At 52.9% G+C, this 120,497-nt stretch overlaps 10 protein-coding genes across 22 annotated transcripts in view; 7 read left to right on the forward strand and 3 right to left on the reverse strand.

Moving 5' to 3' along the window:
• EIF2B5 (eukaryotic translation initiation factor 2B subunit epsilon) overlaps positions 1 to 2,769 on the forward strand; it is an 18,982-nt gene extending 16,213 nt beyond the window's left edge. The window contains exon 16 of the mRNA XM_014871594.2: positions 1,032 to 2,769. Within this exon, the coding sequence (XP_014727080.1) occupies positions 1,032 to 1,097 (66 nt within the window). The 3' untranslated portion in view covers positions 1,098 to 2,769. The remainder of the gene's footprint in view (positions 1 to 1,031) is intronic.
• Positions 2,770 to 6,249: 3,480 nt separating this feature from the next.
• On the forward strand, positions 6,250 to 40,131 carry DVL3 (dishevelled segment polarity protein 3). Of its 8 annotated transcripts, none has more exons than XM_088170930.1 (16): positions 6,250 to 6,527; positions 27,862 to 27,931; positions 31,352 to 31,473; positions 31,867 to 31,973; positions 32,544 to 32,679; positions 32,930 to 33,023; positions 33,405 to 33,474; positions 33,767 to 33,906; positions 34,102 to 34,178; positions 34,694 to 34,761; positions 35,122 to 35,172; positions 35,294 to 35,371; positions 36,202 to 36,333; positions 36,561 to 36,728; positions 37,336 to 37,548; positions 37,830 to 40,131. In XM_088170930.1, exons 1-16 carry the CDS (start codon positions 6,361 to 6,363, stop codon positions 38,252 to 38,254), a joined length of 2,118 nt encoding a protein of 705 aa, XP_088027056.1. In that variant the 5' UTR covers positions 6,250 to 6,360; the 3' UTR covers positions 38,255 to 40,131. The 8 variants fall into 8 exon arrangements, with proteins under 8 accessions (XP_088027056.1, XP_088027058.1, XP_088027055.1 ...); XM_014871591.2 differs by having other exon boundaries at positions 6,253 to 6,527; positions 35,294 to 35,443; XM_088170934.1 differs by lacking the exon at positions 6,250 to 6,527 and adding an exon at positions 6,790 to 7,480 and having other exon boundaries at positions 35,294 to 35,443.
• Positions 40,132 to 40,659: 528 nt separating this feature from the next.
• AP2M1 (adaptor related protein complex 2 subunit mu 1) lies at positions 40,660 to 68,334 on the forward strand. Of its 3 annotated transcripts, XM_088170936.1 has the most exons (12): positions 40,721 to 40,785; positions 41,679 to 41,749; positions 51,222 to 51,334; positions 56,671 to 56,936; positions 58,308 to 58,390; positions 62,419 to 62,554; positions 62,651 to 62,792; positions 65,076 to 65,195; positions 65,711 to 65,846; positions 66,554 to 66,651; positions 66,796 to 66,907; positions 67,219 to 68,334. In XM_088170936.1, exons 3-12 carry the CDS (start codon positions 51,261 to 51,263, stop codon positions 67,351 to 67,353), a joined length of 1,302 nt encoding a protein of 433 aa, XP_088027062.1. In that variant the 5' UTR covers positions 40,721 to 40,785; positions 41,679 to 41,749; positions 51,222 to 51,260; the 3' UTR covers positions 67,354 to 68,334. The 3 variants fall into 3 exon arrangements, with proteins under 3 accessions (XP_014727079.1, XP_088027062.1, XP_088027063.1); XM_014871593.2 differs by lacking the exon at positions 41,679 to 41,749 and having other exon boundaries at positions 40,660 to 40,785; XM_088170937.1 differs by lacking the exons at positions 40,721 to 40,785; positions 41,679 to 41,749 and adding an exon at positions 48,356 to 48,455.
• A 772-nt stretch (positions 68,335 to 69,106) lies between these two features.
• Positions 69,107 to 79,824, forward strand: ABCF3 (ATP binding cassette subfamily F member 3). Its single transcript, XM_014871588.2, has 21 exons — positions 69,107 to 69,261; positions 69,455 to 69,602; positions 69,682 to 69,761; positions 70,098 to 70,153; positions 71,830 to 71,927; positions 72,043 to 72,165; positions 72,411 to 72,677; positions 72,869 to 72,949; positions 73,497 to 73,556; positions 73,857 to 73,913; positions 74,112 to 74,134; positions 74,735 to 74,790; positions 74,910 to 75,110; positions 75,262 to 75,338; positions 75,573 to 75,617; positions 75,946 to 76,078; positions 76,659 to 76,747; positions 76,909 to 77,000; positions 77,531 to 77,663; positions 78,019 to 78,106; positions 78,915 to 79,824. Exons 1-21 carry the CDS (start codon positions 69,189 to 69,191, stop codon positions 79,071 to 79,073), a joined length of 2,139 nt encoding a protein of 712 aa, XP_014727074.1. The 5' UTR covers positions 69,107 to 69,188; the 3' UTR covers positions 79,074 to 79,824.
• A 2,188-nt stretch (positions 79,825 to 82,012) lies between these two features.
• On the forward strand, positions 82,013 to 86,174 carry LOC106850404 (PHD finger protein 13-like). The gene is made up of 5 exons (XM_088170940.1): positions 82,013 to 82,207; positions 83,772 to 83,864; positions 84,159 to 84,771; positions 85,082 to 85,117; positions 85,231 to 86,174. Exons 1-5 carry the CDS (start codon positions 82,106 to 82,108, stop codon positions 85,455 to 85,457), a joined length of 1,071 nt encoding a protein of 356 aa, XP_088027066.1. The 5' UTR covers positions 82,013 to 82,105; the 3' UTR covers positions 85,458 to 86,174.
• A 171-nt stretch (positions 86,175 to 86,345) lies between these two features.
• On the reverse strand, positions 86,346 to 89,825 carry LOC106850348 (uncharacterized). Of its 2 annotated transcripts, none has more exons than XM_014871589.2 (2): positions 89,632 to 89,825; positions 86,346 to 88,210 (listed from the first exon to the last, which is right to left on the reverse strand). In XM_014871589.2, exon 2 carries the CDS (start codon positions 88,184 to 88,186, stop codon positions 87,083 to 87,085), a length of 1,104 nt encoding a protein of 367 aa, XP_014727075.2. In that variant the 5' UTR covers positions 88,187 to 88,210; positions 89,632 to 89,825; the 3' UTR covers positions 86,346 to 87,082. The 2 variants fall into 2 exon arrangements, with proteins under 2 accessions (XP_014727075.2, XP_088027065.1); XM_088170939.1 differs by lacking the exon at positions 89,632 to 89,825 and adding an exon at positions 88,644 to 88,716.
• Positions 89,826 to 92,582: 2,757 nt separating this feature from the next.
• On the forward strand, positions 92,583 to 104,465 carry VWA5B2 (von Willebrand factor A domain containing 5B2). 2 transcript variants are annotated; one of them, XM_088170941.1, is made up of 22 exons: positions 92,583 to 92,832; positions 96,077 to 96,232; positions 96,622 to 96,783; positions 97,090 to 97,315; positions 97,421 to 97,575; positions 97,986 to 98,117; positions 98,230 to 98,354; positions 98,479 to 98,655; positions 98,738 to 98,848; positions 98,974 to 99,176; positions 99,469 to 99,583; positions 99,661 to 99,846; positions 99,935 to 100,094; positions 100,171 to 100,460; positions 101,551 to 101,776; positions 101,862 to 102,206; positions 102,276 to 102,413; positions 102,489 to 102,608; positions 102,854 to 102,931; positions 103,131 to 103,200; positions 103,418 to 103,526; positions 103,815 to 104,465. In XM_088170941.1, the coding sequence occupies exons 2-22, from the start codon at positions 96,094 to 96,096 to the stop codon at positions 104,421 to 104,423; spliced, it is 3,876 nt and encodes a 1,291-aa protein (XP_088027067.1). In that variant the 5' UTR covers positions 92,583 to 92,832; positions 96,077 to 96,093; the 3' UTR covers positions 104,424 to 104,465. The 2 variants fall into 2 exon arrangements, with proteins under 2 accessions (XP_088027067.1, XP_088027068.1); XM_088170942.1 differs by having other exon boundaries at positions 97,090 to 97,303.
• Positions 104,466 to 104,833: 368 nt separating this feature from the next.
• On the reverse strand, positions 104,834 to 107,903 carry ALG3 (ALG3 alpha-1,3- mannosyltransferase). The gene is made up of 9 exons (XM_014871691.2): positions 107,753 to 107,903; positions 107,221 to 107,320; positions 106,986 to 107,133; positions 106,673 to 106,833; positions 106,415 to 106,535; positions 105,947 to 106,152; positions 105,643 to 105,719; positions 105,301 to 105,445; positions 104,834 to 105,223 (listed from the first exon to the last, which is right to left on the reverse strand). The coding sequence occupies exons 1-9, from the start codon at positions 107,901 to 107,903 to the stop codon at positions 105,034 to 105,036; spliced, it is 1,299 nt and encodes a 432-aa protein (XP_014727177.2). The 3' UTR covers positions 104,834 to 105,033.
• Positions 107,904 to 108,009: 106 nt separating this feature from the next.
• Positions 108,010 to 113,872, forward strand: EEF1AKMT4 (EEF1A lysine methyltransferase 4). Of its 2 annotated transcripts, XM_014871690.2 has the most exons (3): positions 108,010 to 108,190; positions 109,034 to 109,317; positions 111,690 to 113,872. In XM_014871690.2, exons 1-3 carry the CDS (start codon positions 108,019 to 108,021, stop codon positions 111,990 to 111,992), a joined length of 759 nt encoding a protein of 252 aa, XP_014727176.1. In that variant the 5' UTR covers positions 108,010 to 108,018; the 3' UTR covers positions 111,993 to 113,872. The 2 variants fall into 2 exon arrangements, 1 of the variants encoding a protein (XP_014727176.1); XR_015805752.1 differs by lacking the exons at positions 108,010 to 108,190; positions 109,034 to 109,317 and adding an exon at positions 109,330 to 110,805 and having other exon boundaries at positions 111,690 to 111,798.
• CAMK2N2 (calcium/calmodulin dependent protein kinase II inhibitor 2) lies at positions 113,042 to 117,071 on the reverse strand. The gene is made up of 2 exons (XM_014871707.2): positions 116,852 to 117,071; positions 113,042 to 114,365 (listed from the first exon to the last, which is right to left on the reverse strand). Exons 1-2 carry the CDS (start codon positions 117,018 to 117,020, stop codon positions 114,295 to 114,297), a joined length of 240 nt encoding a protein of 79 aa, XP_014727193.1. The 5' UTR covers positions 117,021 to 117,071; the 3' UTR covers positions 113,042 to 114,294.
• Positions 117,072 to 120,497: the final 3,426 nt, after the last annotated feature.

The following is a 120,497-nucleotide window of genomic DNA, read 5'->3' on the forward strand; positions in this document are numbered from 1 at the left end:
GGGGGAGAGAGACAGACAACAGCTGCTGAAAGAAACTTCAGGTGAAGTTTGGTGTCACTGTCACCTTCTGTGGAGCAGCTGCCATCACGTGATAGGCCAAGAAAAACACCAGTGCACTGAACACTAAGCAACACAAATTTGTTCTCCAGAACAGGCCTTTCTGTGCTTTCTGCTATAATTAGCCTGTTTGGATGAGGAATGGAGGTAGTATGAGGATTTTTTCTCGTGGGCTCTCTGTAGCATGAGGCCAGCACTTTCTGGAATAGCAGCACAGCTTCTCTAAGCCAACACCCATTTGAAATGGGCTTTAGGCCAATGCCCTGTGTGCTGGCCCCATGCAATTTCTTTGAAGCTTTCATTCCTGGCTCAGCAGTCCCTTCACATATATTTCTAAGCATTTGCTGTACTGAGTGGTTTCATTTGGCTTCTGTTGCAAGGAGCATATAAACTTCCCTCCTCCATCAGGCAGAACTTTGTGCTGCAGTTTGGCTGAGCCCTGTTCCAGTCCTCCTCCCTGGATCTGGAAGAGAAGTAGAGGAAAAAAAGCCATCTGAACAACAACTTTGTTCAAGACCTTTGCAAAGTCAGCTATTAGTGTAGGTCAGCAGTGCTTTCAGCTGCTTGTTCAAACCCAGTTAAAATGTAAAATGAGCTGCCTTTTTAATAGCAGTTTCTGAGGGACGAGTTTTTTTCCCAGCAGTTTTCCTAATATGTCAGCTAAGGTGCAGCTGCCATCTCTTTGCCCTCAAGCTCTGAAAAACTCTCAAGCTTTTGTCTTTCTGCTGAGTGTTGGATTGTCTGACTGGAGGAATCTCATTTAGGAATTTAATCAGTCTGCATTTGTCCGTGGCATCCCAGTTGTTTTTCACCTAGTCGTCTGTCTCTCCCTCAATCTCCCTCCATGTCTGTTTCTTCTGGAAACACTTTCTCGTGCATGATAATGATGCTCACTCACACAGTGTATTTTTTGAGCACTTCCAGCATCTCTTAGGTGTCAGTTGTTACCCAATTATGTCTCATTCTCTCTGCAGCTCCAGAAGTTTATCCAGTGGCTGGAGGAGGCAGAGGAGGAGTCGTCTGATGGCGACCAGGACTGACATGGTGGCTCAGCATGAGAAGCGGCTCTCACTGCCTTTCTGGGCCAAGTGGGCAGGGCAAGATCAATGCCAGTGCACGGTGTGTAGATGTGGGGCCTGACATCGAAGTGACTGACAATCCCATCATTTAATTCAGTTGTGTGTTCCCAACTTTGCCACTTCCCTCCCTCCCTCATTTGCACCTTATGTTGCAACCCAGTATAAAAACTATAAGGGAAAAGCAGGAGGCGGTGATACCTAAAATCCCTCTGAAGCCTGGATATGATGTACTATAAGCTATCTTTTGGGATGTCCTTGTTACTAATAAAAAGGGAGAGAGGAGATGCAAATGCATACTATGCCCCTGTAGATCTAACCATCAGGGTTGTGGAAGAATGGTCATACAGCTAAGGTATTTGGAGTCATTGTTGCTTCTGGAGCTAAGGGAACTCCTGCTGAAGAGACACTGGCAAGATTGATGAATAAGAGCATGTGGATTGGGATCTGGAGTGCAGGACTAGAATTCAGGAGTTCTTGTGCCTGGAGAAGATGCAGTTGTCTGAGGATGCCCAAGGCATTTTGCAGCCTAGAAGGCACTTCTGTGATCATTCCAAAAGGGAAAATCTCTTGCCATCTGCCATGCTAGGATCTAACACAAATTGCACAGTGGAGTTGGTTAAACCATGTGTTTCCCATGCTGTAGAACTGGGGGGGAATGTGTGCTCAGCTTCCCCACAGGGTTGTTTGATGGTGGATGGCTGTACAGATCACCATTTCCTGCATGTGATCGTTCTTCTGTGCCCCCAGCTTAGCAGACATGTTTTAGAGAAGTGTCTGTTTCTTTATATTTTTTATGAAAAGGGAGCAGAGGTGCCTGGCTCCTCCTGCTGCACCAGCTACACTTTGTGTTTTGCCCTGGGGGCATTGACTGCACCAGCTGCTTTGAGGAGAATTCAAGTTCCTGAGTTCTGCTCCAGTGTGAAAAGGAGCGAATGGTATTTCCTTCAGCAGCACATGGTCTGTGTATCCACATGATTTCAGTTATATAAGCTTGCTTACTTCATGGCCGTTTATTTATTTGAAAACTTCCCTCAGACAGCAGGGAAAGTGCTGCAAACCCACTGTGAGGCTCTGCAGCCGTAGAGCAGCTCGGCAGGCAGCAGGGAGTGAGTGTGAGTGTGCCTCTGGCTCAGACAATGTGTGGCAGCAGCAAGGTTTAAGAACAGCTTACTTGGAAGTGTCACTGTGCTGTGTTCTCCCCTGCTCTCAGAGAACAGAGTGAAAAAGGTGCCACAACCATCAGCTTGTGTTCATAGGTGGGTTATTTGTTGGATGTGCTGATCTTGCCTCTGCCCCTTCAGGAGGAGCATGGAATAAATCCTTTGCAGGGGGAAATGCACTGGAGCTGCCCACTCAGGATATTTACTTGGCCGTTCCGTGGTGCCACAATTGTCAGTGAGGGGACAGCATTGGATGCTGGAGACCAGGGATACTGCCTCTAAAAAGCTGATGTTCAGGCAGGGCCATCTTGTGCACTCACACTATCAGTTGCCAGGATTGTGCATAAATGTCCTTGTTTTCTGACATTGCAAACTCAGTCTTGTAAATGTTGGGGAAATAGTTGGTATCTGAATTTTCTGTATCTGCCAATATTTAATTCAGGGAGCAAATAAAAACTATCCTAGTGTTACAAGCTTGTTTGCTTTTTTTGACTTGGAATTGTATGTCTCCAGTTTTATTTGCCTGAGCATGTGTAAGTTAAATAACTAATCACTGCTTTTTCCTCAGATTTTAAACACACGATAGGCAAGTAGGAAATCAGCACAGCATTGAATTAGTAAAAGTGTTCAATGGTAACTCATGACCCGTGTTTGCAACTAGAGAACAATTCATTAAAACCTCTGCACTTGGAATCCTGAAGTGGGTGAGATTTGGTTTTGTACAGAATTATGTTGCAAAGGTGAACCTTAAATCCAAAGAAATCTGTTGTCATTTGTCACTGTGGTAATTGATGGGAATGTTGGCTGACACGTCCTGCATTGTGCCCTCCTGAAGCCAGGAAGCAGGAACTGGCAGAGGCAGAGAAGGACATCTAGAGAGCCCTTAGTAAAACCATTTACAAATCAGCTGCAAGACTTGGTAATTTTAAAATCTCCTTGGACATCTCAAGTATTTTTTTTCCTTTTACAGGGTAAAGATGGCTTAAGAATAAATTTAACATGTGGTGCTGTAAATAGCTCAGTTTTGCCAAAAGTTCGTGATTACTTCTGCCAAGTAACAATTCCACCTTTGTTTTTTCCACATTCCTTCTTCCTTTGCTCCAACTCCGTGGTACGAGCTGCTTTTTTTACCTGGGAGTTAAAATCCAAGGGGAGAATGTTGCTCTGTGGCCACATCCTTCAGGCCTTGGTGGTGTGTGTGATGGGGTACTTTTACAGATGCCAAGAACAGAGTAGCAAAAAGAAAACAAATTAGGACACCTGATACTCTCCAAGGTGGACTTCTGGCATGGTGCAGCATCCTTATGTAGTGATCCGTGTTGTACTTTTTAAAGGAGCATTTATTCCGTTGCTGGAGTGTAGGGTGGGCTTGATGCTTTCTTTTTGCTTCAGTCAAGATGTTTTTTTGGTTGGAAGACTAGAAATGCCTTTGAGAGCAATCTTGACTGTGGAATCATTGCTACCCATCTCTGAGCAATGTAAGCAGTAAGTACTTTATTTTCCTAAGGCTATAATAATCAACTTGTCTGACTTCCCATCTGACATGGATGGACGGATGGATGAAACCTGGTGTCCTGTATCAAACCCATAACTTCAGTTAACAGTAGTAACCCTTTTAAAAGAAGATAGTAGTCTGGTGTTGCTTAAAGGTGTAAGTGATGGAACTCAAGTACATCCACCTCTGCTTTGGGCTGTTCCAAGATGTGCTAAAATGTCTGAAGCCTGTGTACTCTGTAAGGAGAAGCAATGTTATCAATACCGCAATTTTAAAGTTTCAATAATTGCAAAAATAAGCCAACAGGCAGTTCAGAAACTCTTCCTTGTGGACCTTGGAGTGCACAGCACAATCCCCTCCTCCTGATTTCTTTGGCACTGTGTTCTTAACTTCCATTCAGTGAGTCATACAGCACAAGGCCTCTGTGAGCAGTGAAACTGATCTTTCATTGAGTTTATTCAGTCACTTGGCCTGTTTTAAAAGAAAAGGCAGCTGTAGCAATGAGATTGCATCTACTACCACCCTGGAGGGTGTGGCACCCCTCCCCTGAGCTGCATGTGCTCCCTTGGGAGCTCAGCACTACTGATAATTGCCCATTCGGTAACAAAGGTGTCTCATGTGAACGATACAGGCTCCAAGATGCATCCACAGCTGTGCTGGGAGGTGGGTGAGATAGTGGCCCTGCCAGGATACCAGACTAGGATTCTTTCACATGTACCTGCTTTTGGGGCAGGGAGGTGTTGCAAAAAGACTTTAAGATTGGTTCTGTCAGGATCGACAGAGGAAGAAGCAACTTAAACTAAACTTTTCCACTTCTGACCTGGATTCTTCATTCCAGATACACCAGCTTTTACCACAGAGCTCCTAACATAAGGAGCTCCATAACATAAGGAAATTACAGTCTTCCAAAAGCTGATGTGGAAACATGGGAGAGTCTCAGACCTCTTACAACTTCTGCTTACCTGAGGACTTCCCTTGAATTTTTATTCTTTTTTCAGTTTAATGTCAGGTTCTTCCTCCAGTCTAGCAGTGCTGCCCAGGTAATTACTAGCAATGCCTGCAGAACTCTTTAATGCATTAGGAAGCTTATTTAGCTCAGCCTGCCTGCCTGCCTGAGGAACTTAGCTCTGTTCCCTCAGGATCTCTCTGTCTCCTTTTCCTACAGCAGGGGAGTCTAGTCTGAGGGCTCATCTAGTCTCATGCCTTGTGCAGGCCTGTGGTGTGGTGCTTCCTCTGCATTTGTTCCTTCTAATCCAGGATGGTGCAAGGCGGTTCTTGCCCTTCCTGTTGGTGGGTGTTCCCAAGATTCCATCCACGCCAGCTTTGCTCTCAGCCACAGCTCCAGGAAACTGCTGATGGAGATGGTTCCTTGGTGCCCACTGGGTGCTGGTAAGGTGTGCAGAGGGGAAACCAGACAGCCTGAGACTGCTGTGGAACAGAGGCAAGTCCTAGGGCCCGGGGTCACAATGCTGATGAGTATAGGTAAGAATGTGCTGGGGTCCGGGGAAATAGAGGATGGGAAGAAACCACACAGCCAAAGGGTGCTCTGTTGAAGAAGTCGTGTGGAACAGAGGATGTTCATGAAGAGCAGAGGAAAGAGACTGCTTGGTGAGGAAAAGATCTGAGTACTGGGGTTAGTTGTTGAGTGGTGACAAGGGGTTCAGAGGGAAGCCTCAGCTGGAGAGGAGCTGGGGTGGATGGTAGTCCCTGTGTATGGTGGCCATCTGAGCCACAGCACGGGGAGCTCAAAGGGGTCTGTACATAGGAGGATAGGGTAGAGATGGATATGCCTGATGTTTTGTAAGCTGTACTCATGGGGCACATAGCCGTATGAGGAGCATGGGGAAGGCTGGTATGGGATAAAGGACGAGGGCTGCAGAGATAGGAGGCCTGGGATGTGGACGGAAGCAGAGATTGTGAGATACAGGAATGACCCTGTGTGTGAAGCAATATCAGAGGGTGTAAAGAGGGTGTGAAAGCTGAATGGGGAGCCTGGGAGAGGTATATTCCCATCTGGGGAGTACCAGGCTGTGGACAGGGGGATGTTGATACAAAGTATAAATTCCAGTGCACCCAGGGGGGTTGGGGCTGGAGTGCACAGTCCCAGGGGCCATGCACCCACATGGAGCACAGCAGCAGCGCGGGGGGATGGGTGCCTAGGGGGTCAGGTCCATATGAGAGGGTCCGTTCCAGCCAAAGGGGGGCGGGGGGGGAGGTCTCCTATCGATGCGGGATCTGTCTCGGGGGCAGGGTGCGGGCCAGCATCGTGGCGGAATCTGGGCCCAAGCTGAGCCCGGTCCCGCTCCGTGCCGCGGCCCCACGGGGCGCCGGTTCCGGTTCCGGCGGGGCCGGGACGGAGGGCGGGGCGGGGCCGGCCGAGGCCGAGCCTGCGCCGTGCAGCCGGGCGGCGCTGGGACCCGGAGAACAAGGGGCGCGGGGGGACCGGGCGTGCGGAGGCCGCAGCCGGGCCAGGGTGCAGGCGGGGGCCGGGCCGCGTCTGGGGGTCCAGGCCGGGGCGGAGGAGGCGGCGGAGGCAGAGGCGGGGGCCTGGCGGCCGGGCAGGGGCGCCATGGCGGCGGCCGAGACGAAGATCATTTACCACCTGGACGAGCAGGAGACGCCGTACCTGGTGAAGCTGCCGATCCCGGCCGAGCGCGTCACCCTCGGCGACTTCAAGGGGCTCCTCAATCGTCCCAACTACAAGTTCTACTTCAAGTCCATGGACGACGACTTCGGGTGAGCGCGGGCCCGGGCCCGGTCCCCCGGGGCCACGCGTGGAGCCCGGGCCCCGTGGGCCTCCCCGGGGAGCAGTGGGGGGCGGCCGGGGAACTCCGCCCCTCACGGGGCTGGGGCCGGGGCTAGCCGTCCCCTCGGCCGCGGGAGCGCCCCCGGGACGGCGGGGCCGGGGCCCCTGGGGCGGGGAGGCGCCCCTCTTGTGCCCGGCACGGGGAGGGGGACCCTGATCCATACCCTATCCCCATTGCCTTGAAGAGGATGGGGATGGGGACCCTTGGGTTTTGTCTGGGGGGGACACACCCTCCGTACACCCCAGGACCTGACCTGTGGGAGGCTCGTGGTGATATCCCCTCTGTGTACATTCTCTGGGGTTCCTTGTCCCTGGGTCCTGCCTCCGGGGACAGCCCCACATCCTCGGATCCCTCATCAGCTCTGGGGAAGCTGCCCCATGCTAACTTCTCAGTGAGGGAGCTGGTGATACCTTGCTTTAGGTGCCAGAGGTACCTTGGAGGAGACCATCATCCCCATCTAAGGGTCACCCCCTCCCCATACTCAGGATATTTGGCCAACACGTTGCCTGAGGTGGTATCTCCCATGCAGCCCACATTGGGGTGTCTAGGGTGGCGTCCCCAGGTTGTATCCTACTCTGGACCATTATTCCCCACCAAAAGGGCCTGGGCATCTCCTACTGTGGCTGGAGCAAGTGCCCCTTGTTCCCTCCTCCAAAAGGGTGTGGAGGTAGTGCCACCTCCATCAACCCTTTCCACTAAATGAATTTGGGGACAGTTTTATTTTCCTACCATCCATTTTGGGGAGGGACATCCATTTTGGCAGCTTTGTCCTCTGCATCTCATTTTTTGGAAGAATGCATAGAGAGGACCAACTTTCTCCTCCCCTGCCTCCATGGAGAAGGAGTGAGAGCTCTCCACGTGCTGCCCATCTCTGAGCAAGGGGTAAGACCCACTGTACCCATATACATGTCCCATCCTTAAAGTGAGATGTCCCATTCTCAATCTCTGGTATGGAAGAGAGGTGCAGCCCTGCCTCATATCCCATCTCCTGCAGGGCAACTCTCTTCCAACCATGGTGTTTCCATCACTTGTTTTGTGATGCCCTTTGGTTCCTCCCATCATAGGTGGCTCTTTGGAGGTGAGGAGGTGTGTCCTGTCCCTTGTTTGGATGTTGTACTCACCGATCTAGGGATCCTTTGCCTTCTCCTACCTGTGTAAAATTTGTTGCTGTTCTAGGGGGCAAGTACCATGTAAAGCCAGTTCCCTGAAAGACTGTCGTCTGTTTTGTCCAGATTTCCTACTTGTGACTTTCCTTTAGCCTTTTTGTGGACTTCTTTTTCCATCCTGGGACCCTCTTGGTTTCCACATGTGACCCTTTAGCATTCCTGGGACTTCCGTGTTTGCAGGAGTTGTATGATCCTTCTTCCTCTGAAGATTTAGTGTTTACAGTGGGTCTTGTGTATGGAGCTGGGATTGCAAAGTGTTTTCAGTTTTACAGTCTTCCCAGTGTCTTCTCACTGCACCAAATTCCTCTCTAGGCTGTGATTTTGGCTTGTACTCCATGTTGAACAGGGCTGGGCCTCTTTGGGGCTTAGATGAGGTCTGTGTGGCTGCCTCAGCAGGGGGTGCTCTCCCCTCCTCAGCCAAATTATCCCAGTGCCCAGGGTCCCGTTAGTTTGGGAGGTGCCAGCTTTCAGATGAGGCTTGAAATTTGGAGTTGCTGCTTTGACCACAGTCTAGGACTCTTTGCCTCCCTAAATTCCTCCTGACCCAGTGGAGGGCTTTAGTCCTCAGAAGCTTTCCTGTTCTCTCCTGGCAAACAGAAGTGTCCAGCCCTCATTTTCCATAAATTTCCTCAGCAATATCAGTTGTCCGTGGATTGTTTCCTGTCCCTCAGCTGTTGAGTAACACTGGGTGCTATGAAACAGCTGCCTCTCCCTGTCTCGGAGAGGACCATGTTCATTGGTGGGAGAAGTGAATTCTCCATGCATGCTGTTTGTAAACAAATGCTTTGGGGTCCTTTGAAATGTTGTTCTTGAAGTGAATTCAAACTTGTCTTGAATGAAACATTGCCATGTGGGTGGGAGAGTGTGCAACTATAAACATAGTAATAAATAGCAGCGTCTTGCATTGGGAAGAAGGGTCTGGTGGCAGTGAAGTTTTGTGCTGTGCCTTTTCATCCTCCTCTATCTCTTTAAGGTTCTACAAGAGGAGGTGGTTTATAGATTAACAAAACTCAACAATAAAGCAGCATAGGGAGTGATAGCAGGGAGAGGGGAAAATCACTCATAAGACACCACAAGATCAGTTGTGTCAGAAATGCATGGGATGAGATTTTTGTTGTGACCAGTTGAGCTAATTTGTTTGGGAAGCATAAACTGCTCTGGAAGGGAAGATGCAGCTGAGAGGGGGTCGGGGGCTGTTTGTGGGCAGCCTGTTCCTTGGAGAGGTCCTGGGCAATGAGCTGTGCAGTTGGAGCAGCATGTGCAAGGCCTGGAGTGTGACAGAGAGAGCAAGCCTCTTGTGGTGTCACCATGGTTCATCAGGAAAGATGTCTCTACTGCTTTCCAGAGAGCTGAAGAACGTGCTGGTGGTTGGCTGGAACATGGTGGGAACAATCAGAGCAGGCCAGCTGCAGCCTTGTCTCTGAGAAGCCCTGAAGCCCCAGGCAGCACACAAAATAGAATCAAAGGATCACTTTCGCTTGAAAAGACCTATAAGATCATCAAGTCCAGCTGAAAAATTTCATGGTCGCTAGTAACTGATGTTCATGAGAAAGCGAGCCATTGGCCTGCCGGAGAATCAGAGAAGGGCAGGAGGCACCTCGGCTGCTTGAGTATAAATGCACGGGCAATTAGTGAAAACTAGAAGGACGTTAACAATGGTGGCATTCAGAAGCTGTGTGACAGGGAAAAGTGTTTCTCTCTCACACACATATTCCTCTCAGCTCCTTCCCTGAGGGGATTCCCTCAGGTTGCCTTCTGCCTGGCTTGTGCTGGGCTGCTGTCAGCTGGGCAGTGTCCAGGAGTAGGACCCAGGTTAAAGCCCCCTCAATAAGAGATGAAGTAGATGACCTTAGGGCAGCTGATCAATGAGGAGGAGGCCTGCAGGTCCCATGGTTCAGCTTTGGACCTTCTGCAGGTTTGGCATAAACCAAGCTTTTCCTCTCATCTATTATTAGGAACAGAGGCATCTCACCTTCCAGAGCCAGCTGGAGCAGGATGTCTAATGTTTCCTCTCACCTCTGCCCAGTCTGAATCTTTCTCACTCTTCCTCCTTTTTTCCAGGCTGTGGATCTCCAGTCTGGTATTCCCTTCAGCTCACCCCATCCCCAAGGCAGTATTACAGCCTCAGTCTTGGTGTGTGGGATTTTTCATTCTTTTGTTTATCTTGTTAATATTTGTTTGCTCTGAGAATCAGAGATGTGATGGAGCAGCTTCAGTGTTTACATCTCCTTGGAAATGTGAACTGAGGTTCCCCTGGGTGGCTGTGGAGTTGTCAGATTATGGCAGGAGTTAGTGCTCAGTTTCAAATAATTAAGACCTCAGAGTGGTGTCACTTCTGGGTGGCAAGAAGGAGAAATGAGAATTCATACACCTGGTCCTGGGGAGAGGAGTTGTGAGCAGCAGGAAGGCTGCAGAATTTTGTTCCTGATGCAGTGGGCTCCAGCTGTACATAACAGGGTGCAGATAGCTGTGCCTTGTTGGCTTTGTGTGTAGCTAATCCCAGAAGTGGAGGCACATGAAGGTCAGCTGATGGATGGTGTGAGTGTGGCAGTGCCCAGATGTGGTAGACTCTTCTTGGACCTGAGGTGCTTTGTGTGGATGTATCTCACCATGAAGTGTGGAACTACCCTTGGCTGCTAACGTTGCACTCATTAGAGAAGGAAGGTTTCTTCCTGCAGCTTGAATCTTTGCATTCAGTGTTTCACAGGTAAGAGCTGTGTGCTGGTCAGCAGGAGAGCACCTTAGATCAGTGCAGTGCTGTGACTGCTTGTGAGATCCATATTCTCCATCAGACCTCCACCAGGTTTTTCATGGGATTTTGAGCAGACTTTTAAATTTAATTTATTTTCCTTTTCTTTATCTGTAAAATGGAATTTCCAACTGTGCCTTGTCTTGTCCACTTGACACTGGAAGTTTCTTGGGCAAATATTTGTGTGGCTCTTAGCATGACAGAGCTCTCAATTCCGTAGAGGTGCTGCAAGAACAGGATTAAATCTGGGCACCTATGCAGTTGGGAAGGGAAGAACCATGCAGGTGGTCTGTAGTTTGTAGTTTGCTGAGACATAGGCTTCAATCATATGTAAAGTGTTGTCTCCTACCCGAGTCCGTAATGAGAAATTTACCTGGGCAGCGTGGACTTCTCACTATCCAGGTATTGTTCACATTTACCTGAGCTGAACTACAGATTTGTCTTTTCATCTGGTACAACTCTGAGAATATTCTTGTATTAGCTGAAATGTGATTTCTTTTGATTCATTTTCTGTTCCTTATTGATACTGCTCATTTTCTATCAATCAAAATGTGTTTGCATGGGGGCCTGCTAAAGTTTAAGCTAAACTTTTCAGAGCAGTTTAATTTCTGTATCCAGGTAAATCCTTAGCACTTGGCCTGAAGTTCTGCCTTTTCTTTCCATAAATTGTGGAGTTCCTGAAAGTTTGGATTTCCTTTGCATGTGAAGAAATCACTTTGTTGATTATTTCACTTATCTTCACTTGGCCACCTCCCCTCTTCTAGACTGGAAAGCAGAAAGGCCCCATTCTTCTGCAAGGGGATCAGTCCTCCCTCCCCATCCTGCTGGTTCTGCATTGCTGGGAGAACACCAGTGGTCTGAGGTACAGTGGTGGGATGGTGCTGCTCCTCCTGCCACTGCTGGTTTCTCCCTCTTGCAGATCTCCATTCCAATTTCAGTTTCATAGCTGTGGTGAGCGCTTCCTTGGTCTCAGCTGCGAAGTGAAAATTGGTATCCAGCTAATCACTGGCCCAATATCTTATCCAGACCTGCTTAATTATCACCTGCTCTCCAAAGCTGGGTTCGAGGCAGTGATTAGGACAACCCTCTGGAGGCAGAACAAAGCGAGCGCTGCTGGAATTCCCAGTGTAGGGGTCAGATGCCATTGGTATTTGGCGGCCTCATCTCTGCACATGTGCATGAGGAAATGCGTTGATGCTCTCTGAAAGTCTGAGTGATTTATTTTTATTGCAGGGTCTTTTTGAAATTGATACCAGCGGTGACTGTCCTTCTGGCTGGAAATGCTGGGAGCTGGAGAAGACATCCTAAACTTAATAAGCAGTGTCAGTTTCTAAGCAGTGGTGAGCACTGGCATGGTGCCCCTGCCTCTCCTGCCAGCTCTTTGTAGCATGTGTTGGGGGAGTTGTTTTATTTTGATTTTGGGAACTTCTAAAATTTTATTTTTAATTGGAAACTTTTGCTGTCTCCAGAAGACCTTTGCCTGTCCCATTCCCCTTGTGGAGACTGCTTCCATGTCAGCATGGATTTCATGCTGGGAGAGGTTGGCAAGAAGTCTGTGAGTGAAAGGCCTACAGAACTCCCTTGCATGCTCACGTTCTTTGTGGTGGTGACAGCATGGCCCTGCTGGAAGGTGGCCATCACTTTTTTCCAGTTTCTGGTCAGTCCCTGTCCATTCCATGTGGAAGGGAGCACTTTACACATGAGAGGCCACAGCACCCCATCTGTTGTGCTCCAGAGGATGTGTTTCCATGCCTGCTGTGAGGTGAGCTGCCCTGGTTAGCAAGGGCCCACCAGCAGTTACTTCAGACATTTTGCGTGTAGGTTACTGCAGCCTGTGCCTCTGTCTCCTGAGCTGCTGAGGATTTGGCAGAGAGCTGCTAACCACTGTCTGCATTTGTGGTGGGGAGTTCCTGTAATGCTGCCTGTGCTGGGGGTGGCCCATGGACACTGGAGCTGATTTCTGGCTGCAGCTGCTGCTGGAGGCCGTTTCCAAGAGTTGTGGTGGTGGGGACTACAGCAGTGCCAGGGCTGAGGCGAAGATGGAGCTGGTTGGTTAACAGTATTCCTTGCTTCCCTGCACTGTATTGTCTGTGCCTGGCCCTGTGTGTCCTGCTGTTCAGACCCAGTTATTACTGACTCCGTAGGTGTCCGGCGTCCTCACTTGTGGTTGGAGCTGTGCTCTGAAGGCCACATTGGATGGCAGTCACAGCCTGGTTTCTTTGCCCACGGGTGGTGTTCGGAAAGCCAAGTTTGCCAAATCAGGCTGCAGACCAATTTCCCTAAGGCCTTGTGTGTCCTATGCAAACAATGAAGCTTTACAACGGCTATTGAACTAGTTTGCAGCCAGAACTGGCTAGAAAATTTTTTGACTGAATGTATTTTCTCCCAAAATATGGTGTTATGTTGAAGCCAGCATTTTTCTTGGAGAGGCATTGTTTTCAGTTATGTGTTTGATGGGAATGTTTCTTAATTTTAAGCCCCTTTTGTCATTTCTGAAAAAAAGAGAAAAAAAGAAAGGTCAAGAAGCCTTTACTCAGCCATGTGAATGCAGCTGTTTTGGTGCAGTTCAGAGTTTTGAAATCATCTGGAGGACTCTGGTCCTCCAAATTCCAGCACAGAGCAAAAGCTTCCTTGATGTCTCAGAAATTGCTGCAGAGTAAATCAGTGTGCCCTGGCGGTGGTACAGCTGTGCTCCAGCATGGTTCAGTCATGGTCAAGGCAAAAGAAAAAATGGGTCCTAAACCACCATAATTTGGGTCACAGCCTGAGCGTTTTTTGTTGTTATGGGATGATAGCGGTGGCCTCACTGCTCAGATTTCTGGTTCCTGCTGAGATACATGTTTTTCTGAAGTGAACTTTAGAATTTCATCTAGAACTCTACTGTTCCTGAATCCCAGACATTGGCTCACTCACAGGGTGGGTACTGGGTGTTCTGGGTGGTAGTGCAAGCAGTGATGTTCCTTCCTACATGGCTGCAGTGAGAGCAGGATGTTGCTGGGGAGGCAGTATTTTATAATGGACTTTGAGAAGGAAGATGCAGGCTTGCATGGGTGGAAGTAGATGGTCAATGAGCCCAACGTCATTGTGCTTGGAGGACTGGGCTTTCAGTAAGTCCCTCTTCTCCATCAGGCTCCTGGCCTCTTTCTCCTGTGATTTCTTCACCTGGTCTCCTAGCAGTTGTGAGCTCTTGAAGGTGGAAGCAGCCACCCATCACTGTGCATGTGGGGATGCTCAGGAAAAAAGGGTCTGTCAATATAAGCAAAGAAAATCTGGTTTCCCCGCAGCTTTTCTGCTGCACACGTGAGTTTGGCTTCAATCCTCTGTCAGGGTGGGCATCAGGCCCTTCATCTAGACTTGAAAGCTGTATATTAGAGGTGTAGGGAGCATAGTTGAAATTCCTGAAGTCCTTTTTGAGCTCAGTGTACTTAAAGGGGGTGGGAAGCCTCTTCCATGTCTGCATGGCAGTTGCTGAACTGTTTTGAGCTGAGAGTACCTGCTGTAATGAATTGCTACTCCTCCACCCTTGACTGCATCCAAATAGATAAAACAACGTTGTGGTTTAAGATATTTGATCTGTGAAAAAGTCCATGAAGAGGAGCTGGGCTTGCAGAACATAACAGATACTGAGTTCACAGGAAATTGCCTTCATGTTGCACCAGCTTTGCATCGTGCTGCACGTCTAATGAGGCAGCAGTCAGGGCTGTGTTTTTGGTGTTTCGTATTGATTTCCTCCTCTCTCCATCCCTTGTTTGTTATTCAGAGCCTGCCCTTCTGACCTATGCTGGATGGATTGTTGTTTTCCAGAAGGGGGATGTGGCACCACGTGGCTACCTTACTGTTTGTCCCGCTGGTGCTGGCTTGTTAGGCAGCAGCTGGCAAATTAAGTAAAACTTAATCCCGCTGGTGGCTGCTGTTGGAAATTTTTGGACCAAATCCTTTTGTAAAGGCTTTTTGGAAGGCGTTTCAATAAGGTACAAATAGGGGAATTAGTCTAATCTCTGTGACTTTGTCTGCTTTGTCCATGTGCTTATCTGTATAATGCAGTGGTGGCCTTAGGAGAGAGTGTGAGCTTTTGGGCTGTGGATATCACTGTCCCTGAGGACTGCATTAGCTTGCAGAGCTGAAGCATTAGTGTTTCCCTGAGCTCCAAAGCCCTTAGTTTCACTTGTTTCCATTGCTATGTTGTTACTACTGTAGCACTAATATTAAACCCATCCAGGAATGGGCTGGAACTCTTCGGAGGCTTTGGCAGGCAGAGATGCCTGGTGCTGACCTTCCTGTGCAGTGTAATTCTGCATCACAGTGGAGGGTTGGGACTGTTGGGGTTGTTGTATCAGTTATTTATTAAAGGGGACATGCCAGAGGCATTGTTTTTCCACAGCTAGCATATGGAAGGCAGCAGAAGCAGCATTTGGGTACTCTACTCCACTAAATCCTTTGTAGTGATTATCTTCTCACTGAGTATCTGTCCTTATGTATTGTTGGCTACAATTTTTTTAGGATATTAGAGCTCACAGTGTGAGCAGTGACTGACTTGCTGCAGTGGGAGTCTCTCCTCCTGGTCCTGGCTGAAGTGGGAAAGGCTTCCTCACATGACTTGGAGCAAAGCTCTGTTTCTGGGAGAGCTGTCACTGGCTGCTATGTGGGAAGGTCTTTCCTCTGCTGGTTTTTGACCTGCCCCTGGGGTTTGGAGAGGAATTTATTTGCTACGTGGACACTCTGATCACTGGCAGCTGTCTCTGATAGGCTGGGAATTCTGGGTCTGGGTAACAGAGTTTGTGGACTTTTCTTTGTTTGCTGCTGGCTACAGGTTGGTTCCGGGGACATGGAGAGTCTGCCAGAGGTGTCTGTGTTTCAGAAGCTCTGACTCTGCATGGATTATAATATTATATATTATAGCGGGGAAGCTGGTGTTAGCACAGTAACCTCCCCCTGCCTGGGCTTCAACTCTTTCCCTCAGCATTACTCTGACCACCTACCCATGGTCTTTTTGTGTCTCCTGATCTGTGAGCAAACAGGTTGTCCCCTGTACACTGCATTGTGCTGTGCTGCTGTTGTTGACAGCCAGAGCAGTGTCAGCAGTAGGTGACAACCTTGGCTTGGTGGCCCGATGCCATCAGGGCAGGCAGAAAGTTGCTGCAGTGCCGATGGCTGTTGCCTGGTTGGCCCCGGGGTGCAGCAGCTTCTCGAACTGAAGCTTTTTTCGGAAGCTGTGATGGATATGCAAACTCTGCACTTGTGTTTGCATACAGCTAACCAGCTGTCCCAGTTCATTCAACCCTGCCTAGCTCAACCAGTATGTTAGTGCCATTCACACAGAAACTTGCGTGTGGGCCCAGCTGGGGCTGTGCCACACTGGAAATCCATATAGGGCCTTAATGCATGAATCCTTGCTATGTGTTCACTGTGTTCATTTGAGCTTTCTTGCTGGTTTTTGTGGCTCTGAGAAGGATGGATTTTCATGGTTCTGGTTGCAGAACTGAGTCCCTTATGGGAAACCTGCCTTAGACCTAGAGCTGGTAAATGAACCTTTAGGTCCCCAAGGGGATCCTGTGAGGTGGATTTTTCTCCTAGACTAAAAACGTATTGTTTCAGCTGAGGCCAAAAGGTTAGACTTGGAAAAACTCTTTAAGACTATTCCTTGTCTAGTTCTGGAAGTGTCAGGGGACTTTGAGGATGTCAACATCTGCATCAGTTTAGGGTAAGCTTTGGGTTTCCTTGGGCAGTTCCAAACTAACACAAGGTGTGTAACATCTCTGCCGGTGTGCATGATTTTGGAGCTGGGTCTGACTCAGCTGTGCCATGTAGAAGGGTTTGTAGATTTGAGATGGGGACTGTGTCTGGCCATGTTGACTGTAGGGTCCAGCTCTGCTCCTGGTTGATAAACACATGGTGCAGGCACTAAGTGTTTGTGGTCACTCTACATGTAACTTACAGGAGAATGCTTCAAGGGAACTTGATGTCAGTATTTCAGATAATTGGGAAGCTCACAACTCAAATGGTCTTGACTTACCAGCAGATCCACAGACACAGGAAATGGTCCTATTGCAGTAATAACATGTGATGAGTATTTCTGGACTGCCTTTGCGAATAGTTAATGTGTAGAATGACCAGTTCAACACAGTTACCGAGCTCATGGGATATTTGCAGACTTGTAGACAGGTTGTTTGGCTTTCCACTGCACTCTTCCGTCCTTGAAGGACCTAGGAGTTGGCAGTTTTGTCTTTCAGACCCTCCACAGGAGGAACACTTCATGTCATGTGATGGTGATTTCTGGAGGTCAATGGCCATTACCCAGTCTTTGGTGCAGTTGCCAGAGACAGCAGGTGGGAGGTTTTGCATGGTATGTGACAGGGTCAGGTCCAGGAGTTCACAGTGGTAAAGAAAAGCAGCAGTGCTACAGTGATCCAAAACACTGTCCTCTTCTAAACTGAGGGGAAGTTTGCCCTCTTTTTGAAAAGGAAAATGATTCCTGGTATAGAGGTGAGTCCTGGTAGGACCTGAATTCTCTACATGGGAACTGTGAAGACTTTTTGATTTACAGTAATGAATTGGGTCCTACTATATGGCTTTCATCTGCTTTCTGGACCTCTCGTTGAGTAAGTTGTGTGCCAGCACATGCATGGTTTGATTAGGACTGAAGCACCTTTGTCTCTTTCTCCCAGTAGTTGAACAGTATTTTCATGCTTGCTGGGTTGTTGGCTGGGAGGGCAAGCCTGGCAGGCCTGGTAAAGGATGCTTAGTAGGTTACTTGTTGTATTCAAGGGTTTGGCCCCATGTCTTGAATGGAGTTTGGTGAATAAGATTGGTGTTAGTGAAATAGATGAAGTACATAAAAGACTACTAAAATGTGCTCTATTTGCTGGGGTTTTTTACAGGGAATTTTTTATACCATCCACTACATGACTCCATCAAAAGCAGATGAGGGAGAAAAAGAATGAGTGTCCCTGGCCTAGCAATGGTCAGACAGGTTTCTTATGAGTGTTCAGATCCCTCATGCTCTCTTCTGCCTCCTGCATTTTTAGGACCAGAGGGATGTAGTATCAGTGTTTGTCCATTTTTCAGAGTACTGCAATAGCTTGGGATCAGGGACAGAGTTCTGTCTTTACCACCATGCAACTGTTGTAACACTAAAAAAGGCCTTCTTCGCATGAGTCCTTTTCATTGTCTTTGACAAATGTTTTATGGTGAAAGTTTGTTGTGAGCTTTATTAACTGCCTGTTGGTTTTATGGGGGTTCTCTGTATGTCTTACAGACCCAGTTAGCAGTGCTGTTGCTGATGGCAGCCCAGTTGGATGTGGCAGAGTAGGTGCAGCCATCTACAGCCTGTCATGCTCAAGACCCCTTCCTATTGGGTAGGAGGTTGAGCCGGTTTCCTGGGGACACTCTTGCAAAATTGTTTATGCGAGGAGAGAGTAATGTGAGCTGGTCAGTGTCTTGAGGACAGGACACATGTAGAGCCTGCTTTGTCATCTCCTCGTGGAGATCTGTCATTAAATCAAATTAATTATTAACATGATGGGGGGGAAATGAACCTTACTCCTCTTCCCCACAGGCATCTGCTTTGGTCTGTGTGGTCCCAGACCTGCTCTGGAGGTATCTGGCTTGCAGAAGGGTGGTCCTAGAGTATAGGGCTGGTGCTGGGCAGGCTGCTATGCTGGCAGCCTGTGACAAGGAGGTGCTGGTGAGCAGACTACTCTGTGCTTCTCCAGGTGTGGAAGTCCAAGCTTTCAGACTTTGTTTCCCACCCTCCCCCTCTTCCTAATTTCCCCCTCTTCTCCTCTCCTTGCTCTCCCGCTGAGTTGATGCTTTTCCAGGAATGAGCTGTACTGCTGGCCCAGCACATTCCACAGCAGCAGCGCTTTCTTGGCAGGAGCCTCGCTTGCTCTTAGAAAAAGCAGGACTGACTTGGTGTCCCTCAGCTGAGGGCCAGAAAAGGAAGGCCTGGTCTTGCATTCCTCGTGGTGCATGCAGAGGCTTCACAGGCATCATGGCCTTCTCCCTTGGTTGTGGTTTATGTGCAAACATCACACTTTGGGGCTCTCTACAGCTTCTCACAGTTATCTTGACCAGTGTGAAGCCCCTGCACATTGCAGGGGAGGCTGTTGCTCTTCTAGTCAGCCTGGAAAGGGGGGAGTGACTTCTCACTCACTGGGAGTTGCAAGGAGCTCCCTGTGGGGCCCAAACACCTCATTCACAAGCTTCTTGATACGCTGGCGTTGTCCTTTGCGTTTTGTTACCAGCAGTAGCCGGATAAACCCTTTGTCCACCTCTGCACTTTTTTCACCTCTCTCCCTTTCCCCCTGTCGGCAGGAGCTGGTGTTTTGCAGCACTGTTTTGTGGGCTCTTCCTGCTGTCTGTGTCCAGATGGAGCGAAGTGTCACAGCAGACCAAGCCTCCTTCCTCCGGTGTGCTTGCTGTCTCACGACATTAATGTCAACCTCAGCAACCTCATCAAGATTTTACCGTCTCATACACATCTCTGACTGGGGCCTCTTTGGGCCTGTTTCCTCTCCCACCCTGAAGACAAGCCCAGCTTTTGGCCATATCTGTGGAATTGTCTTCATTCCCTGAAGGTCATTTCGGCAGATGTTTAACCTCAAATTTTTTTTTCTCACAGTGAGTCCCTGCACTTGTCTTGTATCTTTGTGTTGGGCTGTGCAAGCTTTTAGTTGTTGAGGAACTGAAATTGAGATAGCAGGGTGAAGAACCTGACTTGGCTTCTGCTGGAAGTTCCCGTTTGTCCTGATTTCCAATTCAAAGAGACTGAAAGTGTCACTGAACCTTCGAGGGCCTGCAGAATGCTTCCTTTGATGATGTCTGTAAATGTCCTTCCGGAGGTTGGAAGCATCGCTTGGGCAGGGCAGGATTAATTAGCATGGAGGTGCCTCCTGCAGTCCCCTCGCAGCTTCCTGCTGCCGGTAGGTCGGTGGAGGACAGGCCTGTCGGGCTTGTTTGCAGAACAGGGCTGCAGCCAGATGGTCACTCTGGGATCAAGGCGGGAGGGGCCGCCAGGGCTCTGCACTCACCGTGAAATCAGGCTGTAGCTTTGCTCTGATAAGTGCTGCTCCTGGGCCGGCCTCTTAGCCTGGATGGCTCCTTCCTAAATGCCATTCCTTTTCCAGTGTTTGGACTAAGTGAATGGGAGGTCTGAAATCCGTCATCTCCCACCCAGTGATGCCTGTAGGACTGAGCACACGTCCTGCTGGAGCCAAGCATCACCCGGGCCTAGGGTCTCTGCTTGTCCTGGTTATTGTCCAGTGGAGTGATTGCAAATATGTTGATGAGAGCTTCTCAGGGAAAACAGTTTGCAGAGGTATTGGAACTAACTTTAAGGTCCTTTCCAGCCCAAACCATTCTCTGAGAACTAAAGAGCCTACTACTCTTCAGTAGTAGGAGGAGTGCAGTTAGTTGGAAATGGAATGACATTTGAGGAGTCCTTGTGATGCTCCATGGACTTGTTAGGAGGGCAGGGGTGGCTGTTCCTGCACAAATGCAGAGGTGTGTTATTGTTGTGGTAGTAGGACAGCTGCTAACAGATGCTTTGTGCTTCTTGAAAAGCACACCAGTTCAAGACAGTGCTGTAAAGGAGTTCATGTTCACATGGGGTGCAGGGACAGACAGGAGGACAGCAGCTCCTCCGGGGAGGAAGGTCTGACAGAATGAAACTATCTACAAATCTGTGTTTCGCTTTTTACCTTGTGCTGCAGCAGAGAGGAGCAGTGCAGAATATCCTGTCTGGGGGCTTGGAAGGGGAATTAAATGGGAGAGTGACAATCTGTTTATGGTCAGAGAGCCCTTCTCACCTCAGTGTCATGCAATCTGTACTCCTCCTCTTTGCACAGGAGGTGAAAACATAGGGAGACCCAAAGCGACCCAGAGACAGACAGCTGAAATCCTCTAATCCTGTTTGATGCATCCTGTTTGCCTGCAAAGCCCGAGGTCTCGCCAATACATGTGCAGTCACTGCCATGTGTACTCTTTGGTTGGGCCTGTAGCTCTTGGGTGAATTGTATCCCCTTGGGAAACACACATATCATGTTTGGACTTAATCTAACAGGTACATATTTCCCAAATGAAATCCCAACACTCACAGAGAATTGCTCTGTTCAGTTTTTTGTTCTGGTGAAATGGCTGCAGAGCTCATCCCTATCGCCTCAGCATTATCTTAGAGAAGAGATGAGGATTTTGCTCTAAAGCCAGGAGCTGCTCATACTTGGGTAGTAAAACATGAAGGTGCTTCCTTTTGCTATGCAGCATTATTAATCTATACAATCATTTGGAAGCAAGACATCCCTGCCCTAAGGGGAGTTTACTACAGGTCTTGGAAATGAGATCACATTTCTAGTGTGTAAATCCCTGAAGCTTGTGCTGTTGGGTAGAAGTGTCTCCTGATGTTTCTTTGTCTGGTTTGTCTGTCCTTTGTGAGCTGTAGGAGATGGGGGCTGTTAAGGTTACAGGAATAACCAACCTAATTGTGCACTTCTGGAATGCTGTAACAGAAGATTGTTTATAATTGAGTTTCTGGCCTTTGCACTGTTGGAAAGAACGTTGCTGTTTTATAAAGGTTTTTCCTCTTAATAACTGAAGACACATATTACTTCTTTGATCTACTCTACTAACTTTGCATCTTTTTACTGTTTTACTTTTTACTCAGTTGTCTTCTCAATCTTTGCACTTTTCCTATTTTTCATCCTGGCCATCAAGCTGTCCAACATGCTTGAGAGGTCCCCATCTCTGCTTCCCTTCTTAGTACTGACCCCTCTGATGCCATATTCAACTTTTTTTGTGTTTGCCACTACATCTGTGATTTCTTCTCTCTGAGTATCCTCCCTGCTGCAAACCCATAGATAGGCAAGCTGGGGGACAGGACTGCCAGAGACAAGCAGTAGTTGCTGCTGAGCTCCAAGCCTGCCTCCAAATCTAGGTTTCAAATCCTGTGGAAGCCTTTGTCCATGCCTCTTAGGTTTTTTCTTTTACTTGGCTTGTATTACTCCGTCAGAGTTCTTCACAGGGACCTTGCTGTGGCTAGCAGATGCTGCTCAGGAGAGACCAGAGCTGGCTGAAGCTAGAAACTTGCTTGTATCCGCAGCCTCAGCCAGGCTGGAGGCCACCGAGGGGAAACGGGGAGGCTGGAGCAGAGCAGCTGCGCTGGTGATGTGTGCGCAGCCGGGGTCTGACACGGCGCAGCCGTCTCCGCGGCTTGGGGTTTATGGCCTCCTTTCTCTCCTGTGCACACTCTCTTGTTCCCCACCTTCCCTTCATTCCTAGGACATGACTCTGTGATATAAAATACCCTCTAATTTCCTGAGCCAGGCTGGAACTCCCTGGAGAAGGCAGCGTCTGCCTGGCTGTCCCTCACCCTCCTCTGCATCCATGTTCCAGGCTGCCAGCTGCTCCCGCCGGCAAGGCAGCAGGAGGGAAACTGGGAGCGTGGCATCTTCCCAGGCCGTGGGGAGAGGTCTGCTGGCTCCATAGGAGGAGCTGGTGGGAGGGTAGGGATGGAGCCAGGGTTGGAGCTGGGTTTCCTTTGCTTCCCTCCCAGCTGCCAGGGGTTGTCCCTTCCCCTCCCCCACTACATGGGAGCAGATGTGCTGTTTGTGTCAGTCCTGGCAGCCCCCTCCGCACACCCCGGGCTCCTGCACAGCCAGAGCCTCGTCCCCTCCTCCTCTTCTTCCTCCTCCTCCCCCCGGCTTGGCCCCGTGTCACTGGGGATGGCGGTGGAATCATCCGCCCACTCGGCCTGCCTCCCCTGTAACCCTCCCTCCTTCCTCCCTCCCGCAGGTCTCTTTGTTGGAAAATTCAAGGCAGATGAGTGCCGGGGAGCGCTGGGCGTGCGGGCCAGGCGCTGAGCTGCAGCTTGGCCTCGGCACGCCTGCTGGCCCCAGCATGGGAAGGGGGCTGGTGAGTGCCCGGCTGCAGGGCAGTTCTCTGGGCAGGGCAGCAGCCCCAGGGGTCCTGGACTTGCACTCCTTGGGCAAGGCTCGGGTTGCCTCCACATGGAAGGGGTTTTTCCTGGCCACCATTCTTAAGCCGTGTTGCACCCAGCCCCCAGCAGGACGTTGGAACATTCAAAACCTGACAGTAAACTCAAAGCAGTCCCTCTGAAATCAGCCTTGGGCAGATGTTTTCCCTGGGCTCTGGGAAAGGGAAAGGCTTGGTGAGAACCGAGAGAGCCTGAACTCCTTCTGGGTCTGCTCTTTCAGGATTCCCAGGCTCAGACCCTATCAGGTGGGGGCTGTTCCCAGCACATTCACAGGATGGTTTTCTCTGCCAGCACATCCGCGGGAGTTTCATCTCATGGCTGCCTCCCCGTTCAAGAGCGGAGCAGAAACGTGGCACTGCTCACAGCTCCCCCAGAGGCTGCTCGCTCAGTGGCTTCTGACGTGTGAACCTGCGGTCGTGTCGGTTCGAGAAGTGTGACTGGAAGAGTGGTGAGAGGTGGGAGGAGGAAGACTGCAGCTAGGGGCTGAGGCTGGAAAGGAATGGAGGAGGAAGGCTGCAGTTCAGGCTGAGGCTGGAAAGGAATGCAGGGCACGAATAGCTGGGATGGTGTGGGGGGTGACAGATGTGAGCAGCGCTGCAGAGATATTCCTGCTCGGCATGTGCCTGACTCCAGCACTATCAGTTTTTGCTCTGTACAGTCTAAATATATAATCCATTGTGCTCTGGCATCTGGGTGATAAATAGTGATAAATAATGTAGTGGCTGGGGAAGGAGGGAGAAAACTGCTCCGGGGTGGAGCTGACCCCTGGGATGTCTGGGGCAGCCGCAGGGTAATAAGAGTGAGGAGAGACCAGCTCTTAGGACAGAGGGAGCTTGTTCTCCATCAGGCATTGCAGCTGAGGCTGAATGGGCGGGTCTTGGGGTTGGTTTCCTCTGTCCCCGCTGAAAATGGAATAATTGACTTGTGCTGAGCGGTTGGTCACCTTGACCCAGCAAATATATCACCCTGTCCTTTCACCCACAGGCAGGGCTCTGTGTCCCTGAGCAGGCAGCATGTAGCACTGAAAATTGGCTCTGCCTGAAGTTCTCTCTAGGAATTGGATGCAGTCCAGGCTGCTGGCGACAGCATGAATGGATGCTAGTGCAGCCAGGGCAGGGTGCATGTGTGTGTGTGTGCACTTGGAAGTGAGAAGACGACAACTTGCCTGCATTGGAAAGGGCTGGTCCATACAGGGTTCCAAGGGGACTGCCTGTATTTAGCATTCATCTGGGCTGCTGGGGCTTTGAGCAGAGGCTGGCACAGAACATGCTGAAGAAGCATTAAGCTAGCAGGGTTTTAATCCATCGTCACTGCTCCTTTCCTGCTTTTCCTGCTTCTCCATCTGTGCGAGAAGAATTAATACACATCCTGGGAGTGGATTAGACTGCTCAAACCATGACCTCCTCATCCGTGTCTTCTGGGGATGAGTAGCCTTTGTGCAGTCCCTTTGCTGGCTCTCCAGTTTTGTCAGGCATTGTGAGTGCCAGCTGCCAGCAAATGCCTAGCAGCATGCTGCCTTTCACCCCGTGGGACAGCCCTTTGCTGAGTGTGTGTGACACCGGCGCAGCCAGTGGGGCTGGCAGGGTGGAGCGAGCCTGCTCCCCAGGTCTGGGCTTCCAGCACTGTTCATTTGCCTTTTGCTGATGCCTTGTGAATGCTGGCAAGCCTCGTGTCCTGTTTTCAGGGGCACTTGGGCCAGCTGTTGGCACACGAGGGAGCGCAGCCAGGAGCCCAGAGCACCTGTTTCTCTGAGCCCCAGCGTGGTGTGACTTGATGGTACTCTGGTGCAATGGGTCACAGCTCCGTGTCCCACCTTTGCATCCTCTTCGATTCTCCGTGAGTTGGGGACTGGCTTGGGCATCCTTCAGAGCTGTTGATAGGATTCCACTTCTGAGTAATGTTAGATACTTATAATCTACTTACTTTTAATACATAATTTCTCTTGCTTTCACATTCTTTACTTTGTTCTTTTTTTGTTGGACTTTTTCTCCCCCACACATAATTTATTCACTATTTAGTTACTTCAGGTTTTAAGCATGATGTGTGTCAAGCTACCTTAGATATAGCTTGGAAAGGGGAATATAGTATCACAAACTAATTGTAATATATCTTTGTATTAAATAAGAGTGCTTAAAATGTTGTCATTGGGTAAAAAAGGAAATGAGCTTGTTAAAGCCTGTTTTGGTGTTTGATTTATCAAAGATAGTAGTAATTGAATCTTCTGAATTCGCAAGTTGTTTTGATTGTAGATTCTCTGTGGAACAAGTATTTAGGGGTCCAGTGATATTTAAAATAAAAAAAAGAGTAAACTTTCTCCAAAGAAAACTGGTGAGTTTTTTTGATTTTTTTTTGTTTTGGTTTGGTTTTTTGTGTGTTTTTTTGTTTTGGTTTTTTTGTTTGGTTTTTTTTGTTGTTGTTGTTTTGTTTTGTTTTTTTTACTCCTGGGGAAAAAAGCAAAGTTAGTGCTTCTTTCACTGTGAAGGGTGAAAATAATGTAGCTGTTTGTGTAATTCAGGGACATGACATTATGACACAACTATAAAGCTTGAAGTGATGTTGAAATATGTAAGTAATTAAAAAGCAACAGTATCATTTAGTAGGCAGCATGTTTAATGCATTTCACTTTCATCTGTTAGAAATCTCTGGCATAGTTTGTGATTCTTTGAGATCATTATAAAGAGGCTTAAATTATGTATTTCTTTAGAAATAAGCAAGCTGGTGGAAATATGTCTCTGGAATACAGAGAAACTGTCTGGGAGGTTGCTGGAGTGTGTGGAAGAACTTCCAGGTACAGTGGGTGAGGGAGCCAGCTGGGGAAGGCATGCAGTGGACTTGTTTGTGAACAGAGGACTGGTGGGTGATTGATGGCTGGAGGCCACCTTGTGCACATCAATCACAACATGATTGTTTTTGATTTTCAGAGAAGTAAGTAGGGAGATAGGCAGAACTTCTGCCTTGGACTTGCAGAGGGCAGACTTTTGCCTGATTAGGGACTTGGTTGACTGAGTCCCTTGAGAGGCAGTCCTGAAGGGTGAAGGAGCCCAGGAAGGCTGGATATTCTTCAAGAAGAAAATCTAAAGAAGCAGGAACAGGCAGTCCCTTTGTGCTTGAAAGACAAGCCGATGGGGAAGAAGAATGGCCTGGCTGAGCAGGGAGCTTTTACTCAAACTCAGGAAAAAATAAAGTATTTTACTTTGGGAAGAAGTGGGAGGCAACTCAGGAGTGCTGCAAGGGTGTTATGAGGTTATGCAGGAAGAACTAGAAGGGCCAAAGCCCAACTGGAACTTAGCTGGCTACTCCTGTTAAAGACAATTAAAATGTTTTTACAAATAATGTCAGCAACAAAATGAGGGCTAAGGAGAATGTCCATCCATTATTGAATGTGGGGGGAAACAGTGACAAAGGGTGAGGAAACGGCTGGGGTACTTAATGTCTTCTTTGCCTCAGTGTTTAATAGCAGGATCAGCTGTTCTCAGGGTGCCTAGCCCTCGGAGCTGGGAGATGGAACAGGCAGCAGATGAAGCCCATGTAATGCAGGAGGAAATGGGTCAGCAACCTGCTATGCCACTTAAGACACACGAAAGTCTACAGGTTCAGATGGGATCCACCCAAGGATACTGAGGGAGCTGGTGGAAGTGCTCAGTGAGTCACTCTGTCATTTACCAGCAGTCCTGGTCAACCAGGGAGGTTCCAGGTGACTGGAAGTTGGCAAATGTGGTACCCATCTACAAGGAGGACCAGAAAGAGAGTCCAAGGGAGCTACATACCTGTCAGTGCCAGGGAAGGTCATGGGGCAGATTGTCTTGAGTGCCATCATGGTACATGTACAGAACAGCCAGGCAATCAGACCCAGCTGGCATGGGTTTTGGAAAGGCAGGTCCTGCTTGACCAACCTGATCTCCTGTGACAATGTGGCACTGTTAATGGATGAAGCAAAGGTTGTGGTTGTTATCTCCCTGGGCTTTAGTAAAGCCTTTGACACTATTTCCCACAGCATTCTTCAGGAGAAACTGGCTGCTCATGGCTTGGACAAGTGCACTGTTCCCTGGGTAGAAAACTGGATGTTTGGGCCCAGGAGGTTGTCAGGAATGGAGCTACATCCATTGCCTGTTCACAGTGTTCCCCAGGGCTCAGTACTGAGGCCAGTCCTGTTTAATATCTTTATCAATGATCTGGTCATGGGGATTGAGGGCACACTCAGTTCACAGATGACTAAGTTGGGTGGGAGTGTTGATGTCCTGGAGGATAGGATGGCTCTGCGGAGAGATCTGGAAAGTCTGGATCGATGGGCCAAGGCCAGTTGTATGAGGTCTGACAAAGCCAAGTGCTCAGTCCTGCACCTGAGTCACAACCCCACACAGCTCTGCAGGCTGGGGGAAGGCAGCCTGGAAAACTGCCTGGTGGGAAAGGACCTGGGGATGCTGATTGACAGTGGCTGAACGTGAGGCAATGTGTGCTCAGGTGGCCAAGAAAGTAAACGGCATCATGGCTTGTGTCAGCAGTAGTGTGTGGACAGCAGGACCAGGGCAGTGACTGTCCCGTGTCCTTGGCACTGGTAAGGTCACACCTTGAACCCTGTGTTCAGTTTTGGGCCCCTCCCTTCAAGACAGACATGGAGGTGCTGGAGTGTGTCCAGAAAAGGGCAGCAGAACTGGGGAAGGGTCTGGAGCACAAGTCCTGTGAGGAGCAGCTGATGGAGCTGGTGGTGTTTAGTCTGGAGAAAAGGAGGCTCAGGGGGGACCTTCTCACTCTTTACAATTCTCTGAAAGGAGGTTGTATCCGGGTGGAGATTGGTCTGTTCTCCCAAATAGAAAGCAACAAGACAAGAGGAAATTGCCTCAAGTTGTGCCAGGGGAGGTTTAGATCGGACATTAGGAACATTCTTCACCAAAAAGGTTGAGCACTGAAACAGGCTGCCCAGGGGGTGGCAGTCGCCATCCCTGGAGGTATTTAAAAGTCGTGTAGATGTGGCACTTGGGGACATGGTTTGATGGTGGCCTTGGTAGTGCTTGGGTAGTGGTTGGTCTTGATGATCTTAAAGGCCTTTTCCAACCTAAACAATTCTGTGATTCTATGATATACACCTGAATTTTGGTTTTACTGATTAAAATGTGAACTAGGGGATGAAACAGATGCATGCACATAGAAAAACTATTCTGTCTTTGGCTCCTCTTCAGGCTGCCAGTCGTGGCTGTGAGCATAGGAACCTGTGGCCTGGCAGCAGGAGAGAGCTGACAGTCCTCTCCTGCTCCATCCCCAAGCCTGGGCTGCCTGGTGTTGTGTGCAAATACCCATCTGGGAAAGTCTCGTTTTCCTTTGAAGTCCTGAACCCAGCTCTGACTGCCTCCTCTCCTCTCTGCAGGGTGGTGAAAGAAGAGATCTCGGATGACAATGCCAAGCTTCCCTGCTTCAACGGCCGGGTGGTGTCGTGGGTAAGCAAGCCCCTTGCTTCGGGATATCTCAGCCTGTTTGTGCCCTCTCTGAAAAACACCGTTTGGATGTGGAGTGCCAAGTAAGGCACAGGGGCTGCTCAGTACTGTTAGTGTGCTGGCTGCTCACGAAGCTGATGAGCTAGATCCCTACCCTCCAGTCCCTCATCTGGAGAGGGGGCTCTGTGATGCTGGGTGTCCTGTGCCAGGGAAGATGTGGGATACCTCTATAAAGAGCTCATGGTAACTGATGCCTAGCAGAAATCATGGTCATGGCCTGTCCACAACATAACCCCTGTGCCCCTATAGCAGGGTCAGCTTTCCAAGGAAAGTCCCACTCCAGTGACTGGCGCAAAGGGCTTAAGTGACTTTAGTGCTGGTGAAGTGGACTGGATTTGACTGTCCTGAAGACTAAAGGTACTGCCTGGGCAGCTGCAGGACAGGCTTTTCCCTCAGTACCATGCCATGCATACGTTCTGCTTCCTGCTCGCATGCTTCCCTCTGTCCCCACAGGGACCCTCCATTAGTGGGGGGAGAGTCTCCAGAGCACATCATCCGGTTTTCCCTCTGCTGAGCTTCAGTTTGTGCTTTTGAGGGTGTGTGGATCTACACCAGGAGCAAAGCCAAGACTCAAGTGCCTTTTTCCAGAGGCCTCTAAACAGACCCTTAACAGTAAAAATCCTCGGCAAATCAGGCTAGGTCAGATCTAATTCTGCTTCTATCCCTGCACCAAACAGTGACAGGGCAGGCAGCTACCCCACTGCCGACACAGCTGCCGCTGGGATTCCAGCCAGGGGAGCAGGATGCAGGCTGGAGCAGGGAGGAAAGGCTGTGCTGGGCTCCTGCACAAAGAGCCGGGCCGGACGCCTGCCGTCCTCCCTCTAGCGGTTATCCAGGCCCTTCAGAAAAACCTGTGTCCAGCTCTTGGCCACCACACATTCCTCTGCATCCATCCCGCTGCTGCTGCATCTGCCCCAAGATGTCTCCCCACCCTACCCTTTCCAGCTGCTTTTTGCTTTCACCTGCCCTATGGGGAGTCTCAGAGCCTCTAAATCCATTCCAGTGCTCCTTTTTAATCTGGTGTGCTTTTACTTGTGATCCATGTATCCATGCAGCTGCTGGCCTTCCTTGTAGGAACTCTCTAGTTGTTCAGTGTGAGTGGTGCAGATCTGGTGTGACCACCATGCTGCTGCTCTGCTGGGATGGATCCTCACAGGGAACTGGTGTCCAGAGTGAGCATCACTACCAGCTCTTGTGCATGAAGGGTAGTGGCAGTCTCAGAGGCCTTTGTGCACCTCATAATCCCTTTTTCTATCTCTGCTGAGAGTCTCCTAGTCATGGGTGGTTTAGGGGCTGAGAGGGGAGCACTTGCTTTGCTGCTTCTAACAGACAGGCTGGGATGATGCTATTTTAGGAACTCGGTACTAATTTTAAAAACAGGGAAAGACGGGGGCTTGAATCCAAGTGAGTATTTCCTGACAGGAAAAGTGAAGGATGGTTATCAAAACCTTCCTGGGAGGAAATCCCAGCGTTGGGAGTTTTGGAGGAAGGTAGGATCAATCCCGCCTACTTGGGAATACCCCCTCAGCTCTCCTCACTGCTGTTTGACAGCTGCCTGTGGCTAGTTCCCTCTGTCCAGATCTATTTGCTTGATGTTGCCTTGAGATTTTCAAGCATAAAGTGTTATGACTTTTTCCCTGGGCAATGCTGGCCACTTTCAGCATCTTCTCTACCCTGTGCTCCCGTGCAGTGGCTACCAGAGAAGGGATATGGCCCTTAGGGAGGGGAATGTGTCCTGGGAAGATAAGTCACCAGGAAGGTGCCAGGAGCAGAGCTAGGCATGTGCCTGGGGCTTGCTGAAGGGAGAGGAGCTGACCTGAGCGTCAGACAAGAGCTGGTTAGACAGTTGTGAGAGCAGGAGCCGTTGGGCTTGTCCTGGGGCTTGTGGGACAGGCTCTGCAGCTTTTGACACCTGAAGCTGCTCTCTGCCCTGTCTGCTGCCTTGGCTCTGGCTTTTTCAAAGCTGCCCTGCCTTCCTTGCCCCAGCTACATCCCTGTCTCTGTTAACAATGTCTCTGGCAGTATACCTCTCATCTGCTACGCTAATGATGATCTGTGGGGTCCATCCCCCCTTATGAGGGATTCCCCAGTTCCTGAAGGTGGGCAGGGCACAGCTCTTTCATCAGTGGTGCTGGGAAGCATTCAAGACATGTATAAATGGGCATCTGCTCTTGCTCCATGCAGTTGTGGTTCCCTCATCAGCAAGCAGTAGCACTCCCACTGAATTTACACTGGGTATTGTGGTTTAGACAGCAGCTATCAGCTTTTTTCCAGCCTATGTTTCATGTTTCTTTTGTCCTGAGCAACAGTGGATATCCCTCACCTCTGTTAGATCCTTTCTGGGCCTTGTCACCTCTGCTCAATCAAGTTGGACTCAGTGATCTTCAAGGTCTTTTCCAACCTAGTGATTCTGTGTGTGATTCCGTGTGTTCTGGAGGTCCTGAATGCCTCTGTCAAGAAAGGCTTTTTGTTGCTTTCTTGCTGGGCACTATTGGGATTAGCCCAGTTCATTACAGCTTGAAAGTAAGGGAGAATGCAAATCTGGACAGGGAGCAATATTGGGAAATAGCTTGTTTAGGCTATCCTCTGTTTCATTCCACTGGTGATCCTGTGGCCCCTGGGAGAGTCTCCAGCTCATTCCCTGAGCCCTGAAATTGGTGATTTATTATAGAGTGAGAATTATGGTATGTTGGTGTGCCTGGCTCCCCATAGCTGGTATAAAGAGTCTCTAGGGTTTAACCCTTTCTTGAATTTCTGCACTGGGGAATCCGTGGAGCATCCCAGAGATTGGCTGAAGGTTGTGCTCAAACCAATATGCTGAACACAGCCTGGAAGTTTGTGAAGTACGTATGGAAGCCAGAAAAAGAGCCTGTTTCAAGAGTCTATTTCAAAGCCAGCCTTGGCTCTGAGCTCTGAGGGCTGTGAAGGTGAAACTCTTGCTGGGTCCCACAACTTGAAGGCAGAAGTGTAGAGGCTGCTAGAGCTGAGGAAAGGAATGACTTGTAACTGCCTTTTTCAGTGTGAGAACTGAGGGAATCCAGTCTCTGCTGCAGGATATGTGCTTAAAGTTACCTGAGTGTGTGGTGCGGGTGTGCAGGTCATGTCAGAGTGTCCAAGCACAGCTGTCACCCACCTGGGCTTCACTGCTGGGTCAGGAATTCCTGAGCCACAAATAGCCAGTGTCTGGGAAGGCCTCAAGGGAAAGTGTTGCTGCATGCTTGGACTGTTCCATACCTGCTCCTGGGCATCTGCTGTTGTCAACTTCCAGAACTGAGATCCTTGGCCAGGCAGGCTTTTGGCCAGCTCCTTTGGCCACTCTTATAAATGTTTCTCAGTTTCCTTTTCTGTCTCTCATCCCTCCAGCTGGTGTCTGCAGAGGGTTCCCATTCAGATGCTGGCTCGGTCTGTGCCGATAACCAGACAGAGCTGCCACCCTCCATGGAGCGCACAGGAGGAATTGGAGACTCCAGGCCCCCCTCTTTCCAGTAAGTTACATGGACATTTGTTCTGGTTTCCAAGGGACACATGGTGCATTTGCTGTAATCCAGACCAGTATCCCAGACCAGGCTGGGACATTCTTAACCAAATTGTCAGGGATGACAGCCAGCAAGAGGGGAGGAGAGTGGGGCTGGGAGCAGACTTAAAAGTGGAGCTGCGTTACTTAACAAACAAGGGCATGCTGAAAATAATGCAGCAAAAGAGCCAGCACAGCATCCCCAGTCCTTTGCCCTGCACTCACAGATGCGCTGTGGTTATTCCTGTCCCGCAAGAAGGAGACAGTTGATGGCTGGAACCTTGTGTTGGTCAGGACAGAGGCAGGGTCAGTCTTGTCAGGTTGTTCCCTGTTGAACATATTTGCTGCTTTTATCTCATCACAGCCCTAACACTGGGGGAAGTCGGGAGAACTTGGACAATGAGACAGAGACAGACTCGGTGGTGTCATCGCAGAGGGAACGGCCTCGTCGGACAGATGGGCCTGAGCATGGTGAGTGTTGGTAACATGGTGAGAGCTCTGCAAGAGCATGGCTGGGGCATAGTGGCAGCACCAGCTCCAGACCTGGGGCAGTTTTCTTTGCTCTGCAGAACCTTCCCAGCTCAAAAGAGCTATTCTATGGCTTTTAGAAGGGCCATAGCCTCACATTGGAGATGGGACCTAACACCTGTGTTACATCAGAGCTTGGTGTTGAACCCTTTGGTGTCAAAGGAGATATCTCCTGTAGAAGCCCCAACAAGACAGTTGTGCCTCTGTCTTCTTAGCTGAGAAGCAGAGTGAGCTTTACTCTTGCCACTCGTGCTGCTTCTTCCACCAAGGAAATAGCTGCAAGTCTTCCATAAGTTTAATAATCTTGTTCCTACTGGCCCATCAGCCTCTTCCCCATCATGTAGTGATAGAAGAGGCATCCCATAGGGGATGGATCTGATCCCAGGGTAGACTGGAAGTTATTTGGCACTAGATGGGATTAACTAATGGCCAGACTTGTTCTGAGGAGGTTGTCATGAGTCCTGCATAGGGGAAGGGTTTGTCTGAAGCCCACTGAGCCTTGCCTTTCCACAGCACCCAGGGTGAATGGGACAGTGAAGGGAGAGCGACGCCGAGACCTGGGTGGGTACGAGAGCTCCTCCACGCTCATGAGCAGCGAGCTGGAGACCACCAGCTTCTTCGATTCAGATGAAGATGACTCCACCAGCAGGTAGGAGAGCTTTGGTCTCGGGGAAACACTAATTTCCCCCTGACTCCCAGAACAGAGAGATGTCTTTGCCGGGTACAGTAGTCCTGGTCTCAGACCTGCTTCTGTCTCACCCAGCAGACTCCTCTGCCATTATCTGTCCCCCATCTGCATGTTCTCCCCTCTGCCCCTGCAGTCCTCTGTTCCCTGGCTCTCTTGCTGCCAGAGCCAATTCTATGGCAGCAGAAGAGCTGACTCTTATTTTTGCCTGCAGGTTTAGCAGTTCAACAGAACAAAGCAGTGCTTCCCGTCTAATGAGGAGGCACAAGCGACGCCGGCGGAAACAGAAGGCTCCACGCATTGAGCGGGTACTCAGGGAGGGGCTGGGTATCTTAGAGGGGGAAGTGCAGGTCAGGGTGGGCTCTCAGGGATTCAGCTGTTTTTGCTGAGGGCTTTGAATGGCTTTGAATGAGTGTCTAAGTGCTGAGACTTCAAAAAGTGCTGTGAACCTTTTCCAAGTCAATGTAGTCTAAAGAGCTGGGACTACAGGCCTTGGCCCGGCTGTAGAGCGGTCATAAGGACCGTGGCTTTTCTCTGGCTCTGCAAAGCTCCCTGCATAAGACTGGAGTTGTGGGTGGTGGCTGTGGTGCCACAAGGAGGGGCGGGAAGGAAAGTACAAGTGGAGGAAGCTAGGACTGGGAATGTTACTGAGGCACAGGAGGACATCTCATGTTTCGCTTACGTTGCAGTCCTCGTCCTTCAGCAGCATCACAGACTCCACCATGTCCCTGAACATCATCACGGTCACGCTGAATATGGGTGAGTGGGAGGTGTGCCTGGAGCCTGCAGTCCTTCCAGAGCGAGACTGGGTCATGGAGAGGGACCTGGGGAGGGAGCAAAGAGAATGCATGGAGGAGGAGTGAGGAGATAGAATCTGTAGGAGATTGGCGTCTCTTGTAGAAATTGTCTCTCAAGAGTTTGTGTGTCCTAGGACATCTCTCTGGGACAGGGGTGCAAATCACTATCATTGGGATGTGGTTTTACTGAGATTAGGTCTGGTTGTGCCTGATGCTTTGAGATGACTTACTTCTTTCTCTTTCCATCCCTACAGAGAAATACAACTTTCTGGGCATTTCTATTGTGGGACAGAGCAATGAGCGTGGGGATGGAGGCATTTACATTGGCTCTATCATGAAGGGAGGTGCTGTGGCAGCTGATGGCAGGATTGAGCCGGGAGACATGCTCTTGCAGGTACTTCACACCCACATATCTCCATCTTTGGGCCTGGGAAATCAGGAAAGACCCAGAAGCCTCCCTGAGAACTTTGGCAGGCTAAACCCAGGAAGCTGTGCTTGGAAGAGGGAAGCTGAGTCACTTGTGAGCTGAGTGGGGAGCTCAGCCTCTGGTCACATCTCTGGGCCTCACCTCTTTTTGTGTTGTTTGCAGGTAAATGACATCAACTTTGAGAACATGAGCAACGATGATGCTGTGCGGGTGCTGAGGGAGATTGTGCACAAGCCGGGGTGAGTACTTGGGTTGTTTCCTTTCATCCAGGGACATCTGCACAGTTTGTGCTTGGGGTGTATGAGTCGTATCCTCCAGCCACCTCTGCCAGTGCCTCTGCAGAAGCTCAGAACGTAGGGTTTTGGTGTTGCTTTGATTCCTGGGTTTCCACGTCCAATGCAAGAATTGCAGCCAACAGAATTGTGGGAAACTGGGGTCTGTGCCCCTTTTTTTGTGGGGACGCCGTGTTGCTGCTCATTGCAGGGCAATTGGACTAGATGACCTTTAAAGATCCTTTCCAAAACAAACTGTACTGTGATTCTCTGATTCTGTTTGGGTCATCAGCAACCTCAGCAGGGTCCATCTTTTTGTTCGTGTCACTAGGGAAACCACTAGGGAAGCTGGAGAGGAGCAAGGTCACTTTACTGGCAGCTTCTCCCTGTCTCCTAGGAGAGCGCTGACACACAGCATCTAGCCATCATGCAAGGGTTTGTGTTACTGTGCTCTGATTCTAACTCTCACTTTTTTGTTGCAGGCCCATCACCCTGACAGTGGCCAAGTGCTGGGACCCCAGTCCGCGGGGCTGCTTCTCGTTACCCAGGAGTAAGTGGATAGCTGACCCACCCTTAGCGCTGGTGCCCAGCTCATGTGAGAGCCCTGCCTTAAGCACTTACTTGGTTGTTGTCTTGTTCCTCCCCGTGTGTGTGACTCCATGGGACACTGAATTGGGGTTTGATCGGGTTTCAGCTCTCCTTTTAGGAGGCTGCTATGTCCTATTCCTAGACCAAAATGCCCATAAGCCCAGCCCTCCTTCCCACATCACGCTGGGGACGCGTTTCACTGGGGCAGGGAGGTCACTTGCTCGGGGCGCCAGAGGAAAGAGAAACCCCCCACTTAAGCCATAGGGGGATCTCTCCCTCTGCACCTCTCCTGCTGACCCTCCCTCTCTTCTTTCTCTCCCAGTTGCTCCCCAGCGGATCTGGGCTGGGCCAGACTCTCCATGCTCCGATCCGGGTGAGTCCCGGCAAACACTGGGGATGGAATGGGCTGTGCTGAGTCCCTGTCCCTCCCCAGAGGTTGTTTTGACGAGGCAATAATTTCTTACAACTACTAACTGACTCTTTCTTCCATGCAGGTGAGCCCATCCGGCCCATCGACCCGGCAGCCTGGGTGTCTCACACGGCAGCGATGACTGGCACCTACCCAGCGTACGGTATGAGTCCATCCATGAGCACAATCACTTCCACCAGCTCCTCCATCACCAGCTCCATCCCAGAGACCGAACGTAAGTTCTTGTGCCTCCGTGCTGCACTCGCTGCACGGCCTCCTCGCCTTCACTGTGCTGTGAAGGGAGCAATACATCTGCCTGGGGACAGCTGGGGTGGGCCAGATTTGCCCTGCTAAGGGACTGGGAGGGAAGCAGCTCTCACCAGGCTGTCACTTTGATCAGTGGGAGTTCTGCCTGGGAGAATTAATATCACATTTTTCAGCCTTATGTGTGAGAAGAGTAGAGGAGCCTGGGTGCGACCAGGAGCTGTGGCAGGTGTAGAGGAAAGGCTCAGACCAGTCAGGAGTTAGCTGCTGAGAATGTGAAGCCAGAGGGATTCAGCATATCCTTGGAGCAACTGAGAGTTTCTCCCAGACAGCAGATAGAGCAGGACAGAGGAGGCAGCTGAGAGCAAAGAACCTTGTGGTGGGGTAGGGTCCTGCTGAGCATAGGGCTCTTGGTTGCTTTCTGAAGGTTTGGGATGATTTGGTATATAGAGCCCTGAAGCAAGGGTCTGGAGAGCTTGGGTGAGGCAACAAATCAGGAGTTTGTTGTACTTTTGTGGCTCCTGCCTGGGCTTTGCTCAAGAGGAAACTGCTGACATGTGAAGGATAACATGGGAAGGCTGGTAGGGGGGTTACATGGCATGTGCCCCAAGGCTGTCTGCGATGTATTGTTCCCTGGCCCATTTTTCTGGTGTGTGATGCTTCCATGTGGCCCTCTTGTCTCTTCTGTCCTCTCTCACTTCTGCCTACCTTCCTTCATCCACACCACAGGCCTCGATGACTTTCACCTGTCCATCCACAGTGACATGGCCACCATTGTCAAAGCCATGGCCTCACCAGAGTCAGGCCTCGAGGTGCGTGACCGCATGTGGCTGAAGATCACCATCCCCAATGCCTTCATTGGTAAGAGACTATGCTGCCTGCAGGATAGAAGGAACTGGAGAATGGGTGGCCCGTTTTCAAGCAGATGTCCAGGGAGCATCTTTGTCACTATAAACAAACTGTTGACTAGGCAAGAGTCACAAATTGAACCTTTTGACACACTTTGTATTTGCTCCGGTGTGGCTCAGTGCCTCAAGGGCTGCCATCTTCCTCTCTCTTGACAAATTTAACTCTGTATTTGGTTGCAGGTTCGGATGTGGTAGATTGGCTCTATCACCATGTGGAAGGCTTTACAGACCGCCGTGAGTCCCGCAAATACGCCAGCAATCTGCTGAAGGCTGGCTACATCCGACACACTGTGAACAAGATCACCTTCTCGGAGCAGTGCTATTACATCTTCGGGGACCTCTGTGGAAGTATGTGGTGTGGGTGGGAGGGAGAAGATGGAGGGGTAGTGGTCATGCAGAGCCCTGCTAAAACCGTGGGACATGCCTACAGCCATTGCCATCAGGCTGGGCCTCTTGTTCTACAGATGCTGTTAAGGGAGTGGTGAAGAATATCCTAGCTCCCTTGTCCTGCTGCTGAGGTAGTGAAGTTGGAAGCAGCTTTGTCAGTGCCAGCTACTATGTGATCTTTTCTCATGAGCAGTCACAGCAGAGTCTTAGTCTTTTCTGACTGTCTCCAGGGTCTGAATTTCAGTGCTGGCAAGGGGTTGGTTCTCAGGTAATTGAGTTCTGCTCAAGTAAGATGGGGGAAGGAATCGGCGGGGTGAGCTGTAGCTCTGATATGGTCCTTTCCCATCATGCTGGTCTCTGTATTAGAGTGGCAGCTTGGACTCCCACAGCCTGGCAACTGTTCAGCCAGGAAGCACAAATGGTGGCATTGACTAACAGAGAGAGTGCCAACCTCTTGTCTCATTGCATATCCTGTCCTTGCCCACCAGCAAGAATGGACAGAAAGCTGCATCACCCCATGTGGTTGTTTTTCTGCTTGGATTAACCCCTGTTCTCTGCTTTCTTGCAGACATGGCTAATCTGTCTCTTCACGATCATGATGGCTCCAGTGGTGCTTCTGATCAGGACACTTTGGCTCCGCTCCCCCACCCAGGAGCCGCACCCTGGCCTATGGCCTTCCCATATCAGTATCCACCGCCTCATCCATACAACCCCCATCCCGGCTTCCCTGACCCAGGCTACAGCTACGGAGGGGGCAGTGCAGGCAGTCAGCACAGTGAAGGTGAGTGAAAAGGACTAAAATATGCCTGCAGGTGAGCAGACGTCCTGTTTAGTACAGGGCAGCAGCAGGAAAAGGCTGCTTAGGCAAGGCCCTATGTGGGGGAAGCCAGGGCAGAAGCCATCTCAGAAGGGTCACTGCTGAAGGGAGATTGAGAGCACTGACTGTGCTGGGGCCTGGCTGTGCCAGAATGTTCTGCAGTCCTCCCTTGGCTAGAGGAGCATCCATCCCTTCTTCCTGACTTATTCGAACTGGCACCTAACCTTGCCTCGTGTGCTTTGCAGGGAGCCGGAGCAGTGGTTCCAATCGCAGTGGCAGCGAGAGGAGGAAGGAGAGAGAGAAGACCGGGGAGTCGAAGTCAGGCGGCAGCGGGAGCGAGTCGGACCACACCACGAGGAGCAGCATGCGGCGCGAGCGTGCGGCTAGCGAGCGCTCGGTGCCGGCCAGCCAGCACAGCCAGCGCAGCCAGCACTCCCTGGCTCACAGCATCCGCAGCCACCACAGCCAGCAGTCGTACGGGCCACCCGGCCTCCCCCCTCTCTTCAGTCCCCCCATGTTGCTGATGCCTCCACCGCCGTCAGCCATGGGGCCCCCCGGGGCGCCACCAGGCCGTGACCTGGCCTCTGTGCCCCCCGAACTGACAGCCAGTAGACAGTCCTTCCGAATGGCCATGGGCAACCCCAGTGAGTTCTTTGTGGATGTAATGTGAAGCGCCCGTCCCCTGTCTGTCTGCTGTCCCTCCTTCCCTCTTCTATCCCTGTCGTTTGTTTCCTAGGACCAGCCCTGGCTTCACCCCTTGTTTTTTTGGGGTTTTTTTTTTTTGTTTCTTTTTTTTTTTGTCTTGATAACAAAAAGAAAAAAGGGAAAAAAATAATAAATGGAACTAAACCTTGATTCTAATCCCTCCTCGAGTGGGGTGGACAGGCCTGGCAGGCCTGCTGGGTGCTGTCAGCCCATCCTGCCACCAGACTTGTGTATTGCCGATGGTAATTCCCTCCTGCCATCCTCTCTAACCCCATTAATCTGCATCCGTCCCAGCACCCTGTGCTGCTTGCCCGTGTGTCACTGCTGCCTCAGTCCTTCCACCTTAAACATCTTTTCTTTTCTTTTCACCCTTTTGTGTTTCTTCTATCAAGCAGCAAAGAATTACGGGGTGTTTGACTTTCTCTGAGCCTGCCGCCCGTGGGGGGGAGAGCTGGAGCGTGGCGTGGCCCGACAGCAGGACACGGAGCTCCAGGGGCGCTGGGCACGCATGGCGCTGAAGATGGCTTCTTTCCTCCCCCTCGCGGAAGATGCCCTGCCCTTCCCAAAGCCCTGAGAGGGGAGCAGGGACCAGCCTTATATATGTATTTTAAATCCCATTGTAGTTGCCTTTTGGCTAATGCGTGAATGTTCCAGGGCTTCAGTGCCTCTAGGGAGTGGAGAGATGCTGCCACTTCCCTCTTGCCTCCCTTCTCTTGCCCATATATTGGGCCAGGTCTGAGCCTGACACTGCCCCATGGCCGGACCCTCCTTTACCTTGGCCAGACCTTAGGGCTGGGGCTGTACCTCTGCATCCAGCCCAGAGAGGCGGTGATTGCCTGTGCAGAGTCTCTTGTGTGACTCAGTGCCCTACACCTGCCCTGGGGTTCTTTGGGGGAATTTAAGGGCAGAGCTCTGCTCCTTCCATCCTGCTCTTTGCCCTCTTGCCTGCAATGTGCTGCTGCTGCCTGTCCTGTTTGTAGGTGCTGTCCCATGCCTGGGGCTGGCAGTGGCAGCTGTGGCCTTCTCCCTCCTGCTGTCGCGCTGCTGCTCAGCTATGTGATACCTTCAGGGGCCTGGACAGAGTTAGAAGGCGAGGGCAGGGCACAACCGGTTCACTTCCATGCTTTGGAGAAAGGTGGAGGTACTCTGTATTTGCTCTCTGAAGGGCCTGAGTCTGTCTCCTCCTCTGCCCGGTGCTGCTGGCCTGGCTGCTGGGAGGGACAAGCCTCTGGAACAACCCCACTCCCTCTGGGCTATGAGCAGTGCCTGGTGGCAACACGAGCTCTCCAGGGATGAGACTGCAGCCTGAACCGTGGCCTCTGGGCTTAGTGCCCACATGTGTGCTGGGGCGGTTGAGTCTGTTTGCTCCAGTGCTCCTTGTCTTTCTTCCTTCCACTTCTGGGTACTCGGAGACGTGCCTGGGGCTGGGGCACCCCTTTCCCCATGCCCAGGGCCAAGCACGGTACAGTATGGACACGCTCAACCCTGCTGCTGTTGGTGCTGGCGCCCCGGCGCCCTCTCCTCCTGCCACACTGTGGCTTTCTTCATTAGCATTGCCTCCTTTGGTCTTTCTTGTGTTCACGGTTTTTATACGATGGAGTTGAATTGTATTTTGCTCCCTGGGAGTCTGCACTTCCCCTGCAGCCCCCCTTCCAGCTCTCATGCACCATCAGTTCATCTCCCTGACTCCCTGAAGCCTCTCCTTTCCTCAGCCCGCTGGAGTCAGACTGTCCCCAGTAGCCTCCCTGGCCACTACTCCCCCCTTGCCCCACCCTACCCACTGGGTTTTATAAAAACAACACCAATCTCCTTGTTTTTATTTATAAACATAGTTTTATTGGACTTCTGCCTTGTGTCGTTTGTTTATTCTTTTCCTCCCAGCCTCCTCCATCTTCCTGCCTTTTGCTTTTAAGCTAGATCGCAGCAGGACGAGGGTATCCTGTGCCAGTGTGCCAGCTGTTTTCCCAGGCTGCCAGGGCGGCTGCGGGCTGAGTCCGGAGCAGGGCCTGGGCGGGGACTCTCGGGGTTCTCTGGGACCCCGTTTCCAGCGCCAACACTACGGAAAGAACCAAGGACCAGTCCGACTGTGGGCACTGGCCCTTGGTGCAGCACTGCGGGGTGGGGAGCGGGGATGCCTGGGCGCGAGGCTAGCGGGAGCTAGCAGCCCTCTGGAAGGGCGCGGCAACTCCAAGACTTTGCAGGACGAGCGCGGCCTCCTGCTCGGGCGCCCCCCTGGCCCAGCCGGTCGCTGAGCTCAGCTGCCATGCTGTCCTCTCCTCGCCACAGACTACAACTCCCAGTATGCCATGCGCAGAAGTGTATTCCCCGCCCCCGCAGCGCGGGCCCCTCCCAGCGGAAGCGCATGCGCAGTGGCGGGGCGCGGGCGGGGCGCGCGCGCGGCGTCTCTGCAGTGCGCGGGGGGGCGCGGGGTGAGGGGGGGCGGCGCCGCCATCTTGGGCGCGGGGCGGCGAGCGGTGGTGGCGGCGGTGGTGGCAGGTGAGGCGCCTCGGGTCGCGCTCTGCTCCCTGCCGGGCACCGCGGCGCCCGTCCCTCCTCCGGGCGGCTTGCTGCGGTCGGCCTCGCTCTGCGGCCGCGCCCGGGCGGTGGCCGAGCTACTGTGGGTGGCGGCTCCCTGGGCGCTGGTTGGGGGTTGGGGGTCTGCAGGCCCGGGGCGGGGAGGTGGCTGCAGGGCGAGGTGTCCCGCCGGCTGCCCTTGGGAGGGACGCGAGAATGTCCCCGGAGCTAGTAGGGAGGGAGAAGAAGCGGGGCTCTCCGGGAGGGCTTTTCCTCAGTTTCCTCTGAGGGGGTGCTGGGCGACCCCCATCATTCGTTCGTACATTGCTTGTGGCTCAGGGGGGGTTATTAATAGCTGTTAATTAACTCTCTGGCTGGAATACCTGTATGGCAGCCCTGCGGTGCTGCACCGGGGGAGGGTGGGGACAGGGTCGGGCTGTGTATGGCACAGGAAGGCCGGCACCGATGCGTCAGGTCATCCTGAGCAAAGGTTTTTTCCCAATCGGATCGGGCTGGAACTTCACCGAAAATTATTTGCCTGTACTACTGATCCAGACGTGAATTAGCTGGGTCATGGCTTGCACTCTGCTTTCTCCCTGGAAAACCTGCTGAGGCAGAACGCAGCTCTGCTGATGCCGAACTGCTTATTCCGAGGCTTAAAGCAGGCTCCTATCCAGCGGCTCTTCTAGATGCGTTTCCACATCCATTCTTCCCAGGACTATGTTTTTGGATTCAGCAAAACTGCAGGAAGCAGACCTTGTGTTTATCACCCAGTGCAGCTGATTCCTCTCCCCACTGGGAAGTTACTTGCTTTTGAATCTAGTGTTCATTCCATAAGCTGTATGAGACCATGATCTGTTTTCTGCTTGCTTTAGCTTATGACAAAGCTGCTATCAAGTTTTAGCCTCAGGCTGCCAAAATCTGAGCCTGGAACTTGCCCAGATAGGTGAGTCTGGATGGCTCCTGTGGCTTGGAAGTGGCTTGGAAGTCTCAGTATTGCAGGCTTCTAACTGTATATGGGTTCATATGGTGTTTGATTGGGCAACACTTACTTGAACGCTGTCAGAGCTGTAGTTAGTGTTTTTTCCTATAGTAAAATCTGTGTATGTCCCTATGAGTTTTGCTTGGAGGAACAATCTCAAATCTGAAGAGATGCTGCCAAACTGTCTACTTCCATATTTTTCCTGTCAGAAGAGAGGCATCATTCCTGTAGGAAATGCCATGTTACTGACATCTAGTGACAAAGATACCTGGTGTTCTTTGGGCTGCAGAGTGGCCATGTTCCAGGGAGAGCATTGGGATGTCTTTGAAGAGTATCATGGCTGGCTGCTTCCTCCTTCCAAAAGAGCACAGTCCTGCATTTTGGAGAATTGAATCTTGAGGCTGTGAAGGGTTACATCTTGAGTTCTTTGCAACACAGGGAACTGGACATGCATTCTTGTTTGATACTATCACTTTCCTCTTTTTTTTTTTTTTTTTTTTTTTTTTTTTTGTGGAACAGGAATATCACTAAACAAAACAGGCTTTATAAAAGAAACTTCCTGTAACCCTAGTTAAACTTTTCTTGCCTCATCCCTGCATCAAAAAAAGGCAAAGCCAAGACTTTCTTTTGCAGCACAATGTCTTGCACTGGTTTTCTAAGCTTATTTTACTGAAGACCATTAGAGTATTTAAAGGCTATTCCTGGGTCCAACTGGAGGATGGCCTGTGGTGCCAAAGTATAATTGGTTTGTGAGGCAGAGTCTGCTTCTCTCCTTTAGTGAGTGACCTACTGAGTCAAAAGTTATTGGCAGGTCATGTATTATTTTGATTTTGGCAGGAGGTCGGCACCTCAGCTAAAAGCTTGCAGGCAGAGGCACAGAATGTGAAATGCAGTTATCTGTTCTCTAGTAAGAGTAGTGAGAGAAAAGCTGACGCATCAGGCACCTAGACCATTAATGGTCTGCAGAGTACAAGCTCTTACTCAAACTCCATTCTGTACCTCTAACTTCTTTCTGTTAGAAGATGCATAGGAAACCACTGTTCCGGTTTCTAGCTCAAGAGTAAAAAGCAAGTAGTTCAAACTGACTTCAGAAATGCTTTGGTAGAATGGGTAGAAATAGAAAAAGGCATTGGGACTGTTCACATCAGGTTGAGCTCAAAATACGTCGGAGAGGTGTGTTAAATGCTGTACCTGTGATGTTTTACTGGAGTAGGGGAGCTTCTTGTGTCAGTATTTATCTCTTGTTTCTTACTCTTCAGACTGGCTGCGTGCAGTATGGCATGCAGAATTGGGCTGTAGGAGGAGAGCCTGGTAAGAACGTGCTTCTCTTCCTGCCCACTGGTTATGGGGATTTATGGGATTGTGTTTAAAATAGGAACAGTTTCTCTGAAACTGATGGGTTTATCTCAGGAGCTCTTTAGCTCAGGGTATGCCCCTTAAGTAAATTATGCAGCCTGTCTTCCCCGGGATGAATTGATCGCAGCTACTCTTGTTTAAAACCAAGTGCAGCCCATGGCCTCCTGCAAAGTGGCTAATGCAGCTCTCTAAGCAAAGCTTAGGTGCTCAGATAAGCTGGTGGGGTGATGGCATTGTTTTGAGCCTTAAGTCTTTTGAGTTGATAATGGCTAGTGCTAGCTGAAAGGATGGGTTTTCCCAACAACTTCAGTTTGCCAGAGCAGCCTGACTAATCCCCCTCCTGCTTCAACTACTGTCACTTATCCAAGATCATACTGGTTTCTGGAATGCAGAAATGGCTGCAGTTGGTGATTTGCCTTCAATACCTCTCCTGATTTCTTCCTGGATGAGAACTCAGCAGCTAATGTACCTTGAACTGCTTAGTTAGATAAGCTCATTAATGCACAGAAGTCTTACTTACTGTTAAGTCAGAACCCAAACTGTCTTTTAATAGACTGCTAAAGGGGTTGGTTGATTTACACCAGCTTATTAACTGGCTTGTGATTGCTGTTTCCTGGATGTGCTCTGTAGATTACAGAAATCAGCATTCCTGTTGGCAGTCAAACTAAGTGATATCTGTGCTGTAGGAAATTTCCAGCCCCTTAAGGAGAGTGACAAAGTCCGAGTAGCTGAGTCTTGGGCTTGCTACTGATCAACTTGTGTTTATTTGTACCCTGTACTGGATGGTACAGGAAACTTGATGAAGCTCATGGCATTTCTCACAATGTGACTGTGGCCAAAAGGGCTCTGCAGGTGAGCAGCAGTCCTGACATCTGTTCATTTAGCTTCAGTCAGTGGCTGGTTGAAGGCTTATTTTCCCCACCTGTGCACCAAACTCTTTTCTGGACAGGTATGTCTATGGTAAGAATATCACCCACACAGCTGGCTTGGGAAAATATAGCTGATCCCAAAGATGCCTCCTAAAATGAGTGGACAGATGTGCTCAGTGGTGATGCTACTGGTGCTCATCAAATCCTGGTGGGGTGATAATGTGAAACTGTAGTTATGTTGTTACAGGCAGCCTGCTGCACATTGCTCCTGAGCTGCTGTGTCACCACTGCATCTCTGAAGAGAGGACACAGAGGATTTGCTGAGCAGATGCCATGAGAGCAAATAGGCCTAGCTCAAGAGTTCCTCAACTTCAGCCTACACTGGGCTTAGAGAAGCTGGCATGGATACAAAGAAGTGTATTTGTGCTTTCCTGAGGCAGAAATACCAATATACACCCAGAATTTATGGTGACTGTGGTACCATTAGGCTGTAGGCACATTACATTGCTTGAGACACATTTCTTTCAGACAGTTCTTAATTCTTTTGGAGCTAGAACAAGTACATCTTGCCTTGCATTTGAAACTGGAGTTACTGCAGACATTTTCCTTTTACCACTGAAGAAAACTGACTGAAAATTCACTGTTTTTCCTAAGCAGCAAATTTGAGCAGATCAGTTTGTTTGTTTGTTTGTTTGTTTGTTTTTACTTGTGCAAATGCAGTTACAAAAGGCAGAGAACTGTATTCCAAAGTTTATGGTGTAGGTTGAAGCTACCAGTGTGTCTGCTGGTCCAGAGAAGGGTTAGTGGTCTGTGTGGTGTCATGTGAAAAACCTCAGATTATGAAACAAAGGTATTGGAGAAAATCACTCATTTGAATATCTGTGTATCTGGGATTTAGGCTACAGTTCAGCTGAGTCTTTCATACCCTAATGGACAGATGACTGATGCTGCAGTTGTGTCTTCGTGCTGATGTGATGCTGTGGCTTCTCAAGTAGAGAGATCATGGAAGGCTGCACCGAACAGAAGCTACGGCATTGGTGCTGTGTGCTGTGGTGGTGCTGAAAGAGTTGCTGCAGAGGGAACAAACTGTGCTGTTTAGTTGATTCCTTACGTGTGCCTTGTTTAGTCTAAGCTCCATGATGCTTGTTGTTCATTTTTCTACAGCTATTATAAGTCAGAATTGATGAAGAAGGAAGAGGAAGGCTGGGCTCTCACATGCTGCAGGAGGGAGCTGCTGTATCTCCACTTGATTAATGCAGGTTTAGTGCCTCACTAGATAGCTTCCAGTCCAGCCACTTGTTGCATCCCACAGTATGTGAAACTGACAGTCCAGCAGCAGGATCCTGCTGCCTGAGCTTGTGCTCCTGACTTCATTCATGCATTCCAAGTGGGTGGCACACTGAAAGGATGAAGTCTGACTCTTGGGGAACTTCCTGTTTTTAGATCAGACCTAATAAACAGAGCATTTTCCATCTGTGATAGAATCAGTGCACAAAAGCAGTTTTTCAGATACTTTGTTTTATTGTGTCTTTACCTTTCTCTGGACTCCCCTGGTTATGGTCTGCAGCTCACCTGCTGCAGACTGACTTCTGGGGTTTCATCTAGCATGTCCTGGTGGTTTGAGAGAGCGTGCTTATTGCATGTCCCCTACACAGTGAGAGCCCTGAGACATGATTTGAGGCAAGTATGTGTGATTCTTAGAAAAGTGCATGTTACCGTGTCAGTCTTTGTAGACCCAGCTAATCCTGCTGCTTTTCTGTTATGTAACTTCTGAAATGCATAAAAATCTTTATCCCAGCCTTTGTTTTTATAAATGTACTTTTTTTTTTTTTGTAGCTGGCTGTCTTAATGCTGTAACTTAGCCACAATTGCTCTAAAAGTATATTTTAATACTCTCATCTTCACTTGAGTAAAAAGGCATTCTGAAAAGTAATTTCCATGTCATCTTGCCTCCTGGTGGGTTTATAAGCATGTATATGTGTGGCCTGTGATGTTGTCTGTGATGTTCTTCATGCTCCTTTTCTGTTTATGGGTTGAAATGGAAGTATATGGGAACGTGGGCACTTGGCAGGAGGGTGGGAAGCCTACAGTCTTAGGTATTTGTAGGAGCTGCATTCAGATGTTACATCTATCCCAGTAGCTGCTTGAAGAATATAGAGTGTTTTGGGAGAGGGCTGTTGTTCCTAAATTAGGGTGATTACTCACCAACTGGTGTGAATTCAGCATACATGTGGATCATCCCTGTACCTTAACAAGGATAAATCCATCCATACTGTAAGTAGAAAACAGGGCTGTAGCTACCAGTGTGGAGCAGGTTGCCATATGTTCAAGCTAGTGAAACAGAAGGAGTGGAGCTGCAAAGCTCTGAAAATGCAGTTGATGGATCATTAACCCAAAGGCTTCAGCTAGAGTTATCTTCGTTTCCAGGCACTTGGTGGTAAACAGTTGAAGAAATGGTGGGCTTTGCTCTTAAGCTGTGTCCGACAGTGAGATGTTAGGCTGAGGAAACTCAGAAGCAGTGTAGAGCAAGCTCCCTAGAAAAGGCTGACTGGAGAGGAGCAGAATGAGTCATTGAAAGCTGTTTGAGCAATGCTTTCTGAGTCACGTTGCTAATGCACAGGGAGCAGATGAACCCATCTCCTGTGCTGGAGTTTTTATTCTGAGGTCTGATTCCAGCAGCCATGAGTCACTGAATGTCAGTCTCAAATTAATTTCAACCCTCTTCCCTGCAGTTCTTAACCACTGCAAGTACTAGGATCTTTCACTTCCACAGCTGATTTGTAAAGAAAACTATTAATTATTTTAAAAGATGTGGAAGATAGTGCCATGTCTGAACTGTACCACTAAAATCCTCATTCTTGTTAGAATGTAACCTTGAAATAGTTGAAAGGACTATTTGTGAAACTTGAAACACAAAGGAGGATCAAAACAAAGCAGGCTTATTTTCACTGCAGCCACTTCAAGGAGAGCCATTGTCATCTTGAAGAGCCATTCTTCTTGCTGAGCTTTAAGCAACTTTCTTTTGCATTCCGCCCTTTGTAAAGCTTTCCTCTCTGTTCATACATCTCTGGGCTACTTACTCCACCTCTTGAGTTTCCAGCTGTGTGGACATGCTTCCATTAGCTGATGGAAGCAGTTCTCTGTGGAGAGGGAGTGTGTCTTGGAGGGATGTAATGCAAGGTTTGAACAAAAGACTAGAATGTTGTCCCTGTTCCCTGAGCTCCCATCATGGGCAAGCTTGGTGAAGGCTGTCAGAGAGCAGCCCTGCAACTTGATGTAAGTTGTGTTGATGCCATTGTGCTGTCTATGCTTGTGATGCCTGGAACTCTTCAAGATGCTGAACTGCAGAACTTGAGCAGACAAGGGACATCTGCTTTTAATTGTGTTAAATACTTTGTGTAGCTAAGACCTCCTTGTTCTCTGATGCCATTAGATGGGAGTGCAGCCAGAGGTTTGTACTGCATGTGTCCTTCAGCTACTGCAAAGAACTGATTGATAGCTATAGTTGGGTAGGTCATTTAAACCCTTTCCTTGTAGTCAGCATTTTTAGCCCATGTGACTTTACTGGTACCTGGAAGCACTATCAATTGTTTGACACAAATCATTAGGTAAATTGTACTTAAATGTGAACTCAGGCATAATTTTTAGAGCTGTAGAATCGTGGGTTTTTTCAGACTTGAGAAGAATTATAACTCATATGGAGGCATTCTGCTGCTGCATACGAAATAATGCTCGTGCATGTCTCAGGTATGTATGGTTGGCTGCCCTTATAAATCAAACTGTCAGGATGGTCCTGATCCTCTGGCCAAATCCGTAGTAGTAGGGAAAAGTACAAGCTCAGGTGTTAACCAGGGCCTCATGTAGAACAGAGCCAGCCCATTTCTGACTTTGAGCAAGTTCATTACAGAGTTGTTTTGCCAGTGTAGTACAGCAAGCACACATCAGCTGGTTGGTGGCAGATCTCTGCATACTTCTGTTCTGTACCATACGAGAATTTGCAATAAGAGCACTCCTGGTCAGTAGTCATGGCAGCGGGATATGTGTAGGTATGAGGGTATTCAGAGTAGTAAGGGCAAAGTAGATCAAAGGAGACCAAAGAGATGCAGATGGGACTCCAAAATAGCACCAAAAATCCAAGATACACAGTTGTACAACAGTGCATATAGGAGGTGTGTGGATGAAGTAGCAAAGGCAACTCTGGCTTCACCTGTAGCTCTGCAATATGAACCAATGCAGCTTTTAAATGAAATGATAAACCAATGCCACTGAAGGTGGGGCCAGGAGCTAGCTTTGCATGGGCAGTCTGAAGCTTGAACTCATCTCCTGGGATATTTTCTATAAGGAAGAAGCCTAGCATTTCATTGCATTGATGAAGGATTTTTGAAGACTAAAAGCCTTTGAGTCGTCATCTATCCACTCTCTATCAGACATGCTTTTACTAGCAGGTAAGATGAGAAGCAGTTGACTCTGCTGTCTGGTACTGTGATGCAATTAAAAATGCTATTTTTTTTGTCTGTAACTTCAGCAAAGCTGTTACAGAATATGTTCTAACCTAACGTATGAGAAAGCATGGCATCATTATTTCAGTCAACATTTAAAGTCTGTAGATATTCCTAAGAAAAGGCTTTTAATTTCCAATGCAAAGCTTGATCTGCAATCTTGTACATGTTTTATAGTAATGCAGTAAATATTCAAATCAAGGCTTTTTCAAAAAGTGATTGGCCTGTCATGCTGGCAAAAGGCTTTGTCTTGTATCTGCTGCGTGTCTGATCCTGTTGCTCATCAAAGCAGACATTTCCTTTATACTAAAAATAGTGAAACAAATAACTTAAGCAGCATTAAGACCCAAGAGGGAGATTATTTTTTTTTAAGACTAGGATGTGCTTTCTAGGATTCTTCTGGAAAGGGTTTGTAGGATTCTTGTGATCCAGCTTTGACCGGTTGCATAAGCTTCCAGGAAGCTGCTCTATACAATGCAAGTCTTAAAGAGAATGCAGGAACTCTTCACTTTTGATAGCAATAATCCATATCTGAATATGGAAGCCAGCACTGTAGAAGTCTGCAAACGCATGCTTGTTTCTTATCTGCAGTGAAAAAAACTAGTAAATAGGAAAGAATTTTCTAGAGTGTGCAACAAGTTGCTTTCACTGTCCTAATGTTTCTCATTTTTTTCAGTTTGGCGTGTGTGAATGACCTTGCAAATGTTTCAGCATCTGCTTGTCTTGCTAGGCAGCTGTGTTCAATTCTCCATGTTTTGGGTTTCAGCCCTGTACATTACCTCTCTGTAGCCTTTTCATGCCTGTTGTGTGTGCTTTGTGTAAGTAGTTGTGAGTCTGTGGTACAGCCACTTCCTTAAGTCTGAGAAATTGGGTTTGTTTTGTTGACCAGTGAGATTGTCTTCTGCTGTGGGGATGCTCACATTGCTGCCCCTACAGTCTGTACCCTTGGTCACAAAACAGTGAACAGCCACAAAAGGCTTTTCCCACTCTTAACTACATGGGAATCATGGAGCTGCCTATGTCTTAATAGGTTTGGTTATAGAGACTTAGAAATAAATGAAATACTTGTATCCCGAAGTTATAAAGTGTTATGGTTGGGAATAGAAGAAAAACATATTTGAAAAACTGTTCTGTGCTAATTGGAGTCTCAGACATGAAGATATGTTTGTGATATTGCCACAAGAAGCCACAGACAAGTGGCAGAAGGAAGCCTATTGGTATCTAGAGATACTTGACCAGCAGAATGGGGGAATAAAAGCCAGAAAGCTCACTACTGAGCTTTGGGAAAACTGCTTTTCTCTTTTTATTTTGACTTAACTGATTTTTGGGCTCTTTTTTTCCCCTTTTAATAACCAGAAGCAGCCATCTGGAAGCTGAACACCTGTAGCAGAGAAGTATGAGTAGTGTTATTCTTTGAGGACTCACTAGATGTAGCTAAAAATGTTGGTGTAAAGGCTTAGGAAATTTAAAGTTTCTTTTTTGTCTTGCTGAAATTAAAAGTAGTGGCTGCACTCTAAACCTTGGTTTAGCACAGAACTCACATCTGCAGTACTTCTTCAGATGGGCAGCTACTGTAGTTTTTTAGGTGTGACTTCTGAGGATACATTACTCTTGAAGTAATCCAGAAGTCCCTTAGTCCCTCTGATGTGTGTATTGTTTTTGTATTCTCTTTTTTCCCCTGACCTTTGAAGTGATCCAAGGCTGGGTCACTTTAACTTTGTCACTGCAGTGTTCCTGAGCAGACACATATCATTTCACTGTCAGCATCTGTCTCTAGGTTGGCCTCTCCCTATCCTTTCACGCAGCCCAGACTAGTGGGTGTAGGCTCATCCACCCAAAGAGCAGAGTGGAGATGGTTGTTATCTAATGCTCTGCAGTGCCCTGGCTTAGCAGTTCCTGTGTGACCACCTCAAGGCCTGCCCTGGCACAATTGCAGTTCTCTTCTTGGGACTAAGCCAACCAAGCAGTTGCTGCCTGTGGGTGTTATGACTTTAACGTAAGTGAATAGGAGTGCATAAGACTCCAGGAATGGGATCTGGTGAAGTAGCTGTATATTTTAAAAAGTCTTCTGTTTCAGTAATGTCTACCCTATCAATAATACCTAATGTCTTTGGAGAGAGCTTTGTAGCTCTCTCCAAAGCAATCTTCCTTTGAAGAAAGAGAAAATTAGCAGTTTAGGAGGGTAACTTCTGAGGGACTATCTTCCAGTTCAAGTGGGTCATGATTGTTGACCACTGCAGTAGTACCTTGTGGCCAAATGGCTCTCAGTTTGAGTTCTGAAGTGTGACTTGATATGGCTGCTGGGGATTAGCAAAGGCTCTTACACTGATATGTAAAAACTATGAAAAAGTGGTAATAAATGGAGATGTATTTGCTGTTATGAACCCCCTGTCATGTGGTGATAGGCTTGGTGACATGTCAGACATTCGTGTGAACAGCGTGTAAAAAGACTTAGGAATTGTGTCTAATTTGTATCTCAGTCATTAAGGAGATAGACACTTTATAGTAGAAGTAAGGGGTCTTTGATTTGCTTGTAGTTCCAAGCCTGTGTTTCAAGACATATGTTTTGGATACTTGTCCTTGAGGCTTAATCTGTCCACGCTGATTTTTGGAATGAGAGATGAGACAACTTCTATTTCAGTGCCAATTTTAAGCTCTAGTCCTGGTTACAAATTGTTTCAGCCTGCTTATATATGTTCTTTCTTGCTTTAGGTATTAAGCAACATGGGAAGTGAAGACTAAAGTTCCATCATGATCGGAGGCTTGTTCATTTATAATCACAAAGGAGAGGTTTTAATCTCTCGTGTCTACCGGGATGACATCGGGTAAGTGCTTCTGTTGCATCCTCAGTTTTTGCATTTATGTCTCATTTTGGTGCAGTAAACAACCCAGAGCTGCTTTGTTCTGCATTAGCTGTGCATGCATGTAAGACTGCAACTCGACTTGCTGCTCTAGGCTTAGCTTAGAAAAAAGAAGTTTAAGCCCCGGTCACCTACAGTGAAGGACGGCCTGCAGCCAAACCTGGGACTTTGTTTTTTCCCAAACCTGGGATGGTGGGGATCTGACCATTATTCCAAATGCTTCAGCAGCGTGGACTGCCACTGTGGGAGCCAACCTCACTGTAATCGCTAAAACTTTACAGGAGCAGTAGTGTGAGAACTGTCTGCCACACACTATAGCAAGGACTCTGAAGTAGTTTCAGGCACTGATGTCTAACATCAAGTACAGGCATGAGAGACTTTGGTCTTGGGAAGTTTTATCTGCAAGCAGCCTCATAGCAATCATGGCTGTACTACTACAGCTGAGCTGGCTTTCTGTCCCCAGCTTTGTATGGCAGCCTTGGGTGAAAAACTTACTTCATTGGGTAACTAAAGTTGTGGGAAGCCTCGAAAGCCTTCAGTAGATTGTAGGTGTCTTGTTGCACTTCCCCCAAGTGTTATAATGCTCACTTAGACTCGATCTGTGCAACCCTTAGGCTGCTAGTTTCCAGAAGGTATCTTACTAAAAATACGGTGTCTTGTAGGCAGTGGATAGTGCTGTAGGGAATCATAAGTGATGGTGCTGCTTGGGCTGAAAACCCTAAATTTATGGGTTTTGTGCACAACAGTATTCTTTCTAGTGGGTTTTCATTAGCATCAGGCCTTAGGTGGAAGTTAGTAATTAAGTTGGCAGAGTGAAGACAGAGCTAATGGAGGCAGAGCTGTGGTAAGTGCTAATTCAGAGTTCGGTGAGAGAGAGCCTTCAGGCCAATTTAGGAAAAAGTAGTTTGTACCAGGTCTCCACAATGACTAGTGGTAGGATGTGCTGTGAAATAACTTGTTGCCATAAATTACAAAAAACTGTCAAGCCGGTCTGCCTTCAGACTGCTCTGGTCTGAAGAGTATGTCCCTTCTGGTTGTAGATTGTCTAGTGGAGGTTAAAAGTTGAGGTAGAACTAGTAGCTAGTCAAGGCTTGTACTGTTTCATCGAGAGAGTAGTCAACACAGTGTCTGTAATGAGGCTTCACCTAATGAGCTTTTAAGTCTCTTGGCCTTCTGTAAGTCAGCTAAGGTGAAGTAGCTGTTCTAAGGTTGACTGAGTTATTCCAGGACTTCCACATGTAGCTGAGCCAAGGAAGCATTGTATTTCTCAAGCAGAAAGCCAGTGGCTATGTTTTGCCTCTTTTCTACTGTACAAATTCTCATCAGTCTTCAACATTTGTTAGCTGAAGCTCTTCAGAGAAATTAATATGACAGGACTGACTTTGCAAAGCTGGTATCACAATGACTGAGCCAAGCCAATCTGGATTATAGGAAACTTTGGAGAATATTTCAGGTGGGGGCTAGGGACACTTTCACTGCAGTTTCTGGCAAAAATATTTTTTGTGGTTTGCAAACTTGGAACACATACAAGATTGTTCTCAAATTCATGTTTTCAGGAAGTCCTTTTGATTGAAATGGCATTATGGCTGTGGACATGCAAACTAGGGAGAAAAGTAGGTATTTTTAATATGATCTTCTATTGCTTTTTTTATCTTGGCCCATTTCTCTTACAGAGTGAGTGCCTTATGTTCAGTACGTGATAAAGTACTTCCTGCTGGCTGGCCAGACAAAGCTAGAAAATGGGATTTCCTACCTGATCCTATCTTAACTTTTTCATTTGGCAGAGTGCCAGAATATTCCAGTGTTTTTTCTAGGACTTGAGGAGTTGGTGTTCCTTTCAGTGAAATCATCTGTTCAGTTCTTGTGAAAGGGTCAGTCTTGTGACTTAGGTGGAGCTCGTGTTGGCTGTTAACTGAACTTGCTCCCCAAGGTGCTGGATTTCTTCTCAAACATGCCTTCAGTGCTGGCTTGGATTTTTTTAAACATGTAGCCTAACAGAAAAAGTTGTTATAAAATGGCTATGTCTCATCTTGTGGTGTAATCAAGAAACTGAGAGTCTTTCCATTTCCTAGTCTGAATATTAGCATTAGTGCCAGATCTACTTAAGGTTTTTAATATCCTAACTATCAGTGGGAGGTAATAGCCATGATACTGTAGTTTGTACTCACCTCTGTAGGAGTTCTGTCTCTAACCAAACAGCTGAGTGATAGACTTCTACCATACCATGCAGTTCTTAGTTAAGCAGTAGTTCTGAAGTGCTGAGGGCTGAACTCACCCTACTTGTTGGGAGGTAGTTGAATAGGAAATGAGCATCTCTGTCTTATGATTGACCCATAAGACTCCTTAGTCTTGGCCATCACCTTTGGCATTCTGAAGCCGCAGTTTCTGGACTCGGAGATATTAAAGATATTCTGTGGTTATAGGAACGCCTCCCCTTGCACAGTTTAAGGGCCTTAAAAAGCACATACTAGCTCAGATGTAATAACCAAAGTGACGAACAACGAAGATATCCTTCTTTTGACTTTGTTAAAGGCAGAAGTACCACAAAACTTGAACTTTCTTTGCTTGCAACTTAGAATGGCTTTGGTGCATGTAGCGCATCTGTCCATAAAGCAGCTAGCTGCATGAATAAGCAGCCTTATTAAAAAAAAAAGGCAAAACACCATGCATATAATTCAGGATACCATGGAGGGTTCTGCTGTAATTTTCAAGTGCCTTGTTCTTCAACGACTTAGTCGTTGGGGAACCTACCTGCATTTAAGAATGCAGCTGTGTAATTAAACTTAAGCTATTTGAAACCGAGCAGCTTACATGAAAAACTGCATGCACTTTAAATGTAATAGGTGTTTGTTTTCTGAGCTTCTAATACATCACGTCAGCTTCGTGGCTCTTGATCCTTAAGGAAAAGTGCAAGCTGGATAGAGCAGTGTCTGAATCTGCAGGATGTGCCCTATCTCTCCAGATGTGCTCCAGCTCTATCAAACTTGCTGTATTTCCTGTTGGCTGGACCAAACCAGAAAACATCAAGCCAAACACCTTCAAATGAGAAGTACTGTCCTAGAAATTCCCACCCAGACTTGTAGCCCTGAGGCAGACTGGGAAGAAGATACCCAATACTCTGCAGTCCCCAGGTGATGCCTCTGACTGAGGCTTTGGGGTTTTTCTACACCAAGGCCTGCTATCTATATTAGCAAAGCAGACTGGGTATCACTGTTGTGATACAGGTGCAGCTCACCTGGACTAAATGCCCAGTTAGCCCTAAAGTTCAGCCAAACACAAATCTGTCCATGCTGACTGCCTTACCATGGCATGTCAGTGTTGTACCTTGCAAGGGCTTCATTGCTGCTGTAGCTTGTTACTGTCCACCCAATACCACCTTGGCCTTTTGTGCCAAGGAGCAGGGGGAGGGGGTGCTGTTTGGTCTCTTCTTATCTCTTTGGATTCATTGTGCCTTGTGTGTGTGTTTCTAACCCTTTCTCTTGTTGCTGTCACTCCTCCTTTCTCCGCTGGCGCCATTTCTGTCCATCCCATCTCATTGGCTGCTGTAGCAATAGGTAAGAGACGCGTGGTAGGCCACGACTGGAACTGCACAGTGGGCACCTGGTGTGCTAGCAAAGCCTCCCTGGCCTGAGGCTTCTCCTCTCGTGTGCACCAGTCTGGTGACTGGTTCTGGTGCTACTTTTAGCGGGTTAGAACTTGAGGCTGGGAGGGCTAATGCTCTAGAACAAGCTGAACTTTCCTTGCAAGGCTTACTGGAGGGGAGGATGTGGGCATTTAGATACTGTTATTTTATAGCAGGTTAAATTACTTTCTTATGGAAAAACTAAAGTAGAAATGAAATACTAATTTGACTCCAACCTGCAAACTTTCTGGAGCAATAAAACCTGAGAAGTATTCGAAAGCCAGAGTTTTGCTTATGGGGGGAACATGTTTACTGATGAAACTTCTACATATGTCCCCAGACTTTCAAGGAGCAAACACCTGCTGTGGTAGCATATGTTCCTTTGAATATCCTTTGTTTTCTAACTTGGAACTGTGCGTTGGATTGTTGACAACTCTCAGTGCTTACAAGCATTTGTATGCCTTATCCTTGCTTGCAAGGATGATATTACTGTCTGCTCTCAAACATGTTTCAGCATAATCAGTACCATGGCCTTGATGCTGCAGTCAGACCCCCTGTTCTACGGAGTGTCTGAGAGTATGAGTAATAAAGCATGACTAAATGAGTCTTGGCTTTGTGTGTAGACTGTTGCTTTAAGTTTTGGTCTTGTAATATAAAGCACTTGGGCTTCCTTCCTATATTCTCAGGATTGGTGGACTTAATTTGGGAAGTTTATTCTGACTTGTAGTTACAGGATAAGGAGTGTGTGCAAGAGCTGGAATCCAGAATGTCCCTTGGAATCCTTGTGTAACAAAGAGGGTTTTTTCCCTTGTTGCTAGTGTATAGACAGTTTGGATCAAAGAGGGCAGCACCTGTGGGCAGCTTGCACAGCACTTTTTCAGCACTGGGCCGAACCCTTGACTGTAAATGGTCCTGGACCATGCAGTACTGCTGACACATTGCACTGTGGGGACTCTGAGTCAGGATGCAAGACACCTGTTCTGAAGCAGAGCAGTCTTGAGGTGACGTGTAACGGGAAAGCCAACAGTGATCCCAATCCTCCTGCTGCTTTGTGCCTGCCGTCCAAAGTGTGTGGGGTATGGAGATGAGCTGGATCTGAGAACTAAAGCTCCCTTCTGGAGTGTACCTGGGCACTGACATCTCTTGGGTGGCCTGGGCAAATTTTGCTGTTACTTCCTTGGTTGTATGGCAGCGAGTGCAATTGACATGTATCTTGGGAGACTACAGCTTGCTCTGGGGCAAATGTGTGAAGGCCCGGGCATGCAGAATAGACAATAATTATGTGTTTGGTCAATGGACTCTGAGCCATACGTTGCTAATGTGTTTGTTTCCAGCTATGACAATCAATTGGGAGTGCTGTCAAAACTATTTGAAGGGAAAGTTTCTTTTCCATCTTACTGCACATGGAGGTTTACTTCTCCTTCTGACTACAGTTACACTATAGTCCAAATCTCCTTAGAGGCCAGTAGCACTCTCTCTCCTTGAACTTGTGCAGAATTCAGTGTCTAACTCTGCTCAGAGCCTTCACTTGTCCCTCTTAGAGACATCCCCAGGCGCCCTTCCTGGGTGAGCTTGGTGTGTGTAGTTCAGTATCTGAGTGTAATGGCAGAAGCAGAACTGTGCAGCCAGCTTGTTCCACATTCGCTGTGCTGACTTGTCTCTGGTGCTGCTCTCGTAGGCGCAATGCCGTGGACGCCTTCCGCGTCAATGTCATCCACGCACGGCAGCAGGTGCGCTCGCCTGTCACCAACATCGCCCGCACAAGTTTCTTCCATGTCAAGCGCTCCAACATCTGGCTGGCTGCTGTCACCAAGCAGAATGTCAATGCTGCCATGGTATTCGAGTTTCTTTACAAGATGTGTGACGTGATGACTGCCTACTTTGGGAAGATCAGTGAGGAGAACATAAAGAACAACTTCGTGCTGATCTATGAGCTGCTGGATGGTGAGATGTTTCCCTTATATACTGTGGCCTATTGTACTCGGTCATTCTGAAATCCTTAGTTTAGTATGATGTTGTAATAATCCTTGAAGTATTTTTAAAACGTGTGCAAGTTCAAAATTACTTGTTTGGCTTTCTAATGCCACCTGTACTGCAAATGTGAATGGTATCTCAAGCCCATAGCCTTGTGCTGATTCCGTTCCCTGAAATATTGAGAGCTGTGCACTTGTACGACAGCTGGTACTGGAGCTCAGCTTTTGAGGGTATCCTGTGTAGATGTCAGGCTTTCCTTACCCCAAGGTATATCAAGAGGACTGCCAGTAGCACCTCTAAGGCCAGCTGGTGACCAGGTGGCTTTAGCAGTGTATGGAAGCAGTCACCCTAGGCTTAAGTTGATTGCCCCTAGTAAGTTGCCTTTTGGGCTCAATTCCGAACAGAAGGAAATCAATAAAACCCAATGTACTCTGTCCCAGCCCTACCTTCCCCACTGATACAGCTCCAAATTTCACCGCAGCTTAATAATAGTGTCCATTCAGCTGCTTGTGATATCAGCCTGCTATGGAGGTTGCCCTTGAGCCACCCCTGTTTCACATATCATGAGCACTTTGTGTTAGTTACATTTCTATTTGTTTCCCAGACAAGGCACCACACGTGTGTGTCCTGGGATTCTTAGCCAAGGGTCACAGTGATTGATGTTTTCCCTGTTCCCTCAGGGCAGACCAAGAGACTGCTTGTTCTTTGCTTTGGTCAGTCACTGCTGTCTCCTTGCAGGCACAGTGAGATCAAACCTCCCAGTGTGATGTTGCTCAGTATCATGTTAGTGGTCTTCTTCCCCTCTAAATCTCTTGTGGATTGTTCCCTTCCTCTTTGAGAGGAGTAGGTGTGTACTCTGCACTGTGGGTAGTTAACGTCTGTTTCTCTCCTACACTCACCCTGCAGTGCCACTACTCAGCTGTTGTTTTGGGTTTTATTACATCTTCGTAAGAGCAAAACTTTAAAAAAAAACCTGCGAAGATAAAATTGCTGTGGTGTTGTATAAACTCTCTATTGTCCCTTGGATGTTTTTGGAAAAACTCCTTGCAGATGGCAAGGTTAGTTGATATTTAGTCCTGAGGCGTGGTTGTGTTTAAAAACTGGCAAATTCATCACTTGCACAGCTTTCCATCACCCCTCGTCTCCAAAGTATTGCTTTGAGAACCCAGTGTAGCAAGAATTATTCTTTTCTCTTGGTAAGGAATGCTACAGCAATTTATCCAGAAATTCAGTGTGTAAGCAGTGTCTGTGCACTTTTTGCCTCTCTCCCTATAGGAACAGTTAGCCTAGTTGGTGTGTTTATACATTGTAGTTCTGAACTAACCTTTTACCCTTCTGTAGAAATCCTGGACTTTGGCTATCCTCAGAACTCTGAAACAGGGGCCCTGAAGACTTTCATCACTCAGCAAGGCATCAAGAGTCAGGTAATAAGAGGAATTTAGTGTACAGCAATGCTCTGCTGGTTAATTTTTGCTAAGCCCATTCAAGAAAGTATGGTCTTAATTACCATGTAAACATTTGACCTGTATGGAAGGAAGGTGCCTGAATAGATTGAGAACACCCTGGCAGGGGTGTATCTCAGTGGCACTTTATTCTAGGTGTCCCTGCACTGTGTTACCTCATGTTCCCTGGCACACAATAAGATGCAGGAGGAAGAGCCCAGAGCTAGGATAATGTCAGTTCCTTGCATGTAAATACGGTTGCTGGCTTCAGGCTCTGTTCTGTGTCAGCTTCTGAGAGGATAAACAAATCTACCTGCTGAACCAGAAGTAGCTCTTTTGCATGTGAATCTCACTGAGCAGGTCTGTTATCCACCAGAGCTGTCAGGATTTCATGCCTGCCTTATAATGAAGTATTCTTCAGCCTTGTGAATCTTGCTGTTAAGTCAGGAAGCTCACGTTGCTCTGTGTCTGCCTGTAACATCCTTGCAGGTTAGTGTCAGTACAGCCTGAGTTTTCTTAAGTTAGAGATGAGAATCTCTGCTGTGTTTTTAGCATAGTATTAACCCTTGCAACAAAGTTTACATGAAATTAGAAGATAAAGGATGTGTTAGGAAAAAGATAGTTAGTTGGACTGGTTTGAGGAATGTGTTTAAAGTAGTTCTAATCCTACTCCAGGTACAGCCCTCAAAACTAGGCTTCCTGTCTCATAAGCTCATGCTTAACCTCTGAATTCAAAAGAATCTCATAGTCCATTTCTCATATCCCCAAGGAATATTGTCCACCTTGTCCACCTGACACAGCTGTGCAAGTCAGGACTTAGCCTAAAAGTTAGTCCTCTCTCCTGCATAGCAGTGAGCCCGGAAAAAAAAGCTGGGACTCTGTAGTGAGGCAGTCTGTGGCAGAGTAATGCTTCATCCTCAGGTACAAACAGAAGCAGAGGGCTAAACAAGAACCTGCATGGAGACTGTTCTTGTTCAGGTTAGCAGAGGTCAGTCTCTGGAGTCTCTGTTTCAACTCACTTAATGAGCACTGATTTTCTGAGAATTCCTTTTTAAACTTTTAATCCAGTAGCAAGAACAGCTGCATTTCAAGAGGAGGTGAGAGAGAAGCTGCCCCTGAGCAACATACTTCCTGCTAGAGCAGCAAACTGTTTTGCAACATGGCCAGATGTGAGTGCATCCGGTCTCAGTCCTCATCACGAGTCCTGGTGTAAATCTCTGGTCTTCTGTAGTCTGACAGTTTGGGCAGTCAGCACTGAAGATAGCTGAATCAGCTCCTGTTCCTAGAAAAACTAACCACCACCGTCACTTCCTTCCCTTGCTCTTTTTTTTTTGCTTTTGTTGGTTTTAACAAACTCTTGTGCTGTTTGTGTGCAAACCACTGTCACAGTATCAAGCTTAATTCAGCAGCAGGTTTAGTTTTTTCCTTACAAAGAAGAGTTTGGCTTTCAGCTTTACACAAGTAAGCAGTTCTTCTGCTCAGTATTGGAATTTTGTGCAGACCAGTTCAAAAACCAGAAGTAATCCATTGCAGGCACAGGATGGCAAAGGCACCAGTTGAAGCATTACGTGCTATCTTTCTTTGCCTGCTCTCTACTCTGGTACTTCTAGCCTTCAGCTCCTCACTTAGAGCCAGTTCATACAGGTACCCAGGACCAAAATCTGGGTCTGAATGGTCTATAATCTGTGTTCCCTGTCTTTGCTTAGTTCCTGATAATGCTTTCCTTGGGTTTGTGTCTTGAGGAATTTAAGGAGCAAAATCCACTTTGGACAGACTTTCCAAACTCGACTTTTTGACTTTGTTCTCAATTAAAGATTGGAGATGTACTGAGCTGCTGTCCTTTGAATGTCCTCCCTGTATGTCTACAGTGGTCTTTTCAGGGCAGGTGATCTTGAAATTCCAAGATCTGCTTTATTCTCTTTCAAATAAAACTGCTGAAACTGTTGCAGTGCTTGCCAAGGAAATAGATGTGTGCTCTGGGAGTGATGTGCCACACAGGTTTTAAAAGGTGTTGGTATGCAACATAGTTTTACTTCTAGTTCCTACACATGAAGTAGCCCACTACTCAGATGGCAGGACTGCAGGCTGTGCTGATATCCTGTAGCAGAAATGGTGAAGCCATTGGCTTGAATACTTTCCTCCAACGGAGGCTAAGCCTTGTTCTTACAGCTTGAGGTAGTTATGCTTCATGTACTGTTCACACTCTTAAGATGCAAACTTCATTAACTACACTGTAATTTTCTTCCCCTCCAAGTGATTTCTGGATGTATGAGTTAGTCAACTCTTAGTTACATTGTTTCCCCAAACCATAGATATTCTTTAGTGTTAAAATGCTGGTGTTACTTTTTAAAGTGAGCAGAGAGCCACACCAGCTGGAAGATCCCAAGAAACCTGCTGGTAGCTGGCTATCTTTAACCTACTCAACATGCTGGCACCTCAGCACAAGGTGGGTATTCTTGGGCCATTTTAGCTGACTTATTTGTCCAGCTCTGGGAAGCACCCGCTCCTGACAAACTCCAGACCCAGGTGTTTTCCGTGCCTCCCTTAGGGAATACTCATGCTGCTGGGTGGTCTCAACTTCAGCAGCTGCTTCCATATCCATCCTGTCACTTTACAGAGTAAATAGGGTCAGGGTGCTGGTGTTGTTGCAGGAGATTAAAATGTCATCACATGATCAATTTCCCTTTGGAAGACAGAGCACTAGGTATTAAATCTGCGTGTTCCTCTACAGTCTGAACAAAACGTTGAACAAGGCAGTGCTTTTTTGTGGGACAGACAAGAGAGGTACTTTGTGTACTGCATTGAGCACTTACCTCGGCACTTGTCAGGGGAATATAAAACTCTGAGATGATGTGACAGTGGCTGTGCTTGCTGAGGAACTGACCATGTCTGTGGCAAGAGCATGTGTGAAGCTGAGATCATGTACTGCCACCCTGTGGGCCTACTGCAAGGCTGCTGTGGGAGAGCCTACTTGTGTCTTTGCAGTTGTGGTGGAAGAGCAGAATTAACAGGATACCACTTTATATAGGACCCAAAGTGCCTGGTATTTCCCATTGTCTGGGCATCTGTGACGTGGTAGACATCCAGGATTTGCATTAGGAACACCAACATGAGTCTGCTCTGCATAGAAACATTATTTGGAGCAGTATTTTGCATGTCTCTCTCTCTGCTCCACCTTGTGTTTGGATTGTCAGTAATGGGCCAAGTCTGAAAATTCATTTCACTACTTGGAGTGCTGGGTTTCCTGCAGGGAGCTAAAGGTCAAAACCCCTCATCTTGTTTGTGCTAATTAGCTACCTAATTAACAAAGAGCTGACCTGCTTTTTTCCTGTCCTCAGGTAGCCTTAAGCCTAATCTGCCTCTTTCTCCCTTCCTCCCTTCTCTTGTTATTGACCTGCTTGCCTGTTAACCCTGTCTACACTGCACTTGCTACTATACACCTGCTTCCTGACTTTCTCCATGTGACTGGACCCCACCTCTAGCATCAGGTAGGAAACCTCTGTGTGCCTCTCAACACAACCCTTGGTGCTTTTCAGAGGCTTAGAGCCTGGGTACTGTTAGATGCATTTTGGGTTAGTGTTGCTATGTAACTATTAGGACTGCAGTTATTAAAAAACAGGACTTGGGGATTAGCTCTCTTGTGGCCCTAGGGTTTCATGTTGGATAAGGGTGTGAACTGCTACATCAATCCTTGTTAAGCTTCTCTGCTTAATATGGATTGATGTGACAGTCTGAGATATGATTTGAATGCTATTGGTGGAGCCATGCCTCCCTGCACTAAGAGATAGCCTAATGGACTTGCTAACAAAACAGAGCAACGTTCCCTGCTGTTGTTATGGCAAATTCTTGGTTAGGCATAGAATTTCATGTTCTGAGGTGTGACAGCACCTGTATCTAAGTGACAAAAACATTTATGTGTAATAAATGGCAAGAGTTTCCATTTAGATTCAGAGCAAGATTTCTTAGTCTTGGAATTTATTTAGGTCTAAGATGTCATTTCTTCTCTTCAGACCAAGGAAGAGCAGTCCCAGATCACCAGCCAGGTGACTGGACAGATTGGATGGAGACGTGAAGGAATCAAATACCGTCGCAATGAACTCTTTCTTGATGTGCTGGAGAGCGTGAATCTCTTAATGTCCCCACAGGGTAAGTAGGAGTTTTTGAGCTGGCATGCTTCTCCTGCTCTGGGTTTGTGCATAGTGACTCTTGTAAGTGTTCTGAACTGTGATTTCCTCTAACCAGGTCAGGTTTTGAGTGCCCATGTCTCAGGCAGAGTGGTGATGAAGAGTTATCTGAGTGGAATGCCAGAGTGCAAGTTTGGCATGAATGACAAGATTGTCATTGAAAAACAGGGCAAAGGGACTGCGGATGAAACGGGGAAAAGGTAAGAGGTTTGAACCTGGTGACCACTTGCCACCACAGACTCTTATGAAAGGGCAGCCTTTAATAGCTTTTCTGATCTGATAGACAAAAAGCTGGGGTTTTTTCTTCCCTTCAGATAGTACTGCTAACTTTGGGTAGATCCACTGTCATGCAAGCTACCAGCCTACAGAGGGCTGCTCTACAGCTCTTTAAGTATTAAGATTCAAACACAGTTTTAAGTGTAGAGTTCTTGCACCTGGAAACACTTCCCCCAGATGGATTTTCCTAGAATCTATCTCTAGCAGTTTTGCTCAGTGCAGAGATTCATAAGCATAAAAGCAGTAGCAGTGTTTCCAAGAAACAGTGAGAGAATCCCTTTACCTCCTTTACCTGGACTGTTCCCACAAAGTAGAACAAAGACTCGGGAAGGCCTTCCTGCTGATTACAGTGGCTGTGGGAGTAGGAGGCACAACCTTTCCAAGAACCCAGCTACCCTCCCTCCAAGCTGCACCTCAGTCAGTACCATTGAAGCTGAAAACAGCTCTTAATGCCTTCTCCAGCTTTCCTGCTTGGGTTGAAGCGATAAAAGCAATGGGACTGCCACTTTCGTCTCACTAACCATTTGCAACTCATCTGTATTTCTCTTGGTTGTTTTTTTTGTTGTTTTTTTTGCTGACCCCCAGTGAATTGGGAAGGTAGATAATCTGCTTCAGCTTTGTGTGCACTCTGCTCTCCCCCTGTCTCTTGCTTTGTGTGACTTGTGCATGTAACCTGGATCTCAGACACTTTCCATGTTGGTTCCTGTAAATGGAGCTGAGCTGCTATTTGCCTTTTCTCAGAACCAAGCCAAGAGCTATTGCTTCACTGTCACCTTTAAGCCATCTTTCCTGTACCTGAATTGAGCTGGTAAAATAGATGAGCCTGAGATGGCTGATGGGCCCAGTGAGGATTTACTCTAGTGAAAATATCAACTGCACAGGCCTTGAAGAGTCAGTACACTGTCCCAAAGCTTCTGTGCCAACTGCCTTTGCCAGTAAATATGCTATTTTTTGAGTTACAAAAGTAAGATGAACAGGGATTCTTTGTAGGTAGTTCTTGCTAGCTGTGATTATCCAATGGACATCTCCAGCTTGGAGATGTTACTCTCCAGAAGCATTTAGTTATGAGGTGACCAAAAGGGACAGCTGCTGTCAGTAGCTTTTTGGGATCTAGCTTGTGGCAAGGCCAGCCCTGAGTAATGCTGCCTGAGACCTGGAGCAGTCCTAGGGCTTTCCAAGCTGTTTTCCAGAGAAATAGAAATTAGTTGGCTAACGTTGGTTGTAATCTGGGCAACAGATTAGCAAAGGCTAACTCCTCCTTTTGAAGCTCAAACCACACCACTGGTGGTAGTGTAACTAGACAGCCAGTCACCCTGGGGTCAGTCTGCTTCCCCTTTGTGTACATAGTGGTGGTTCCTAGGACAGCTAAACCTGCTGTAGTTCCCACACTGTCTTGGCATATTGGCATGGTTATCCTGTTGCTTCCAGCAGTTGAGGCAGCCTAGATACCATAGTGATACACTGCTGCACCTTCTCTACACTGCTGCCTCTTCTGTTGCTCCTGCCTTCTAGTCCCCCTCAGTAGCTGAGGAGTTTTGGCTGGCCTAGAACCTGTATTCTCAGGAATTAGTACCTGGCACAAATTCAGTGCTGGCAGGTTAGGCTGCTGCACCTACATGGACAGCTGGTAGCTCTTTAGGTTTTTAGGAGAGATACAGACTTGTATGTCACAATATCGTGGTTTTGACAATTTGGTTCAGAATGAAACCACCTGCTGGCAGTGTGGAAATGAACAGCTGTGAAGAGATTTCTGAACAGGAAGACTCTGAACCTGGCATTTCCTGGCTGTGTGGCAGTGGGATAGCTTTGTGGACAGGAAAGTGTTTTCTCTCCCTTGAACTGTGCTGTGAGAAGACTTGGGCTGGCAGAGTTGCCTTTGCAGTACTGAGTGCTGCTGGCAGGCAGACCCAAGCATTGTGTTGCTGGCTGTGACAGAAAGGTGCTCTTCTAAGCTCTCTTCTCTTTGGGGAGAGGAGGGAAAAAATTCTTTCAGACAAGCTTCCCGAAATATGATTCTTGTGGTGGTGAAACAAGTAAAGTCTGAGCCAAGAGGCTGCTGTCCCCTAAATTCTCCCTGCCTCCCCATTTCCTGGACACCTGCGATGGCAACATGCTCTGTAGAGTAGTTTCTGCCTGGACAGATTTTGACTGCACCAAGATACCAGAGCTGCAGCTTGTGCTTCTCTAACTGTGTTTTGTGTTTTTAGCGGCAAACAGTCAATTGCCATTGATGACTGCACTTTCCACCAGTGTGTGAGGCTCAGCAAGTTTGATTCCGAGAGGAGCATCAGCTTCATTCCACCAGATGGAGAATTTGAGCTCATGAGGTACTGTGGGTGGGGGTGAACAGGCTGGTGTTGGCATCTACTTGCTGCTACAGTAGTGTTGCTGCTCCCAGGCAGATTTGCAGCCCTTGAGCACTTAAGAAATACACACTTAGACTACCTTTCAGAGTGGAATCTGTAAGGTATCCCTCAAATCCATCCGTTACAAATGTGGAAGCCCATCTGCGTTTAGTTTTCTTTGCCACAACCATAGTGTTAGATCTGGATTTTCTTGCTTCTGAGCTTGCTGTATCTGTTGTTTTTAGTGTTGAACACTGGTGTCCTTGAACAAGACTGTTGGCAGGAGTCAGATATAAAACTTGAGATGAAAGAAACCATTGCTGCCCTACAGCAGCACAGATCTTAACTGCTGTTTCCCTCTGGGATGTTTCCTTTCTGGCTGATGTTTCTAAGCTGTTTGCTATATTCAGAGGCTGTCTCTTTAGGAGGGTGATACAGTTTGAGGTGTAAAGGAATTAACTCCTCCTCAGAGTTCACTGTAGCTTCCATCCCTGCAGATACCGAACTACGAAGGACATTATCCTTCCCTTCCGTGTGATCCCACTGGTGCGGGAGGTGGGCCGGACCAAGCTGGAAGTGAAGGTGGTGATCAAATCAAATTTCAAACCTTCCTTGCTTGCCCAGAAGATAGAGGTAAGAGAAAAAAAACCAAAGCACTGTGGTATCTTGTGCCTGGAAATCATGCCTCTAGTTTATGTCTGCTGTGGTGGAGTCCTCACAGATTAGTCTCCAAGCTTGAACAGGGCTAAAAGAGTGAACTGAGTATCTCTTAAATGTGTGGCGCTGCTATGCTGTGGGAAGTAGCTGCTTTAGATTAGGAAGGTGGAAGCTGTTTTCATTTGCACAGCCGCCTTGGCAGGGGCCTCATTGCATCCCTGCAGCAACTGTTAATTTCTCAGCCACTGTGAAAATTTCACGTTCTTCTGTCTGCATGATCTGGTGGTATGTCAGACAGGCAGCAGGCTGTGAGCTAAAACAAGCTAGGAGTGGCTCTTTGCAGCTTAGTCCCCATCTGAAAAGGCTTACTGCTGCAAGGCTGGGCTGTTCAGAGCCTGCTGCAGTGCCTGGCATCCTTCCTGAACTCATCTCCCCAACATTAGCCAGGATTCCTGCAGCATGGAGATCTCTGCCCTGTTCCTTACTGACTTTTGTGTAATATGGAGCTGTGAATGTGTACTTCAAAGCAAGAAACAGGAGAGCTAGCCTAGGATGCCTTTTGTTCCCTGGGCCCTGAGCTGTGAGAGAGAAGGCCCAAGGGGTCCAGGATAGACCGTCTGAGACTGCCCGGAGTGCCCAGGCTGCAATCTCCTTGCCCCTGCTTACCAGACTGTGCCTTGCAGGTCCGGATCCCAACGCCCCTCAATACCAGTGGAGTGCAAGTCATCTGCATGAAAGGGAAGGCGAAGTACAAGGCCAGTGAGAATGCCATTGTGTGGAAGTAAGTGAGTGTGTTGTGACTGGCCTGCAGGGACAGGCCTTGGGGAGGCAGGGTCTGTTTCGTGCTCCTGTCTGCCCTGAGATTATGTAGTGAAAGGGAGCATAAACTCTGGCACCTTTCTCACTTCTGAGCTTCCTCCAATAGGATAAAACGTATGGCTGGAATGAAGGAATCCCAGATCAGTGCAGAGATCGAACTGCTACCCACCAATGACAAGAAGAAGTGGGCTCGGCCTCCCATCTCCATGAACTTTGAGGTGAGTACCTGTCTGCCTTTCAGGATGTACCCAGCCTTGGAGAAGCTTTTTCAGTCACTTTTGGGACGCAGGTTTAAGCATCCCCTGTGACAAGCTGACAGGTGAGGTCAGCCAGATGGCAAAGCTAATGGAAGAAAATTGCCCTTAGAGCTGCAGGAGTCTGGCACCATGCATGCAGGGACTAGGGAAGGGAACAGTGGCTCTTGATGTCTGTTTCTAGATGCATTGCCCGGGGGTCCTCTGGCATTTGTGTACGGAGAGCATCTTACCTCCATTCCCATGCTCTCTGTTGCCTTTTCCTCTCTCAATAGGTCCCATTTGCACCCTCTGGGCTGAAGGTGCGCTACCTGAAAGTGTTTGAGCCAAAGCTGAACTACAGTGACCATGATGTGATAAAATGGGTGAGGTACATCGGCAGGAGTGGGATCTACGAGACCAGATGCTAGCCCCAGCAGGCTGGCGGGCTCCCTCTTCTCCAAGCCATGCTCTGCCTCTCCTCGGTCTTCTGCTACATTCAGAGATGTCTGCCTGGCCCCTTGACGCAGATTGAAAGACCCTGTGGCTCACCCCGGGAGTGGACTCGCCTGCCTGTGTTCAGTTACCACCCACGCTGCAGATGAAGTTCAGAACCCAGTCATGTGCAGGGGTGCTGTCAGCCTCCTGCTCCCCGTCCCAGGGTGGGCAAGGGCTAGTCTAACTCCCATCCTCTCTTGATCTTTCTAGGGAACGTCCACCATTAAACTCCTCTTCTGTTGGTGTCTCACTACTTGCATCATATCCTAGTATTTTTGAAGTTCTTGTGCATATGTACTCGTAGAATAGACCTAAACATAGACTGGACAAATCTGAGTTGAAGTTACCCTGGCTTCTGTACTAGCTATTGCTGTTGTGGTAGATGTTGCTGGCCAGTCTGAGATGTCTGGGGTGGTGAGTTTGTTGGGCCCCCACCACAGGAGATGGTGGGCTCACCAGATCTCACCACCACCTTATTTCTTGCAAAGTTGTCAGTATAGAGTCCTGCCATGGGAAGGTTTGTGACCAAAAAGGATGAGGGTTTAGGCTCTTGCTGGTGTGTATGTGGGTGGCACAGCATTTCAAGTCCTTGGAGCATTTACCCCTACCCACTGCTGGCTTGAACCAGTCTGTCCTTTCCAAACAAATTGGAGACATACTCCCCCAGTGTCCCAGGGAGTGTGGGTCAGCTGAGCTCTGTCAGGATGTGAACAGGGTCTGTCCTTGGGGAATCGCAAATGCAGTTGGCAGTAAGAGCCCCCTGACCAAGCCTGCCCTCTCCACACTTCTACCAAATGCTTCTGGGCCATAGGAATGCTGCTGCAACCCACAATCCTGCTTCTGGTAGTGTGGTCTCCATTTTGTACACTTTGTGATTTGTCCAGCTCTGACTCTAATAAAGTATGTAGAATGGAGAAGGCTGCCTGCACTGCTGTTTGAGACTGGTGCTGCAAGAGCCTGGGTTGTGGCCTGAGCCACAATGTCTTGGGGCTTGCTTGTGCTGCTTCTGGGTTGGTAGGTGAAAAGGACAAGGGATGCTTTTGTTTCCAGCTGTGCCAGTGCTGCAGCCCCATGGAGGAAAAAGGATGCTCGGGACTTTCATTGGGGCTGCAGCTGGGAGGAACTGAACTCGGTGGAGTGTGTCCCAGCCTCCTGTAAGTCAGGCTCCTATGCCCCAGCCAAGCTTAAGAGAATCTTGGTCACCTTTCCTTGTGTACACCTGAAAAAAACTCAAGCCATTTCCCCTTTTAACTTGACTTTTGGTGGCGGGGGCCAGGGTGGGTGCTGTGCGGAGTAGCTGAGGGAATCAGCAACTGCTGAGCAGCTGCACCTGGCCCCTGGCTCAACTCCTCTGCCTTCAGTCTGTGAGCAGCTGCCAGGTGTCCAAGTGTAGTGGTCATTCCCCATCGGTGGATGAAAAAATTCAAACGCAAACCCCAACCTGCAGTGTCTTGACTGTGGTTTAAAAGCAGAAACTTAAAAGAGGGAAGAAAAAAATTCCAAGTCCTCCCAAAGCCTTTTACCCTGGGCGACAGAAGAAGCAGCGGCTGAGCGGGTTTTGGGCTCGTCCCGATCGCTCCCCGTGCCGCTGTCGGGGCTTGGGGAGCTGCACTCCTGGCCCCGTGATGCGCAGACGCACTCGGGCCCGGACTACATCTCCCGGCCGCCCCCGCGCCATGGCGGCCTCCCGCCTCCTTCCCGGCAGCACCCGGCGTCCTTTCCGGCTTCGAGCGGCGGCGGCGGCTCCGCGGGGCGGGCCGGCCCCGCCATGGCGTCCTGCGCCGATATCCTCCGCTCCGAGTTCCCGGACTTGGACGGCGAGCTTTTCGCTTACGTGACGGGTGAGCGGCTCCCGCCTGCCCGCTGTGTCTGGGCCTCCCGCGGCCCTGCATGTCGCGACACCCCGCTGTGGAGACAGGCGGCAGCGCCCGAATCGCGACAGGCGGCCGGGGTCGGGTGGGGTAGGGAGACCGGGAGGGTGCCACCTGTCGCGACAGCGCCGGGGTGTGCAGCGCCGGTGCCGTGTACCCTCAGGGATCCTGCACGGCAGCGGGGCGGACTTCGAGTCGGTGGACGAGCTGGAGGAGGCGGTGGGCGAGTTGCTGCGGGAGGTGTCGCAGGACAGAAAGGACGACGGCGCCATCAGGGAGATCTGCCAGCGCCTCTTCAACACCCTGCAGCTGTAAGGGCACCCGGCGTCCCCCCGCACCCTCTCACCCCACTCATGCACCTCACCCTCCTCCTCCTCCTCCTGTCCGCAGGGACGAGGGCCAAGCCCAGCGCTGCAGCCAGGTGCTGCTGGATGCCCCCATCCAGCTTTCCCAGATGACTGATGGATATGGTGAGTGATGCCCGCGGCTCATGTCCTGCCATCAGGGTGCTGGAGCTCGGAAGGGCTCGGGGTGTTGGGTGTGCTCACCTGACCTTGGCGAGGGGAGCCTCAGGCTCTCCCTCAGAGGCACACATCTGCTTCTCGTTCTGCTGCTGATCTGTGCACAGCAGTGCCCACGGGGTAAGCTAGGGTGAAGGTAGCGGTGGAGAGATGCCCTTTGGTCCGCACATCCTGTCGCGAGAAGTATCAGTCATTATCTGGGCATGGGTTGTCATTAAGATAGGGCTTTGAAGAGCCTCCCTGCCTCACGTGCTCACCAACCCCAACCCCACTGTCTCCTTGTAGGTGACACCAGCGCGGATCTGCTGCCAGGGCTGTTGCTGAAGAGAGGCCAGACCTCGGTAAGTGAGGGCTGTGCCCTTCCTTGTGGGAGCACCTGACACGTAGGGCTGCAGGTGCCCTGCCCTGCTCCAGTCCAAGTTGCCCTTGGAGAGCAGCCGAGGCAGCCCACATCCTAGTTTGGAATATAGCTGAAGAGGGCACTGCTCCTTCTTGTCAAGCTTTCTGCTATTTGAGAAACTCTTGACTTTGGTTTTGTAAAGAGGTTCCACATGAGTTAGCAGCTTATTAATCTGATGAGATCTATTTTGCCATAATTTCTTAGTGAACTCTGACTTTTGAGAGGACCTTGGTTCCTACAGAAAGGCCTTTGACTGAGAAAACAGGATGTCCCTGGATGACATCTTGAATATTCAGTGAGGGGTAAAGCCCTAGGTAATGGCAGGAGGAGGGGATGTTACAGGTGGGAAGTTAGTAGGGAGTTGTAAGCCCATCTCCATAGCCAGCTGTAGATTATTGTGGTTTAGGAAAGAGCAGAGAAGTTTGGAAGTAGTTCCACTCCATGACCTGAGGAAATCGGGACATCTCTATTGATGGAATGTGTAGCTACTCAGGAACAGCCTGGCTTGCTGTCTCTGTTGGATGTGCCAAAGTCTGAGCATGGGTGAGGTGCCGTTGTACATCCACAAAGGAAGGGTGGCAGTAGTTGTACAGCCTGGGCAGTGTCTTGGCCAGGCTGGTCCCTCACAGAGTTCTCCTTCCATGGGTTAATGTGCTGAGGATAAGAACCCTTCACTTGGAGGCTGAGACCTAACACGGTTCCCTCATGTCTGAACGGGAGTCTTAAGCAAAAACTGGCAGCTCTGGCTGGTTTTGGCACCAGAGTTGTTGTGGCTGGATTCACTTTCCAGCTCTCGTGTCTGCAGCTCAAAAAAGGATCTTCAACAAAATTGGAGACGATTCAGAGAAAGCCTCCGGGAGGCCTGTCAAGCCTTGGAGGACATGTCTTACTGGGAGATTCAGAAAGCTGGGTATAGTTTACAGAGTGACTCTGTCTGTAAGTGTGGGGTCACAGCTCTAGTAACAAGACACTCTTCAGTCTGGCATACAGGTCTGTAACGTGCTTTGGTGCCTGTGAGTTGCCTAGAAATACCTAGGAGTGTTTTTGGTCAGCCACAAATATTTGACTCTGTGCAGGAATAAGCTGGAGTGGGCTGAAAGCCTGGCCAAGACCAGAAGCCAGGTTAAAACACTTGGCGCATTCTTGCCTTCAGGGTTAATTAAATGCTTTTTGTCTCTGATCCACTGCTCAAAAAGAGTTTGTTCCAAACTGGCTAACGTTTAATGTGTTGGGAGGGGAAACACCTCGTGCTGCACTTCAAGGGTGGGTGCAGGGTATACCACTGGGATGGCAGGTTGCTGCTGTTGAAGTGAGTTGACTGATCCAAGTCCCTGGAACTACAGAAACTGACTCTACGATAGGGTCAGCCAAAACCTCTGCCTTGCTGAGGCAAAACTTGTGTATGAGCTATTGATTTAGGACTTCATTCCTGAGGTAACTTCCTGGCCTGATTAGCCTCCTCAAAATATGCTTGAATCTGTCCCAGTTTCCCTGTCCTTCTTCCCTCCCTTTCTTCTAGGCTTGAGAGGTTGATTGATCTTTTTTCTCCCAGAGCTGGGCTTTTGGGGGTTTTGTTGAAGATGCTCTCACTTCTTCAAACTCTGTTCTGTGTCCCAGGTGGTGAATGCCAAGAAACTGGAGAAGGCAGAAGCCAGGCTGAAAGCCAAACAGGACAAGAGGCTGGAGCGGGATTCCCTGAAGTCATCCAGCCCTGTGTGAGTATGCAGGGCACTTTGGACACCCCCATCCTGCTCTGCTGAGCATGGCTGGGATCTGGTTATACCAGAGCTTTTCTCTTGAGCCCTCTCTCTGTGTTCTGTGCGTTTGCAGAGTCCTTGAGGAGGCGTCTGCCAGCCAAGCTTCCAGCAAGAAGGAGACTCGTATGGAGTCATCAGGCAAGAACAAGTCGTATGATGTGCACATCGAGAACTTCGATGTGTCCTTCGGTGAGCGGTGAGTGCACTGGGGACATGGGACAGACCATGGGGGTCTGGATTAGAGAGCAGCTTGGAAATTACAGAGGGTGTGGCAAAGATCAGGAAGCAAGGTGCGCACTGACCCTGTGCTTTGGGTAGGAGAAGCCTGTGATTTTTGCTTGGCTACAGCACAGCCTGAAATACAGCAGAGGCAGGTGGCTGTTGGTTATCCCCTCTCCATGGGACAGTCTGACCAGGGAACTGCCTGTTCCTTTGCTTCAGTGTCCTGCTGACAGGAGCAGACCTGAACCTGGCTTTTGGACGGCGCTATGGGCTGGTGGGCAGGAATGGGCTGGGCAAGACCACGCTGCTGAAGATGATCGCCAGCCAGAGCCTGCGCATCCCCTCACACATCAGCATCCTGCATGTGGAGCAGGAGGTGGCAGGGGATGACACACCAGCGCTGCAGAGTGTGCTGGAGTGTGACACCACTCGTGAGAGCTTGCTGCAGGAGGAGAGGGATCTGACAGCCAAGATCAGTGCTGGCAGGTGAGATGGTCCCCTGGATTTCCAGCCCTTATGTGGCTTCTTGATCACGAGTTCTCTCCCTTCCAAAAAAAGGCTCTGGCAGGGGTGGGCTGTATCTTGCCCACTTTAGTCCTACCTGTGGAGATCAGCCTCCCCCAGCACTCAAACTCTGACTTGGTGAGTCCCACACACTCCTCCTTTTTCTGCCCTAGGGGAGAAGGGACAGAAGGTGCCAGACTATCAGAGATCTACGCTAAGCTGGAGGAGATTGAGGCAGACAAGGCCCCAGCAAGGTGAGACAGTCCTGTGAGCACTACTGTGTATTGGCATGGCCAAGGCTGAGCAGTGGTTTGGGATCATAGAAGGGTCATGCTGCGGCCCTGGGATCCAGCATGTAGGGATGGGGTTTTCCTTGCTGTTTTTCTTGTCTCTTTGTCACAGCTCTGCTGGTTTAGGAATAGTTGAGCTTTCTGCTGAAGCTGGAGGGACTTTTTTTGCCCCAATGGCTTATATTGTTCCTGCTGCTGCTCTCCAACCTCCCTAGGTTCCTGGTGCCTGGGGAGTGTTTTTGGGATGGTAGTGGTGGTGTGACTCTCTTCCTGGCCAAAGAGATGAAAACTCCTTGCAAATCTCCTGGGACTTCATGTGGATGCTGTGCCCTGCTGGGCTGCATTTTCTAGCCAAGTGCTTCTCTTGTGTGCAGGGAAGTTTTCCTTCACCAGAATGGCTTTAAAATATGTAGCAGAGTTCCCTTGGTGGTTGTGGGTCTGAGACCTTCTTGGACTGTGCTCTGCAGTTGGATGCTGTAGCTGGATTCCAGTTCTCTCCCCTTTTCCCCAGGGCGTCCGTCATTCTTGCTGGGCTGGGCTTTAATGCAAAGATGCAACAACAGACAACCAAGTAAGTTTCCAAACGTTGAGGCAGTGATGGGGCTGGGGAGATATTCCAGTTGAGCCCCCAAGCACTGCTGTGGTTGTAAGGAAGAGCAAGGGTCTATTCTTGCCCATCCAGTGTGGTCTCCTGCTGCCTTCCTGCTGGACCACAGATCTTGTGCTGTGCCTGAAATATCTGCAGGGGCAAGTTGCCTCTGGATGACAGCAGAGCCAAAAGAGCCGTGGGGGAGCAGGAATCCTGCAGGCAGGCAAACACAGAGTGGTTATGTATTGAACAGTAACCCCTCTCTACATCTTCTCTCCTCAGAGAGTTTTCTGGAGGCTGGAGAATGAGACTAGCCTTAGCCAGAGCCCTGTTTGCCAGGTTGGTGTCCAGGCCTTCATGCTGTGGGGTTAAAGCCTCCTTGTTGTCTGAGATGCAGGGGTGCTGCCTGGGGGTCCTCTACCCAGGCTCTTTGGGTGGGGGGTGTTGAAGGCACTGCAGCTCTGTGTGTGTGATGAGACACTCTGCACTGACCATGTGCTCTTTCTGCTTCTGATACCCATGTCTTGTTTTCCCCAGGCCAGATCTCCTTCTGCTAGATGGTAAGTTGATACTGTGAGTCTCCCTCTGGCACTGCTGTGCCTGCCTGTGCCCTTCCTGGGGTTGGGAACATGCCATGGCCATTATCTGCCTGCTCAAAATAGCCCTGTGTGATGGGCTGACCTGGCAGTGCCATTGGCAGCAGTGGCACAGGGAAATCAGCCTGGGCAGCAGCTCTCACTGTGCTCAGCAGAGCCTTGCCCCGTGCTCCAACCAAGTGTTCTGCATGTCATCTGTCCCCAAGTTTTGTTCCCTCTCCTTTGCCAGTCCCTGGAATGCACCCTGGCTGCCAGCCTGTGCTGGGGGAAGTCCTTTCACTGCAGAGCATGCCCAGGTTGGGTAGGGAATCTGGGTGGGATGCTGCTATGAGGCACCAGAGTCTGGGTATTGATGTGGAGTGGGGGGAGCATCCCTACCTGAACCTCAGTCCCCATGTGCACACCACATCACACCCTACACAGGTCCCCTGTGCTGGGCAGAGAATGTCTCTACACAGGCTCTTTCCTCCCCAGTGCAGCTCACTAGGTTTTCCTATGGGGAAAAAAATACAATCCAGCCATCCCCATCCCTCCTGACCTCAGTGCCTTTTTCCCTTCCCTCAGAGCCAACAAACATGCTGGATGTGAGGGCAATTTTGTGGCTGGAGAGCTACCTACAGGTAGGGGGGTGGCAGAAGGCCTTGATTCAAAGAAAAGATGAGGGAGGGAGATGTCCTCACCTCCCAGGGTGGTGGGACCAACCCCTGTGCTCAGGCCTCCCTCGTGCTGTCTCCTCCAGACCTGGCAGTCTACCATCCTCGTGGTGTCCCACGACAGGAACTTCCTGAATGCAGTGGCCACGGACATCATCCACCTGCACTCACAGCGGCTGGACATGTACCGTGGGGACTTTGAGAACTTCATCAAGACCAAGGAGGAACGCCTGAAGAACCAGCAGCGAGAGTATGAAGCCCAGCAGCAGTACCGTGAGCACATCCAGGTACTGGGAGAAGCCAGTGGAGCTAGGGCATTCTCCCAGCCTTATCCCTTCCTCTCTGCCTTAGTGGTTGTATTGCTGTAGGTTGGGCAGTGGAGCAGGGTGGCTGGTGCTGAAGGGGCCTTGGGGGTCTCTGATCTTTTCTCTCTCGCAGGTTTTCATTGATCGCTTTCGCTACAACGCCAACCGGGCGTCCCAAGTCCAGAGCAAGATCAAGCTGTTGGAGAAGCTGTGAGTTCCTGTCCTGCTCCTCTCTGGAGGTGGGAAAGGGGCAGTGCTCGTGGGAAGAAATGGAGGTTCCCAGGGTACCTGGCAGATACAGTTGTGGTTTTGGGAGCCTATCTCTGGTCCAGAGGCTTTGGTTAGGATGAGGTGTCACAGAGATAAAGACTCTGCCTGGGCTTCTGGTATGGGAGCAGACCCACAGTGCAGAGCACCTTGGTTTTATGTCTCCTCTTCTTGCAGGCCAGTGCTGAAACCTGTGGACAAAGAATCTGAGGTGATCATCAGGTAAGTGTCCCCTAAGCCATTGTTCAAAGGGCACATGGCTCCATTTCTGGCATGAGCTTCTCCACGGTCCTGTCCCAGCTGGGACAACCACCCCTTCATGTGGACCAGTTTTACTCTGACAAGGAGACCAGACAGGTCCCCTCGTTCAGGCTCGGTTCCTTCTTGGGGCCAAGGCTGCAGGTCTTTGTTGCCTTCTCCTGACCAATCTTCCCTGAGGTTCTGCATGGCTGAGAGCCCTCCTTGCCATCTGGGGGCTTACAGAGGTTGTTCCAGGTAGTTGGGAGTCTCTGAAGTTCCTGTTCATCTCTCACCTCTTCTGCCTTCTCAGGTTCCCTGATGGCTTTGAGAAGTTCTCCCCTCCAGTCCTGCAGCTGGATGAAGTAGACTTCTATTATGAGCCAAGTCACTACATCTTTCATTCCCTCTCTGTCTCTGCTGACCTGGAGTCCCGCATCTGTGTGGTATGTGGGATTGCAGAATAATGGAGGCTGTGAAGGATCTTGGGAGGACCCTGCTCAAAGCAGGGATAGCTTTGATTATAGGTCAGGTTGCTCAGGTCCTTGTCCAGTTGACTTCTGGATGTTTCCAGGGAGGACTATTTCTTCCATTCAGCTGGGTCCCATCACAGCATTTGATCATCCTCATTTTGAGGAACACTGGAACATTTCTTCTAGTACCATTTAGAGTTTGTGATTTCATTCTTTCACTGGATACCTCTGAGAAGAGACTGGATCCATATAAGGCTCCTGACAGCAGCATGCAGTGGGGGCTCTGCTACATTGGATGGGGCAGCAGACACTGCTTGCAGATGAGGCTGGGACCGGGTAATCCTTATGCTTGAGGGTTGGGAACATCTGGCACTGCTGCCAGTGCTGCTTGTCAGTGATAGAAATGCAGCTTCCTGGTAGCTGAAGTGACCACTTATGCTCTGTCCTGCTCCCCCTCATCATCTGCAAGAACTGAAATTCCCTGATCACTGCACTCCTCTCCGAAGTGCCTTCATGGATTTCACATTCTCCAATGCTGCTGCTGCTTCTCTAGGTTGGGGAAAACGGAGCTGGCAAGTCAACCATGCTAAAGATCTTAATGGGGGAGCTGGCACCAGTCAGAGGGATCAGACATGCTCACAGGTACCTGGTTGGAAGGGCTGGGGGACTGGGAGGAATGGTGCACCTGGGGGGCTTCTGGGCTGTGCTTTGTGGCTGCTTGACCAACTGGGATGGGTCCAGCATGGCACTGCGGTTATGAACCTTAGTTGTACCAGCTCCCAAACCCTCTTCTCATTTTGCAGAAACCTAAAGATTGGTTATTTCAGCCAGCACCATGTGGATCAACTAGATTTGAATATCAGTGCTGTAGAGTTACTGGCAAGAAAGTTCCCAGGTGAGTGTTTGTTGATCCCAGAGATCTCCTTTGCTGTGCATTGGAGGAGCATTGATTTGTCCATGGTTCTGGGCAGAAGGCTCTATCCCATCAGTGCTTAAGGGTCACTGCCAGCACTGGGATAACTCCCCTCATCCAGCCAAGTTCAGGCCATCAGCCATGAGTAGCAGGGATAGCTGGTAGTCTGCAGATCTCAGACTGGTGCCATGTTTTGGGGGCAGATGAGCTGCTTTCCTGCTCATAGGATGAGCACTGGATCCCCCTTTCCCAGTTGCCAAAATCTCTGGTTCCCTTCTCCATTATTTGACACGGTGACAAGGACTTGGAAGTAGCATCACTTGGTGTCAGTTACCAGCCCTGCAGCCCCTGTCCTGATTGTGTCAGTCAGGTTTTCCCTGCAAACCCCCTGCATGGGAGGGAATTGCCTGGAAGTGCTGCTGAACTCCCGTTTGCTGGCAGAGGCTGCCCAGCTGTGGCTGTGTGTCACACCAGGTGTGCCATAGCTGTGTTGTGACACGATGATCCTGCAGGGAAGACGGAGGAGGAGTACCGGCATCAGCTGGGGAGGTACGGCGTGTCCGGAGAGCTGGCCGTGCGTCCTGTGGCCAGCCTGTCTGGAGGTCAGAAGAGTCGTGTGGCCTTTGCCCAGATGACTATGCCCTGGTAATGTTCTCCCAAATGCTGTTAATTTTTGCATGGCTTCATCCCTGGAGCTTGCTTCGCCAGGAGGAAGGCAGGCATCCAAGGACTTTCTGTTTCTCCACAGAAGCCTTGTCCTTGGGGGGTTTTATGGAGAGGGAGGTGTCACCCTGGGGAGACTGTGTGGAAGGAGGCAGGTGGTTTTCTCCCACTGCTTTGGGTTCACAGGGATAAGAGGTGTCCCTGGGACTGGGCAGTGCCATTCCTGGGGCCAGGCACATGTCAGTGGCTATGGCTCTAAGCAGCTAAAGCAGCAGTCAGGGTGCAGACCCATCCTGAGCCTGTTCCAGTGCATCCTCAGAGCTGTCTTCTCTTCCAGTCCAAACTTCTACATCCTGGATGAGCCAACAAATCACCTGGACATGGAGACCATTGAGGCACTGGCGAAGGCACTGAATAATTTCCGGGTAAGGTTCTCCCAGCAACATCTCTTGTTTTTTTTAACACTTCCTGACGTCTCCAGCTCAAGTTACTTGGTATCTCAGCCAGAGGTGGATGGTGAAATAACAGCAGTGACTTCAAGTCTAGGACAGAATTTGGGGAATGAGTCACATTTCTGCCTTAGCCATCCATCCTGGTGGTTTGTTTACTTGATGGCTTTGGCTAGGAGTGGCTGAGAGAGGCAGTTGGAGCCCAGAGAGCACCTTGTCCCATTCCTCACACTCTGACTTCTCACGTGCTGGGTGCAGCTCCCAGCCCTGCCTTGGGGCCGCTCAGATCTTCCTTAGGCACGTTTTTTGCCTGATCTCCAAAGACTCAGCCTCCAGATACCACTGTGATCAACCTACATCTCACTGGCTGTTGCTCAGGTTGGGGCAATTTTCCTGTGACAGAAAAGCTTAGCTGAGGCTGCTCAGGACTCTACCCAGACACGATTTCACTGTTACTTACTTCGTGTGGATTCTCCATCCTTGAAGTGGTTGGAGACCTGGAGAGCCAATAACAAGCTTTGCACTTGCCTTCTGAGAGTGGAGATTAAATATGTTACTACTACACATGGCTCCTCCATAGGTGATCTGTCTGTCAAACTGAAGGGAGGAAAGGCTGCAATGAGCTCCCTGCCAGCAAAATACTGTTACGTTTTCCTTGGAGCAAATGGAAACCTGAAGTGCTGGGCACAGGGTAGACAGAGGCACAAGATCTCCATGCCACCAGTCCTGGTCTCTGGGTTGTGCTCCACTAAGTTCTCAAATTTTCCCCCTTGTGTATTGACAGGGTGGTATAATCCTGGTGTCCCATGATGAACGCTTCATCCGCCTGGTGTGCCACGAGCTGTGGGTGTGTGAGAACACTACTGTGACACGCATCGAGGGTGGCTTTGACCAGTACAGAGACATCCTGAAGGAGCAGTTCCGGAAGGAGGGCTTCCTATAAGGGAGGTGGGAGTCGGACTGTGCCAGGGGCTGGAGGGCGAAGCTCAGCCACCTTGGCTTCCATCCCAACTGTGCCTGGCAGAGCGCCGAGGACGCTGCTGCCCACGTGGACTGTCAGCCATGCCATCAAACTGCCACCTTAACTGCTCTCCCCTCCCGGGGCCGGCTGGAAAGACAGCGCAGGAGCAGGAGCCTGGTGTGCGTGGCCTGGGGCGTGCCAGGGGCTCTGTCACTGGGTGAGGCTGTGCCTGGCACTGGGCACGCTGGGAAGGCTGTGCCTGGAGCTGCTGCTGTGCCGAGAGGAGGGAAGGCAGAGCATCCTAACCCTCGGTTTAACTCCGTGCTCTGCAGGGCAGAAGAGCTGTTCTCCATGTCTCTTCGCTTCACCCTCTGCCTTTTTCTTTGTTTTTTTGTTTATCTGCCTGAGCACTAGTCTGGCTCCATCACATGCCACTATCCTCCTTGCTGCCTTGGAGGGAAACAGAGGCGTTTGCTGCTAAAAGTGACCCCTGCCTCTTCCCCAGCCCCCCAGTGCTGGGGCTTGCTTATGTCTGTAGTGCCGAGGGAGCCAGAGCCCAGTTCTCCTGGGCATGCTCCTTGCTCCTCTCCCTGTGTTGCTGCCGGTACTGCCTCGCTGCCTGCCTTGCCTTTGAACCGGCCCTGGGGTGGGCTGCCCTGGGGTGGGCTGCCCGGCATCCCTCCCTGCCCACCCACACAGAGGTTGTGGTGTAAATAAACCCAGGACACAGTAAGTGCAATGTTCTCTTTTCCTTTGGGGGCTGTGGGACTTGATTTTGGAGCGGAGGGGGGATTGTCCTGCTGTTGCCCAAGCACAAGGCTGGTGAGGAGGATATGCTTTCTAGATGATTCTCTTTGAATTAAATGGCAGCTCTGCATCACAGAGCTCCTGGATGGAGCGTGCCAGTGTCCCACTGGGCAGCGGAAAGCCACAGGCCACCTTTGGGGGCATGGAGCTGGTATGAGGCTGGGGTTGGATGTCAGCTCTGGAGGGTACCGGATCCGGTTGTGGCTTTGGGGGGAAATGGCTGAGGGTGGGCAGGAAGAAAGGGGCAGAGCTTTAAATTATATTGAGCAGGGAATGGAGATGTATTTCTGGGTGTCAGAGAAGCCAGGAAATACCAACACCTTAGGAAGCAACAGGGTAATATCCCTAAATCTCAAAGGAATTATTAGGCAGGGCTCCTCCTAAGTGGCAAAAAGGCCCCCAGCTGAAGTGTCTCCACACCAAAGCATGCAGCGTGGGTAACAAGCAAGAGGAGTTGGAAACCAATTAAAAAACTACTACATAATTGCTATCAAAGAAACAGATGCCTCACACAACTGGAACACTTCAATGGAGGTCTACAAGATTTCAGAAGAGAGGATGGGAAGGAGAGGCAGGGGTGTTGGACTCTCCTAAGGAAGGGACAGATAGTGAAGAGCTGCCTCTCTGCCCATGAACAGGTTGAGAGTCTGTGGGTAAAAATCAAGGACAGGACCAGCAAAGGACAGCCTGTGTTTGGTGTTTACTACAGGCTGCCTGGTTGGGGGGGGTCTGCTGATACAGCTGCCTTGCTTCAGATACGTTGGCAAACTCGGTATATCTTCAAGTCCTGCATCCAAGTTGTTTATGAAGATTTGAAGAGCATGGGCCTTAAAACTGAGCTCTGCAGAACCCCACCAGTTACCAGTCTGATGTCACCCCATTCACTATAACCTGACCGGTGAGCCCATTGCTCACCCATTACATTAAATATTTATCCATCTGTGTGCTGGACATTCTCTCTAGAAGAATCCTGGGAGAGACAGAACTGAAAGCTTTACTGAACTCCAAATTTTCTATCAAGGCTTCCCTAGATCAACTACTTGAGTTACCTTGTCCTTAAAGGAAATTAAGTTTCTCAAGCAGAACTTTCCCCTCATGAACTTCTGCTGGCTGTGACTGATGCCTGCTTTCAGGTATTTTTCCATAATGCTCAGAATCATCTTCCCCGTAATTTTACCAGGCACTGAAATGTGACTGACAGGCCTGTAGTGCCCAGCATCATCCCTCTTGCCCTTTCAGAAAACTGGAAAAATGATACCCGTTTCCAGTCAAGTAGGATCTTTCCAGATTCCCATGGCAGTTCAAAAATCATTGAGAGAGGTCTCACAATGACGTCCACCAGCTCTTGTGAGCACTCTTGGATGAATTCCATAAGGCCCCATACACCATCCCTATAAAGAGATTCAGCTGGAACAGCAGATCCTGCACAAGTTTATCATTCTCACAGCCATGGTCCTCCAGCTCAGGGACCCCTAGAGCCCATCACTGGTGTTGAAAGCTGAAGTGAAGAAGGCATTAAACATCTTTGCCTTGTTTATGTACCTGCTTGTGGGGTACCGATCCTCATGCAGTAATGAGAAAACGTGTATTCTAGGGTGGCTTTTCCTGTTGACATATTTATAAAAGAGGGAGTGACTTTTTACACAGGCGGATAGGATAAGAGAAGGGGGGGATAGCTTTAAAGTGAAAGAGGGGACACATATTGGATATTAAGATGAAATTCTTCCCTGGGAGTGTGGAGAGGCAGTAGCACGGGCTGGCCGGAGCAGCTGTGGATGCCCCAGCCCTGGAGCTGTTCCAGGCCAGGTCGGACGGAGCAGCCCGGCGGGGTGGGTGCCGCCCCGTCCCCGGCGCGCGAGGACCGTTCGGACGCGATGTTCCCCCCGAGCCCCAACATTCCATGAGCCGCGACCCCGCGCGGGCGGTGGGCGGTGCCTCGGCGTTGCCGTTGGCGGCGGCGGCGGCGGGTCCGGACGAGTCCAGCCCGGCTGCGCTCCCGTGTTCGGTACCGGGAGGGGCGGACACTCACCGGCACCCCCCCGCACCGGGACGGTCCGGGCGAGGCTCCGCCCCCGCCTTCCCCGCCACCAGGTGGTCCCGCCCCTGCGGCCGGGGCGGCGCTCGAGCCTCGCTCCCACCGGCGGCGGGCACCGCACCGCACCGGGACTGCTACCGGCACCGGGACTGCTACCGGCACCGGCACCGGCATGAGCGCCGGCGGGCAGCCGGCGGAGCCCTGTCCCCGCGGCGGGCCGTGCTCGGCGGGGAGCAGCCCCGTGCCCAGCCCCGCGTCCCCGGCGCCCGAGGAGGTGAGCGGGGCGCTGGGGAGCGGATCGTGGTGGAGGGCGGCTGCGTGCTGGGCATCGGGGTGCGGGGCCGCTGCGGGGTGTGGGGGTGCCCTCGGGAGCGGGGGGGGTCGTCTGTGTGTGCGCGGAGGGGGTGGACTCGCGTGGCTGTGTGTGTGCGGGGGGGTCCCCCCGTGTGTGTGCGGGGGGGGAGTCCCTTCTGTGTATGTGTGTGCTGGGGGGGTCCCCTCTGTGCGTGTGTGAAAGAGGGAGGGGGTCCCCTGTGTGTCTGTGTGTGCGGGCGGCTCCTCTGTCTGTGGCTCTGTGTGTGTACGGGGGGGGTCACTCTGTTCTCTGTGTGTGCGTGTAGGGAGGGGGTGCCTCTGTGTGTGTGTACGGGGGGGTCCTTCGGTGTGGCTGTACGGGGGAGGGGTCCCCTCTGTGTGGCCATGTGTGTGCGGGGGGGGTTGTGGGTCCCTCCGTGTGTGTCTGTGTGTGCTGGGGGGGCCGTGTGTCGCGGAGGGCCTCGGGAGGGAGCGCTCTGTGCGGGGGGTGGTTGTGCTGGAGGGGGAAGCTCGGTTGGGAGGGCTGGGGGGGGCTCTGTGTGTGTGTGTGTGTCTGTATGTGCGGGGGGGGGGGCGGCTCCGTGTGTGCCCGCGGGGGCCGTGCGTGGGAGAGGAGCCCTCGTGGGGCGGCTGTGGGCACGGACGGGGGATGCTGCCCCGAGGGGGGCGGTGGAAGCACTCGGTGTCCCCATGAGGGGGCCCGGGGCGGCACGGTGGGCCGGGGGCTGCGGGGGTGCCGGGGTGCGCGTGTGTGTGAAGGGGAACGGGGGTGCTGCGCGCCGGTCCGGGGGGAGCGGGGGTCCCGTGCCGGCGCGGTTGCCGCGGGCGCGGGGGTGTCGGTTTGGGGGGCGGGGTCCCCCCCGGCCGGTCGGCCGGGGCAGGACCGGCAGCGCGGCGCCATCTTGGGAGCCATCAGGTGCCCGGCGCGGGGACGGGCGGCGCGGGGGGGCCGCCCCCGACACCCCCTCCCATCCCCGGCCGCCGCCGCGGGGGGAGCGCTGCGGCCCGACCCCGGCTCCCCCTCGATCGGCCGCGGGGTGCGGGGCTGCCCCGGAGGCGCCGGTGCTGCCGGCGGCGCCCGGCCCTCCCACCGCTCCCCCCGCGGGACCGAGCCCCGAGAGCGCCGGGCGCTGCCCCGGGAGCGTCCCCCATCCCGGAGTCACCGCTCGTGCGCGGACATCCCGGCACCGGGCCCCCGAGCCTCTGATTCAGGCTCCGCCGGCGGCTGCCGGGCTCTGGGTGTCCCGGCATGTCGTCACGGTGTCGTCGCGTGTGTCCGGCCCTCCCTCCCCCCCGCCCAGCCCCGCCATCACCCCGCCTGGGATCTGGGTTTAAAGGGAAGGGCTGCATTTGCCTCGGTAGATGATGATGAAGAGTTAGGGGAAGGATGGATGCTTGGGTGACCTCGATGTTCTGTGCGCGTAAAACTGCCGGGTGATCCAGGGCTGCCGCCAGAGCTGGCTGTGATACCGGCTTGGTTGGGATATCCCGGGAGTTTAATCCACTCGTGGTGTTTGTTGCAGCCACTTGTGAAACGGCGGAGAACTGTGGAGGATTTCAACCAGTTCTGCACCTTCGTTCTGGCCTATGCAGGCTACATCCCATACCCTGAAGAGGTAAGCAGGCTTGCACAGTGTTCCTCTACAAAGACACTGGTTCTCCTGGTCTTCCTGCCATGTGCAGACAGCTCCTAATCTTAAAGAATTATGGATTGGTTTGGGTTGGAAGGGACCTTAGAGATAATCTAGTTTCAACTCCTCTACCATGGGCAGGGGTGCCACCCACTAGATCAGGTTGCTCAGGGCCTTGAAGTTTGGGTAGACACTGCTTGAGAGTCGTTCTCTCCTTACCCCAAATATCTGTGCTCTGGTTTCCAATGCTAATCCTTCGTCTTCTCCTCTTGCCACTAGTATGTGCCCTGGACCCACGGAGGTAGCATGAGCCCCCAGAACAGCACGGGGAGCACTCAGGACAGTGACAGCTCGACCTCATCTCACTCCTCCGATGGCCACATCCCAATGGACAATAGGAAGAGCAGGAATGCTGTGGCCAGGGGGGCTGTGGGCAGTGGCCTGCTAATGAACAGCCCTGCCTTTTCCACCGCCTTCTACAATGTCCGGCCCCAGCAAATCAAACGGAAGAAACCACCAGCAAAGAAACGCATTTTGGAGCAGGAGGTGAAGAAGAGGGTGCCGCTGACTGCTTGGAAGGACTTTGGGGCAGAGCAGGATGGGGTCAAGCAGCTGGCTGCACTGGCAGGACAGCTGTCTCCTGTGAAAGAGGAGCTATTGGAGCCTTCCCTCAACCCACCTGGAGACCCCCAGCCCAACTCCCTCCTGGAGGAGCCAACGACGGAGGAGAAGGACTTGATGTACGGAGCACAGGGAACTGAGAAGCCAGCAGATGATCCTCAGCTTAAGGAGCACGATCCCTTCTCTGGAGAGGGGAAAAGCCCTAGTCCCTGTAATACCTTGGACCAAAGCACAGGGGAAGACACAAGCAGAGACACCTCTCAGCTCAGTGGTAAGTGTCTGGGAGACTGCAGAGGGCCCTGTTTTGCTGCAGCCAGTGCCAAACATTGTCCCTCCCTCAGCTGGAGCTACCCTTGCTGGCCACAGGGAGGGCCTGTCGATAGCTCAAGCTTCTCCCAACAAAAGGAATACTTTTGGGACCTCGGGAACTGGAGAGCAGAGGGCAGGGAGCTGACCTGCCCTTTGGTAGCTCTGTTCCGCAGAGCAAGTGGTGCAGACCTGAAACAGGTCTGAAATAGGGCTGCCTTACTTATCTGATTTTGTTTTTTTTCTCTTTTTTCCCCCTTTTGCAACTTTGGCAGTTGAATTCGCAGAAGTTCCCAACACCAAAGCAGAAGGTGAGTGGGGGTCTGTCCCATTTAACACCAGTAGAACTGGCTGGTCTGGCCTCAACCAGACCTGCAGCTGGTAAGGTGGTGTTTGACCAGTGTTTCTCTCTCTCCCTGAGCAGATGATGATGCCTGGGATCTGATCACCTGCTTCTGCATGAAGCCCTTTGCAGGAAGGCCCATGATTGAATGTAACGAATGTGCTACCTGGATCCACCTCTCTTGTGCCAAGATCCGCAAATCCAACGTGCCTGACATTTTCATCTGCCAGCGGTGCCGGGACGCCAAGCAGGAGATTCGCCGCTCGAACCGAGCTCGGACAGTGCCCCGCAAGCGCCTCGTTGACTGATGCTCCTGCAGAGCAGGAAGGCTGGGGGCCCCTTTTTAACCTGAAGACTTAGACAATCAATGCACTGGCAGGGGAGGGGCTGGGACACAGGGCCAGACTGTCCCCCTCACACCTCTGGCCCCTGAAAGCTGCCCTGCTGTCCTCCCCGAGGATCATACTGGCCGTAGAGCTCTGTTATCCCAGAAGTGTGTGGGGGATAGGAGGATAGTTCAGATGCTCATCCCTGTGGGTGGTGTGTTAGTGTTTGTGATCTCCTGGGGCCCCACATGCACTAACTGTTGGATCCCATCTCCTCCTCACAGCCCCTCCAAAGAGCCCTGCCCATGTGCCTTCTGCACTTTCCCTGGGGGATGCAGGCCCCGCTCCTGTCCTGGTGACACTCAGCTCAGCCCCCACCTGCCAGTCCCCATGACTATAATTCTTAACTGGGTTCTTTCCTACTTGCACATCTGGTTACTGCGGGACCACAGCTGGGGGCAGGGTGTGGGACAGCCCCCTGTCACACAGCAGCCCCCAGGCTCGTCCCTGTGCCTCTCTCCTCCTGTGGAAAGCCTGGGCCCCAAAAGTGCTTTATGTTTTTATAGTTACTTTGTATTATAGTTAATTTGTATTATAGTTACTTTGTATTATAGTTAATTTGTATTATAGCGAATTCTGGTCCTTGCCCTGTGGAGTGTGACTGGAGTCTTATGTATATAATAAATACTTTTGCCATAACAGTGGCTTTGGCATAGGTCAGTGATCTTGGTTCTCATATCCCTTGGGGATCCAAGTGCTCCCCTGCTTCCCTTCTGCTGTGGCTGGGAGGGGACCTGGTGTAGGGACATCTCTCAGCCCTGCTACTCCCCCAGGTAAATCCTAAGCTGCAAAAACAACAGGAAACAAGCAGACCAGTGCATCTATATTTAATTTGGCAATGACCACCTCCTCACGCTGCTGCAGTTTACAGGGATGCTCCATGGGTAGGTTCTTAGGGGGTGCATGGCCTGGGGGACAACCTCTCCAGTGGGAATCGTGTTTCAGAGCCTGCAGGCATCTCACAGGGAATGTCATGGGTTATTCCACAGAAGCAGCAGGTCCGATGGCTCAGGGAGGAAGGGTGTCCATGTGCCCTTGCTCTGATGCTTAAGGCATATCACTGTTTAGCTCAAAGGAAGAGTTTTGCTCTTGGGCTCTGACAAACCTTTCTTGTCTGTCTCCACTCTGGAGTGCAGTTAGAAACTAGTCCCAACAGCAACTGAATAACAAAGGTTCCAGTTTTGTCCACAAAATAAGCCTCTAATTCCAATACAGAGATATCACTGGCTTCATTTGCAGATCAGGAGGTGTGCCAGCTTCCATGAGGCATGCTGTTGGGACAGGTGGGGGATGCAGAGAGGGTGACAGGACAAGAAGGCTCTGTCTGAGGGCTGAGTGCTGACCTGGTTGGGGCAGCAAAAAGGCACTGTTTGTGGGGACCCTAACCAAACTGGGTCCTGCTGGTACAACTTTTCAGTTCCAAGGCTGTGAACAGTTCAGGAATAGCAACTAACCCGTGTAACTTCTGGGTGTAACTTCTATGCTAGAGGACAAAGCTGGAGTTATGCAGCCAAGCAAGTATCCAGCGGAGGTAAGCAGGCAGTGGTCTATTCCTCCTTGGCGTAGACAGAGCTGCCTGCCTTCTGCTCCAGGTAGGGAATCACTGCCTCCGTGTAAAACTTCTCCAGTTTGGGCACTGTCTTCCCCCAAAACTCCCCATCAAACTCCACGGGGACCACAGCCGTCTCCTTGTTGGTGTGTACCACGAAGTCGGCCCGCTGGAAGCCAGTGGTTCCCAGCTGGCACTGGACCTGGGTAAAGTAGGGATGATTCTTCTTCAGGGCATAGGAATCCCCATCCACCTCCAGGCAGAAGTCCTTGTACTTGCAGGCCGCACGCACCGTCCTGTTCCTGTGCTTGTAGGGACACTTCACTTCCAACAGCCCCAGGTCCTTCCCTGTGGCTGGATCCTTGATGATCCCATCTGGGCTGGCAGCAAGCCACTGCTTCTCCGGGTGAATGAAAAGGCCACAGTCCTCCACTTGCACTGGCTTGCCCCCCTTCTGTGATTTCTCCTTGTAGGCCTCCACAGCCGCCTTCTCATTGCGGATCCCCCAGGACATGGCTGGGGTCTGCACCTTGGAGCCAGAGCCCACTACTTCTTTTAGGTAGGACTTGGGCACCTCGTCTGTCTTGCTGTTGGCAAACCTGCTGTTGGCAATTTTGGGGGCCACGGAGGCAGTGATGTGGTTCTTCCGCGCCTCATACCACTTGGGGTTTTCCCTCTGGCCCCGGGTCTCCTTCTCCACCCTCAGGATATCCTGGCTCTTCAGAGGGGGTAGGAGCTGGTCGTAGGACTTGCTCAGGTCAGCCCCAGGCTGACACAGGTCAGTTCTGGCAGGACCAGCAGCTCCCTTGGCATCAGGCGCCTTCTGGGTTGTAGAACTCCTGGTGGGTGCTCTGCTCTTCTCCCCAGCATCTCCTCGGGATGCTGTGGATCTTGGCTGAGCTGAGTCCGCCTTTGTTCTCCGTCCCTGCGTGGGGGTGGTAGCCTTGGGAGCCGAAGTGCCTCGGGACTGGCTCCCTGCAGCAGCGGCTTTGGCGCGGGTGGCTGAAGTGGAAGGCGGGGCGGCGGCAGGGGCAGTTTTGGGGGCGGTTGTGGCCGGTCGGGGGGATCGTGTGCCAGCTGATTCCTTCTTGGGTCTTCCCATTGCTACAGGTCAGAGGATCTTACACTGTGGACATGGAATAAAGTTTAATGCTGATCTTCACAACACTTACTTCCCTTTTCTTGGCCCTCCTGCGCCTGCTCCAGGGCACACTGTGTCCCTGCCAGAACTGCTACTCCCACACCTTCCCCGGGCTCACGTGTTACGGTGAATGGCGGCTGGCTAACCTGGGTTGCCTGTTTTCACCCCGGTTCCCCGCAGCCCAGCCCGGGCAGCCCCGAGGATCGGGCGGGGGCAGAGCGGCCCCCGGAGCCACCTCCTCCGGGACGCGCCAGCGATGCCCGCAGGAGCCACTTCTGCCCGGGGATCAGGCGCGTTCCCCGCGGGCCCATCCGCTCGGACAGGCGGGGAGGGGGAACCCCCAGCACCACCCCGGGGATCCCAGGCGCGCTCCGGGACCGCGGTGCGGAGCCGCCCCGCCCGGTGCCGCCGCTCTCACCGCTCCGCCGCCGCCGCCGCCGCTCCGGAAGCGCCTCCCCGCCTTCCCCGCGTCCCGCCTTTACCGCGTCCCGCCTCCCCCACGCGCCGCAGGGGCGGAGGGAGGTGCGGGAGGAGGGACGAGCGGCGCTGGGCGCAGCCGCCGGCCGAGCCCCGCTAGAGGGAAGCAGCCGCTCGGCCATCGGTGCCGCGGGATCTGCCCGGGCATGCCCGCCCTGCTCCGGCCCCACATCCCCCTCGCATCACGCCGCCCCCGGGACCCCCGAACATTTTACGCCGGGCTGGGGACAAACCCCGCAGCCCCGCCCGTGTGCAGGGCTCCGAGCCCCATCCGAGCTCCCATCCCCGCCCGTGGGCAGAGGGCTCAGCCTCTCGAGCTCCACTGTGTGATAATTGATAAAAGATTCGTGTTAATCATAGAACTTTTGGAGTTTGTATAAACCAGAATACTTAGATAAAAACATGTACCTAGATAAAGAGAAATATATGATTAAAATCATTCTGTTTAAATCTCCCTGTTATGAATATTGTGTTTTCCAAATAAATTGTATTTGATACCAGTTTGTAAAACAAGGTTTTCCACTGCCTAAAAGATTTTGCAAAATCAGATTTCCTGCCTTTGTGTAATCAATTGCAACCTATCTGCTAAGACCAGACTTCCCGCTTCTGCTGCTCTTTATCTACCAAGACCAGATGGTTACTTGACAAATTGTCCGGAGAGCGGTCCCACGGATGTTTCTTTGACCACCACTGCTTACCTGGCAGAATTATGACAACAAAAAATAGCAATTATTGATTACTACAAGGAAAACTATCCTATAAAAAGGAGCTGCAAACCAAGTTCAGTGGAGCGTGGAGCGGACAGTGACCTCTCACGACTCCCTAACTCGCTGCTTTGCTCTGTCTATATAAAATAAAGCAATCTAAATTTCGCTGAATATCGAGACTTTTGTTTCTCATTTATGACGACTGTGAAGGGACAGGCTGACCTGATGGGATCCCGCCGAGTCCCGATGATCCAAGCTGACCTGAACCTCCACGTCCCACCGCGAGCAGGCGTTCGGGAGAAGCGCAGGAAGATGGAGCGGCGATGCTCACCCTCTGTGGGCCCGGCACCCGCTGTGCTGCCGTGTGAGAAGGGTCCCGGCGCAGGGATGGCTCAGCACGGCCGACACAGCCCCACCTCCGAGCCTCGCAGGGGCGTCACCAGCACGGCAGTTTCGGATTCCTCAAATACAGGCAGTTTCGGTTCCTCCAAAAAGCCCGGCGGGGAGGCAGGGGGGAGATCTCCCACGGACCCCCCTCTCTGCTGGGAGCCCCTGCTATTTTCGCCTGCCGAAAGCAAATCCAGCAGCCACAGCCTGGGTCTGTGTCACAGCCAGCCCCACCATCTACCTCTCCCAGCATCCTGGGAAGATTTCAGTTAGGCAGGTTGAAGTGCTGGCAGCATTCCCAGCCCCTGTCCCCAAGGATCTCAGATGTCTCCACCAGCCATCTTTCTCTCTGCTGGTGTGTTGTTTCTTTCTTCCCTCCGGGCCCTCTGTAACTCCCTACAGCTGGGCAGGCTAATATTGCACAGGTTAAGTCAAAGTGTGCCGGATTTTGGCCAGAAACACCACTGGCACCTTCCTCCTCCATGGCTACCCATCCTCAGGATTTGGTTTAGCTCTCACTTATTAAGGAGCAGCCAAACAGGATGTCCCTGCCCCTCTCCCTGCAGCAAGCCCTCTGCCTGTGTAATCGTCAGCGAGGTCTGAGGAGCTGCAGCTGCGTTGAGCGCAGTTGCTGCCAGCCTGGGTTTTGGGTTATTTCCCAAAATAACTAAACTAACACTAAATTCACAGTGTTTGTCGGTGACTCAGGACCTGAGAGCATCTGTAAAACATCTGTAAAACCTCTTGAAAGCCCTGTCAATGGGTGATAATTCAGCTCAAGGAACAGGTGATTTGGAGATAAATATCCAGATCCTGACTGGTCCCTTGGGCTATGCTCCAGCTGCTGGTGAGGTGTGAGGATGCTGAATGGAGCCATTGGGCTGAGCTGGGCCTTTGTTTGCAGAGTTTAACACATCTTAGCTCAGCACTCTGCTGAAAAGCAGTGCCAACCTCTCCAGGTCTATTTGTGTCTGTGATGAACTGCTGTAGGGAAGCTGTGACAGTGCAGAGCAGGGACACCAACATCTGATGCCTGGTGCTGCTGGGAGCAGATTGGGATGGAGCCCTTCTGTGTCTCCTCTGAAGGCTGCCAGCATGCTGGGGGAGACTCAGCTGTGTCCCCAGCGCTGCACATGCCGTTGTTATTCACCTGCTGTCACGCTGGGGCCGACGTCTCACACTGTGGGCTGGCCAAGCTCCATCACCCCAGCTGGTGGCACTGAACCAGTGCTCATATTTGGATGCTTTTCTTTGCCTCAGCTTGGCCTAGAAATGATATCTCAGAGAAAAATCAAAGCCTGTGGGCTTTTTTCTGGGGCTGGAGTGGCTGTGGCGCTTGCTGTGACGATGGGAGTGGGAGTCCCTTGCACGTTGCAGGCTGTGTGGATGTGTTGTGATGTGTGCAGGGCCTCCAGCAGCTCCCAGAACTGGTGTCTGCCACAGGGGGATAACACATAGGTTAACATCCTTCTGCTGTGGTCATAAAGGAGAGGGAAGGGGAGCAGCTGCACATTTCAGCTCTTTTCTCTGCCCTGGGAGGGGAAGTGGTATGCTATGGGGCATCTCTCATGGGGGAGGGAATGGCTTGGAGTGCTCTAGCAAGGGCCTTAGGGATGCACAGAGTGCCTCTTGGCCAGATAATTGTTGACTAAAGCTCAGGGTGAGGGGTCAGGAAGGAGGAGTGTGTCTCACACCACCATGTGCAGCAGAGAGTGTCTTCCACCAAGATTTCCCTCCGTTGCTCTTGCTGTCACCGGTGAAACCCGTGTCAAGGAGCTGAAGCTGTAGTGGCATATGGGTCAGCGCTGAGGTGAGATCTAAAAATACCTGCTGAGGTCTGGGGACTGCTCCCCTTGTGGTGCTGCTGGATTTTTCTGCCCCAGTTTGTGCCTGGACTGGCTCCAGGTTCGATGTGGCTGTGATGGTGGGTTCTGCGGTGCAGGAGGTGGGGGGGACTCCTCTCTGTGTGCTCTATAAAAAGAGCTGCAGCAGCACAGTCCTATCTATAGCACAGGGAGCTGCCTGGGAAAGGCAGGGCTGGGATTAGCCCAAATCTGATGGATCTCTCTGGTCCTGCTTGGGAACGTGGGACTGTCAGTGGCTGAGGAATTCCCAGTGCACCCCGGGCTATGAGATCTCCCTGCCAGCAGACATGTCCTGACTTTGCTGGGATTTCCTGACTTGTCTGCACCTTTCCCAGGGGACCTTGTTGTCACACTTTTTACCCAAAAGCTGGGCTGTCCCTGAATCCCCCCTCTTTCCTGCTCCTCAGGGCTGTGATTTCACTGCAGCACACAAAGGCTGATGAGGAAAGCCCAGTGGTACCCCAGGGCATCTGGGTTTGGGGTGGATATTGAGCATCTACCTGCTCCGAGTCATTTTGTTATGGTCTCAGGGCAGCTGAGATCTTTCCTAGTGAAGCTGGTTGTGACACTTGTGGCCAATATGATTTGTACTGGAGAGTAGAGCTGGGTGATGGGGGCTATTTTGCGGCATGATCTGTTGTGGGGGCACACAGGGGATGGTTCTGTGTCCCAGCCAGACAAACCCGTGGGGTTTTTTTGCTGCAGCATCACCAGGGGTCTCACCAGCATCTTAGTTTGCCTGGGCATTGCTATTCTGTGGGTACAGAGCAGCCCACAGCCATTGACTCTGCTCTTGACTGGTGCCTGTCACTTTCTGAGGGTGCTGGCTGTCCCCTGAGACCCCCAGCGCTCCCTGTGAGAGCATCCCTCCACCCCCCCAGGGTGCCGGTATAGGGAGTGTGTCTCTTTAATGAGGCTGGGCTTGGAGCAGCTCTGCTGCTGGCACAGGGAGTGAGGGATGGAGCGAGGGCGGTGAAGGAGCCAGTGCCAGAGAGGGAGCCTGCAGCAGGGAGAGGCGGGGAAGGACCGCTCATCCCCTGGGTACCGCAGCCACCCCGATAGAGGGACCGGGAAACCCATCCCCAGGGAAGAGGGCTCTGCAGAAGGCAGGGACCAGCGGTTGCTGAAAGGAGCCTGCAGCCTCTGTGTCATCCTCATCCTCCTCCTCCAGGTAAGGACCAGGGCCAGGGGCAGGCAGGGCAGGGACCATGGTGGCCTGGGACCCTGAGGGTGTCCCGCAATTCCTCGGTGTCCCAGGGTTGTGCATCCGCTGTCAGGGCAGCTCTGGGTCATAGGAGGGGTGAGAGGTGGACATGAGACAGCAGGGCCACAAAAGTGCTGAAATCACCATCCAGCAGGGACCGGGCAGGGCTGGCTCCCATAACTGCTGGGAACACGTTCCAGGTTATGAGCAACCAGTCCCTGGCCCACACCACAGCTGCCCCGTGGTGGAGGACACTGGGACCCTTCCGTGGGGCTGCTCTGCCAGGATTTGCCCTTGTCAGGGGAAAACCATGGGGCTGAGACTTTTTTTTGGGGAAGTGCCTGTATTGTTCCTTGCATTGAGGGCAAGAAACTCCTGTTCCCTGACACAAGGATGGGTTTCTCCAGGGGTTTTAGTGGTTTTTGGGAGGCTAAAGCAGCTTCTCGGGTCCTGGAGGTGGTGGTGGTCCTGGATGTGGTATTGGAGTCGGGGTGTGAGTGCCAGCTTGCACGTGCCTGTGCAGTGGGCTCTGCTGTCTGTTCCCACTCCCCAGCAGACAAAGCAGGAGGCACCAAAGGCTGGAGACAGTCCTTTACCCCATCCAGCAATTCCTTTCCCCTTCAATCCTCTTTGGGCTCTGCAAAGTGGTGTGTCCCATGGATATAGGGCAACAGCACCATCACCTCCTGGCTCCATGGCCTTCTCCATGCTCCAGGAATCGGGATGGATCTTGCTCTCCTGCCTTTGTGCCCCATGGGATGTCTCACGGGGTGGGGGAGGCCAGGGAAGCAGGGGGTAACACAGTTGAGCAGTGGGGGCAGCAATGGCTCCTCACTCCAGGCACTCTTGCAGGGGGTTGGGCTCCTCTCCTTCCATCCTTTCTTTTGAACCTGCCTGTGTATCTGCCACCAGTGGAAATTTCTGCTGCGTTTGCCTGTGTCGGGTTTGGCCTCTTCCTTCCCCTGGCCTGTGCTGAACCCTGGCTTGGGTGGGTGTTGCTGCAGCAAGTGAAACTCTGACAACTCCCCAGGCAGCTAAGGAGGGTCCACTGGGCTCAGGCACTTGCCTCTCTGCAGCAGCCTTGCTGGAAAACTCACCCTGCCCACAGGTGAGAAGAGAAACATTGATTTATTTTGACCTAGGGAAGAGTCAGCTCCTTCTCGCCTTCACAGACAGTTTTTAGCTGCCAGCACAGAGAGCTACCCTCAGCCTGCTGTAGCCCTTTTATACTGGGGTTGCTGCTGGTTAAACCAGCTCCTGCAGGCAGTAGGTGGAGGGGAGGAAGAAGAGAGGGCTGTGAAGGTACTGGAAATCAGGCTGGGGATGGAGAGAGGGCTGGGGACCTGTTGGTGATGCCACGTTGGGGACAAGTTGTTGCCCCAGGGAAAGAGGATGAAGAGGCTGGGGTGAGGACCATGAGGTCTGGTTTTATTCATTACCAGGCTTAGAGCAGCCAGCACAAAGCGTGGCAGGGCCAGATGGGGCCTGTTTACTCTGTGAGGGTAAATGTAAAGAGAAGTGATAAAAAGCAGCCGGGACGGCTTCTCCAGTAAGTCCCTGGTAAACAAGCTGGCAGTGACCCGGCCGACAGGTGGCACGGCAAATAGCAGGCACGTTGCTGAGCATCAAACTGGGTGTCCTGGGAACAAATTAAACAGCTTTGGGGAGAAATACATCTTTAATGGCTCAGCGTGGCTGGGTTGGAGTCATCCTGGTCTCCAGATCCCGTGTGGGTGCTGTGGTCAGGGTAGGAACCAGCTGTTGATGTTCCCAGTTGTGGAACTGCAAGTGTGGAGGAACAGCAGGCTGTGCAGAGACCCTGTGGCACCTCGTGTGCTGGGAGCACAGTTTGGGGAGCAGCAGTGCATGCAGCATCCTGCACAGAGGGTGGAAGATTGGTGATGATGGGGTGTGGTTGGATGGCCAGGATCTACCAGCATAACCCTGCAATGCCAGTTGAGCATGTAAATGGCTCTTCTCTAATATAATGGGCTGATTTTCCTGGGATGCAGCCACGTTGCTAATGCACTTCTACGCTTCTCCAAGGCTCCCTGCTTTATGCCAGCTGAGAATTTGGTCCCGGTGCTGCCTCCAAGGATGTAGCCCTGCTCTGCTTTCAAGGATGCTCTGTGAGAGGCACTCTGTGACCACACGCCGAGGGCACCCCGAGCCTCCCATTACCAAAACTCTTATGAGCTGTTCCCAGGATGAAGGCCACTGGAGTGGGGGCACCAGATGGCTCACTTGTACCTGGCTTTGTCCTTGCCCCAGGAACACTGTGTGCTGGAGCGTGGAGCGGGGGCCTTGCTGCTGCTGCTGGGTCGCAGGTGCTTGGGGCAGAGCAGAGGTGCAGACCCCATGCACACTGTCCACAGATCCACACAGCCAGGGCTAAGGCTGACAGGAATATTTTACACAAATATTTGATGGCACAGGGTGAGCTGATGTTGAAGAGATGCCTTGACTCCAGACAATTATTTGTGATGCTGCTCCTGGGTGTTTTTCCCAAGGGGAAGACAGGTGTGGAGTGGGTTGGTGCCATGGCTGGAAGGCATCCCAGCCACCTCTATTCCTGCCCAAAGGTGGGACTCCAGACACATCCATTTCTAGACAAAGAAGGTGATGATCATCCACTTGTCAGGCTCCACCCTGCAATGCTGTTCTTCCATGCAGAACTGACCTTGTTGTTAATTATTAAACCCCCAGCAAACACTGCTCGCTGCTTTGTCCTAGTTACACTTGTGGGCTTCTCACCCTTATAGTTAGCTTTTTAAAATTACCCTGGTAACCTCTGTGGACGAATGAAGATGGGAGCAGCAGATGCTCATCTCCCAGCCAGTGCAGGAGATGGCCTGGAGAGGCTCTGGAGCTGTTCTAGGGCAGCTGAGAGATGGGCTGCATGTGGTTGGCCATTATCCATGTCTGCCAGGGCTTGGGGCTTGCATGTAACCACTGCCCACAGGAGTTTTCTTGCCCTGTCTGTGGGCTCCTGTGGCTCCAGACCTGGTTTGCAGGTGGGCTGGGGTCCAAGGAGAGACCTGGATCCAGGTCCATGTGTTCTGTGGATGCTGAAGAGCAGCCTGGGAAGTAGGAGGGCTGGAGACTTGCTCCCTCTTGCAGGCTGGGCAGATGGAAATGGGCTGTGGGCAGAAGCCCCTTCCAGCAGACCCCACCCCTAAGCATCCATTGCCTGTCTTCCCTCTGCTCACAGTTGCCCACTGAGGGACCATGCCAGGCCTCTACGCCCTCTTGTCCTGGGAGGCTCTGCCCCTGAAGAGCTCCACGGTGAAGGCTTGTGCCAACGGATACTCCCTGAGCATCAATGCTCACCTCACGTACACCAACCCCCACAAGGAGCCTGTGGAAGGTAAGGGAGGGCTGTCAGGTATAGCAGGAACCCGGGTTGCCTGCCTGTTTTCCCTAAAAGCCTCTGTGCTAGAGAGCATCCTATCTCCAGCCCATCTGTGTTCTGACCCCCAAACCTTGCTCAGTTTGAGGAGCAAAGATGGAGGCCAGCAGAGGTGGGGCCACTGTCACACAGTGACATGGACAGTGTGAGGAGGAGAGTGAGACTGAGCAAACAGATTCCCATCACGGAGGATCAGGAGGATTTCATCCTCCCTCTGGGTCGCTCCTGTGTCTCACTCGCGTGCAACTCAGCCGTGCTGCGAGTCAGGTTCTCAGCGTGGCTCCCATGGGCTGTACCGTGCCACAGCGATGGCCAGGATCTGCCTCGGGGCTCTCTTCTGCCTGCAGGCATCTTCATCTACCCGCTGGAGGAGTCGGAGGTGGTGGCCAGCTTTGAGGCAGCCGTGGGCAGCCGGCGGGTGACATTCCAGCTGCAGAACCGGCACCGGGCGCAGGACTGCTGCCTGCAGTGCAGCCCCAGCCCCGGCCGGCTGCGCCGCTGTGCCGGTGGTGAGTGCCGTGGAATGGGTCGTGCTGTTTGGTGTTCCTGGCAGGGAGGCGCAGAACGGGCAGTGGGGAAGAGTGGGGGAATACAAGGGGCTGAGAGCCCCTACCAGGCCACCCCAGACCTGGGGGATCTCTGGGGCTGGAGATCTCAATGTCTCCTTTCCCCTCCCTCTACCTCTTCTGGGGCTCTGTCATCATTCGCGCAGCCTTCGTGTCACTTTTGGGAGCAATTAGGGCCACTAATGACTTCCTCCACAACTCCCCATGCCTCACTAACCTTCCCCCATCCCTCGTCCCTCTCCTGCCCAGGCCACCTTGTCTTGGATGAGGATGTGGAGCGCTCCACCTTCATCATTGTCACTGGCATACTGTGCCCATCGGAGAGCCTGGCTGTCACCCTGAACACAGTGCAGGAGCTGCCCACGCTGCCGGACGGGGCCCTGCGCCTCCTCCTGCCCCCCATCCTCACGCCCCACGTCCCCGCCGACCCCGAGAGCGAGCCGGCAAGCTTGTGTGACGACAGGTTGGCCCTATGGTGATTTTCATGGCTTCCTCAATCTCTGCCATCCCAGGGGGGCGATGCCAATGCTGGGCGAGCAGGGCGGGGGGGCAGGAGCCATCACCCCCTCTCCCCTTGCAGCCCCACCAGCTGTTTTGGGGGGCCAGGTGCCCGGAGCCAGTCACCCACTGTGGTGCCTGTGGAGAGCGTGGATGTCTTTCGGGGACGACCCTGCAACCCTTTTCCTTATGAGTTCGCCTTCGAGCTGCTGGTGAAGGGCCCCTGCTTGCTGGCAGGTAGGGAGAGTGGCTTGGGTGTTATCAGTTGGTTGTGTAAAACCTCCTCAAAATGTGAGTGATGTTCCCTTCTAGGAGGATGTGAGGATTTGTTCCTGGGCATCCTCTTGCACTCCCTCCAGATGAAGGAGCCCTTTTCCCATTCCCTGGGGCTGGGACCCCTCAAAGTCACCCTGCCTGTGCCTTTCGGCAGCTCTAGGTCAGCAGCCTCCTTCCCTGGGGTGATGTGATGCACTGGGGAGAGGATGGGTGAGGAGGGGAAGATGGCAGGTTTGTGGGGATGCTCCTTGCTTCTGGCCCGTCAATCCCATTAGCTCTGTCAGGAACAAGCCACTGCTGTGGGCTGGGTAGGTGGGGGGCTGAGGAGGGGGTTTGTGAGGGACTAAACTGCTGCCTTCCCTTCTCTACAGGGCTGGAGAGCCCATCGCATGCCCTGAGAGCTGACGCCGACCCCTGGGCCAGTTCTGCCACCACCACCTGTGTCACTCTGGCCGAGCCCCACCGCTATGACAAGGACCTGGAGATCATCCTCTACCCTTGTGGTGAGGGGAGATGGTGCCCTTGGAGGGTTTGAGGCATCACCCCAGAAACATCCAGAGCATCCCCCAGCCTCTTGCAGCACAGGGTAGCTCGAAACTCTCCTGTGCCCCCCAGAGCCCCACAGCCCCCACCTGCTGATTGAGGATGGCACCATGACGTACCCTGAGTACGAGGCGCACATTCGGAGCCGCCGGGATTACATGCGGATTGCCAGGAAGGACAGCAGTGGCGAGAGACAGGTGACAGGACATGGCTACTGCTGCCCCAGCCAGGAGGAGGAAAGGGGAGGTGGTGGTATGGGGGTGAGGAAGACCTTGATGTGGTCTCTGGTATGAGAAAGCCTCTGACATGCCTGGCTCGCAGGTGGCTTTCGTGCAGAAGCGTTTCCACAAAGACATCTTCCCCAACCCCGTGCTGATGCTGAATTTCTGCCCGGCTGTGGAGGGTGTTCCCGGGGACCTGCAGAGCGTCACCCGCGAGATCCTCTTCCTCATTGACCGCAGCGACACCAGCAGTGGCCCTGACCTTGACAAGGTCAAGGTGAGGCACGGCCATGGGTACAGGGGTGCTCCCTGCGTGGCCAGCCTTTAGCAGCTGTCCCTGGTCCCTGCTGTCACCTCAGGAGGCTTTATTGGTGGCCCTGAAGAGCCTCCCATCAGGAACACTGCTCAACCTTGCCAGCTTCAGCACTGACATCAAGCCGCTCTTTCCATCCAGTCGCCTCTGCAGCAACGTGAGTATAACAGGCAAATCTTGGGTACCCACTAACCCCTCTTTGTCCTTCTCCCCACTCCCTGACTTGGGGTGAGGGCTGGTGAGCCAGGGGAACGCTGCAAGGCCGGCTCTTTGTGCTGACAGGAGACTTTGCGGCGCGCCTGCGAGCACCTTGGCGGACTGCGGGCGGACTCTGGTGGCACCAACCTGCTGGCAGCCCTGGGCTGGGCGCTGGCACAGCCCCTCCACCATGGCTACCCTCGCCAGCTATTCCTCTTCACCAGTGCAGCAGTGGGCAATGCAAGCAGGATCCTGCGGCTGGTGCGCAGGCAGGCCAGCACCGTCAGGTAAGGCACCGGCACTACAGCAGTCTTGGTGTTCTCTAAATCCCCCGTGCTGTTCCCACTGATTTCTCCTTGTGCAGCCTCAAATCTTACCTGTGTCTGCCCCAAGGGTGTCCTTCACCCATCGCATCCCTCAGCCCATCGGCTCAGCTCTTCCTGGGGTGCCCCAGCCCAACACAGAGCCAGGGCAGCACTCTGGCTGGCAGACACCCCTGCCCATCCTGCTAAAGGGTTCACCACTGGGTTTCCCAGCCCCAGTCTAGCCATGGCTTTCCATCCCCTGGCTCTTCTGCAGGTGCTTCAGCTTTGGCATGGGCTCGCGGGCATGCCGGCGGCTGCTGAAGGCCATGGCCAGGGTGAGCCGGGGCCGTGCTGAGTTCCTGAGCCCGGCCGAGAGGCTGCAGCCCAAGGTAACACCCAGGCAGGGGCATGGGGGGCACTGGGGCCACCCCACCGTGTCTGACACTGTCTCCACTCCCCACCCCAGCTGATCAAGTCCTTGAAAAAGGCGATTGAGCCAGCCATCAGCGACATCACCATTGACTGGTATGTCCCCGACAGCATGGAGGCTCTGCTCTCGCCCACCGAGCTCCCGGCCCTCTACCCTGGTGACCGCCTCATCAGCTACTGTGTCCTCTACAGCATCGCCCGCTTCGGAGACAGGCGCCCACTGGTACGACCAGCACTGCCTGGGGAGGATGGCACAGTCCCTGTGCTGCTTCCCCAGCTGGGGGCTGATGGTAGCGTCTTCTCTCTCCTAGGGCCAGGAAGGGGCTCGCCAGAGCTCCCGGGGTTCAGCCTTTCTCTCCCAGCAGGAAGTGCCCAGTCCTGGGGAGAGCCACCAGCCACCCCAGAGCAACCCAGGAACTGGGGATGCCTCCCTGGAAGTTTTTGCTGGAAGTACAGAGGTGTCAGAGCGGAGTGAGTGGGGTCTAGAGCCGGGGCAGGGGGCAGTCGTGGGAGCCATGGGCTGACAGGGTGTGTGCTCACCGGGCAGGTATTGATCCTGTTTCTGGGGGAGACATCTGGAAGCGGATTTACCAGCCCTCCTACATCCAGGAGCAGTATGTCCTGACACACTGTTCTGTCAGCACTGACCGCAGCCAGGGGCTGCTCTCCCGCAGCTCCACCAGCAGCGAGTCCACTGGCTCCCGGGATGTGGCCCCCGAGGGTGGTTCCTCAGCCCCTGGTGCTGATGTCACCTCCCAGCAGGGCCAGAAGAGCCTGTCCCTCTGCGAGTCCTCCACCAAATCCGCCCCGCTGCCCTCTGCCCCAGCTGGCACCAAGGTAAGGATGCCAATGGGGTGCAAGGGCTCATGTTGTGGGGGTTGTTCATGGCTTAGCTGGAGGCTTGCTGCCCTGTTGTGGCCAGGCATCTGCCCGCTGGGCTGGGAAACAGAGTGCTATAGCCTGGATTTTAAGCAAGGATCGGCAATGAGGATGCCATGAGGATGTTCCTTGGGTGGTTTTGCCCTACTGAAGTGTGACAGCTGGGGACCAAGGAGCTGGTCCCTTTGTGTCCCTGGCCAGCAGTCAGCTGAGTGTCTAACAGACCCCTGAGCCAGCTCAGTCACACCTTGAAGCTGCAGAAACCAAATGAATATAGCTGGGCTGGCATCATGTAACAAATCTGTTGAATCAGAGAGGAAGGTCTGGCTGGCTGGGCTTCAGCCTGGCTCCTTCAGCCCTCAGCTACCACTGCCAGACGTTTCATTAGGGATTGGCCACATCCCTGCTGCTTCATACCTGGCTTTAAAACCCTGCTGGGTCGCTGGGATGGGGAAAGGCAGCTGCCCCGGTGATGATGGCCCCAAGGCTTGGTGAGGCCAGCTGTCACCTAGCACCAGGACACGCTCCTTCCCAATGGCACGGCTTAGGTAACTCACTCCTGTCACACAGCAGCACAGCTGGTGACCTTTGCTGCTGAAATGTCAAGCGTAAGTGATTTCTCTGCAGAGTAAATGATCTTCCCAGCTCCCTGCTGCCAGAGTGAGAGGTGGCATGGGTGCCACTGCCCTGACATGCCTTTTAGGGGAAGCATCTCAATACAGAGACATCATCCTGCACTGGGAAATGCATCCCATTGTAACATCATCCAGCCTGAGCCTCACTCCTGCACACACACAAATCCCTGGCTACTCCAGCATCAGCCTGAGTCTGTCTCCAGGGATGTTTGCAAACACCTGTGTGGGTGCTTCCCATGTCTATGGTGCCAGGGCAGCATCTCTGGGAGGTAGCTGGTGCCAGCCTGCAGAGCACTGGGGATGACAACAGCCAAGGCTCTAGCCAGCAGCCGGAGAGGCGCAGGTGCCCCATCGCAGCTCAGTGCAATCTGGGCTCGGTGCTGGGCTTGCCAACAGCCTTGTCCCCACCACAGGTGACAGTGGCCCTGAGCACGGAGGAGCTGGCTCGGCAGAAGAAGGTGCTGGCACGTGCTGCCCTGGCTGGGCGCAGCTTTTCCACGCCACACGGGGAGCTGGATGCCCATCGGCTCTGCCAGGCCTTGGAGAAGGTGTCACAGAAGAGGAACCAGTCCCTGGAGGGGCGGCTGGATGAGCTGGGACCCCAGGCACGGCAAATGCAGCCCAGTGCAGTGGAGTCAAGTGTGTGCTGGCTCTGGGGACGAGGGCGGTGGGGATGGAGCCAGGTGCCCCAGCCTTGCTGAGCCCGCCCTTTGCCGTTGCCCAGATAACCTCCTCTCACCCACCCACCTGGACTGGGACATGCTGGTGGAGCCTTCCTACCTCTTCAGTGCCTCGCCAGCGCCCGAGCCAGGGCAGCCCAGCCCAGGTGATGCCAGCATGCCCCTGCGCTGCCAGGTGGTGATCCACGCGCTGCGAGCCGGCAAGCCGGTGTCCTGGGAAGTGACAGCCTCGCTGGAGTCACTTCTGCAGCCTCGGGAGGGACCGGGCAGGGAGGACCGGCCGCGGCGGGCGGCCAAAGCCTGGGACAAGCCACTGCACCGGCTGGCAGCGCGCTCCGTCGTCCGGGACAATGAGAGCGTAGCACAGCGGGAAGCCAAGCTGGAGCAGGGTGGGTGCCGGTGCCTCTCCCCGCTGCGGCTCCGGCACCCCCCCGCTCTAACCGCGCTGTTCCGGCCAGGCTTTGCTCGCCGGTTCCGCCTGAAAGCCGTGCAAACCAGCAAAGCCTGCAACGTGCCCTCCCTCTACACTCGCCTGGTGCCCGTGGACTGTGCCACGCAGGCAGCCCTGCCCGCAGCCCCCGAAGTGTGGGGCATAGGTATGGAGAAGGACCTGGTGAGATGGGGAGGGGGCAGCAAGGGGACAGAGGTTGAGGTGGCATCGTCCCTTGCAGCTGGCTCAGCCAGCCGGACACGAGCTGTTGCGGCAGGGAACTGGCACCACCGGAGCTCCCCAGCGGGTCAGGGGCAGCAGCAGGATGTAGAGGAGCAGCATGAGGCCCCTGGCACTGCAGGTACTGACTTAGTCCTTTATGTCAACTTATGCTCCCCAGGGATATGCACTGGGGTCTCTGGAGACCCTCAGCTGGTGGCTGTGTGGTGCTGGTCCTGCCTAGGGTGCTGTGGACATCTAGAAAGAGGCATCTGCCCCATACTGGGGAGGGAGGAATGGGAGGACAGCATGGCAATCCCTGGGAGCAGCTGTGAGCCATGAGGGTCCCTGGAGCCTGGGGCCCCACAAGACTTTGCTCTTTTGCAGACCGAGACGAGAATGCCAGGTCCCCGGGCAGCATCTCCTCCCCTACCTTTGGCTGGGAAAAGCAGAACTACTCAAACGGTGTGTCCAGGCTGGAGGGGGCCAAGGGGTCGATGACGGTGGGAGATAGGGTACCCTCGATGCCCTGCCACAGCTGGAGCATCCACTGTGCCCTCAGTACCGTGGGCACATGGGCTGAGCTGCCTTGCCAGGTACTGGGCAGTGGGACATACTCTGGGTGCATCATGTTCCCACTGTGCTTAACTCTTCCCACTTGCAGGGCCTCCATCCAGCCCCTCCACCACCTCCATGGGCTCCCAGAAATCTACAGAGAGCATCGCAGGCTCCAGGTGACACTGTGGGATGGGGGGATGCAAGGGACCAAAAAATGGCATGTTGTGGGGAGAGGGGGACAGAGCCGCTTTTTGCTCCCCTCTCCCCTGCTAGCTTCTGCAGCATAAGTGGGGGGGGAGTTTGGCACTCCAGCCCCTTCCCTGCAGCAGTTTGTTGTCCAGCTGCCTTTCAGGAGTTCCTCCCAATCCTGTTATCTTACCTGTGACACCACAGGTTTAGCCTGAGCAGGCGCAGGGGTCCCAGCCTGGCACTGCGCCCGCAGTGCCTCAGCCCAGGAAGTGAGCGTTCCAGCAACCACTCGAGCCATGACTACCTCCCGCTGGTAAGGACCTGCTCCCCGTCCCCAGTCCCCATCTCAGCGGGGGACCTGCCCTGCTGGGTGCCAGCTGAGCCACCCAGGTCATGGCCGGCAGCACAAGCAGAAGAAGATGCTCCCAGTAGGTGCCTGCTGCATCCTTAAATGTCTCTGGGGATCTTGGCTGGCTTTCTGGGGGGCATTAGACTGTCTCTGTGCCCCAGGGACACTCCTGCAGCCCCCCCAGTGTTTGGTGCTGATGTGGGTCTGCATCCCTGCCTGCCCCCCAACTCGTCTGTCCCCCCCTCCTTGCAGGTGCAGCTGCAGCAAGCCCGGGGGCCATTCCAGCTCACCGAGAGCTTCTCTGAAGTGGTGCAGATCCCCCTGGACCGCCTGCGCCGGGCCTCCCCCTATGCCTCCCACCGTGCCAGCCTCAGCCCCATGTCCCCAGGGGCCAGGAGCATGCCTGAAGCAGGACCTGGGGCTGAGGAGGGTGAGGAGCCCATCACAGCCCCGCAGCCCGGCTCGCCCCCATCCCGGAGCACTTGCTCCGAGGTGCCCAGCACAGCCGTGTGGGCACAGGCAGACAGTGGGCACGGCTCCGAGTCTGACACCGGGCCCCACTCGGCTGCCCCCTCTGAGGCCAGTGTGAGCTGTCAGGACATGGGGCCAGAGGATCTGGAGAGTGCCAGCTGGGCCACGGCGGTGGCCCTGGCGTGGCTGGAGCATCGCTGTGCTGGGTTCTTTGAGGAGTGGGAGCTGGTGGCAGCCAAGGCGGACGCGTGGCTGCAGGCACAGCGCCTGCCCGAGGGGGTGGACGTGGGCTGCCTCAAAGGGGCAGCCAGGCACTTGTTCCTGCTGCTGCGTCACTGGGACGAGAACATCAAGCTGAACATGCTGTGCTACAACCCCAACAACGTGTGACGGCCGCCTGAGGGGCCAATAAAGACACCTGGCTCCAAGCCACCTGCACTGGTGTCTCTGTTACAAGCAGGGAGCTGCTGGCTCTATTCTGGCCATGCCAGGACTCACCAGAATCCTAGGAGGGGGTCACCTCCTTCCCAGCCATGTCTGGTGGGAGGGAGCAGGCAGGGGAATAGGAAAAGCTGTACTGGAGTGATTCCTGGGCTCCATCAAAGCAAATGAAACCTTGAAGCAAAGCAGTTTTGCAGCTCCTCTGTTCTAACCTTACCCCAGAGGCTCCTGCCCAGCCCTGGACACCCTTTTCCCACAGCTGGGAAGCAAGAGTGCTCATGGCTCTAGAAGCTGCTCTGCCTTCCCTCAGGTGGGGCAAGCCCAGGGACAGCTGTTCTGACATCATCACAGGACAAGGATTTTGAGGAAGGGCACACAAAGCCCCCTTTATTTGGGAAGTCCTGCCTTTTAGGGGTCCCTGCACCTGCCCACTTTGCACAGTTTCAGGGCTCATGGCCCTTTTGAGATTGCTGTAGGCAGCCTCTGAGTCAAGTAGGAAAAGAGCAGGCAGATGGGGCAGTTCTGGAGGCCAGTTCCCACCAGTCAGCCATCCCCACTCTCACTGGGCTTTCTTGGACATGGCTGTGGGTTTCCTGCTCGGTGGAGGGGTGTGTGACACTGGCGTAGGGGCTGTGCCGTACCAGAGTTGGAGCAGGATGAGTCCATGGCAGATGTGCAGGGAGAGGGAGCTGCAGACTGTGGAGGGGTAGGTGTTCCAGCAGAGCTCAATCACACCCAGCAGCAGCACCCTGTGCGGGGGGAAAGCTGGGGGTCAGCGTGGGGGACACATCAGCCATCCTCACTTGCCCTCCCTGCCAGCACATACTTGGGCATGTGGCCGAGCTTGGTGGTCGGGGTGCACCAGAGTAAGTAGGGCAGTGTGTGGAAATACCAGACGTAGAACTGGTAGTGCAGGGAGCGGCTGCAGCAGACACCCAGGAAGTTGGAGGAGAAGAGGATGAAGACAATCCATGCACCGACATTAAGGGGGCAAACACAGGAGACTGGAGGTGTGATCCCACAACAGCCCCCCAGCTGTCCAGCATAGCTCCTTTCCCCAGGGGAGGCTGGTACAACAGCACTGCATGACTTGGAACCTAACCAGCTTTTTCCCTACCCTTCCCTGCCTTCTCCCTCTCTTCTTGCTGCCCACCCTGCCAAAGGATATTGTTAACAGTCAAGCGAGGGGATGCAGGTTTCCTTTTGGCAGGATCCTTCAACAGAGTCAGGATGCTCTCTTTGGAACTGGGGGAAGAAAGACATTGATCTCAGCTGCTGAAAATCTCTCCCACCCTAACATTCCCCTGTGAGCCACAATGCCTAGGCCACACATTCCCCAAAACAGAACAGTAACTGCCCTCCAACTCAGGAGCTCCAGGACTGCAGCACTGCAGGGGCAGGGGAGTCATTGTCCTGTACCCTGCACATGAGATTGGCAGAGACCAACAGCGATGGGGAGCCCCAGGTCTCACCTGTGCCACCGGTGCAGGGCAAAGAGCCCCAGGCCTGCCAGGTGAGCCAGGAGCAGAGCAGCATGGAAGACTCGATTCTGGAAAACCTCTTCTGGGAGGAAGCGCCAGTTCACTGTCCACTTAAACTGGAACTGGCGGCCCAGGTCAAAGGAGCGGGTCAGGTACCCCACAGGGTTCACCAGCAGGAAGGGCAGGCCCAGAACCACCTGCCAGGGACACACCAGCACCATCACAGAGCCCTGCACCAGGTCACTGTTACCTTGGCTACCTCTTGAAACCCAGCGCCACATGTGGTGACAGGTACAGTCAGCCAAAGATGAATGTCATGTGAGTTACATTATTTATCAAGACCCAGCTTGCTGTGAGAGGCCACAGATACTGGTACCACTATCTCCAGCCATGGCTCTGCAGCCTGGCAAGGCAGCCCACTATTCCTTGCTGCTGCAGCCAGTGCAAACAGGGACCCACCTGGAGCAGGGCACAGATGCAGAGCTTGGGGATACAGCCCAGGAGACCAAACCGTTGCAGAAGGAGGAAGAGGAGTCCAGGGGCGAAGAGCAGGATGTTCATCTTCACTGACACAGCCAGGCTGAGCAGGAAGCTGCATTACCACTGCGGACCCCATACGGGAGCCCAGGCAGCCCCTGAGCCAAGCACAGCCTCCTCCTGGGGCTGAACTGGCTCACACACCCAGTACCCCATGGAGAGCAGCTCCCAGCCCCTCACCTGAAGAGGAGGCAGCCCCAGGACCAGCGCTCCTCCAGGAAGAGGTTGATGGCGAGGAAGAGGATGGCCATGGCCACAGGGTCATTAAAGAGCCGCAGGACAAAGATGGAGTGGATGCGGTATGAAGCGCAGCACATGAAGAAGAAAACATACGGAGGGACCTTGCAGGGGACAGAGACACAAAAGGGTCATCAGCAGCCTGTCCTGGACTCCCTGCTGCTACTGAGCTCCTCCAAACCTCAGTCCTGACGCTGTGTCCCGCCGGGGTGAGGGCTCAGCAGAGCGGCCAGCAGGAGCCCTGGCCTCAGGGTACCTTGTTGGTTCGGCAGTAGATGCGGAAGACAAGGAGCAGGTTGAGGAGGTAGAGGCCGGCGAAGAGGTACTGTGCCAGGCGGATGTCGGAGCCGCGGCCCGTGGCATGGTACAGCCCCAGGAAGATGTAAACGAAGCCAGCGGGGTAGCTGTGGGGACACGGGAGTGAGGGGCCCGGCCCTGCGGCCCCTGCGGGACCCGCTGGTCACGGAGAACTGGGTATCCGTGTCACTCACACCAGTGGCCCGGTGTCACCCTTCAGCTGGGTGTAGTCGAAGGTGCCATTGGCGAAACCCTCCACCTCCTGCATGTAGGCCTTCCAGTCGATCTCGGTGTCTGTGGGACGGCGGGGGTCAGCTGGAGCTCGGGGGGGCTCTACAGGGAGTGTGGGTGCTGACCCCCCTCCAAACCCGCCAGCCTGACCCTGTGCCTCCCTGCCATGCAGTCAGCACAGGCTCCTCCCATGCCGGCCACATCCAGGACCCTCAGCCCAGCCCTGTGTCCCTCCCCGGCCCCGTCCAGGCGCCCCCGCCCGCCCCATCCCCCTGCCCGGGGGATGCCATCACCCGAGGGGCCGGGGGAGGTCTGTCCCCCTGCCCGCCACATCCCCGCCCGCCGCGCTGCCCCTGGACGAGCCCCGCCATCACCTCCCACCCCAGGGCCGAGCTATCCCTGCCCCCGGACCGCCCCGCGCTGTCCTGGACCGGCCCCGCCATCCCGGGGGACAGCCCCGGGCAGCGCTGGGACAGGCCGGGCCCCGGCACTCACAGGGGACCCTGCGGATGACCCAGAGGTTGACGCCACCCTCGGCCAGGCACAGGCAGGCTGCCACCAGCGGGGTGTAGCGTGGCTCCAGCAGCGCCGCCCGCCGCTCCCGCCATGCCCGCCGCAGCGCCGCCGCCCCCCGCCCCGCCGCCATTCCGCTCCGTGTTTCCGCCCGGAGCACTGAGCGCGGCGCACCCGGCCAGACCGGAAGCCGCACGTGGGGGCGCGGGTGGCACGTGGCGCCCGGTGCTCCCGCCCCACTCCCGGGCATGGAGCAGCGGCGCGCGCCCACCGGCCCCCCCCGGTACGGGCGGCGTCGGTTTTGGGACGCGCTGTACCAGCGGGAGGGTACCGAGACTCGCGAGTGGCTGGGGGGGCTCTCCCGGTTTCTTCCGCAGCTGGAGCCCGAGCTGCGCCCCGGTGACCGCATCCTTGTCCTCGGTACGTGCCCCGTGCCCGGCGTGCCCGGTGGAGGGCGGGCGGGCGGGGCTCGGGGTCCCGCCAGTGGATGCACTGGCGTTAGCCGCCAGAGGGCGGTGTGGCACCGGGCCGGTACCGGGAGCTGCGCCCAGCCCGGCCCGGCGGGGTGGTCCCAGTGCCCGAGGTGCTGACGGCTAGCGGGGCGGGTATAACCGCCCCGTAATCCCACCTGCGGTCTGATCCGCCGCCGGGCTGGCGGGATTAAGCGGGTGTAATCACCGATCCTGTTAGCGGATCAGCCGCTGCCAGCTGCGCTTAATAGCCCCCAAATCCGCCCCCCTCCCCGAGATCCCCCTCGGCCCCCCCGGTGAGCGGCCGAGCCCCGGTGGAGTGGCTCCGACGGGACGGCTTGGTAGCGGGGCTCTCCCCATGTCCTTTTAAGACACCAATTCTTCCATCCCTCTCTCCCTCGCACCCGGTTAAACCCCCCGGCCGGAGTTCCCCGATTTCCCACTGCAGCTATCCAGCAGGCTCTTGGGGACCACGGCCACCTCCTGCCCCACAACACTGCGGGAGGGATAACTGGGGACGCCCTGTGCCTCTTTCCTGCCTCCAGCCTCCCCACGCATCCCACCCCAAGATGAGGGGATCAGGTGTGCAGGATAGGAGCCCAAAGCACCCACCTTGCAAGACAGGGGTAATTAATGAGTAGCCCAACACTCACTAACTGGCATCGAAGCGATGACCTGCCCCTCTCCAGCAGCCCCAGCCCACCTGCACCCTCCCCTGGTCCACAGGAACAGAGCTGGGGTGCCAGTACCCCCATGGGCACCCCGAGCCCTGTGTGAGCTGTGCCCCACACAGGCTGTGGCAACAGTGCCCTGAGCCACGACCTGCACGAGCTGGGTTACACCGACGTCACCAGCATCGACTTCTCCCCCGCCTGCATCGCGGCCATGCGCGCCCGCTACGCCCACTGCCCTGGCCTGCGCTGGGCCGTCATGGACATCCGTGCCCTCGCCTTCCCCGATGCCTCCTTCGACGTGGTGCTGGAGAAGGGCACTCTTGATGTGCTTATGGTGGAGGAAACTGACCCCTGGCACGTCTCGCCCCAGGCAGCTGCCTCGATGCGCCGGGTGCTGGAAGAGGTACGGGGTGGGGGGACCTGAGTAGGGGTGCAGAAGGTGGACCCCATCCCCATTTGGGCTGGGGGAAGGTGCAGAGTGCCTCCTTACCACCTTGCTTCCCTGTGGGTGCCCCAGCTGGTGTTTCTGTCCTCCTAGCCGGTGCTGCTCCCTCAGCTATGCTGCAGGGAGGCAGCGGGGGGACTCCCAACACTCCTGGGGGTGAGAGACTGCCCCCTCTTACACTCCATCATTTCCTTCCCAGGGAGGTGGATGGAGCAGGATGTGTCCCTGGGTCCTGCTGGGGAACTGGACCTCTCTTTATTTGCATGCTTAATACAAAGAGTTGGCAGGAAAAACGGGCCCCATGCTAGCGTGGGTGGCTGTAGGGGACCTAGGGGAACACACGGGAGTGGCCCTGCCTGCCCAGGGCAAGGTGGTGACCGTGGGGCTGTGAGAGCTCTGGCCTCCCCGCCCCCTCCGCCCCAGCTTCGATCGCCTTTGCTGGGGTCCCCATCATCTGGTCTGGTGTTGCCATGGCAACTCCCATCAGCATCGACAGGGCCATGGCGTTGCCACGGGGACGGGTGATGCCTCGGGGCCCTGTTAATTGGTGGCGTCGAGACCGGATTGAACCTGTCCCGGCGCGGGGGGTGCAGGTCCTGGCAGCCTCTCCCACCCTCTGGGAATAAATGCCAGGATAATTAATTGCTGCACCTCCCTGGCACCCTGGGGTGCAGACACGGGGTGCTGGAATGGTGCTCCTGGCTGTTGACACCCTCCCAATCCTCTCTTGCCTCGCTGAGCCTCTGAGGGAGTGCAAGCCCCGGCAGGGCAGTGGGGCTGTGCTTGCTATCCGTGCCCTGCCTTCCTTGCCAGCGCTGCTGCCTGTCCTTGTCATTTTGCCAAACGGCAGGGATTTAATTTTCCCTTTTTTTTTTTTTTCCCTTTTTAATCCTCTGCTCAATCCCTGCCCTCCCCCAGCATCGCTGGGTACCAGCTTCCACCCGCAGCCGGTCCCTACTGTCCTCATCCCCAGGGGGATTCACTGGGTGTTCCCACTTGCTTACTGCTTTGGGGGCCCCTTCAGAGGGGTCTTTCCGTGGTACTTCCCTTCCCACCCTCATCCTCCTTCACTGGGGGGTTCACAGGCTCTGTCTTCCTCTCCGTGGGGGGATGTAAGGAGCTGAAAATCCACCCTGCCTGTGAGGACACCCCAGGGACACCCTGTCCCAGCGAGCTGGGGACAGCGGGTGTGGCGGGTGCCGGAGCGGGAGGTGGCCCCCCTTGGCCCCCCCTGCTCCAGCTGACGGATGGGAAGGATGGGAAGGTTTCCTGCGCTCGTCTCTAAGCAACAGCCATTATTGCTCTATTAACGAGGGATGGGATGCGGACATGCGGGATGCCTTGCCCAGTTCCAGCCGGAGATCCCTGCCTGCCCCCACCTCCGGGGACCCCCTTCCCCGCCCATAGGTTGGGAAGCTGTGGGGTCTTCCCAGGGCAGATTTTCAGGTTAGCAGGAGGGATACCGAGCTGGGTGCCCAAAGAGAGATGCAGGGACCTGCCTTCCCCTTTTCCTGGCCAAAACCAGTCAGGTTTGGTTTAAAAGCCACCGCTGCAGCAGGGGAGGACACACAGGCTGCCTGTCCCCTCCACTGGCCCCAGCCAGAGCTCCCCAGCTGGAGCTTCCCAGCCGGATTAAACCAGAGCTTGGGAAACCCCCCCTTGGCCTGCAGCCCTGTCCCCTGCAGCGGTGACTCTGACCTTGCCGGGGGGGTCTGGGGTGTCCCTGCCTGGGGCAGGGTGCCGGGGAGGGGGCTGGATGCCCGCCCGCCCTGGGCACTGCCTTTGCATGCTGAGCACGTGGGCGCTGGCCGTAAAAGTCTTTTGACATTGGATAAAGCCAAGCAGGAAAATTGATGTTCTTTTCCATCCTGTTAGCAGGGCTTAATTCCAGCAGGGAGAAAATGGTGATTAAAAGGGTTGAGTCCTTTCCCATCAAATACCCCCCACATCCCCCTCTGATTCTGGGTGTTGGTGGTGGGGTAGCACTGGGTGGTCTGGGGAGGGATGGGTGGGATGGGTGTCCCACGCTGTGCTTTGGGGGGTGCTCGGACGGGTGGAGTTTTTCCCATGCTGGGGTTGGATTTCCATGCTATCTGCTGTGGGTGGGAGTGAAGAGTTTTGGGGTGCAGGGAGAGGTGGAGCATGGGGACCCCTCTTCCTTATTGCCCCACCCTGTGGGTGGTCTAGGGACAGGGTGGTCAAGGTTAGAATGAGAGATTTGGGGCTGGGAAGGGTCTTTGGCAGATGGTGATGGGGTCCCTGAGAACAAAGCCTAAGTAATGAACCTCACTGTGTTCCCCCACCCCATCCTGGGGGTTTTCCTGACGCAGGTGAGCCGAGTGCTGCGCCCAGGGGGCTGCTTCATCTCCATCACCTTCGCCCAGCCCCACTTCCGCAAGCCCCACTATGCCCAGGAGACCTTCGGCTGGTCCCTGCGCCACGCTGCCTGTGGGGACGGGGACGCTGGTGCCTTCCACTATTTCCTCTACGTCATGCGCAAGGGGCAGCCCCTGGACCCCCGTGACGTGGCCTTGGGGCGCCGGCTGCACCAGCCCCCCCCGCCCCCCGCCCCGCCACCGCCCCCCGCCCCTCCAGACGACGATGAGGACTATCTCCTTGCCATCCAGCTGTGACCCAGGGGGATTTCCCCACCTCCCCCCACCCAATAAAGCCTTAAGATGCTCCATCCTCACAGGTGGGAGACACAGGGAATCAGTGCATCCCCCTGCAAGTTTGCCCAGTGATGTGGGTAATGGGAGGAAGGAGGGGGATACTTGGCCTCCTCCGGGGAGCACAGGGATGCTCCGGTGATTTCTGTGTCCCCTTCCTGGCCTTTCCGTGCTGAGCTGGAGAGCAGCCAGGACTCCAGGCTTTGCAGCCAGTAATGAAACCAAATCGGGTTTAATTTCACCCATCCATCTTGTGGGGTGTGGCTCCCTGCCCCCTATCCCTTCCCCTTGGCATGGGGAAATCATTTTGCCAGGCTGAGGGCAGAATGGGGGTGCTGGCACTGGGTATGGGGGGCAGGATTGGGAGTGCCCATACTCCACCTCCCCCACTCCATTCTCCACCAGGACACCTGCCCCAGCTTCCCTCGCCATGGGGGTGTGCAAGGACACCGTGTCCTTGTCACCCCCACCCAAGTAGTGGGGGGTCCAGGCTGGAATGTGCCAGCATGGGGCAGGAGGTGCCACAGGGCAGGAAGGGCAGCACATCTGCCTCTGTCCCCATCCATCCCCACTCCTGGCTGTGGTGACAGTGCTGGTGTGGCGCACATGCCAGGCTCGTGTTCCCCTGTGCCTGGGGCCAGCAGCACATTGACACGTGTGTGCTAGGGTGGGTGACGGGTGGGCTGGAGGGACTGTGCATGTGTGCTCATGTGGCAGGTGCATGGGGACCACTGGCAGTGTCCCCAGAGGCTCTTTGGGCACCAACTTCCCCTGGGGTGGGCAAAGGGGACCCCTCCCGAGCGGGACGGCGGTGACACCACAAAGGCGCAAGCTGCTGGGTTGCTATTTCAGGCAGAAGGTGTAAGTGGGTCAGCCAGCGGCTCCCCCTGCACCAGCAGCCAGCAAAGGGCTCTGGGGTCAGCCCCCATCCTGGCCATGCCACCCCATCCCACAGGCACCCCAAAAACCAGCTGGCGTGAGGAAGGGACAGAAAGGAGCAGGCGGCTGCCAGCTTCACCTGGGTACATGAATGTATTTTATTCATTGCATTTTGTTCACCAGTACAGTGAAAAATGGCATTTAAATTTACAATGGATCATTCTTAGAACATCATGACACAAGTATCTTTTTTTCTTTTTTTTCTTTTTTTTTCTCAGTTTTTTGTTTGTTTTTTTTGTTGTGGTTTTGTTGGTTTTTTTTTTTTTTTTTTTTTGCGTCGTTGTCTCCATAAATGCCACTCGTAGGTTATTGAAAAAGATGACAAATTTCTCATGCACATCAGAACCCCCCGAGAAGCTTCTTAAAAAATAAAATTAAATTAAAGTACAAAATTAAAAACAACGACTCAGGCCAGTCCCTGCCCTCCCCACTCTCCCCCGACCCCACTCCCCTCAAGTGAGGGGCAGTGCTGGGACCCCCCCTGGCACCTGCAGCTGGCCCCGGTGGGCTCTGCCCCGGTGCTGTCGGGAGGGAACTGCAGCGGCCGGTGATGCTGCCAAACCCTCCGGTGCTCCTGCTGCTTGCCGGGGGGGGGTCGGGCCAGGGGTCCCTGCTCCCCTCCCTCCTCCTGTGGCTTTCCTCATACTCCTTCCATCGCTCTCGCCCCCCCTTTAATTTTTGCCCTCGTTTTTTTCTTCTTTTTTTGTCTTTTTTTTTTCTTATGGAAAAAAATATGAACCTTTTTTTTGTGGGTTGGTTGGTTGGTTATTTTCATTTGTTTTCTCGATGCAGTTACTTCGACATCTCAACGTCAGCAGATCGTTTTTAACAAAGATTCGGATATAAAAATACAAATATGAGGAGTTTCTGTTTAAAAAGAAGCGTGCCGGAGTGGTGGGGCTGACCCTCGGCCCCCGGGCCGGCCGCCCGGGCCACCAAGCTCATGCAAAAAACGATGGAGCAAAAAATGTCTCTGGACAGCAGCGCTCCCCCCCTGCTCATGGGGCCGGGTCGCCCCGGAATTCGGGGACCCCCCGCCAAGGAGGATGGGGGGGACGCGCCGCGGAGCAGGGGGCTGGACCTCTTCCCCGGGGAGGGGGGTCTTCGCCCAGGATGGGGGGCTCGGCGGCTTGTCCCAGCCCCGGGGGGAGGCGGAGGGGTAAAGTGCATGGCTCGGGGGGGGGTGGTGGTGGCTGCAGGGCCCCCCCCCGGGCCGGGGTGGGGGCAGCGGGCATGGCCTCCCCCTCCTCGTCGGCGGTCCAGCCAGCATGCGGGGCAGCGGGCTGGAGCGGGGCTCGGCCGGCGGGTCCTGGCGGCGGGTCCCGGCTTACACCCCCGGCGGCGACTTCTCCGTCATGCCCTTGAGCACCTCGTCTATCCGGTCATCCTCGATCACCACTGCGGGGACAGGCGGGGGGCGCGTGGGCGAGGGGACGCGACAGCCTCTGCCCATCTACCCCGGCTCTCACCCTGTTCGGGTTCCAGGTGTGCCCCCAGGTACCGGGCAGCGGGGCAAAGGGGGTTCAAGTGGGTACAAATCGGGATGAAGGGTGGGGGATCACCCCCCTGCCCAGCTTGGGTAGGGGCAGCATCTCCCCCTGCAGCCAGCCGGCTGCCTCTGGATGGGTGATTAGGGAAGAGGGGGGGCAGGAATAGACCAGGAAGGACCCCCCCTCCTCTCTGCGGCAGGCGCTGATGAGAGCAACAGGACTGGAATGGGTAATGACCCAGCGGGGGGAGCACCGCCTGCTCGGCGGGGGTGGCAGCCAGACCCCCATCAGCATCACCCGCTGCGCAGGACACCCACCCTCACCATCGGCATCACTGTGGGGGAGCCGGACAGCCCATGGCGGGCTGCACGAACCCCCATCAGCATCACCATGGGGGGCTGGAGAGCCCCCCGTCATGTCACCTTCCAGAGAGACCCCTCTCAGCATCACCCCCTGGGCAGCCCCCTCCCCAGCAGCAGCAGCAGGGGTAGGAGGCTGGACAGACCCCCCATGAGCATCACCAGGGAGCTGCATAAACACACACACAGCTTCCCCCTACTCCACACCATGGCCGGCTGGACAGGTATCCCCCATCAACACCGCTCTGGGGGTGGAGGGCAGACCCCCACTCCAGTATCACTACTGGGGTGGTCAGCAATCCCCCCCATCATCCTCCTGGGGGTGGATTAACGAGATCCTCCCCACCCATCACCAGAATCACTGGGAGAGCAGATGGACCCCTAACACCACCGAGGGAGAACCATCCTCCCATCACCCCGGGGGGTGCTGCTAGACCCAGCCTCCACCACTGCAAAAGGGGGCAGTGGAGCAGGCAGCGCTCACCCCCTGTGGGGCTGGGGTGTATTTGAGCTGGGGGGGAACTCTCTCCCCCCTCTCTGTCCCTGCAGCTTAAGGTGGGATGTTTCCCTATGCAGGACCCCCAAGCAGGTGGGATGGGGGCTGCAGGAAAAGCGGGGGCCATTTTTAAGGGTCCCCCAAAGCATTGGGGAGGATCAATGGTGACAGGTCGGGGTGCAGGCAGGAGAGGGGGGCAGTTTTTTGGGTCCTGATGGAAACAGGGGAGATGCTGCTGGGGTCTCTGCGGCAGGCAGTAAAGTATGGGGGGGCAAGACACAGGCTCATGGAGTCCTGGGGGGACAGTAAAGTGGCTGGGGGGGATTTGCTGATCAGCATGGCCAGAGGCTGCTGGTGGTCTCTGCGGCAGGTAGAAATGTGAAGGCAGAGAGGTTTAGGGGGCCGGGGGGGCTGTTCCTGATGATCCTCGGATAAAGGCTTGTTTATACAGAATGAGAGGGGGGCAGTCCCAGCGGTGCTGAGGAGCAGTTCCGAGGGGTCCCAGGGGCACTCCTGGAGGTGCTGGGGGATAGTCCCAGGGGCAGCCCCAAGGATGCTGCAGGGTAATCCCAGGGGTAGTCCCGGGATGAGGCGGGGGCTGTTGCAGGGCAGCACTAGGGGAACAGCGTGGTGTCTGGAGCAGGGGATGGGGGAGCCTGTGGTTTTGGGGGCGGGTGTCAGTCACAGAGCTGGGGAATCTCAGGGTTGCCGGGGGACAGTGCTGGAGCTGATGTAGGGCAGAGATGGAGATTCTGAGGATGCTGCGGGGAAGGACCAAGGGTAGCAGGGAACAGTGCTGGGAATGCAAGGCAGAGCCGGGAGTCGCAGGAATGCTGTGGGGCAGTGCTGGGGATGTTGCAGGGCAGAAACAGGGGTTACCATGGGACAGAACTGGGAATACAAAGGCAGAATCGGGAGTCTGGGGATCTCATGGGACAATACTGGGGGTACCAGGGATGCACTGCCCAGTGCCGGGAATGCCGGGGAAGCAAGGGCAGAATCGTCGATCCTGGGGTTGATATGGGAAGGTGCTGGGGATCCAAGGGCCAGTGCCGGGGATGCCGGGGGGCAGTGCCAGGGATGCTGCAGGGCAGAGCCGGGGACACTGCAGGGCACAGCCAGGGATACTGCAGGGCAGAGCCGGGGATTCCAGGGCAGAGCCGGGGATTCCAGAGCAAAGTCGGGAATGCAAGGACAGATGCGGGGGTCCCGCGGATGCCGTGGGGCAGCGTCAGGGATGCAGGAGGCAATGTCGGGGACGTTGCAGAACAGATGTGGGGGTTCCGAGGATGCCATGGGGCAGTGCCGGGGATGCAGGAGTCAGCGCCAGGGATATAAGGACAGATCCGGGGGTCTCGGGGATGCTGTGGGGCAGCACCGGGGATGGAGGAGCCAGTGTCAGGGATGCCGGGGATGCTGTTGGGCAGATCCGAGGGTCCCGGGACAAACCCGAGGATGCTGAAGGGCAGATGCGGGGGTCCCGGGGATGCTGCGGGGCAGAGGCGGGGCTGGGGGGGCAGAGGCGGGGGTCGGCGGTACCTCTCTTGGCGCGGCCGATCTGTCCCAGCTTGGGGGGCCGCTTGCCCTGGTTGCCCCCGAAGAAGGCGTTGGTGTCCTGCAGGCGGCAGCTGAAGGGCAGCTCCCCCGCCTCGGGCTCGGCGCCGTAGCGGCCCACCTTGTCCTCGCCGTAGGGCAGCACCTGCGACATGGCGGGGCCGAGCGGGCCGAGCCGCGCCGCGCCGAGCCGGGAGCCGGTCTGCGGCGGCGGCAGCGGCGGCGGGGAGGAAACCCGGGCGGAAGGATGAAGTCATGCATCCGGGGGGAGCGGGGACCCCCCCGGCGGGGGGCGGCTCCGGAGCGCCGCGGCCCGGCCCGGCCCGGACAGGACAGAGACGGGGGACCCCCACGGCCGGTGTCCGATGACCGCCCGCTTGGGATGGGGACCCTCCCGCACCGCAGCCCCAGCCCCTGCCCCGGCCCCAGAGCAGGGTGGTCTCCCCGGCACAACCTTTCCGAGCTGGTCGCCTCGACTCGGGGGTGCCCCCAACCACGGGGTGCCCCTATGGAGAGGGAAACCCTTGTCACAGCCGGGTGCCACCGGGTCAGACAGCAGAGGACCACCAGACACAGCCGGGCCCTCCCCTGGCATGTAGAGGTGATGCCAAGCAGACTCCCAACACCCTGCTCAAGTCCCCCAGCACCCAACAACCCAGAAAGCTCAACCCTCAGAATTCCAGGCCAGTTCCCACCCTGGGTCTTGCTCAGCCCCTCACTTGTGTCTCTTGCTCAACACCCATCCAGGCACCCACTGTTGTAGCCCCACTCAGTGCTGGGATTCCTCTTGGAGCCACACCGGTCCTGCCTCAGTTTGCCTCAGACTGCCTGGCAGTCCTGCCAGTCCTCTTTGATCCCATGTGTGCATGTGTTTGTACACATCCTCCCTTCCATATCTTTGGAGGAATGCAGGGGTGCACAGGTGTGAGTCTGCAGGTGTCTGTAAGGGTGGCCACATGGGAACTCTGCCATGGGACATCCCTTGACGCACTGGCCCTTCTTTGGGGGCTCTCTGTGAAACAGGGGAAGGGCTATCCCCTGTGGGGACTTGCAATGGGGCAGCAAGGGGTGATCCCGCTGTCCCGCCCAGAGTCCCATTTGTATCTACACACCTCCACCACAGACCCACCCTGGATCTTTCCTCCTACATTGCTCACTGCCAGGGCAGTGATTGTATTAATTGGATTGGTGGTTCTGAGTAGCCTCACCAAGAACTGCTCCTGTTCAGGTCACCTGGGGCATCTGGGGGCTATTTAAGTTCAGGATAAAGTTGCTGCTTCTTGAGTGAACTGTGGGTCAGTCATGACCCCTGGATCTTGGAATGAAGGTGACAGCAGCAGTGGCTATGGCTTGGTTGGAGAAGACCATCCTCTTTTGGAGCAGCCCTGTTCCTGCTGTTCCCTTACATCCAGGTCCTGCTGCTCATGTGGGGGGCCCTGGGTTGCAGCTAAGTCAGATCCCTGAATCGAAATGGCACTTCATTCATGCCAGCCCACAGCCCGATGAGGGAGTGAGAGTGGGGCTTTCCAGATAGCCCTGTGGTCCATCTTGCTATTCCAGCTTCTCCATAGTCTGAGATCTTGTTGAAAGGTGGTGCAGAAGACCATCAGCTGGGCTGGTACATGAGGGCAGACAGGTTCTTCTATTTTGGGAAGGCTCAGTCATGCTTTTACCTTTGTTTCTGGATTTGCAGAATATTGGTCCCTGCTGTCCCCTACCAGAGCCAGGCTGGGGCAGTGGTACCTGCTCTCCTGGAAAGGCAATGCTTTAATTCATGCCTTTGCTGGGGAACCAGCTTGAACTTTTTCATGTGAAAGCTTCTGCTCCTGTGAAAAGTGCCTGGGAAAATAGGCAAGAGGCCCACGCTGAGATGTGGCCTGCTTTTCCCGTTGCTGAGCCCACGTGCTACTGCCCGTGGGCAGGGACAGGCAGACCGTGGCACGCGCGGGGCCGGGGGTGAGCGAGAAGAGGAGCAGATGGGCTGTGTGGGATGTGAATGGCACTGGTGCAGCACTCCAGGAGGGTTTCCAGCCTGGCAGAATGCTGGGGAGAGGCTGGAAAGGGGTCACCCTGGGAATGGCCCCACATATCCCACATCTGTATCTGTACAGTGTCTCACACCTGGGGGCGCTACTTGACTTTGCTATGGGTTGGGGAGAGCTCTGTGGGGCAGCCTGGGATTTGGGGTGTGGGAAGGACTGCCTGCCCATCCCAGGCAGGAGGAGGGCTGGATTTGTACTAGCACAGCTGGGCTGTGGGTGGGACAGGGCAATGCTGTGGGTCTGGGCAGCCTCTGGTTCCCCAAGGGTGCTGCTTGTCACGCATCTCTGAATAACAGGGGAAGGTACCAAGGACCTGAATGTGAGTAGGTTGGCAGTGGGGTGCATAACAGACCCCCCTCATCCCCTGCCATTGCACGTAGCTTGCCTCCTGGTGAGCCAGATGAGCACCCTCCTTCCCCTAGCTCTCATCCCACCTTCCGTATTCGTCTTTTAGCAGCCACGTAATCTCCTTTCTTGCTTCCTTTGCAGCCTTTTGTCCAACACAAAGCCAACTCCACCGGAAAGAAGGTGCTGTGGGAGTGGGAAGCAGGTGGTTCTTCCTGCCCTGGCTCCTTAAACCTGGGCAGCAGCCCTTGAGCTGGGACATCTTGGGGATGATGCAAGAGCTGGAGGCCAGCCATGCCCCCCTGGTGGATTTGGATCTGGGTAGGAGGCACAGCATCAGATTCCCAGCTGCAGTGGGGCTGGCAGTAGAGGTTGTTCTGCATCACCCACACTCGGGTGATGCTCTGGAAACTCACCAGTCCCTGCCATGCCCTAGTTCCACACCTGGATACTGCCCCTGAGCCCTGTGCCCTTGGACCCTTGGTGGGAATTTGGGTGCCTGATCCAGGTGCTGGGATGGAGGTGAGGACTTTTCCTGCAGTTACTCATGGTTCAAGTGATTTTATGATGGCAAACCACTCTGTTTGTGCAAGTGGCTTGCATTGGAGCACATCCTGCCCATGCTCTGCAGGGACCCTGGAGCTGGGAACCACCAGGCACTCCCATCCAGTCCAATGCCTGTCAGGAATGGGGTCAGTAGCCCATGGCAGTGATTGGACGTCAGGGAGCTGAAAGGAAGGAGGAAGCATCAGCCACAGGACCCAGGGCTTTGCTGCACGTCTGGGAGGCAATGCTATCACCCGGGGCTGGTGCCACAGGGCTGGGGGCTGCCAAGGCATGCCAGGAGGCCAGTGCGGGTGCCTCCATCTGTGTTGCTTCCAGCCCTGCCAAGAAACGTGAAATGGCACTTCTGTTTCACAGCAGTGGCAGCCACTGGGGGCCTCACTGAGCGCCTGTTGTTGGCACTGATGCTCATCCTGAGTCTCCATCTCAGCACGGGGGACTATGTCACTGGTAAGGTTGAGGATGTGCCCATCCCTGGCTGTTGCTGCTGGCTCTCAGTAGCCAAAGCCCAGGTGGGGATGCCGCTCTCTGTGCTGCCTGTGCCGTGGTCCAGGTGTTTTGGGGGAGCAGAGACACACACTGGGCTGGGTACAGGCAGTGGGGATGGCCTTGTGAGACAATGGTTGTGGTGAACACTGTCACCATACTGCAGAGATGTTGGGGGACAGGTGTCCTGCTTG

This window comes from Sturnus vulgaris, chromosome 10, assembly GCF_052056855.1.
Source record: "Sturnus vulgaris isolate bStuVul1 chromosome 10, bStuVul1.hap1, whole genome shotgun sequence".
Classification (NCBI taxonomy): domain Eukaryota; kingdom Metazoa; phylum Chordata; class Aves; order Passeriformes; family Sturnidae; genus Sturnus; species Sturnus vulgaris.

Excerpts from the sequence above, each read along its gene's own strand:
- DVL3 (XM_014871591.2), top strand. The coding sequence starts at position 6,361 with ATGGCGGCGGCCGAGACGAAGATCATTTACCACCTGGACGAGCAGGAG. Across the intron at positions 32,680-32,929 it reads GAAGATGACTCCACCAGCAG|GTTTAGCAGTTCAACAGAAC; the intron begins GTAGGAGAGCTT and ends TTTTGCCTGCAG. Across the intron at positions 34,762-35,121 it reads CTGCTTCTCGTTACCCAGGA|TTGCTCCCCAGCGGATCTGG; the intron begins GTAAGTGGATAG and ends TTTCTCTCCCAG.
- AP2M1 (XM_014871593.2), top strand. The coding sequence starts at position 51,261 with ATGATCGGAGGCTTGTTCATTTATAATCACAAAGGAGAGGTTTTAATC. Across the intron at positions 65,847-66,553 it reads TGCTTGCCCAGAAGATAGAG|GTCCGGATCCCAACGCCCCT; the intron begins GTAAGAGAAAAA and ends TGTGCCTTGCAG. Across the intron at positions 66,908-67,218 it reads CCATCTCCATGAACTTTGAG|GTCCCATTTGCACCCTCTGG; the intron begins GTGAGTACCTGT and ends CTCTCTCAATAG.
- ABCF3 (XM_014871588.2), top strand. The coding sequence starts at position 69,189 with ATGGCGTCCTGCGCCGATATCCTCCGCTCCGAGTTCCCGGACTTGGAC. Across the intron at positions 72,950-73,496 it reads GCAGACAAGGCCCCAGCAAG|GGCGTCCGTCATTCTTGCTG; the intron begins GTGAGACAGTCC and ends CCTTTTCCCCAG. Across the intron at positions 75,339-75,572 it reads ATCAAGCTGTTGGAGAAGCT|GCCAGTGCTGAAACCTGTGG; the intron begins GTGAGTTCCTGT and ends CTCTTCTTGCAG.
- LOC106850404 (XM_088170940.1), top strand. The coding sequence starts at position 82,106 with ATGAGCGCCGGCGGGCAGCCGGCGGAGCCCTGTCCCCGCGGCGGGCCG. Across the intron at positions 83,865-84,158 it reads ACATCCCATACCCTGAAGAG|TATGTGCCCTGGACCCACGG; the intron begins GTAAGCAGGCTT and ends TCTTGCCACTAG. Across the intron at positions 84,772-85,081 it reads AGACACCTCTCAGCTCAGTG|TTGAATTCGCAGAAGTTCCC; the intron begins GTAAGTGTCTGG and ends CAACTTTGGCAG.
- LOC106850348 (XM_014871589.2), bottom strand. The coding sequence starts at position 88,186 with ATGGGAAGACCCAAGAAGGAATCAGCTGGCACACGATCCCCCCGACCG.
- VWA5B2 (XM_088170941.1), top strand. The coding sequence starts at position 96,094 with ATGCCAGGCCTCTACGCCCTCTTGTCCTGGGAGGCTCTGCCCCTGAAG. Across the intron at positions 98,849-98,973 it reads CCAGTCGCCTCTGCAGCAAC|GAGACTTTGCGGCGCGCCTG; the intron begins GTGAGTATAACA and ends TTGTGCTGACAG. Across the intron at positions 103,201-103,417 it reads GAGAGCATCGCAGGCTCCAG|GTTTAGCCTGAGCAGGCGCA; the intron begins GTGACACTGTGG and ends GTGACACCACAG.
- ALG3 (XM_014871691.2), bottom strand. The coding sequence starts at position 107,903 with ATGGCGGCGGGGCGGGGGGCGGCGGCGCTGCGGCGGGCATGGCGGGAG. Across the intron at positions 106,153-106,414 it reads GCATCTGTGCCCTGCTCCAG|GTGGTTCTGGGCCTGCCCTT; the intron begins GTGGGTCCCTGT and ends TGTCCCTGGCAG. Across the intron at positions 105,720-105,946 it reads GCCCTGCACCGGTGGCACAG|TTCCAAAGAGAGCATCCTGA; the intron begins GTGAGACCTGGG and ends TTCTTCCCCCAG.
- EEF1AKMT4 (XM_014871690.2), top strand. The coding sequence starts at position 108,019 with ATGGAGCAGCGGCGCGCGCCCACCGGCCCCCCCCGGTACGGGCGGCGT. Across the intron at positions 108,191-109,033 it reads TGACCGCATCCTTGTCCTCG|GCTGTGGCAACAGTGCCCTG; the intron begins GTACGTGCCCCG and ends TGCCCCACACAG. Across the intron at positions 109,318-111,689 it reads TGCGCCGGGTGCTGGAAGAG|GTGAGCCGAGTGCTGCGCCC; the intron begins GTACGGGGTGGG and ends TTCCTGACGCAG.
- CAMK2N2 (XM_014871707.2), bottom strand. The coding sequence starts at position 117,020 with ATGTCGCAGGTGCTGCCCTACGGCGAGGACAAGGTGGGCCGCTACGGC. Across the intron at positions 114,366-116,851 it reads GATCGGCCGCGCCAAGAGAG|TGGTGATCGAGGATGACCGG; the intron begins GTACCGCCGACC and ends CTGTCCCCGCAG.